We start from the raw sequence: 144,179 nt of genomic DNA on the forward strand, positions 1-144,179 counted from the left end.
CTAAGACTCTTTCAAAGGACACTGTGACGCAGCTGAACCCACTTGTCAGCTTAGCTTTATCTCAACCCCTGAGAGGCTCGGCTCACAGGCACCAGCATAGTGCCCGTTGCCTCAGCGTGTCGTTGCGGCATGACAAATCGTGAAATAGAATAACTCCAGAGAGAGAGAGAGAGGGAGAGGGAGAGAGGAGGGGGAAGACATGGCTGAAGGGAAAGGATGATAAAGGTATATAGAGATGAGGCCAAGTTGTGGTCACACGTCTCCAAATAAACCGGCATCTTGCTTGGCTGATAAGAGTGTGAAAGTAGGAAGTAAATGTAGCGATCAGTTGGCATGTTTGAGGCATGTTTGAGTGAGAAATACGCTGTTTCTCGCTTCATATGTGCTGGCACAAATCCCCACCACACTCCCAGACTTCTGTTTTGTATTTTTTTTGTCACCTTCCCACCCTAATCACACTTGCGATGTAGCCTATATTTAGGAGTGCTGCGAGCTGTATTTGCATACAAGTATCACACTGTGTTCTGTGAACACCAGAGGCTGGGAATAATCTCAGAAAGTACCTGTACAGGCCGTAATTACATTCATTCATGCAACGGGACTATCACTCTGAGGCGCCTGAATTCATTAGAAGGTGCTTCCATATCGAGACATCCTGTTGGCTGTGATTGTGACGAAAAATAGATTGTTTACGCAGGTGAACAAATTGCAAATTCTGTCATTCTTTGGTGATGGCAGTCTCCAATAAAAGGATATTGGAGCCCTCAGTGGACGGGGGGAAAGAGTCCATAGCGTGTGGCTCTGTAAAGCCCTAATGCACAACAATGCTTTTAGCTAAATGCTAACGTCAGCATTTTAACCTGTTCACAACCACGGGAGTGCATATGTGCCCAGGGCTTAGGTTCCTTAGCTCAATATCCTCTTATTATGACACATTAAGGGGAACTTTATGCTCTCAGCAATGTTTGTTTCCCTCGGTGAATATGTTGAAATCACCCTCCTACAGCTTATGGCCCACTGATTCTATGAACCTTGAAACGAACGCCCTCGAACCTGTTGGCAAGACAGTGATATCTCTCAAGCTAACCTTGTGTTTTACCATTCAAACTGCAAATCCATCTTCCTTCACTCTTAGCTGTTACCTAGGAACATGGGTATAACCCACAATGATGAGGATAACATGTTAATATTAAGCAGGTAGAGGTTAATGAGAATTTCTCTCATTTATCATGTATTAGGCAATAAAGAATTATATTGTTCCATTGATTTGTATTTGGAATTGATAAGGATATGAATGTCCAAACACAAAGTTCTGTCGCATGTCCAAATACCAAATTCAACCATGGCCAAGAGGAATAGTCATGGGATAACCAGTGCTAACAGGATGTATCATCTGGGAACCACGGATGACGAATTTTTATGCTTAATGTATGTTTAATATAGTTTTATAGTTTGACCCATTGTTGGCACTACAGGATATTCAAGGGGTTGATTCATCTTCTTGGGATCTATCCAATCCATTTATTGGATATTTGAGACGTTTCACCCAACAAGTCAAACTTTTGACATGTCGTTGTTGCTCAGGAAAAGTCAAGGGAATTACCAAAGTCTGTAGGATTCATCTTCTTGGGACCACAAACGTCTGGAAAAACTCTTGTACCAATCCATTATTGGATATTTGAGACATTTCACCCAATAAGAAAAACTTTTGACATGTTGTTGGCGCTAAAGAAAAGTCAAGGGAATTACAAAAGTCTGTAGGATATTCTGGGGACCATGAATGTCTGTAGATTATTTTGTGCCGTTCCACTTCATGGATATTTGAAATATCTCAATCGATAAGTCAAACCTTTGACGCGTTGTTGGTGCAAGAGGAAATTCAAGGGCATGATTTATCGTATGGGGACCATGAATATCCAAAACAACCATTGTGCCAATCCATTAAATGGATGTTGGAGATATTTCGCAATTCAGTGGGATCACCAAAGTCTGTCAGAGTAATCTTAGGGGGACCATGAACATTGATCAAGACTTCTTGGTTCTAAATCCAATAGCTGTTGAGATATTTTAGTCTGGAAAGTGGTGAACCAACCAACTAAAATTGCAACCTACATGCTCCAAGCATGGATTAATAGACCTCCAAACCATCCGGTATGATTGTTTATCTAAGAAGCAGGGCTCCCAGAATCCTTAGCTACATCCTTCTCTAGGATACATCCATCTCTAACTCTTTTTCCCATCCTACAATCAAAGGAACAGCGCAGAGAGTTCATCTTAGGTCTTGCTAAATTTTGGGGGTTTCCTAGATACGCCAGAGCCAGAGATAAGGGAAATTGGATGAAGCAGCCAATAAGGAGGTTAAGTGAGGGCGCCCTGTTTTATTTCCCGTCCTAATTGTCATCCAGCAGGGGTGAAGAGCTGGCCACACAAGACAGCACACATTGTTCTGCTTTCAGGATGACCCTGCTGATGTCAAGTCTGTACCCATCTGCTAAACCAGACACACATGACTTCACTTTTCTGTGTTCCATCGTGCTTCATAAACATACAAGGCGTGTAATTTGTCAGAATCACATCGCTCCTTTAATCTAATATCTGTCAGTGCCTCAGCTGCTTTCATTAACTTGTTTCATAACATAGGAGGGAAATTCACTTAATTTCTTTTGCTGTGAGCTGTTTGTCGAAGACGTTCAATACATTTTTCCAAATAACTTGAAAGACATTTCCGAACATTGTGTGCTGGAGGCGAACCTTTGAAATTATATTGTTACGTTAAAATGAAATACTGCCACTGCATGCTGTTACAAGGCTGCAAGTTTCTTCAGCACTAGTAAAAATGATTTGTTTTGGCGGATGTTTATATATGTATTACACCGAAAATGTCAAGCTGCTTCCACTTCATAAAGTTGACTGTGTTTTTTACTCTCAATTTCCCGGCTGCTCATTTTGTTCTGGTGAAAAGCAGCAGATGAGACAGCCGGATAAAGGTTTGGCTCGGCCTCTCGCACTGAATACGAGAGGCTGGAGAAACGCATCTCAGCACGTTCCCTGCTGCTTTTATTTGTCTCTGACATATTTGCTGTGACATCCCCACCACTACTGAGGCTCGGTTTTGAGCCGATAGGGAGCTGTCTCTTAGCGTTAACCTCAGTTACCAGTTAACCGTAGCTGGCTCGGGGCAATGCATGCCAGGCTTTGACCCTCCATGGTCAACATATATAAACATACACACGACATAGCATGCTATTCACTGAAGGGACAAAGGCATGAAAAGGGGAAAATTGCAGGATTAGACTGAATGTCGGAACCACTGAGGTAAAGTTTTTGCCATCTAGAAAATATCAGTCATTCTTAGGTGAACTGCAGGTTTTCTGCAGTTTCCAAACATTGCTAGAGTGCATAATACTTATTATCATGTTCTTTTATTTGCATTAATCCTTATTGTACTGTCAGTGATCCGCAGTATATCCAACCAAAACCAACTCAGATTTATTGATATAGCACCTATCATTCGACATGCAGCCTAATGCGCTTTATATGGAAACAAAAAGAGAGAAAATATGGACAGAAACTGACAACGATAGATAAAAAAAGCTAAATTAAGATAAGATTATTCACAAGTAAAAATGAGTAAAAGTAAAGTAAGAGAAAATAAATACCAGGGATTAATCTATTGTAAAACAACGCTAAAACTTTGGCTATAAAATAAAAGCCCGATTAAAAAGATAGGTGTAATGAGTTACTAGCTGTGTCTCAATTCCAAGGCTGCATCCTTCGAAGGATGCGGTCTACGGAGGCTGCGTCATATGTAGACTGCTGAGGCCAAACTAAAATGAGACGGTCTGGTCTACGGAGGATTCCCTGTTTGCGTCACCCGCACTTACCTTTGCGTCACAAAGCACAGCTCCGGTCGCCTAGCAACAGGTAGCTAGCAGGCTACATAACTAACATCACGTAACTTAACATATTATTTTAAAGATTATTCGTGTCAAGGCCCCTTTCGCTTTTTAACATTTGTATCTCTAGCTATTCGATTGAGTTTAAACCAAAAACTTTTACATTTTGAAGCATATTCCTCGACCGCTTAAGAGTCCACCATCTTGTTTGAATTGCCGGGAAAAAGAAGGATGTATTTGTCTGCCGCATCTGAAGGAGCCTTCGAAATGGGCCTTTAAATACGTTCTTCAAAGGACGCAGCCCCTGGATTGTGACAGCTGCTGTTGTTTAGTTTTGTATTTAGTTTATATTGATGTTGAGGTATCATTTCCTGTTATACTTTGTCTCTCATGTTGATCTACTTTCTGCCTTTGTGTGTTTTCCCGCTTGTTTGATTATGTGCCCCACCCTGATTGTTTTCACCTGCTCCTTGATTACTTGCACCTGTGCTCGATTACCCTCACCTCCACAGTGTATTTAGTCTGTGTCTTCCCGTCAGCTCGTCTTTGCCTATCCCTTATTTTCCTCAACTTTGTGTTGATTAAATCTCCCAAAATCTGCAATCGGGTCCTCTCCCTTTTTTGTTAAATCTCAAACGTGACAATAGGTCTTTAATTTCCACAGTTTAGAGACATAAAAACAGAAGTTTATTTCACCATATGCTCACAATGAACTCAGGCCCAGAGAGGAGCCTTAATATGAGCGTACCAATTTGTCCTCTGTCGACGAATAAAACCAGTCACATGATTTATCACCCACTTACACAAACAGCTTGGGCACTTATTTCCTATTGTAGCTCCTTCAATCAGCTTTAGCTCTGCTCTACATGTATGTGTGTCTGTGTGTGTGTGTGTATTAAAACAGATGACAGCCTGAATCTGAAAATACAGCAGGTGCATCTCTCGGCTCGTGTCAAGCCAGAGAAGCGCTGATCCACCTTATAGCCCGGAGAGGTGTGTTTCTGCTGGGTGGCACTGTCAGTATGGTGGGAAGTGGGGGGGAAATGAACTGTGTCAGCTTTTCAGAGTAAAATGGAGGCAGCGTGTCATAGAGCCTAGAGAGAGGGATTACAGGCGGATAAAACATGCAGGAAAATGAGCTGCAGAGGAGATTCGAATATGTGTTTTTGCCGCTTCCTCTTGAGCGAAGATAACTTTTTAAAAAATCTAAAATTAGCTGATTTAATTTATTCATTTCACACTGATAAAATATGCAACATTCCTCTGTATTTGTTGTATTAAACATGGATAATACTCTTCTACAGTAAGCTGTGCACAAACAGGAAGTAGAATACATCAATTTCAGAGTCCTACATGACTAATACTTGAGCTGCCGTAGTCCTATAATGCTTCTGTAAACATCCAAAGCCAAAGCGAGCTAGCTTTATCCGCCGAGCCTCTGAGTGTGGCTCTTGTGTACACATTATTTTGACAAAACCTGAGCCCCCGGACATGCAGACTGTTAGAATATCCAAACAGAGCGGGGAGGGGGTGAAAATTGAAGAGAGAGCGCCAGTGAAAACAATGTCCAAAATGAGAGCAACCCAGTGGAAAATGTGATGCGTCTGTGTGGGTGTTGGGAATATGTACTGCGTGAAAGTGGAAGTGTGCTGTTATCAGGTTAGGCCAGATCCACACACATACACACACACAGAGAGCCTCCCCCTTGAGATTCCCTTTTTAGTAATTACTCTGCAAAGCAGGAGGGGGGTTGCTGAAGATGGCTCTGCTTTTCTCCTGCTGGGCGAAAGCCGTACCTTCCTCTTCCTCCTGCTTTTAAAGTGGTCTGCCTTCTGTCAAGAGCTTTCCTATTTCAGTCTGCAATCCACGTTACTAATGCGAATCCATTTGTTATGCACGTCGTTAAATTGCTATTAAGGTCCTACGTGAAGGGCTATCAGCTGATGGCATTAACAATCTATCATGATTACAGCCGTCGTATGGACGGGCATGCAGGCGTTGAGTTTGCAGATAGGGTAATTCAGATTCCAGGTCTGTTGGGAGAAGCAGAGGCGGGGATGTCTGCGTTTTACAACCGTGTGAAATGAAGACTTTATTTACCTAGCTGAAGGCAAACAGAGAGTGGCAGGTGGGGCCGGCCCTCTGCCTCCACCTGTGGCTTCTATTACTGTGATAGCTGGAGATCAGAACGCAGGTGGCTCAGAGAAGGCCGAGCGGTCACTTATGTGACCATCAGACGCAGGAGGACTTATACGTACATGCATGCATCTGGATGTCTGTTTGTGTGTGTGTGTGTGTGTTTGCATCTGCGTGTGTGTGTGTGTGGGTGGATCCAAAGCTCCAATGGCAAGTTTCCACTGTGGTCATCTGCTGTCCTCTGACGATGTTTTCCAGCCCCGCCTGCAGACACACACGTGTCGCACTAACATACACTGTACATAAAGACACACAGAACGGCTCGCTTCACTGATTTACATGGTAATCACTCCTCGGTACATTGTGTTCCAAGCATGCACTTTGCCTCTGTGGACCTGGCTTCATCAAAAGGAAGAGTTGCAGTGGAAATAAAGGTGGAGAGGTTAATTAACGTCTTTGCTTTAACATAAAAACTCTTATCTAAATGAGTCAGACATAATTGCAGGGAAGTTTTATAAGCACTTTTTGATTATGTGGAAGTTCACAACAAGATTTAAGTACTTTTTTTGAATCCAGCTTTTCAAAATAAAAGCAGCATTTAAGCTAAAAAAAATCTCCTTTTGGTGATAGAGTGCCTTTTATTTTGTTGAGTAATTATTTAACCACGTTTGTCTCCAGTATGTGACCAACATGTGTGCTCTATTTCATTGCATTGTCTCTGCCTCTTGAAGCTGATAATTACCACAGAGGATGTAATTACAGGGTGCCACAAGATGTCTGAAAATTCATCAGATCGCCTCTTTTTTTCGCGCCTCCTCCGCTTATTTCCTATCCATGCTCGTATTGATTTCGCGATTGATTTTTGAGGCAGCTGTACCGAGCTATAGCCGCAAAAGTGCGCTTACACACTGGAGGAAGGGACAGGGTGGAAGCTATAGGTGTTCCCGGTGTGCAGGGAAGATATACGATGAAAGCTTCTTTTTTTTGCCCCAGTAACGCCATAATGCAGCTCATCATGTAGGCGTGACTCCAGCACTGTGCCCTCAAGTTAGCCAGCTGGCGGTTGCTGCCTCTCCTCTTCCTTTCAATTGCTATTTCCCTGTCCTAGATTACCATCGTGACATTTCAGGCGGCATGCGGTTCCAGGGGGAGATGTGAGAAGAAAATCTGATATCATGTTAACAGCCTTTAATGTGTAACCTCCTGTGATATGTTCATACATCTGTCAAACACCTTCTGATTAATTAGATGTAGCAAGAACAGATATGGAATTTCACTGACAAAAGACTAAAACAACAGCCCTGATCCTTTAACCAGTGACTGAACTCTTAGCTTAAGACAAAATATCTTCAAAATCTCCCCTAATACAGAAAATAAGTATAACCTGTAATCTATGCACTGCTTTAACATTTGCCATCGCACTGTGTTTACCTCTGCTTCCTTTCTCTGCTGACCCATTCATAACCTCTAAGAACTGCCTGTGCTCTAGTCAGAAACGATCAATGGATCGAAAAGGCTAAGTAAGATCCATTTGCGCCCAACTAATGGCTTCTGGCAGATTGCAGTGGTCGTACTTCTGCACGTTCCTCTCTGGTGGGATGCTTGAAGCTGCATGAAACCATGTGTGGTTAAAAATGTAGCATGAACAGCTGGATGTACCCAGAGGGCTCGTAACACAAAAAAAGTGTGTGCTAGAAGTGCTCCATGTATGTCAGTTGTTCTTTTTAAGGAAAAGTACACTGTAAAAACAAAGTAGTTGTTTGGAAAAAAGTTAGTGTCTGTGGTAGCTTAAAATTTTAAGTTGACTGAATTTGAGAAGATAACTTGGATACATTTGTCTTGATTCAAAACAAATAAACTGACGATGAATTATAAGTTAACGTGACGTTTTTACAGTGTACAAAACCCAAGTAAAGTGTCTCATTTTTATCCTCCTTAAAAAAGTTAAACATTTTGTAATATACATGCATTTCTTTCTTAGCTAAGATTCAGAAGAGAATATAAATACAGCTCCCATGTTGGTGCACTAAATATGAGACTACAGCTAGCATGCCGTTAGCTTAGCTTCGCGCAAAAAAAGGAAACCGACACATTAGCCTGGCTCCATCTGAGGATAACAAAATTCACCTACCAGCACCTTTAAAGCTTTCTAATTAACATCATATCATGTTTGTTTATGTGTTAATCTAATATTTGGATATTTTTGCTTTTACCACATACACACTCTAAATATAATGTGTTACTTAAAGAGCTAGCATATGTACAAGTGTAGTATCTTTTGATACTTTTACGTTTTGCAATATGTATTTCTTTCTTGGCTAAGAATCGGAATAAAATATAAATACCATTCCCATGTTTGTGCACTGAATATGACACTACAGCTAGCAAGCAGTTAGCTAAGCTTTGCGTAAATGATAGGAAACAACTACATTAACCTGGCTCTGTCTATAGATAACAAAATGCATCTCTAAAGCTTTCTTATTAACATCACATCTGTTTATCTAAAATTTGTATTTTATAAACACATAAGCTCTCTAGATACAATGTGTAACTTTAAGAGCTAGCATTTGTTGAAGTGTCATCTTATTGAGATCCTTCTTTAAGAATTTGTTCAACATTTTGGCAAAAACGCATATTTACTTTGTCCCCAGGAGAAAGACCAGAAAATTGACACCAGTCTGATATCTGTAGCCAGAAGTCAGTTAGCTTAGCTTAGCATAACAATTGGAAACTACTACAGAGAGCCAGACCTCTGTAGAATTAACTAAATCTGCTAAAAAAAAAAAAAAAACCTCTTACCTTTTGCACCTTTTGTTTTACCCTCTGTTGTTGATAGCTGTTTCATGCTGTTCCCAGGCTTTATGCTAAGCTAAGCTTAGCTAACAGACCTTAGTAATCTTTCATGTAACTCTATCTGTTTAAAAAGGTGCTTTCAAACAAGCATGCCAACCAAAAGAGATGCATTATCGCTCTGCTTTTCAAGATGCCCTTAGACTTTTCTGAGGCACGATCAAAACATTTAGCTTTTATTTTCCCCTGATGATACAAACATCATTAAGTGTTTGTTTATATGAGCAGTTTGCTGAACATAAAATTGCCTCTAAAAAATATTAAATTCATTTGTAACTCAACTGAACTATTTAGTCTGCTTTCAATATTTCGTCCTTACACGTGGCAAGCAAATAGAGATATTAAACTGAAATGTCTGGAGGTGCCTCATGCTAATTGGCTGTGATTGGATTTGTGTTCTCTGATAATGTTGCTCTCAGAGTGCTGTCAGGGGCTTTTATCTCCATCTGCTATTCAATGTGGGCTTTTATCTTGACTGCAGATTTAATAATAAAATGGCTGTAATGTTCGCTTGCCACCACATACATGCAAACACAGAAATGACAGTAGATAATTCATCTCTGCGGCTCAAAAAAAGACGACACGTATAAAACAGAAAACCAGACGAAAGATGAAAGTCAGATTTTTTCTCATTTTACTTCAAGAGTTTTATCACCATGTTTACCAGTCCCTGTTTTCAGTTGCTTTTTTTAATCATCTGCAACATATCGACAGCTAAATTATTTTCTCAGATCCATTTCTCTTTGATCTGGATCCTGCAGAGAATTTAAACACGACAGTATTTGCTCCTCAGAAGAACACCTATCATCTATAAGCTGCTTAGTGATTCACTACACCAAATGCAGTCCATGAGTCAGCTGCATTTCAAATCTCAATCCTTTTTCCAGTTTCATGCATTTCCCTTCTTCTCCTTAATCCCTGAAGATCTGTGGCAAGGATGAATTAACATATGTTGAATTAAAAATTTGATCACGACATATAAACATGTTTTAGGTGATACAGTATATATACAGGCCAGATGAGTTCTTCCACATTTAACCAGAAAAATATTTCTTCAAAGGGTGATTTTCTGGTTGAAACAGGCCTTACCCAAGTTGGGCTAAAAAGTTGAAGCAAGCTAAAATATCTCAAATAAGATTTTACAATTTACCATTAAGCCTGCGTTAATTGATCTTTAACCCACTTTAGGACAGCTCAATTAACTGTAAACACAACTTTAATATTTGATCACCTTATAAAGTTGAAATGTTGCATATATGATAAGTTTATGATAAGTTTACTTATGTAGGGAAATTGCTGTGCAGCAGTTGCAATACAATGTCGAAAAGAGTGCAAATATACAAGGAATAAAACATTAACAATTAGGGGCATATGCAAACAGGTTAGGGAACGAATCTTAAAACATATAGCTGTATATTTAAGTATATTTCCAATGCCAAAGTAAACAAATTATATCAATGTTCACAAAGTTTGCAGGTTAAAGGTGACCAAATATTCACAATGCCAAATTAGAGGTTCAAAAACGTTAAATAAATAGTAACCAGTGGAAGGTTGAAGTTCACACTATACACAGTGTAGAAATTCAAACAATTAGAATAATAGATATATATATTAGATATGCCGATATTTTACAACTCATTTAGCCGATTACCGATACCGATATTTTTTTCCCGCACACCTAATTGCAGAGATCATCAACTCTCTTCTGTATTGGAATTAGCGTACAGTATAATGGTGATACTCTTATCACATTTGTTACAGCGGTCGGGGTGACGGGTCTTGAGATGGTTAATCAAGTTTGTAGTGTTGAAAGACTTTGCCTTGGCTCCTCCTCGCATCACCGAAGCTGAGCAGTCATTACAAATAGCAGTTTTGCTATCTATTTTCGGACACTTTGAAAAACTTCCACACCACAGACATTTTGGCTTCTAACTCTCTCATGCTGCAGGTAGACACACGTGACGTCATCACGCTGTGCCGCGCCGCACAGGTCTTCTTTGCGCCGGGGACATTGCGCCGAGGTCGGGCATTTAATCAAGTATGCAGCAGCCCATTATTTTATCGGTTAATTATATCGGCGGATATCGGCGTGTTGGCCGATATCCGATAGTTCATTTTTAAGCCGGTATCGGCCGATATCGATAACGTGCCGATAATATCGTGCATCCCTAATATATATGTACAGTATCAATCTGAACCAAAGGTTATTCAAGCAATATCGCATGAGAGGGAGTGATGTTGTACCCAATATCAGCACTGCTGGGACTCGGTTCGGAGGCACGAGGCCGAAGCAGACTTGTTGTTTTTGTTTATTTGATTTATCTGGCTCTTTAGATGCCAAATGCTCAACTATGTTTATTAGCTAGTTGCTTACTTTGTTTGTCTGTAAGCACACGGTGGATATGAGCTAAAGAATAGGTTAGAAAAGCAGTGAGGAAACCAAAACAGTAAAATTACAGGATTCAAAACCAAATCGATGAGCTAAAAGTAGCTAAAATGCTATTTGGAGCTAATGGAGTGAATTGGCTAAAAATGATCATTCTCTGTTGGATTGTCACCACAAGCAACACCCTTTTAATGTGAAACAATCTGTTGATTTGTTATTAAGATGAAAATATTGATTAGAGCAGCTGTTATTGGAAACAATGGGACAAGCAACGGGTGTTTATTCCACTTCTGGGTCATATAGTGTACTGCATTGTAAAATGTATTTTAATTGTAATTGCTTCTAGTGTCATTTTATGTATGGACCTTTACCCATATCTTCCAGACATCCCTCATCATAAGAAAATAACTCTACATCAAACATCCTGTAAAATGCACAATAAAAATGACATAACACAAGTGTTACGGCAGTTATCGATCCAGGATTCCTGCCTTCTTTTATTGCTGGGATCGTTTCACATGTTCTCATGCTGCCTGCAGCCTGTGGGTCACTGATTACATGATACGGGTGCCTCTTACCTGACCCCATCCACCACCTACGTCATCATTTGACATGACTCATGCCTCGTTTCGTCGTGACTATCTATCAGTTCTCCCTCTCTAATGCTCTTTTTTCACTCTCTCCCTCCCTTTGTCATCGCTGTGTCCGTGGCTCTCACGAAGCCAAACATGTTACAGCACACGTCGACGCTCTCTCTGCTCTCATTGCTTTCATTCTTGATCAACAGAAAGCCACAGAAGGATAGAAAATAGATGTACAAAGATTATGATTTGATAACTGACATTTTCAGAGAGACAAGGTGTCTTGCTGGTGAAAGCACAACAAAACAGCATGACCTGATTACACACCCACTGTGCGTCTACGCTGTTCAGCATGTGGCATGGCTTATTCTCTCCTGAGCTTCATTTTTGTTGTCTGTGGAGTCCCAGAAATAGCATTTCACATTTCAGGCTCCTCTGCAGTCTGCCATGCCGCCCTGTTGACAGCTGCCTCGCCACATAAATAGGATCCCTCCGGCCAGATCAAACGAGTGAGAGAATGAGAGACAGAAACAGGATGATAACAGTTGGTAAGGCGTGGATCCGTCGCGATTTAACATGTGTTCAGGTCGCTTCTTGATATCAGGAGGAGGTGTGCCAGAAATGAGGGCAGGCAGTACTTCAAAAACCGCTTTAGCAAAGCCCAACACTTCTTTGTGTTGTGAGGAGAGATCTCTCTGCCAAGGAAGGATCCTCTCTAATGAGGCCGTTTTGGGATGAAGTGGATCAGCAAATCCTCTCAGAAACAGACGCTAGCTTTGCCTGGTGCTAACAATAACTTCAGTAACAGTGTCTCTCCTACAGTAGGATTTCCTTCTGTCAGCACGAAACAACATCCATCCACCCTCATCCATCCGCTACTTTAAAACTGACAATGGTGTCAGACAGACTGTACTCCAGCCGTGATTCCCTGTGTATTGTGTTTCCGATTAGTGGCAGATTTTAAGCGAGTGAGTGGGAAGAAACTAATCAACACTCTCAGAACAACAGGCCATCCTGTGGCGAGTGGGCCAAAGCCTAAGCAAGTGTTACAAAGGAAAACCAACCTACAGAAGCAAAACTAGCAAACCTGCTAACAGCAACTAATAGGGATTTATATGAACTGGATATTTCACGATAGATGCTCAAAGATGCAAAGAAAGTTTTTAAGCCACATCAGGCGCCTAGAAATTATTAAATTTTTCTAAACAAGACAAAGAGTCTTTGTTATCAGCGCTGTTAGCCCGCACAGAGTGGTGCTTTGAGCTAAGTGCTAACGTCAGCATGCTAACCTAGCTAACTAAGCACTAGAAACTGATAAGAATGGATTGGTTTAACAGGTATTTTGTGTTTGAGAAGAGTATTAAACATATTAAAGTTTGGGTTAGTTAGATGAGAATCATATTCAGACCCCATGTCTGAAGTAATGCTAAATGCTGTAATATCTTCTCAATTTAAATAATATTTATGCAAGACACAGGGGCTCCCATTTCCCTTGCTTGTGTTTGCGATAGCCCCCTAATAGCGACCATATTCACACTGCCGCCATTTTTCTCCGAATTCTCTTTAAAGGTAGGAAGCTGAAATGCTAATGTTATACTGATCTGTTCCAGGGTATACGTTTTATAATAGTGGATATGTGTAGAGACAAATATTAGTGTAAATACGGAGGGACATCGGGTAATATTACAAAGTAAAACAACAGACTTGATAACCCATTAGCTACCGTTAGATAACAGCTAATGCTAGCATTCAACCACTACCAATCTAACACAGCCTGTTAAGGTTATGTCTGTGAAGGTTCTCAGTCATACAGGTCATGGTAATTCGAAGCTTAATCCAAAAGGCGACTGGCCTTGTTTTAAGTTTTTAAAGATGTTTCACCTCTCATTTGAAAGGTTTCTTCAGTTCTAAACGGACTGGGGGACGGAGCTAGCAATATAAGCCTCTGTAGGTCTTTAGTATGCTAATAGATGTGTAGTCTACACGTGTGACTTCAAGAACTTTAATCAAGCTTTTTTAGGATTAAGCTTCATTAGCTAACACAACATAAGCTAGGAATTTGGGCTTTCATATTTTAATGTGTGCAGCTACCAAACAGAACTATTAGATTTCATCATCTTCCTAGCTAGTAGCGATAACCGCATTAATGTCTTTTTATTTGCTGAACAATGTACAAAATGTGAAATGATTTGTTAGCTACCTTACATTTTTACGACTTAACACCTGAAAAACAGCATTTGTGCTTCCCACCTTGAGCATAATATGAGAGGAAATGGCTGCTGAGCGAATATGGTCAATTTCAGTTTGAAAATACTTGACTATTAAAGGTGTCTTAGCTTTTTAACAGGAGCATTAACAAATTGTATGTCATATTTTACCACTATTTTTGACGTTTATTAATGATTTATGTGGATATATAATGAAAGGTTGTTGGGTGATCATATCAGTCTTTTTCTAAACACGTAATTTCTCAATCTCTAATCCCTCCTTTTGTCATTGTACTGCCTAGCTGCACACACTTAGCAAGCCTTCCTGCACCATAGCTCCCTGTGATATCGGCCATCTCCTCGTGCTCCATCTGTTCACACAAAGGAGGTGTATGAGGTTTCTTTGTGTGCCAATGCTGACCGGCTCCATCTGGTAATAAGGCAGTAAAGATAATGGCCACCGGGAGAGGTAGCCAGTCAATAAGGGTCGTAGCTCGTTCTGCTGGTTGGTCGATCGGGTTTTGTGCTGGCTCTGAGGCAGAGGCGTGGGAACAATGACGAACTGCAGTGGGCTTTGGTGGCCCTTCAGTGACTGGTGGTATGCTTTTTTGGAGATAATTAATCACTGGAGGGTCCCAATTCCATTTATTCTGACTTGTGTGTAGATTGAGATAAAGTTTTTCCTCCATTTTTAACAGCAGCTTGAGGACTTTTAAGTTGAAACTTCCCTGTTTGCATTTAAACTCTGCTGTTATCTCGTCCTATATTTGCCCACTAACATTTCCTCAGTATGATTTATGTCCGTCCTGTCATGACATTATTCCCTAATTAATATGCATCAGTGCACAGGGCTATTAAAATCAGTTTCGTCTTGACATAGAGATGACATTTAGTATTTTATCACGGTATGCTACGCTATCAGTTCCCCTCCTGACGTAACAGTTACTGTTCGGTTTACACGTTCCTGCCACTGGCTGATTGAAACTTGCCGTCTCTCTTATCTCACATCCTTTCCCTCCTCTCCTCATTATCTCATTCTTGTCAACCTTTTCGGGACAACTGCAGAATTAGCGTAGCAACAGATTTTATGTCATGGCAACAGTGTTTGCGCAGATAAATGTAATGGGCTTCCCCGACTGCTCAAATCAATATTCTGTGGTATCTGGCGACCTAGGAGTGTTTGAAGGCAATGTTCCCCTTCCCTAATAGTCTAATACACTCACGTTGATGGGCATTTTAAGGAGGCACTCGGAGGGCGTAATGGAAATTATTGGTAGTTTTGTAGAATTTAAAGCTGAGTGAAAAGTACACGTAACCAGGGGTAACAAAGAAATGGCATGCTACAACCCCCAGTGTATTTTTTCGTGAAAGACAAATAGCCTGGGGAATGGGAGCTAATGGAGAGAGAGAGAGGAGTTATTGTGATGACAACACTTACAGGATAAGTGTTGAGCTTTTCTGAGTTTCTATTTTTCTGTCCATGAAAAGACAAAGAATGAAACGCTGTTTCTAAGTAATTTCTCACATCCCTGTTAGGTCCCCACTCAGCACTGAACACATTAATTCCCAATTAAACTTTAAAAGAGTTGTTAATATTTAATGTGAAGGCTCAGTAATTTTCTGAAACACTCTGTTTTTTGCATATATTACTAAAATGGTAAATGGTGCATTTATTTGGAACTATTTTCAGCTGTGGATTAATTTAAATTTTGTGCCCAAGGAGGTTCAAAATAAACTGCAGGACATCCACAAAACTCAACTACACATCTGCATACATCTGGAATCAGAAGTAAGGTGGCCTCAGTTTGAAGTCTCTTTCTCGTCGTGAGTAGTATTGACCAACCATGTTTGAGCTTTTGTTGCATGTAGAAAAACAGAGCAACAGAGGCTAACACTTCTTCTATACTGCAATCCCAGAACCCATTGGCTTTCAACTAACTACAATTTAGCTTTTCATTACCTCTTTTTTAATTATGTTATGTATAAAGATTAGCGGTAGATGTCGTGTCACAACTCCAACTTTATTGTCATGTTTGAAGTTGCTAGTTATCCAAATATCCGCTTTATTAGATCCCTGGTCACCATCCCTACGGTTGTAATAAAATAGCCAATGGGTTCCAACGTGAACAACTTTGGTCCAGACTAAAATACGTCAGCCACTATTGGATGGACCGCCATGACTTTTTCGTCCCCCTTATGCGGGGTACACACTACAAGATAATCAAGCGGCTTTTGGCCTGATTCCCAAAAGTAAGCAAAGTCATGATTTTTTGAAGGCTCTAAAGACTGTCTGGCCAGATCATCCTGTGGTGTGATGGATGTTAAGAGTGATTTTACTTCCCATGATCTTCTCGAAGAACCACTGGGCTGCACCGATTTTAAATCGTCAACATTAAACATGTTCAATATTTACAATTCAATATCCTATTGTTGGGGAACCAGCCAAGCACGCACTCGTTGGATTGTTTTTTCTTTGTGAATTCTCAGTAAATCGAGTCCAAAAAACTTTAATCGCCAATTCTTCCTGCACGTCGTCAGCCATGTTTGTTAACACTAAACTCATGTTTGACCACGAGAGGTTTTGCAAGATTTCCACCGTTGAGAGTCGGGACTCTGGTTGTTGTTGGTGAATGGAATCTGTTTGCGTGCGGTGTGCTGCTTTGGTCATACCGTTGCTCTCCACATACTGTTGGAACAAATCTGTTAAATCTATCATTCTTTGTCGTCGTGTGTGGGGGTCTCTCACATTTTCAACATCTGTTAAGATTGTCAAAATCTTTAGGCGTGGGCCAGTCTTTAGAGCAACATTATAGGTTTACATTTGTGGTTTAAATTGAAATGTGACGACAACTTTGGGTTGGATTGCCATGGTATTTTGCACAGACATTCATGCCCACTTTAGGGTGATGTATAATAAGTTGCCTCGACTTTTCATCTAGTGCCATCATCAAGTCAAAACTGTAGTTCCTCCAAAGCTTTGGTTTATGATAAAACCCTGCAAAACTAATGACATCTTCTTGAGCTTTATGTTTAGTGGTGATTGCCAAATGTTAGCATGCTAACATGCTAAACTAAGATGATGAACAGAATGATATTACCAATGTTATTATCAATTTGTCTCAAAGAACTGCTAGTAAAAGACAGCTCGACGGTAAAAAGCTATCAGGCTTTAGTTGGACAGGCAGTACTTGTAATCGGATGAAGTCATTGTTGGTTTTGGTCTTCTCAAGGGAATCATTGAAATAAAGATAGATAAATAATATCACCATGCCAGTCCTTTAAATCAAGCCATCGCAAGGAATCAAAATGATGTCCTGACAACAAACTCCATCGGCCCTCCAATCCATCTCTGGCCTTTCCCTCGCTGTGAAGCAGCTAATCTTTAAAGTCTGAGCTACATCAACATATATTTCAATTTATGGATTAACGGCACTATCGGTGAGAGCGCACACAATGATAAATAGGTGGGTTTTTATTAAAGCCTTTCTTAACATGGAGGCCCCAGTGGATCCATAATCTCACCAATAAATCACCTCCCGCTCAGACCTCTCCGTCTCCCACTCCTCCATCTTTAGACGACACTGTTACGATGCAGATGGCGATTAATTCTCTATCAAATAATTGGTCAGGTTCCTCTGATAATTGGCCGCACATTTCGGTGTAATTACGTGTGTGTATCACAGAGCCGTCTGGGCAGTTATAGGCCACCTCCTGTACGTCTTCTTGCCTCAATCTGCCGTCCAATTAGAGACCACATTTAGGTACTGAATATGATAAATGCATCCGATAGTGGACAGCTTGTTTGGTTGCAGACTCCACAAAGGACTTTGAAGGACGCGTTTATTCTCAGGTGCAGCAGTCAATCTGATTCTCATTCGCTGTTGTATGAGATTGATTTTATTCAGAGTCGCGGCGGCGGCGGTGTACGCCTCAGTGGACTTTCCATGAGGCGGCTGAGGTGTAAAACAGAATATAGTATTGATCCATTTCCCTATTTCATGGCTTTGTAGAAGGACTAGTGTAAAGTGATACTGTTATACGTCCTATAAACCTAATAAAGCAAGACTTGTATAAGGATTCACAGTGCTGGTGTCAGTTTCCCCTTAACTGAAATATATTCTCTCCAGAAAAGGAGAATGAATACATGCAAAGTCAGAGACAGAGTTATATTTTCGCCGAACCTCGCATTTCCAGCAGGCATAAAATCCCTCAGGCGTATGTGACCTTTACCTCACTCATAATATCTGAATAAAAAGCAGTCACTCTCAAATGATGTACTAAATGCCAGGCCGGGGTCAAAGTGGTCTAACACAATAATCAGATAAAGAATATAATAATGTAATGTCGAAGGAAAAACCTCCTTCAGTCAGTATCAGCTCTCATTTTTCATTTTGAACCACTTCTCATGATGTCTGCGACCGAGGAACCGCCTGCTGTCTGTGTGTGTCGAGTGCTGAAATGTGTTCGCATATCACTCACATCAATTTCACAGCTTTTTTTTTCCACCAAAGGGAAGAAATGTGATGAATGTGAGTGCGACTTTGTGACAGAACAACAGTTAGAGCAGAGGGCAAAATGGACTCAGTTAATCTGATAAGATCTGATATATATATATGATTAATCTACCAGTGAATTTCTGGATTTAGCAGTTAATCATTTGGTCAAATCTAATGTCAGAAAATAGTAAAAAAAAAACAAACAAAAAAAACTTTTTTTTTTTTCTTGACAGTCTGTTAATCAGTCGAAAAAAACCAAAGTATTTTAAGGTTGCGGCTTAGAAAATGACTGACTGATGTATTTATTTTTATGCCTATGTTTTTTTTCCTCTGTACATGGGTCGCCTGCTTTAATACGGTCGCAGTCATCCACATGGACTTCCTGTCCTGACTCCAAAACAGCATTGAGCTCCCATGAGCAAAGCAAAGTGCTATAGCTAGCAGGTTAGCAGTGTTTGCAACAACGAAACAGCAGAGGAAGTTGTCTCTTTACATAGAAAATGATCAGAGGAAGAAAACGCTGGAGGAAACCTCGGCAATGATTACCAGCAGCAGCTGAACCGATAGTTGACAAAGCTAAATTAATTTAATAAATATCTCATTGGGTGCGTTTACATGCGCTCGAGTACCCTGGCATTCTGGTGCTAGCTGGAGTACCCTGATGGAAATCAGAAAACTTTGGCATGTACTTTTTTTTTTTCTTCTTCTTTTTTTAGCTTGACAGTCTGAAAAACATCAAATATTTTGAGGATGCTGCTTATAAAACAAGACTAGGTAAAAACTTGGCTGACCGCATCAGGTCAACGTGCGCTTTTGGGGGCAATGTGTTACAAGGACTGTCCTTATAAAGCCGATGTCAACGTGTTTGAAAGCAGGTGACAGCGGACGAGCAGCGGAGGAGCAGCCCCGCCTACTCCCCCGAACAAAGTATCCAGAGCCGTATAGACAGAGAGTTGCGTCAGTGGAGGTCCAATATGCCCCATGATCCGCCATTGCGATGTCGCAACTCTCTCTCTCTACGGCCGTGAAAGTACCCTCACTCACTCACTCACTCAGTTACTCAGTCAGTCACATACAGACCCGGTGGTCAGCCAAAAATGACTCACACAATTATAAATAATGAAATAGTTTTCCAATAACCTTCTGTCAATTGAAGATTTCTTTTTTTTCTTCTTTTTTTGGCCTTTGTCTTTAAGACAGTGAAGATAGATGTAGATAGGAAAGAGTTGGGATAGTTGGATATGAACAACAAGGTCTACCATGTGCCATGTAAACATCAAGTCGCATATAAGCTCAAACTCAGGATACTAACAAGCCTGTAAGTGCACTCAGTGTGTCAGTCATATTGTTTAAAAGGAGAATCAAGTAGTTAAGATTTATGTGGCGCTACACGCTAATTAAATACCTAAATGCGTGACAATGAGAGTGTAGCCATGCTATCATTAAACAATGTTTGGCGTCACTTGCATGCAACAGAGAGGGAACAAGAAGTAGAAGAAAAACCAATAAGAAGAATCTTGAAGAATTATCTTGGTCGTGAAATTGCTGCTTGATTGACAGACACGACCGTTTATATGTTTCTACTGGCATCAGTTTGTTAGCTGGATGCAGCCGCCCTTTATAGAGCCAACTCCTGGCCTCATAATCAATACTACTATTGATGTAAATGCATCTAGTTCGTACTGAAGGTGTGAGTAGCTGCCTCACACTCTCACACTACAGCCTTTGCAGCACCTACAGTCATGAAACGCTTTAATCAGTGTTGTTATTTTTCTGTCTCTAGCAGCTACAGCCTGCAGTGGCCTCTAACACACAGTGCGAGTGTTATTTATGCAGACACAGTTTGGTTCATTTTGCACCTCATAATTTGACTGACTGACGCATCCTTTGTGCTCTCCGTAACAACATGATGGATGCATCCCGGCTTTGTAGCATGCTTCTGTAGCCGGTGCACTGTGGTGACGACAAAAACAACACAGCTATCTTGTGTTCTCGCATGCTGTGAACCATCTTTGTGTCTCTATTTAGCTTTAGACTATCACAGAGAACAGATAGGAGAATCATTGAAACAGGCAGCATAATGATGTGTTAAGACATTTGCTTAAATGTAAATCTAATAAATTGAGCAGAACATTTATTCGCGATACACAATCAGAGATGTGACATTTGAATGGGCGGACAGACGCAGTGAAAAGAGCGTTCTCATGAGAAAAGGCGTCTAGTCAAAAGTGCCACATGCATTATGGATCAGCAGGCACACACTCGCACACACAAAGGCTGCTGTATCAGGCCTCGCAGGGCCCGTCTGTAGCAGAAGTCTAAAGGGGTTAATGAAAACTAGAACTGGCCTTGCTTTAATCACAGAGTCTGATCTGAGGTTAAAGCACCTGAGGCAGAGCTGGATGTTTCTGTTCCAGATGGTCTGCAGGATAATATTACATGATGTTACCTAGTAGAATATTTCCTGTGGTAGATTTTCTGGCATGTAAATTTTTACCTTAAACAGAATGGATTTCATGTTTTGTCCTATTTAACAAAGCCGAATTACTCACCCTTCAACAGGCCTAGAGATACCGTGCCCACCTTCTCCACTTCTATCTCTCAAATGCTGTAGAGTTGGGGTTTTTATTCGAGCCCACTCACAACAAACACAACAAAGCTCACTGTAATTCCAGGACTCTCTACCTCCCTCAAAATGTCTCTGGGCCCAACGATTCAGCTCAAACCTCACACATGCAGAAAGGCGTTAAAGGAACCTGCTCATATCAGTGTTACCTGTCATATTAATTTCCATATAGCGAAGAGAAAGTGTGACATTTCACATGATAAGTGTGTACACGGCTTTCCTTGGGTGCAATTTTCAGTGCACTGATCAGTGGGTCCGAAAATCACTGTTTAACTGCATATTTAGCTTAGCTCAATTACTGACTTCTTTTAACATCTTAACCCTTTTTCGGCTAACGTATGTATAGGTATTTGGCATTTCTATGCACATTCCTCGTCCCTGGTGTTCAACAGGATGAAAATTATGTCATAAGGGGGACAGGTGGGCAATATATTAACAATAGTTGAAAGCTTTTTGTGGCTGCTAAAGGCTTTTCTTGCCTATTGTGGCATCTAAATGTTTTAGCTTGTAGCCAGGCCTTAGGTAGTGAGCGGCTAATATAGCTTATGTCTAGCTAACTACATTATAGAGCTTTTTTCCCCAGGTTACAATGTTGTAATGTTACAATTTCTTTTTGCAGGCGCTTTTGTCCAAAGCGACGTACATCTAAGAGTTAATACAACACAAGCAACGATTAAGACAGGAGGGAACCAAGTCAGGTACTACTCCATACATGCACATTTAAAAACTGTATCCCATGGAATTTGAAATGAGCAAGGAGTTCCCCTAAACAAGGGGCAAACTGAAAAACAAACAAAAAAAGGATTTTGTGAAAGGTAGCCTACGTGATTTCACTTTTAGGTTAGCTAAAGCCCTCTAGCATACAGCCAGATCAGCCTAGCTAGCTAGCTGGTAAAAGCTAAAGTCCCTACTGAAATCAAGCAGTGTGAGATTCTTGTTATGCAAAGTTACCACTGATGTTTATCTTACGTGGTTTGTAAGCGGCTTAAGTGTGAAATACTTTTCTAAACAAGTGTTAATCAAGTTCACAGCAGTTGTGAAGTCAGTTAGGGTTATGAGGGGTTCCTTTATGGGAGACAATCTTACTCAATGTGATGCTACAGCTAGCAGTCAGTCAGCTCAGCTTCTGCGAAAGAAATAGTGTGTCACATAACCTCCCATCTTTTTTGTTTGTACGTGTTATTCCAGCAAGTGTTAATTAGTGTGCTTTGAGGGTATTGGTTGGCAGATTTTGTCACTTTTGGAGCCAGGTTAACTGTTTATCCTGTTCCCAGATGATAGCAAGACTCGCACTATTCATTTAATGTAAAGTAGGCTCACATTTAAAAAACAACTTTGTTATCGTGTAACAGTTTCATCCTAATATGAATGTGTAGTTTACTGGTTCCTCAAAAGCTGGTATGATATTAAAACACTTCTGTTCTCAGTGGTTTGTCCTTAATGTCAATATTTAAAGATGGCTCATGGGGTCAGGATCATACTGATGTTTGTTTGAACCCTGCAAAAAGACATCCAAACATTGAATGACAGAACTTTCCTCAGGCCAATTACCAGCACAGAAGTACAGAAATAAATGGGACACATAAGCGACCCATCTGCTGCTCGCACTCAATCATGCTAATCAAATTCTCAAGGTGCAGCCTCAAGCTAGCTCTGAGACATGTGGCAGTAACAACAGACCACATCACATCCCTCCTAAATTGGTGCAGTGATTCAGAATTCTCCAAGAAACAAATGATAAGCTTTACTGACTATTGAGTTATGAAGCGCTTTCACAGCAGGCACATCCAAGGCTCACAGAAAGGCAACAACAGAGAGAGAAAAAGAAAATTATCGGCTGCTGGAGCTTGAGGTTCCAATTATGGCCGGCCTCTGCTGCTCTGAGGAGCTGATAATATCACAGTAAGTAAAAAAAATAATGTGTTAAAACTCATCATCTGCTACAGTCAGTGCAAGTTTAATCAGGAGTGTGAGGAGGACGCTAAAAACAGTCTGAACTGCTTTTCTCCTTGATAACGAACACGCTGGAATGAACACCTTTGGGTACATGTTGGATAAATATTTCTGTGACATTTTAGCATAGTACTTTCTTTAAAAGAACATTTAGACTTGTGAAATAACGTGTTTGTTTCTTTTCACAATTAGCCATGCTAGCAGCAGCCATGCTAGCAGCAGTCAATTGGTCAAACTTTGGTCCGGACGTAAACACTTGTAGTTTGTGTTCAGTTATAATTAGCAAATGTTAGCACGCTAATATGTCGAACTTACATAGTGACCGTGGTAAACATTATACCTGCTCATTTTTGCATGCTAGCATTATGAGAATGTTACAGCAGCAAGTTGGCTTTAGCTTTTAGCTTACCGTTTTAGTGAGTATAGCTGCTAGCATGGCTGTAGACTCTTAGTATTGCTAAAGTCAGTGTCTATAGGCCATAACAGCATAAAGTAAAGAAATGTTATGATATTGTAGCATTGTGGGGAAGGTAGACGGATGGAGGAAGAACGAGGAAGAGGCGATGTGCGTTGCTAGCTCAACAGAGACCAGATTTATTTCGAGCTAACCCGAGGTTGTGATGTCCCCTGAAAAACACGAAAAAGGTTGGCTAACTGCTTTCTCTTGTTCAGCTCTCGCTCGCTCAACATATGTCTTCTTCTCCCAAACTTCCACTTAACAGACACAATAACACAATAACTCCCTGTTCGTTGCCGCGGAGCTACTTCTCAGCCAACTACCCACTACGGTGGACAACTCCCTCATTAAACAACTGCAAAAAAACAGCAAACATAACCAGGAACTTATACCCACTGAATAATATTATGTAGTATAATCTTTGTCACACATGTTCAGATACTTTTGATTCAGCGAAACAGTTGCATCGTTTTCTCCCGTTCATCTTTGGTCAGAGTGTAAGAGAATTTTAAAACCCTAACTCTAAAGGAAGCTCCTCTTTAGAAAAGTGAAATCCTCCTCAGCTCATACATAATTAAAAAGGCTAGACCCAGAACAAACTGCTGAGTTCGGTCCATTTATGATTCATGAAAATTTGTGGGACTATTTGGTTGTGGGTTCAGCAAATAGACAGAAAACAAGAGTGTGAATAGCCAATGAGGATGAGCTTTTCCCAGAGCAGTTTTTGCAGGTTGCATCATGTTGGAAACAGTTTGGCTTGGTCCTCTGAGAAAGTGAACAGAATCCAGATTGTCTGACGGACCTTTTTATCAACAGATACACAAGTTAAAATGACTGTTTATGTGCTTAAAAATGGCTTAATATTATCTGTTAACACATGAATGTAGATTTTTAGTATTACAAAGTCTTAGGTCCTGATCGGACAGAACACGTTTTGTCATTGTTTTCAATGAGAGGGACGCTTTTTGTGCGCTGCTTTTGTCTTGTTGAACGCCTCGTGTTTTTCCGCTCTGTGTGCATTTTTGAGGAAACAGACTGAGCGCCTCGAGTTGAAAAAACTTCAACTCAAAGCAGAACTCAAAGCGCCTGACGTCATGGCCGTTTTTTCTCATTGTCCAATTGGATGAAAGGAGAGGCGGGCCTACCGTCAGTTTACAATATAACGGTTAGGTTAATGACAGCTAATGATTCGGTGGTTGCCTTAACAACAGTAGAAAAAAAAGGCGCAGCACGCTGCTCTTTTTTTAACCGGCAGCTTCAACAAAAAAGGCAGTGCAGTGCACCTCCCGTTTTACAGCCTGCAAAACGTGCTCTGTCTGATCTGGCCCTTAAAGGGGACATATTTTAGTGATGCAAGTTTTTTTAGTTTTAAAAATTGTAAACATACTTTAATTTAATTACCTTAATTAAATGAATTAACTTCCTCCTGAAACAAACTAGTTGTTTTGCCATTCAAAGGTCAGACCTTAGCCACTGTTGGCTGACAGTGTAGAATGACCACATAGCCTCTCCCCCACGTGGGATCGTGTGGGAGCGGCCACACTGCACAGTCACTCCAAAGTTGTAGAAAACATGGCTGCTCTAGGAGCGGTTATTCAGCCTTATATGTACGAGCCAGAATCGCCAAGAGGTTTCAGAATAATAAGCAAGAAGGCAGCCTGAGGCGAACGACGGTGAATGACGATTGGTCGATTTCAGCGAAAGCAAGGTTCTACGTAGAAACCTTTTTTAAACATGTAATTCTTTACAAACACGGAATTATACAGTTTTCACTTTTTCACTGTGAACAATAAGCATCCAGAAATGTGAAACCCATGAAAATATGAGAATATCCATTTAAAAGATGAAGAAAATTGTCAGGCATCATAACATGAACCACACAATCACATCTAATGCACAAATTGCCTATTTAAGGCAGCGTTTTCAATTTATTCCACTTGCTCTCACCATCCCAAATCCTCAAATTGCTGTATAGGCCTGTCAGTCAGTGTACCAATACTTGCTTGTCATTTCTCTGCTATCCAGGCAATAAAACGCAGACATAACTGCTTAATCAATGACGGATCACTTGAGCCCCAGACGGAAGATAAATGGGCCACATGTGCATCCTGGTGATCAATACAAAACACACCTGAAGGCTTTCATATTTTCTGCAGTGTGCTCACCATAAAGCCGATATGGGTGATGCATAATTACATTTTTTTGCAGAAAACAACTCATCCAAAGAAAGAGAAGAAGAGTAGGAGATTTTTTCACAGACAGGTAAGGAATTGTAAAGCTTTTGCCTCACCACTGAAAATACGTGAAAGACAGAAAAGAGCTTACAAGAATGGAAAGGAAAGTACTTGGGAAGTCAACAGTATGAGTTTTTGTGCAAAATCCTTGACATCATGCAGTCACTCGGGTCCCCATTATTAATTTTCAAACATGAAGGGCTGCAAAAGAAGAATTAATTAGAGCTACATCTCTGGCTCTTGCCTTCACATTTCCATTGCCTCATGCTAATCAGTGCACGACTTCTCGGGTGCGAATCCTCACAGTACAAATAACTTGAGATTCGTCCTTGGATTAACCACACGTACTGCAAGTAAAGTGTGTGCAAACTTGTCACAAACTCACAGATGATCCGTTTTGCATGTAAGCTTGAATTGTTAATGCCTCGAGTGTTGTTGTGAAGCTAAGAAGTTGCACTGAAGCTACAACAAACCTGACCTTATTTCCAGCAATTAGTCTCCATTACGTGCTGACATTTCTTTTGTCCTTGTCAACACCTCTAATAAAGTATATGTCAAAATGGTTGTAAAAGACTAGCACCGTCCATGCTTGCTGCTATACAATTAAATCAATAATGTTTTAATTTGAAGACAGCATCAGCCGGTGGAGCCTCTGCTAAAGCTGGCCGACATAAAATCAGTGTAGTCAGGATTAGGGAAGCTTAATGTGTTGCTCTCTCCCCAGAGGAAGTTAATAGAGCAGATTCATTCTCCTGCTAAGTGAGATAATAAAACACCTCCAGCATTTCACTTCCCTGAACTTCTCTTCAACTGTCTGAATGTTTCCTTCAAGTGAATCATTAAAACCAAACCTTGAATGAGATGAAAAGGCATGTCGCTATAGCGTCCCAGTTTGTCTGTGGTTAAATGAGCGGTTTGGGGTTTTTTTTAAGTGTTATTTTAATCCCTTGATTTATTCATGCGGCTCTGACACTGGATGAATAAGCTGTTACAGCTTCATACGCATTCCAGGACTCATTTTGGATGACATGTTGTGGAAAATTGAGTTGTTCTTATTAGTTCTTGCAGAAAAAATCTTCAAAGACTACAAAAAACTACAGAAGCTAACAAATGACAGTATGGAACTAAGTCTTGTTGCATTTAAGTTAGTTGTAAGGATTAATGCCACTATCATGTTTGCACATTAGCTAATAAAGTTAGCTTAGCTTAGCATAAGGGAAATAGCTAGCCTGTTACTGTCCGGTGGAACACAAAAAATCTGCCTATGTTGATGGATATAATTTGTTAACGTGTGATCTAAAGAGGTACTGGTAAGCAGCTTTTGTTTGGCGTTTCAACTTCCTGTGTTTATGCTAAGCTAACCTAGCTATAGCGTCATATTTATAGCCCACACTTGAGAGTTGTATTGACCTTCTCGTTTAACTCTCTGCAACAAAACAAATTTCCCAAAATGTTGTAATATTTCTTGGATGTTTTTTTTGGAATGCACAGCTGTCAGTCAAAGCTGGTGTTCTCTGCAATCGATAGAAGCAATAATATTTTTAACTGGCACCATAGCTGTGGAGAAAGTTGTACAAACAGCTTGTGGTTTCGCCCATTCTACATTCCTACAACACCCAGTGTACATTGCGCCCCTCCCTCTGAAAGGAACGGCCCAGCAAGAGACGTTGGAGTGAAACACTACCGTTTTCGCTGCAGGCAATGGCTCAGAGCGGTACAGAATCTGAAATACAACGAGAATATACCGGTGGATCATCTAAAAAAATACACATTACAAGCACACAATACACGCTACATTTCAAACCTTGACGATTTTGAACGAGACATGACATCGGAGGCGGGCGTCCTAGATTGAGGAAGTGTAGTTTAGCGAGCTCCCTGGCCTCCGCCAGATGACGCGTTTTAAGTAGTCTGGCAGAGGTTTTCCAGGGCCTGTTGGAGAAACGGATAGCGTCCTCCAAAGGCACAGAGCCAAATTGCATTTTTTTTTCTATAATAATGGCATTAGCTCACCATTATAGCATGATAGGACTGAGGTTGAAAATCAGCAAACTGGCCCTTTAAATTGAGATGTATAGCTTCAAGGCCATTCAGACTAGTTCATAAATATGACAAGCCCAGGCAGTTGTTGGCCAATAATTGTAAATATCATAACAATAATGGTGCCCATAATAGGTCAATGACACCCCTGATAGTCCATAGTCCCTCCAGTCTGATTTACATTGGCTGTAAATAGCTTGATGTAAATGTTGACACAGAGTTAATTGCCTCGGCATCGCAAATCAACCTCCACTGTATCAATTAAATCTGCAGCCATGTCACCGAGACAGAGGCAGCTAGTGGCAGAATGATCTATATCACACCAGCTGAGCTTCCTGTTGCATTGCCCAGGGGTGAAACTCAACAATCCAATTTTAAGTGCTTCCAACTCCCCCCATGTTGGAGAGACTATAAGTGTATACCTGCTTTCATCACCCTGGAAGCTTCCTTTTTAGATAATTGCATTAGTAGTGTTTGAAAGAGACAGCTGGGAAAGACAGACCGAAAATTTATTGTGCTCTGGCTGATAGGAACAAGTATTGTAATGAGTGTTGCGCGCAAGAGACAACCACAGGTCTCAAGAGTCTTCTTAGAGCTATTGAGAGGATCCCAGAGAGGATTATGGGATACCCAATCACTTCAAGCTGCAAAAACAAATAAAGATTTATTTACAGACAGAGGCCAAACAAAGGTTATACCCCACCCTTTTTAGCATGATAAACACCATTATTAGCCAGATTATATCACATAAAGTGCAGCGACACTGATGCAAAGAGATAACACCCAAATGCCCACTCCCATCATCTCACAGCCTTATTACTTCTGATGGGAGCAGCACATCTTCCTCTTAAAGTTTTAATCAAACGAACATGATGAAGGTGGTGATGCTGATGATGACTGACCGACGCACATCCCTTTCCCCTCCTGAGAGATGACGAATATGAGCGGCTGTACGTGGAGAGCAGACTCGAGGAGGAGGAGGAGAAACCACTGGCTGTGACAGTGACAGTTGCTTCTCTCTCCGGCTTTTTTTTTTTCTTCTTTTTTCTCCTCTCTCTCCTTCCCCCCCTTTCTCGCTTCAGCTTCATCATCATCATCATCAACCTCAGCAACAGCAGCTCCGCCAGCAGCAGCAGCAGCAGAATCAGCGTCCATCGACAGCGTGGAGAGCAAATAAGCAGCTTCAAGAGGCGCTCCAGTCGGGGAGGAAGATGGGGAAATGGCAGTTGAGCGAATGTATGGATGAAGAAATGACGCGAGATCTTTATTTATGATACGAAAACGGCTTTATTAATCAAGAGGAACTATTAAAGAGCAAAAGGTGAGCTTTTATTTTGTTTTTCCTTTTTGCATTTGTTCAGTTCTACAATGGAAACGCGTCTGTGCGCATTGATAACCATTTTACAAAAAGGCAAAGACCATCAAATCCACTTATTTTGCCCTGAATGAAACTAGCGTCTAATTATTCACATACTACAATTCGCAATTTTAATGATAATTTCAAACAGAAATCGCGATATTTCCCGCGTTTTTCTCTCGCGAATTCCTAGAAAATCAACATTTTAACTGCTTTTGTCAGCCATAAGATTTTAAGCCTTCAGAAATTGTCTGTAAGTGCTCACAGAATTGCTTTAAGGCGTGTTTTTAGACTCGAAAAGCTCCAATGTGTTCTTTAAAACGGGTAGCTACCATCACACTACCTTCGTTTGTTATTCCAAATCAAGTTATATTAATGTGCATTTCAAAAAGGAGGAGCAACCCCCATGGAAGAGGAGAGAAGGCAAATAAGAGTATCTATCTGCCCCCTTGTGGTTTAGATTCATGCTGTGTCTCAGGGATTGGCAGAATTAATATAGTAGAGATAATGTTAGAGACAATAGTTATGTTATTAGCAGGCTTTTATTTTGTAAAATGAAAAAAAAACAAAGATTTAATAACAAATTTAACCCCTAGACCAAATCCAATTTCAGTTTAAATGAAGCATTCATAAATCTCTTACGACTTAAGATACCTTTAAAACTACTCAGCAACGTTTAACCCTTTCACACTCCCAATTTCTGCTGTACAACTCCATTCCTCTCACAAGTGGCCCACATTCATGTATCGTCCCCTGTGTGGCTTCCCGTTATGTAATTTCATCCCCATCAGACTGCATCAGCCTCACAGTGTTTGCTGCTCCGCTTATATGAGCCCTGCATGGGATATATATAGAAGTAACACAATACAAGTGTTCTGTGAGGCTACAGGCAGTGTAGAAAAAGGTAAGTGAGATAGGCGCGATGGGGGTGTGCTTTGACTGTGTGCATCCAAGTGTGTGTCAGCACGTGTGTGTGGGTGTTAGGGGTGAGAAAACAAGGGTTGAATTATGCAAACATTTCTCGCAGAAAGGCTCTGTTTGGGAAATAAAATCCCACCACAGGGCAGCAGTATTTGGATATTATTGTGGCACAATAACACTGCAACCATTTTTACTTTATTTCCAGATTCTGACGCATAAAGAAACATGGATGTATCATCATCCTCACTGCAGTACGGATCAAAAAAGCGGGTTAAGATCCACCCTGACACAGTGACAGTGAAATATGCCACCCATTTCCCCCAGCCGGGCGATGAAGGCTACGATGACGCACCCTCTTTCGAGGACTTTGGCGCCTTCGCAGAGGCAAACGTTGGAAAGAGGCTAGTGTCAGACAGCAAAGGGGGCAGGACTTTCTTTGGAACCATGGAGACACAGCCAAAGCAGCCAAGCGCTCCAAAAGACAAGGGGGTCGGGGGTCAGCTGGCCAGTTTCGGCGAGGCGAATGTGTTGGCCTCCAGGGTGACGTGGATGGCCTTGTTTGGGGCAGCGGTGGCTCACGGGTGTGTGGCACTGATTACTCGGTTAGCAGCCGACCGCTCTAAAGTGCCCTCCCTGGAGCTGCTCTTCATCCGCTCTGTGATCCAAGTGCTGTCCATCCTGGTGGTCTTCTACTACCAAGAGGCCCCCTTTGGTCCTAAGGGCTACCGGCTGCGGCTCTTCTTCTACGGCATTTGCAACGTAATCTCAATCACCTGCGCCTACACCTCTTTCGCCATTGTCCCACCCAGTAACGGCACCATCATGTGGCGTGCCTCCACCACGGTCTTTAGTGCAGTCCTGGCCTTCCTGCTGCTGGATGAGAGGCTGGGCTACACAGACGTGGTCACGGTGGTGGGAAGCGTGTTTGGCCTGTGCCTGGTGATGGTGCCCAACGTAGCAGACGAGGAGAAGTCCAGGTTGGGGTTTTGGAAGGAGGCCTTTGGCTACACAATGACAGTGACGGCGGGTTTAACGGCTGCCCTCTCCATGATCGTCTACAGAGCCATCAAGGAGCGCGTCAGCATGTGGACGGCGCTCTTTACCTTCGGCTGGACGGGCACAGTGTGGGGGGCATCCACCATGTTTGTTATGCAGGAGCCAATCATTCCTCTGGACGGGGAGACCTGGGGCTATTTAATTGGGATCTGTATCTGCTCCACCGTGGCGTTCCTCGGAGTCTACTATGCTCTAAACAAGTTTCATCCAGCCTTAGTTAGCACCGTGCAGCACCTAGAGATCGTTGTCGCCATGTTCCTCCAGCTCATCGTCCTGAGGATGATCCCGTCTATCTATGATGTCATCGGAGGCCTCGTCATCATGATCAGTGTGTTCACGCTCACAGGAGTGAAGCTGTACAGGGTGAGCAGAGCCATCAGGCAGGATTATCAAGAGATCCTGGACTCGCCCATCAAATGAGTTTGGATGTGTCGGTCTGTTTGTTTACAATGTTGCTTGGTTGTGCAATTTAAAGAATGTCTGGATCTTCATCTGATGATTTTGTATTGTTGTGTTGTTGAAAGGGTGCCAGTTTGTGTAACTAATGTCTTAATATTTGTGTGTGAAATAAAAGACAAATGTAATATGGTGACTGCTATAATGTCAAATTATGTCAAAGACCAAAATGTCAGCAAAAAAACAAGTCCAGTGTAAAACATTTCAATGGTATGGAGGTTTTATAATGAAAACATCATCAACGTGTGGTGTATTGCTCTGTTGTCACACTGCCACACTTGTCACAATGTGTAAATGTCAGCCCAGGAATCGTCCGTACTACAAACAAGGAATGAAAGAATAAAAATAAATACCACCTACATTCCTGAAATGCTTCTCTAGCCTTAATCTGTCGCTCAGCAGGAAGGCGTTATGTCTTGAAGAGAAGCTAGCGCGTGCACAGGGGTGGACATGGTGACTTAATGCTCTGGAATAGAGGCCCTGTCTTATACAGCATAATGGGATTGTTCATATTAATATTTAACTTTAAATTTACAAGTTGACTTTAACATTTTAGGCCCTTTTTTACTGCCTTTCGATGTTCAGGCCGAGCAGCTTGATATTTAACACTAGTGATTACGTCTGGAAGCTGCTTCTGTTTGCTTTCAGACGCAGATCAGACTAATGCCCAGAGGCAGGTGCCCTGTATTGAATTAAAATCCTCTTTAACAACAACAGACCATCAGCTTTTTTCAGTAGTGGCTCACCAGCACTGCTTTGTTTCTCTCTGTGGAAAAGCACGTCAGACTCTGCGCGCACCCCCTGAAGCGAAGCAAAACAGCGATGGGTTGAAATAAAGATCTAATGATGATGCAGAGCAAATGAAACTACAAGTGTTGCATGTTGCGTTCAAAACTGTCAAGACATGGATGTTTCACAAACAGCCCAGCAGGTGGCATTCACAATCCACTTCATTACTCACTGAGAGTCGGCTCAAGTCATATTTTATTACAGTGTATCATCAAAGTGACAATTCATGTGGTTAATAATATTCAGCTAAGGACAGTTATTGCATCAAAGCAGTTTAAACACATGACATAACACACTTCATGCACACTATTTTTTATTTAGTGAGCAGCGGCAGAGCTATTTGACAAATTCATGGCTGATTGTATTCACAGTATCACCAAACACAGTGTAACATTTTTGACAGTCTATTGAATGTTTCACACATTTCGATTGGAACAGGAAATAACCAGACTGGTGGTTCTAACCACACTGAAAGCAGAGGTGTTGCTATTATCAAATCATTCTGTGTGGAGTCAGTAAAACCGAGTAAATAAAAGCACTTTTACTTTCAAATCACAAGTCTAACACATACCATCATAAACACATAATAAAGTGACATTTTATTTTATTTTGAAAGCACATTCTGTCTGTCATATGACGTTTTCTTTCTGGTTGGTGGCTAAAGTTTATTTTTTAAACAGAAAAAGGTGAATAAACTGAGATGAAGTGGGTTTAGTCTCCATTATATTTGTTGTGTTATAGTCTCTGTTTTCAGATGGGGTTTTGGGTGCAGAAAGCAGAATACATGTAGAGGAGGCCCATCTGTTTGAGCAGGAAACAGACTGCATCCTGCAGTGCGCTGCACAACCTTCCAAATTACTCTGCAACTCTCTTCACCGCAGACATGTTTATTAGAAGTACCATAATTTCCCAGGAGGGGCCTGAATGGAATTATATGTGTGTCTCTATGTATGTGTGCTGCTGTACAGTAAAGATGACTGAGCATTTTTATGGAAGGTTTAAAAGAAAAACAAGGACTTCCAGCTATTAAATGGGGAACAACCTATTCAGCTTAAAAGGCTACACTTGTTTAACTACAGACAACATTTTGCCAGCTGCAGCCAACATTTAGGCGCCTATACATTAGGAAAAGATGAAATGTGCTTTTCATAGATGCAAAAAGTGAAATGTATCACTTTCACTGAATTAAATCAAGCCCCACTCTGCTTTAGAGCAACTTATATTTTAGACAGCTGATTCTAAACCAGATTAGAATATATTATAAGTATAAAATAACACAAAACCCCTTTCATCTATATGTTTATTTTTAAGCACTGATTGGCTTAACTGTCTACCCTACTAAAACGAAAAACATGATGGATGCTCATGGGAACTCGAAACATCAGCAGCTGCAGTCTGATTGATTGACCGCCCCATTGTCCAATCATTACAGTGCCGATTCCTCTGCAGCCAATTGGAAGCGAGTGGGCGGGACCTGGAGTCTGAACAGCTTGTGAAGCTGCTGCTAGCTAGCCTAGCCGTGCTGCTGAGCAATGACATGCTTTGATATAGAAATGCTATTCCAACGGGGCACAGCGTCTCATCAGCTAGGCTAGCTTGTTGGGGTGGAAAATTAACTGGCTGCTAGCTGGGAGTCTGGATATCATTACTGTGCATCCAGTTCTAGTTTGTGTGGCGATTTTACACGTTGAATATTCCCCAAAGGAGACGAGAAGAGGTGGCCATCACATATCGGGTAAGACGTGGTATGACTGAGCAGGGAATGAATCTGAGCTGCCACTGAAGGCGAAGCTATCTGATACAGGCTACCGCACTAACGTTTCTCACGAGAGCTACAGGCTAGCTTTGCTATCCTTGAATTCACCGAGTAACGTTACAAGTCACGTCGGCTAACGGCTAACTGTTAACCCAGACAAAAACCAGTCTGTCGCCTTGCCAACACGACCAACGTTCTGTTGCCCAGCTGGCCAACGGTTGGTTTGGCTGTAACCGAAATGTATGTGACATTTTTAAGCGTTTCACTGATTTTTCTTAGCCAGGTTAGCCAAGTTAGATAGCGTGACAGCGTGTCACACTTAAGTTATTAGATAAAAGCTCAGATAAAACTGCTGCACAACCTATAAATGGGGTTATACTTCATTTCGTGCAATGCACCACTTTAACGCTTTAATTCCTGAGAGTGAAAATGGCCTTAACGGTTTAGAATGCAAACTACATCTTCTAATTGAACGTACCGCTGTATCTTTAATTGCTTGTGTTATTTATGTAACATTGATAAATACTGAAGGTGTTGGGTGTTGATTCAGCTTTGTCATTGTCATATTTTGAGTGCTTTATTATGTACAATACCGCCACTTATTTATATGTGCAAATTACTTACCTTTCACTATCCTGTGCAATATAACTTTTTAAAATTACCATGCACTATTACATATTTATTTAATATAAGGGTTCCATCACTTCTTATTTTCACTGCAAATACAGCTGTTTATGTAACTGCCACATTACTTTTTACTGAGCTTTATTTTGTTAATATCTTATTGTACTATTATTATATTAGGCACTGTCTCTGCATTTAACTTGTATCAACTCGTTTTCAAGGGGGTCCTAAAAGAGGTCCTTCAAGAAATCTAAACTCTGATATCTTGTTTAGGTTGGAAAACCTGCACCAGAGAATATGTGTGTTTACTGTGGCTAAATAAATTTTTCCATCAATGGAATAGTAATTTCAGATGAAACACAAAGAGAGAAACTAACACCTGCCTATTAGTAGGAACATATCTGAAGTTTCATCTATCTAGGGAGGCCAGTAATAGTTAAGCAAATGTTCTGTGCAAATGAAACACCATCTCCGTTTTCTGGAAAGATTTCAGTGTAATTGCTGCCTCTGATTATCTTCTAACATTGTTTCTACCTAACACAACCAAAGCCAGACTAAATGTCATGCTTCAGCTGCACAATGGGCGATAAGGCTTTGTAATTGTTGGCAAGCTCTTGTGGCTTATGTTTGTTACCAAACTTTGCTCGGCAGTGCTGTGGAACAATCAGCAGTTTAATACGGCTGGAGTATTTTATCTCACAGATATGAATTAGAAGATATGCGGTTGGTTAGATGTGTGTGATTTAAGGGGTTAGCATGTGTGCCTTAGGGGGGTCTTTTGCAGCTGCTGAATAGTACAGTTTCTGTAATTATTGTCACACTGACAGACCTCTTCACAGTCTCTCATTAAGGTTTCAGGGAGGTGAGAGGGGGGAGAGACATTTGGTCTGCTGTAGATCTGCTCTCAGAGGGAGAATTGCTACAGTTTGCAGGGAGAAAGATGGTGGAAGGAGACATGCTTACTTGCAGGATTTTGCTCGAAGGCACATATATTTCTCTCAAGCGTTGAGACCAATTTGTAAGTGGTGGAAATGGTTATTAGGAGACCTATGAATAATGGTATGTTAAAGCTTTTACTATGCGGCTATGCCTGTTAATAATATCGCAGTGATTTGGCCCAATTTACAACATCTGTGTCCTATTTTTAGTTCCTGTTGACTCAGATAACCTCGAGCGCCTTGTTTGAATGTTATGACAGTATAAATTCATTGATATGCAGGGATGAGCCCTTTTGGTATAAGACCCTGCCCTCGCCTCTTCCTCATCGCCTGTCTGTGTGCTACCATTGGCCTCAAGCAGCCAAATCTGTTGCCACAGCCTGAGGGAAAATACCAACTGTGCATTTTCATGATAGCCAAGAAACTAATGCGGCTGAAAATTTCCCTGGTCAAATGACAAGCACAAGAATCTCATTTATCAAGAAGATTTAGGTTTTGCTAGAAGTTGAGTAACAAGGGAGATTTTTCTACTTAATTTTTTTCTAAGTTATTACACAGTGCACACACTCACTTCCATTTCCCCATTTTCTTTCATGGTTTCATTTTTTCTGTCTGACAACTTCCCCTTGACTGCTCATGCATGCTCGAATGTTTGAACAGTCAATAACAAACATACTTTCCATATAATAACTAAGGTCCAGGTCTGCTGGAAAAGGAATTCAGAGCAGAAGCAAAAAGGGGAGGACGTTTTTTTTTTACATGACACTTCAGGATCAAGTGGATCTGAAAAAAAAAGAAAAAGCATTTCTTATTAATACATGGAAAGTTATTAAGCACCACATAGGCTGATGTTATCTCTCCCCACTTCTCTAAAAAACTACAGCCTAGTCTGTGTGCGGTTGAGATATTTGCAATCATTTCTCATTTGGAGTAAGTGATTTAACTTCCTCATACTGTAGAAGAGAAGTGTGATTTTTTATGTGGTGTTTTTCTCTATTAGTTCATCATGGTTTGGGGGTTTCTTTCAGTGGGTTTGGCTGTATGAAAATCCGGATGTGTGACTTGTGACCAGCGGTAGATGTCTAACCAGGACTTAAAAAAGCAACATTGAGTACTGTGTTCTTAGAAGTGTAAACTACTTTATTGATCAAAGTAGACTTTGAACTCACAGCCACATTTACACTGAAGCTATGTTTAGACTGTACATCTTTACATGGTTTGTGTGAATTTGTTGAACTACTTTATAATATAGTGTTACATCACAGCCAATGTCCCCACAGCTAGACTTGTGCTTACACTGTAGGCTTCATCAATTTAACAGAAACTAGGCGGTTCCTGAAACTGTGCGTAAACATTTATGCAATCTGCACAATTCTAGGAAAAATGACAAATAAGGAGCTGGAAGGGTCAGAAAATGTGGCCTGTCTGTCCTGCAGCGACGTTTAGTGTTATGTGACAGCTGTCTCTGTCAGGAATAAAGATTGAGCCACAATATGTCATTAGTTGTCAAGAAATATGCCAACTTTAAAACATATCTCTCTCACTACATTTTCTGACATAGGGTATGTATTGACAGGAAGCTGAAAATTTGACTGAGGAGCAGCTAAACCTGCAGACAGACTAGGGGTAGGAATCGCAGGGTAACTCAGGATATGATACGCAATATAATATATTGCAATTCTGCCATAATTAATCTGATTAACTTCTTCAGCCAATGAATTTCCTTTCATGTTACCCTCATTCATGTCATAGGTGCCACTGCTAGGAGTAGTGACGCGGTAAGTCATCTGTTTGGATTGGCAGATATTTCTCAATTAGGCTAAAGCCAGCCTATCGATAACTGTATTGCATGAGTCAGGACGACAATGTATTGCCGTATCGATATTTTTTCCCGCCCCAAATACAGACCAAACTTTTGAAAAAACTAGTAATCCAACTGAAAATCAGAGGGCCAGGTTATTGATTGTTTAGCTAATAAATCAAGTGTCGTGGCCAGCCTTAAAACTGAACATCAAATGACAACCGTCCATCCATTATCTGTACCGTTTATCATGTTAAGAGTCACAGGGGGCTGGAGCTTAACCCAGCTGTCATTCGGCGAGAGGCGGGGTACACCCTGGACCGATCGCCAGTCAATCAGGGTTGACGAATAGAGACCTTTCATGCTCACACTCACGCCTACGAAATTTAGAGTCACCAGTGAACCTAACATACATGTCTTTGGACTGTGGGGGGAGTACCCGGAGAGAACCCATGCATGCACGGGGAGAAAATGCAAACTCCACACAGAAAGGCCTACTTTGTCCGAACCCGGGATTCGACTTAGTAACCTTCTTGCTGTGAGGCGACAGTGCTAACCACTGCTCCACTGTGCAGCACCAAATGACAACCAGTGTGGCATAAATTCCCCCAGACTTCTAAAATGACTCTACGAAGTCTACCCAACATGTTACCCGTTTCTCTAGACAGAACTAGTCGTTGGTGTCTAAATCACTTCCTCTCAGTAGGGCTGGGAATTGCAGGGTAACTCACGATACACGATAAGTTGCCCGTGGTAACGATAATATCACGATACAGCGATTCTGCGACAATCATATGATGACGCATCACGATATCTGATTAACTTCTGTCATTTACTTCTGTTGTCGTTCATGTCATGTCATAAGCACCACCGCGAGGAGTGATGATGAGTGACGCTGTCAGGATATATTGCTGTATTGATATTTTGTCCCACCCCTGCTTCTCAGTGTAGTAACATGCGTCATCTACTAGTGTGATCTGACTCTGAAATGAAATGTTCTGATCGTACAAATGGTGACTAAAAGTAAATAATGACTCAAGACAATGTACTCCCAGTTTGTTCAAGCACATTCCTCCCCGTTTTCCAAACGTGCAAGCTTTTCCTCATATATTCCTCTTTGTCTCCCTATCACACATCTCGTTGATTTTGTACAGATTCTCGTGGCATCACCGTGCGATCTGGAATGCCTCCTGCTCTCGAGATGCTCATACACAAGTTCCAACACGTGTCCCTCCCAGAGGTCCCAAGTGGCTTGTTTAGTCCTATTGTGACAGCACCCTGGGGCTCATATTTGCCAGGATGTACGAAAGCGAAGAGGAAGCCAGTGTATCCATTTCATCTCCCTGACACAGGCTGTCTGGGATTATTATCTCGCGGTTTACAAATGATCTGCTATTTTGACTGCCGCAATAATTTTTTCCAGAAGGCTGCAGTAGCTATAAGGTTTACAGCTCTATTACACTGCATGAGCACATTTAGGTTTTATTCTGATTGTGTCTTTTACTGACTCCTTAATGCTACAATAGCCTGACACCACACACAACTAAAACCACAAACAGATTTATTGTACTGTAGTGCTGCAATGTTAGGAGTCCTCCTGCTTTGTAAACTTGGATTAGTCATTGGGAAATCCCCTGGAGCTCTTAGAGTTTGGTGAGGTAACCTGAAGGTTCATTTTGCTGCTGCTGCCTTAAACCCAAATTGCTTGGATGTGGCAACAGTTGAATCTGGTAGCTGTAAGCAAAAAAGGCCACCCAGAACAACAACTCCCGGGCGTGGATGCGGATGTGTAGGCTTTCGGATGTAGGTGGGGTCTGAAGAAAATTGATCTGTTCTTCCATTGAGGTATTATGTTCTGGTGCGTATTTGCTTACAGAGTGTGTTTTCAGGCTGCTACGTTGCACTCATTAAGTATAATTACTGGAAGGAAATCATAAAATAATGTGCGGCTCTGGCTTATGCTCAATTTAATTCTTCAAATGAGGTAGTCTTTACACAAAATGTAACCCTTTCTGCAACACGGGACGTTTACTGCAAGCATGTTGTTTTATAAGGATGCTTGGATCAGGTGTTTCAAGGCCGATACAGACCACTGATTAACTTTATTTTCTTTTTTAATAGTTTGCTCTGTGAGGCAACCACTTTTGATTTTTTTTTTTTGGCTTTATTGATGGGATAGCTGAAGAGAGACAGGAAATGTGGGGAGTAGAGAGTGGGGGATGACATGCACCTTATCTGTAGGCAGAGACGTGGATTTCCAGGACGGCAAGTGTTCTGGTTCCCGAGTGTAGTACGCTTGTAGTCCGAGTAATATTGACCAATCACGTATCAGCAGGCTGCGGCATATGCAGGAAAAACAGTCCGTGTGGAGAGCAAAAGCAGGCGGAACGTAATGCGCCGTGATGACATCCCAGCTCCCATCAGCTTCATCTGATGATGATTTAGCTTCTTATTAACCTCTATAAACAGTAATCTGCATGCTAACAGCTAACAATCCGTTCTAGAGCTAAAATTCAGCTTGACCTAAAATCCCTGACGCGGCGTCACGAAAGCCTTTCGGCGTTCAGATTTCCTGACTTCCTCAACTGCATCAGAAATTATTGATCCAACCTCCGTTCAACAAACGAGCATTTTTAAAAGTAGTTTTCTTCTCCTCTAGAGGACAGACCTGACCTACAATGCAGAATGTGGAAAAGGAAGTCGTTTATCGCTAACCGCCGCCTACATGGCCCGGCATGTTCACCATTGTGCCCAGAGGCTATATCGTCGTCAGACTATAGCCAATTGGATGCGAGATTGACATGCACCAAATAATTATAGACCGGGAGTCGAACCTGGGATCAGTGTGGCGAGGACTGTAGCCTCTATATGGCGCCTGCTCTACCAACTGAGCTAAACCAGCGCCCCCAGCAGCCACTTTTTTGGGATGTTTAATGCCTTTTGCCTTAATGTCTTTTCTGCTGATCTCACCATTCCAAAAACAGGAACCAAAATGAGGACTGTTGGATTATTGCATATTATAGGTCAACAGACAAAAGCAATTTTCTATATTATGATTTTTTTTTCAGATGCCTCGGCTTCGGCATCGGCATCTCATCCCGGTTTTTAGCCAGAAAAAACCCCAGGGCCTTTTCTGCGTGCGCGCGGCGCAGTAACATCCAGCCTCACATTTGTCAGATGGACAATATGCCATCGTTATAAACTGGGAAGTGAAAATAAGGAAATAAAAAACTCTACAAACCGCAATATGGTTTAAGACATTTTTTATCACTTTTTATGATTGTGAGTTATAGATGGGTGCCAAATCTTCCATCTGATGAAAGATTGATGCCATAGATCTGATTGGTGCGTACATGAAGTTAAAGGGGCCAGGCTAAATGTTGCATGGGACTTCATTCGACATATTTCAAACTGTGGCGTTTGTATACACTTCTCACAGATTTGTTTGGGCTCAGAGTGGGCCTTTTGATGTGAAGTTGGCCTTCAAGACAGCTCCAAACTTTTGGTGTTGGTCGTTGCTATGAGAGTAAATCTCCAGCAGTTCTCAAAGGACATGAGCCCCGGGCTATTTTAGGCCATTCCCAACTGCTGAGGGGGATCCCGAGGGCCGGATAACCAACTGCTTTCACACAGTCAGGAGCCTATATGCTCAGCCCCCAAACACCAGAGCCCCCCTGACCTTAATTAAGTTTTAATATGATAGTGTTTTGCAGTGTGGAGCATCATATTTACGTGGCGTTTAAGTTTAAATTGCTCCTGAACCTGATCTCTCATTTCTAATTGACGTCCATTACTTGCATCAATGCAAAGCAGAGATAAGGTATCTGCACTCAATCAAGAGGTCAAGCCTGCGCTCTGTCAGATTGCATCACTTTCCCATCATCCGGTCACCCTTGTGTCCACACTTCCTGTCTCACAGCTGGCCTGCCAAGTCTCCCATGACCCTTTGCTGCTATGCTGCTGTTTTGTTTTGAGAGAATCTAGGACAGCTGGGATGAGAGATGCAGTCTCACGGGTTTTAGCTGCCGCGGTGCGATGCAGGGAAGGGGAAAAAAAGAGCACACAACACTGTTTCCGTCAGTCCTGCAACTGTCTGTTTCCTGTGAGGCAGACCAGCCCACCGTTTGCCAAAATGTGAGTTTTGGTGTTAAGTAGGAGGAAGTGCAGCAGTGCCAGAGGGGCTGAGTGAGCAGTGAGCATACAGAGCACATTCCAGAAGGCAGCAGAGGCTGTGATTTTAGCAGGCTGTCACAGGGATTAGGTTACTCTGTCTGCCTCTGTGAGCTCATGCTGTTGCTGTCTCAGTGCCTCAGCAATCCTGTCGAGCAGCGGGACACTGTTTGCTCCCACTGGGAACACAGACAAGGATCCATAATTGTTCTTTTAGGCTTGTGTACAGTATCCAGTTGTCGTGACTTACAAAGAATGTCCCATTCACTGGAAACCACTCTGAACCCTCATACTATCCCACTCATTTCCTCCTAATGCATATCTCTCATATTGTTTCCTGATAGCATGCGCTCCCAAAGACACCACTGGGCGCGCTCTCTCACTACAACTACATGTGTTTTTTTTCCTACTGAAACAAGAGAGTTGTGGCAGCAGCTGTAGAGTGCAGGAAGTGGTGAACTCGTGTCACTGTTGTATCATAGTTACTCGCAGAGTTGCGCTCTGCATCTCTTTCACACCACTGATATGCAGTTGTTGTGGTTTGTGGTTTACAGTGCTGCTTTAAGCCTCTTAAATTTAATTGAGTAGCTCACAAGTATTGACTGAAAATCACTCCCTTAAGTTTTAAAAATAACAGTGTAAGATTTGAGTAGGTGGTCTGGCTGATGAGAAACAGTTGTGACCGGTGTTGGCACTCTTGAGAACATGAGTGGATTGCTGATAGGAACACTAGTTGACCTGTTGCTGACCTGCAACCGCAGTGATAAGTGGACCTGCTTTATCAGCTTGGTATTTAGAGTACTGTATATGTGCATGACAGAATGCTGCTCACACTTTCTGTCACTTACTGTTATCACCACAAATAGATAAAGGTTTTTTTGCAGTTACAACATCAAATCAGACTCAAATGGTGATTATATGACGAACAGGAAATGAATTGATAATTCAAAGAAAAATGGCTTTTGTTGTCTTTTCTTTGATTAATATCTTCCTACTTTTAAACATTTTTGGCTGGCCGCCGGGGTCAGCCCGACACATGGGTCTGTAGAGAGAGAGTCGTGACATCACAATGGCAGATCATGGAGCATATTGGACCTCCACTGACACGACTCTCTGTCTATACGGCTCTGGATACTTTGTTCGAGGAGTAGGCGGGGCTGCTCCTCTGCTCCTCGTCCGCTGTCCTCACCTGCTTTCAAACACGTCATCATCGGCCTCATAAGGACAGTCCTTGTAACAAATTGCCCACAAAAGCGCACATTAAGCCGATGCGGTCAGCCACATACTAGGTTTTGACCTCGTCTCGTTTTGATTTTGCTCAGTTGATCGGACAAAACAAGCAGTTTGAGGTCATCATTTTGAAGTCCAACAATTGATCAATCATTTGTTTATTCCATGGATAATGAAAACTATAGCTGTGTCCCAATTCAGGGGCTGCATGCTTCGGAATAGGTCTTCGAAGACTGATTGCATCACAGCGTCATTTCGAAGGCTGTCCCATTTTGAAGGCTCCTTCAGATACTTTTCTGGGGCCATGAAGGATCCATCGGGTGCATCTTTCATGGCCCAACATATCCCGAGATTCATTGTGCACCAATTCAAGATGGACCTCGAAACTTGACAACAACAATCTTTTCTAAATAACTAAAAAAACAATGCCCAAGTTACGTGAAGTTCGTTATGATAGCTAGTTAGCCAGCTAGCTACCTGTTTCTAGGTGACAGGAGCTGTGTCTGGTGACACAAGGTTGAGTGTGGGAACAAAGCTGTTATTGCGAAGCAGCAGGAAGAGGAAGTGCGACCTTAAATTGCTGTATTCTGCAGCATTGCAGTTTTATGAGGAAATGTTCTATAAGAAGTAGCCACAGTTAGCTGGGAAAACCCTGCAGTTACCACCAGCCACCAGATTTGACCACCTGCCCATCATGCCGTGTGGTCTGCTCTTCCCTGTTGACAACCGCTAAGCTCGTGCTTACAGATCCTGTTTTCACTTTATGTCTGGTACCAGGGTTATTTTCAGAGCTGGAGTTGCTTCATCTATACGACCAGTTAGTCATCAAACTGGTCATATGGCAGGGAGCAGTGAATCATCACATCATTCCATCTGTGACAATCCTGGCTAATTGTTCTTCTCCTGAAAGCCTCATTCTGAATAATGACTAAGCAGTTTTTTACATGTCTAAATATAGCTATTGAGTGCTTAAATTGTTACAGAGAAGGAAGCATTATAGGAGTTAATGTCAAACTAACCATATGGCAGAAAAACAGCCTCACACTTGTTGCATCTTTTATCTCAAAAGGCTGCTAAAACTGTGCCCTTAGCATGCTAGCTTAAATTTTTTGCACTGTGGGTGGGGGTTCACAATGGACGGGGTACCTGTAATTCTGCCGGGCAGCAGAGTAAACGGAGCTCCGCTGTGGATACACCATCATCTGAGCAGTTTGACCCGTCTGACCTCGCGTTTAGTGCTTTGGAGCGGCTCGTGGCCTTGGCTCAGTCTGGAGCTGCGGCACGATTAGCCCAGAGCATCTGTCGCCCAACTTTTTTTTTTTTTTTTTTGATCCTCCCTCACATCTGCACCATCGTAAGTCACGGCCGTGTTAATGTGCACTTAGTGCTCAGCCAGCCTAGACGCGGGGGGTGGTGGCACTTTAAAGAAGCAGAACTGGGATGCAGTGTGCTTTCTGAAAATGGGAGATAGCTGCAAGAGTCCTACATTGAGGGGAGAGTATAAAGTGGAAAGTGAGGGAGTGATGTTGTAAATGGAGAAGGAGCACATATACACACTCGTCAGCCTCTTTGGCAGACTGTTATCCAGCCCAGCCCAGGGAGTGGAGAGATTGTTGCCTTTGTCTCGGTGAAAGAGGCAGCACTCGAGGAGAGTAAATCAGCTCTTTGTTTTTGTGTGCCGCTCCCTAACATGTCTCCCAGTGTTCATTAATTTAATTAGACATGGAAAAGAAGCAGGCAATAACATGCCATAAGATACAACCACAGTATACACCCTAATGCTTTTGGTAAACAGAGTCAACAACACCCCCCAAGGGGGAAAATACCCCAGCTTTAGGCTCTTGTCATGTTCTCATCCACGCTTCTTAAGATAAAGAGACGAGAAATATACCATCTCAGCACTGTCTTAACTTCCTCTCTTCGGGTCTTTGCTGCTGCTTATTTGCTGTGTATTTAACTCCTCTTGGCTAGTCACGCAGAAAGTTACCTCTGCTCCGAATGTTTGCCTAAGATCAGGTTCGGGGCCTATCTCAAGGCCAGCTGCAGCTGAAACTTAGACACCACTGCTTCAAATAAAAACCAAGAGCCCTCGATCAATGAGGTCACTGTCTGGTCCCTGAAGACCGTCAGGGAGGAGGGGGGGGGAAAGGTGAAACTCCATCCACTCCCATGACGTCAGAGCAGCTCAGCTTGTGCTGCGGTATTAACCTAAGCGTAGCCTAGCTGTGCCGAATGCTACACCACGAGTCATAAGACCAGTTGTTGTGAATGTGCTCATTGTTTGCTTGTGGATCACTGAACTCCCAAATCATACTTTTAAAACAACCCGGGGAGGTTGAAAGTTCTGCAGACAGCGGGGGCCATGCTTACAATGCAGATCACACAATCACTGCATTTGCATAGGCAGCACACAGGAATATTTATAGGCCTGTGCTAAATTTAAAGCAATATCCGCCATCATTAGTGCAGAGCGTGAGCTGCACTCGCTGACGTCGCTGCACTCGCTGACGCACAGTGCCCCTCTTCTTTACTTCCCCCTTACAGTCATCTTTGCCATCTTCCTGGCTTCCAGGTCTGATACTTACACAATAGACAATCGTTGGACTGCTTCTGAGAGGAAGTCATCCCCTCTGTAAATTTCAGAAGAATGTGGATACTTAGAGATTGGCCCTGTACTTTCTGGCAGCTGTGAGTGTTTGAAACCGAAAAGAATAGTCATTTCTGTCTGTTATTTTAAGAGCACAATTGGTTTCAGGGGAAATTATGTCTAAAGAGAATAAACTGTGGAAATGGCGGCTGGCATTTCTTCAGGATTTTGGCCATAGCTGACCATATCAAGGTATTATTATACCATTAGTGCTATATCACATGTTCAGTCGCCTTCAAATCACTTCAACTAAAAATGCAAGTTTTAGAGTAAGGAATCTGAAGGAGTCGGTTTCTAATTCTCTCGCATTGTCTCTGTTTTTCTCGCAGGTCTACAGAGACGTAGCAGAGCCCTTGAAGTTCTCAGCTTTGATGCAGCACAGGTACAGCTTTCTATTTCAAAACCAGCTTCTAAATTTAACTTTTGTTTGTCTCTCGCAGTACCTCATCATTTTGTGCGGAGCAGACAGCAGTGCAGGAGAATAAAATGCAGATGCAGGATGAGAACAGATTCTCAGAGGGGAGCTTCTGTGAAACCCCAGTTCCTAATAAGTTTCGTTTTTCTTTAATTAACTGCATATAGACTTGTCCTTTATTGCAAAAGTACAGAAAAAAAACACCAGCATTGCTCACTACTTCTGCTTATCAAATTCCTGTACTGTTTTTTACCTCAGCAGAAATCTGTCATGTTTTCCTCATCATTCACAGTGGTATGAACTGGTATAAACGTTGCTCCTGCTACTTCCGCTGAACATAAGCCAACACAGACCCAGATTACTTTGTGCATTTGAAAGCTCTTCTGCTTAGCTTTATTGAAAGTTTCTGTAATTTAGCAAATTGTACTCCCTCTAACATCTGTTCTCAATCGTCTCCTCTCTCCCCACCAGTGAACCTGGTTCAAGATGACGGAAGAGGTGATTGTCATCGCCAAGTTCGACTACATGGCCCAGCAGGACCAGGAGCTGGACATCAAGAAAAACGAGCGCCTCTGGCTCCTCGATGACTCCAAGTCCTGGTGGAGGGTCCGAAACGCCACCAACAAAACCGGCTTCGTGCCGTCAAACTACGTGGAGAGGAAAAACAGCGCCAGGAAAGCTTCTATTGTGAAGAATCTCAAAGACACACTAGGTAAAGATATCAGCTTTGCAACAGTGTGTGTCCTCCTGCCCTGATCTCTCAGGAGCAGAGTCGCACAGGTGTTGTCTGCTCTGTCAACACAATAGTTATATTTCTGGGCACTGCCGTTTGCCAGGGGCCTTGTACTGCCCGTACGTAACTGTGTTTGTAAGCCAAGGCTACCATTTGTCTTTGCTTAATTCTTCTTGATGACAGACGCTCATGATAATTTGGGATATACACTCCGACCACTGGCATCCAGTCAGGAACAAAGATTTGTTTTTCACGTGTTGATCATTTCTCTGATGTGTTTTTGATGCTTTTCACCCTCTAATCTCTAAGTAGTTCTGCTCTGCAGGGCATCATTGTCGCAGCTAAGAGCATTATGGGATAACCACGTTTGTTGGTGTACTTCGGTCATGTTTGTTTGGCACCGATCTCATTACATTAGGTTAAAGGTTCAGGCTGTGCTACAGCATTTGTTACAAAGACCCAAAGGACTCAAACAGACCTGTGTGCTAATTACACTGTTTTATGCAGGCTTTGTGTGGCTGTGATGATCATCTCTGTTTACAGATTCTGCAGAGAAGCGTAGAATCTGTAGGCAGGGACGTGGATTTTAGGGACGGCAAGTGTTCTGGTTTCCGTTTGCAGTATGTTTGTAGTCTGAGTAACATTAACCAATCACGTATCAGCAGGCTGCAGCGTATGCAGATAAAACTGTAATAACATCCTGGCTCCAATCAGCTGTCATCTGATGATGATTCAGCTTCTTATTAATCTTTTTAAAGCTCCTGTGAGGAACTTTCAGTTTATGTTGATTTTGGCGCCCCCTGTGGACAAAGCCGTACCTCTTATCTCTTTGATGATTTTGTCCTGTACATGCTCAAGTGGTGTTTTTTAAAATCTGCTTCGTTTAACAGTCATATGCATCACTCACTTTAAATATTTTCCATAGAAAATGTAAACAAAGGCAGCGTGCAGTTAATCGCTTCATCTGACATCTACCCCCCGCCAGTGGTTTCAGTCATTAAAAATAACTATATAGAAATAATCAGTCTTGTTGCTGATGGTCTGGTTTGCATTTGGAGGTCGTATAGAGTCATCAGAATTAATTTCAGTCTGTTTCATTACCATACAAAAAATCCTCACAGAGGCTTTAAACAGGTCTGCATTAAGTTCAGCTAACAATCCGTTCTAGATCAAAATTCACCTTGAGACAAATTTGCTTGACGCTGTGTCACGAAAGCCATTCAGCTTTTAGATTTCCCGACTTCCTCGAATGCATCAGACATGATGGATCCGACCTCCGTTCAACAAAGGAGCATTTTGAAAGTAGTTTTCTTCTCCTCTTGATGACAGACCTGACAAAGCTTAATTTTTACTTTTTACTAATCTGCATCATGATGCTGAAAAAACGTAAGACCCGTTAATTTCAATTAATCACTAGAAAAACAGGTTCTTTTCTCTAAACAATTTAGCACACGGAAAAGGAAGTCTTGACTGGAAGTGGTTTATCAAAGCTAACTGCCGGCAATCTCCTGGCACGTTCACCGATGTCCCCAGAGGCTACATCGTCGTCAGACTATAGCCGATGGGATCTGTGATTGCTGTGATGATAATGCAGTCTGTTAAGTCACTGTCAGTGTTTTGTAGTTTTTTTCCTTGCTTTTGTGAAGCTGAACTACAAAGCCAAAGCATCTGCTGTTTATGGGCCCACTTGACAAAAACACATCCACGCTTGCGAGGCTGCCTAAACAGGTAGCCTTGTCTCCCCTCCCATCTTTGATGTGGCGATGACGACGTACTGCCGCGCGGGGCGACCTCTGTTAGGAAGCCCCGCGCCCCCACAGTGACTTCTCTTTGCACAGAGGACTGAAAGAAGAAGGGGGTTGTTCTTTCTGAGAGTCGCTAACCAGAAGTGTGTCATCAATTTGTTGCTGTATCACACGCTGCAGTGTTTGCAAAAGACTTATCTGTCGGACATGTGAACTGCGGCTTCCTGTAAGCTGCACACTGTTTTCTTTTTCATGTGTGTACGTTGGTATGTTGTGACACTAGGGCAGCCGTGTGTGCTGAAAGGCTCTGTGGAAATATGATATCGGAACAGGAAACGGCCTCTTGTTTATGTTCCTGATAACTCTGACTTTAATTCTAAGACTCCTTTTTGTTTCTGCTCTATTTTCTCGCTGCTTTGCCCTTAAGTGTGTCGGGTTATTTGTCCTTGTGTTGTGTGTGCGCATGTGAGGTTAGCTGGGAGTTTATGTTGTCATGCATCATATCCACAAACCTCCCAACGATTTCCCACCTGTCACTACCTCCATTGATCAAATAACCTGAGGTGAACAGCTGCAGGAGTGACACACACAAACTCAGGTCTTATAAACCCAATAAAACACAGCCTCTAATGTAAAACATGAGTTAGGGCAAAGCAGAGCCTCGTTAAACGCTAATACAATCAGAGTAAGCTTGTAAATACGTCACCTTCATTTCTCCCTTTTAGGACGCTTTAACTGTCACATTAAGAGCTGGTATGTTTTAGACTAACATATGAGCACTCTTTCTTATGTTATGTGGGAGGGAAAAATCTCTTTCTCTTTTTGAAAGGAGCCTGCTGCTGGGTGTGGAGTGGTGTCATCGATGGGAGGAATGTGTGAGTGTGAATGATCCCTCTGCACATGACTGTGTCGGGAGGATTCATGTTTCCTGGGTTTGTTGTAAAGTTCTGAGTGTGTCTCTGCAAACAACTGCAGTCATGTGACGCTCCAGCACTCTCTGACTCACTCAGCCGTTGCAGCGTCCCCACAGATCCCTGCTGAGTGTTTTAAATTAGCTCCCTACTCTCTTAGAAACACTGCAGCTAAATGTTGCCTTCACTTTCCCTCTATCTCTTTTCTTTCATCTCTTTTTCTTTCTGAGTCTGAACTTCACCCCCTCCTCCCTCCCTCCCTCCCTCCCTCCCTCCCTCCGTCTTCCCCTTTCCATGAGGCCTCAGCCTTCCCGAGCTGCACTTCGAGGGCCTCTCTATCCCAGCACTCTCATTGGCTTAGCTCAAACCACATGGTACCGGAGTGGGCCGCCCCTGCTCCGCTATCCGCCCCAGCTCTTCTGGGTGTTCACATGGAATAACTCCACAGCTGCAGTGGGAAGAAAGCGAGGGGCCGGGAAAGAGAGGAGGGAGAGAGACGGCGAGCCCAAAATGGACATGGCTAACCTATTCAAACATTTCTTTCGTGAGTTTTTAAACTTTCCTCGTCTTGTGTTGAAGTTGTTCCGACTTTGTTTTGTGTTTGACACGAGTTTGAAAGAGATTCCGTGTCGTTTGTTTTTCCCTCTCCGTCCGTGCAGGAGAGGTTGTCAGGCTTTTTTTTTTTCATCTTCCCTCTCTGATTTTTCTCTTTGGTTGTAAGTCGGTAGCGGCGTCAGGTTAGCCAAACGAATGTGTCACAATCAGAGCAAGAGGAAACTGATTTATTTGTGCTAACATGTTGAGCTGGCAGAGGCAGAGAGGCTGTCTCTACAGTCTTTTGAGGCTGTGTCTGTGTGACTGGGTGGATATGCTTTTGAAAAGCCTTCTGCTGTGCTGAAGCCTGTAATTGCCTCAGCAATCCCTCTCTGTCTCTTCCTTTCAAACACACACACACACACACACACACACACACACACACACACACACAGTAATCCCACTTCATTTTTTAGAGTTTGTCCTCATGAGTGGGCTGCAACTCATGCTTCAGGACCCCTCAGGAGTATCTCAAGATGTAGCCGAAGTCTGTTTTCTTTTATTCTCCCCTCAGGGCGAACTTTCTGGGAGGGTCCTCCACCCCCCCTCCACCCTCCCCACCCCACCGCCACTCATGGGCTACAGTCGAAGGGACGCGGGGTGCTCATGTAGAACACTGTAGTCATTGTGCGGGGAGAAGGACGGGGTCCCTGCTGATTGATGGGACCCCTGCTCCCATCTCCCACACCTCGCGCGGTTATCAGAGGAATGTCAGTACCTCGGCGGCTCGGTGGGCGGCGGATACTTCACAGCCACGCTGACACACTTTTTCAAAAGGCCCCTGCTGTAATCTCACCTTGTAACTGTTGAGTGCTATCTCCTGTCCCTGCCTGTCTATCTCCCCCACTTGTGTGTGTCCTAAAGGGCTGAGAAGCACATAGCGACAAGCTAACAAGCTTGTGTAAACTGAGAGCTGTTAGCCTCCTCTCCCTCTCTCTCTTTCCCCACCCTCTGTTTTCCTGTTTCTCAGCCTCCCCAGCGAGCGGAAACTCTAATTTGAGCCACATTTCTCCCCGAGCCCTTCGGAGGAGTGCTGGCCAGAGAGGAATTGAGAAGTAAGGAGGAAGTTGAATCATTGTGCGGGGTCTCTGGCAGTCTCTGTCCCCCCTGCTCCGTGTCTCGATCCAAATCCCGCTTCTTTTCTCCGAACCGCTGCCGACGGTTCTTCATCCCGAAAAGAAAAGACATTATCGTAATTACGAGCTTGGCGGGAGAGTCGTCAGCGTCACTTAAAGCCTCAGATGTTTTTCTCCTGTATGACTGTCTGCTCCTCTTTGTTTTCCTGTGTCCTCTGCCATTAAGAATGTCTTAACAGGAAGTGGTGTGGGCTGCTTAAAGCCAGCGTTGTAAACATGTTGGTAGAAGAGAGGAAACCTCAACAGAAGGACTAATGGTCTGCCGTCCTGCTGATTATTTCAATATTGATTGATGGACAGGTTATTGTCTTTATTATGTGATGGTTGTTGTTTGGTCTGTAGTAGAGCTGCAGAGTGAAGTTGCTTCATTGATTGACAGAAAGTTATTCAGCACCTATTTTGATAATTGAATCATCATTTTTTTGTCATTTTTAAATCATAAATGTTGATTATTTGTTGGTTCAAGCTTTTTAAATGTGACAAGATGCCTTTCTTTGTCATGAATAATCCTAATATCCTCGGGGTTTTGAATGCTGGTTTGCTAAACAAGACATTTGAAGACGTCACATTGGGCTGGGGAAAAATTTCACAAGCCTTTTTTTTTTGTCTTTTTATTGTGAAAGCAAAAGGACAGTGGGTAGTGTCAGAAACGGAGGAAGAGAGAGTGGGGATGACGCAGCAAAGGGCCAAGGGTGGGAGTCGAGCCTGGGGCCGCCGATCCATTTTTTTATAACCCTTTTCTATCCCTTTTTTCAAATCTTTTATGGACAAAACAATAGATAATGAAGAAAATAATGGATGGATGAATCGGTAAAGACGATAGCTGTGCCTCAATTCAGGGGCTGCAGCCTCTAAAGGCCAATTGCGTCACAGCTGTGCGTCAAAAGCTGTCCCATTTCGAAGGCTCAAACGCATCCCTTTTCCCGACCACGAAGGATCCATGGGGTGCATCTTTCGCAGCCCAACGTATCCCAAGATTTATTGCACGCCAATTCAAATGAGATAGGGGATTCTTATGTGGCAGAAAAATACACTTTTAAAAGTAAAAGTTTTTGGTTTCAACTCAATCGAAGAGCTAATGTAACAAATCTTACAAAAACGAAAGGAGCCTTGAAACAAATTATCTTTAAATAATAGATTACTCGATGTTAGTTATGCTAGCTAGTTAGCCCACTAGCTACCTGTTACTACGCGACAGGAGCAGCGTTCGGTGAACAGCTTGTGATGCAAACAGGAAATCCTCCGTAGACCAGACCGTCTCATTTCAACGGTCTACGCAGGCTGAGAAAGACGCATCCTCCGTAGACCCCCTCCTATGAAGGCTGCAGCTAATATTTGTTAGGTTAAGCAGTGGTGTTCAGATGCTCAGCAAATAGAGAAAGATTCTTTGTCACAAGGTCTCAGAGCCAGTTGTTGCTTCTTGAAATATTTTGATTTGTCGGAGCAACTGTCCAGAAGCCTTAAGATAATCAGTTTAGTGTCATGAATGAGTTTTAAAAAAGTTCTTAATCGACAGGATAAGATAATTCTTTACTGATCCTCAGAGGGAATTTCGGGTGTTGCAGCAGCACAAAGACAAAGTAGCAAGTCAGTAAATACAAATAAAAAGAAGAGAGAAGAAACAGTAAATGTATGACAGTTTTGTCTAAGAAGATACTGACGCAAGTAATCAGTCATCAAAAAGTTGCTCATCTGAATCAGTTTGTTTTGGTCTCGCAATATGTTTCGCAAGTCACCGTGTTTTTAAGTCAGTCATGAGCAGAGCTTTTGAACCTCAAACGTTTTCTGTTACTGATTCAGATGGAGCACTGAGTGTCATAACAGTCCGCTCCTGAATGCTGTCATCACTGACTGATTTAAAATCGCCACTTCCAGCTTGTGTTTAGAGACTTAGACTTAGACTCAACTTTATTGATCCCTTTGGGATGACTCCCTCTGGGAAATTCAGTCTCCAGCAGCTTATACAGTACAATACAATAGGAAAGAATCAGCACACAGAGGGTAAAAAATAAAGATCAAAATATATATATCTATCTATATAGATATATATATAAAAAGTACAAAATTAGATAACAAAATATATAAAATATACACTCTTAGAAAATATACAAGTAAACAGTGGGTAATTGACCTGGTATTTAGTTCGATTAAACTAAATTAGGTTATTGCACTGTGGTAGAACAATCTTTAACATTTTGGGAGTCTGTCGTCTCTCAATCAAAGGTTGGGGGTTCGATCCCGGACTGCTACAGTCACATGTCGAAGTGTTCTTGGGCAAGAACCCCAAATTGCTCCCGCAGGCATCGCCATCAGGTATGCATGTGCTTAGATACTGATTGGAGATTGGCACTTATGCCTCTGCCATCAGTGTGCGAGTGTGAATGGGTGAATGTGACATGTAGTGTATAAGTGCCATGAGTGCTCAGAAGCCATTTAAAAACATGGCCTTCTCTACTTTAATGGGAAAAAATTGCTCACAAACAATGTTGTTTTTAAGTAACTTGTTATTATTCAGTTCAGAACAATCTGTCATCGTATCTGTTGCTTTAAAGGCAAACCGCTTTCAGTTTCAAACTGTGTTATTGGTGCTGAAGTGAGGGGAACCCGACAGAGAACTTGCTTTAAATTTGGGTCACCAGAAGAGAGGTGGAGAAAAAATAGGTCAAGTGAAAAAAAAGTTTGAACAGACATCGTAACCGATTCAAATGCTGCCGTTTGAGCAGAGAGATAATAGTTCCAGTGTTTCCGCAGCGACGCTTAGGTTCAGAAATATAGACAGCTTGATTCACCATTTAGGTCATGATTGCTTTCATTAATACGCCTACCTGTGTGTCTTACTGTCAGGAAGGTTTTTACTCTGTTTACCCTCTCACTGCAATGCTGCACTGTCCCAGCTGTAAAGACCAAATGGAGCCCCGTCGCACCTCCGTTTCCACCCCCTCTGCCCATCACACGCTGATGGCCGCCTGCGTTTGAAGTCTCACGCGGCTGAAGTTGAAAGAACTTCTTCAGGGTTTCCTGCGCAGCCATCAGTCAGCCGTGTTAGCAGCCTGATTGAAGCTGTCGTTTAGAAGAGAAGGGCAGCCAAAAAGCATCCCCAGTGAAGCATATGCCAACTCACTGTTGTGTGCATTCCCGTTACTTTGTTTGAGTCACTCTCTGACTGCAGGTGGTGTCATTACATTTAATGTGCGAGTCTCCTGCTAGACCATATGGCTGAGGGTGGCTGTGTTGCGTCACGTGTCTGGCGAAAGCAGGTGACGCATTGCTGTCAGACTTTGAATTGCCATGATTTCATGACTGTTGCGACGTAGTTATTAAGCAACCAGGTGGAAATTGCAATACAAGGTATGAGCGTGAATCGTCTGTGGGAACATTTCACCCTCTATTATCAACACTTTTTACATCCCTGCTGAACTTGCCCCATGTTGCGTTCAAGTCCAGGGATGTTCCGACACTGTCAGACAGCCTGACGCGGGGTGTTGTCGTCCACAGAGGAAGAGCGCTGGAATGGAGGGAAGCCGAGAGGTCGAAAGGGCCCTGGCAGACAATAGCACAGCCATCCAGCACGGGGAGGCCGAAGCTGAAAAACAAAACTACTTCCTGTCTGTCACTGGCAGCCAAACAAACTCCCGGCAACTTTCTTCTCCTCCCGCTGGCTCGCCTCATCTGTAAACAAAAAGTGAAGTTTTCAGAGGGCTTTCACAACATGCGTGTAAAAGCTCTTTTGTCATTGTTTGCTGTGATTTAGTGCCATCTGAGTTCCTTCCTCTGCATCCTTCTCTCAGGAAATGCACAGGAAAAGCGTCTGACGTCAGAAAGTTTCCAGCTCGCAGTACTACTTAATTACTCTTCTCTCTTGAAGACGTTTCCCAGGTAGCTGCCGAGTAGGTTTGAGGTTTCAGGGGAAGCGCTCAGATACCACACATCTGCGTATAACACATGCAAATGTCATGCAGTTGGCAGAATGTGGGGTTAACTTCAGGTGGAGGGAGGTGAAGTGAGGGCACTCGGAGGAGGTCTCCCGATAATTAGTTGGTTACTCGATTGCGCACGTCTTTAATGATGTGCGCAGACGTAACATCATTATCCAGTGCTGAATTGCCACCTCGCGTCCTTACTATCTCTGCTGAGAGTTGCGCGTGCAAAACAGTGCCTGGGGAGTGCCTCCTAAAACTTGTAAACTCTGAGAGCGTTTGACCCTCCACGCTGCAGAGGAAAGGATCACTTACAAGATTTGTAAAGCGGACATTGCTCATCACGGGAGCACGTCGGTAATGCACGAGCACTTGAAGAGAAGGCACGTAGGACTTGTGTTCTTGATTTGATTTATTTTTTATATCGGAACCTGGTTTTAAATAGAAAAAAAAAATTGTTTTATTTATTCAATTTATTTATCTTTTTTTATCAGTAGGAGTCAGCAGCAAAGTTGTATTGTCTCTATTGTTAGTCAGCACATGCTTGAAAGAACCTCCAACTGCATCTATAAGCTGATGAGCTAAATAAGAGCGATTAGTCGATTAATCTTTCAATAATCGATGACTCGTCGACTATCAAAATAGTCGTTTGTTGCAGCTTTAGTGCTCATGCTGGGACCAGCAGCAAGGGTGGGGATCAAAACATTGTGTATTTTTTTATTTTTTTATTTATTCTTCTTCTACTGAACTTTTGTGTGCGCAGGATCTAAAACCTTTACTGTTTTCACAATACAGAAATTGGGCTCAAAATGAGCTCTTTCTATAACCGTTTTCTACATTCCACCTGGCCTCACATTATTGTGTTGTGGTAAAGGTGAAGGGTTAAGACAGTACTTTCTTCTACACTGTGCGTAATGTTTTATCATCTTGGTCAGATCATAATTCTGCACACCATGTGTGCTTTGGAAGTTTCTGTGCAACATAATAACCCCGGGGAATCTATCTACAAGGGAAAAGGTGTGCCGATTGTGTCTACATTTTATTATTATTACTTTTATTATTTATATCGTCGTGTTTTTTTATACTTTTTTTATCCATATTTTTTATCCTGATTCTCCCATTATGCAACATTTCTTGCTCTCCCTTCCCTTAAGTCATAAAACAACTGATCTTTCCTTCACAAGAACTCCCACTTGTCTGAAGAGTCTTTGTAACTGTAACCTTTAAAAAATATGCAGGGTTTGTTTTTACAAGAAATGGGTAGCTAAAGTGTGTGCATCAAAATTAAGAAGGAAAAAACAGAAAGGAAAAAGATGTCAAATTTTCTGTTCAAGTAAGGCAGGTTTTGTTGATGAGACAGTTTTTCTCCATACTTTTGTCGATATATCGTTTGGCATATTACATTTTTTACTCATTCTGTACACTATAAAGCCACCTCATGCCGTGTAAAGGTCCGTGTACTTTAAAGATTGTTCCCTAAGTCCGGCTTCATTGGATCACACACCTGGCTGAAAACCTTGGCAGAATATCAAACAAGTTGCTGCCAGAATCTGTCCCCGTCAGTCGAGCTGAATGCAGCTGTGTCCAGCACTGGGGACGGTGGCCTTTGCTCTCAGCAGCGCCGCGCTCTGTGTTTGGTGTGACAGTCTGCTAAGATAAGAGCGGAAGCACAAACTTGTAGTTTCTCCTTGGCTGCAGGCGTGAATTCTCAGCTATAAACCTACAGCGGCACGACAGATGGGCCCTTAGAGAAGCAGATGCAACCCCCTTATCTTCTCCCTGAATCAAACCTGTAGCTGTGCAGGCAAATCCCAACTTCCCTTTGTTTCCTAAGATGAGACTGAACATGTAGTCAAATGCAGCGGCGTCCAGCTTTGTGCTTCTTTAATGCAAAGTGAAGCAGGAAGCTGCAAATAACACCCCTGACAGGGATGCAGATAAGAGCCGCGTTACCTGGCAAGAGAGATAAATTATTAAGCTCTCAGTTGTCTCCGAGCTCAACTGGAGCTGAGAGACGCTTTATTTATGCAGGGTTGACCCCTGACCTTTGTTTGGAGCTAACTAGGTCACTTCCAACTGTGCACAAAATACATCCTGGGGCCTGCACCTGCACGGGCATGTTTGCTTCCTCAACAGGCACATGAACGTGTTGCAGTGTCATTTTTGTATCATTTTAAACACTTGGTAAGAGCGAGGAGTTTGTGTTTGTTTGAGGACAAACAAACCAAGTTTTTAGGCCGTCTCATACAGATGTTTTATCTCCCTGTGAGTTATTACGGCTGCACAGAGGCATAACTAGACCTTACCTCCGCGCACAGACATCAGCTCTTAACACCCCGTCTGCAGTCTGTAGTTATGTACAGTGCTGCGACTAATAACAGGGTCTACCTGGAAGCAATTTGACGTCGGACTCTCGGCGCTACCATGAAATTTGTCTGCACTCCTTGAGTCACGGACATTTTATATCGGCGGTGAAGCAGATTCAGTCCGGCCTTGTGACAAATTAGTCACGTTCCTCGCTAAGAAAACAAACGCAAACACCGTCATCAGCACCGGCGCGGTGCTGGAGGCTACACCCTGCCCCGCTGTGTAATTTAAAGTAGCTGACTTTTGATAATGTAAGCAGTAGCTTTGCAGACGTAATCAGAAATAGTGTGATGATGCAGGCCGACCAGACTGACACTTTGATACCAGCAAGGCCGTAACAGTGTTCGAGCTGCTTTCTGGTCTCTTGGAAAGTTGGAAGAAGGTGTGATCTCTCCCCGCTGGTAGCTTCACATGTGTTTCACACAACTGTTAGCGTGCCGGGCTGCCAAGTGGAAACTCTCGTCCAGTAAGACGCTGACCGCTTCCTGCCAAAACTCCATAACCCAGGCGCAGGCTAAAGAGCCCTGCTAATCCCCCTTCTGTTAGCCTCTGGGCTGTTTAAGAGAAGCCGGGAGGATGACTGCATGTTCGATTACACTCACCCTGTGGCCGGTCTCCGTTTGACTGGCTGACATTTAGCCTAAAAAACCGAAAGGGAAAGGCATTTCTCTGCAAGACCACACTTGATAAGGTCCTGATAAATCAGCGCTTTTAATCATCCGGCTCTGAGATGAAGTCAAACGGTCAGCTCAGCGGGAGGGGGAGGAAGGAGAGCTAGAAAGAGTGTTGGCAAGGAACAGGATGGAGATTTGTATCCAGCTGCTGTGCAGGGAAGGCCGCAGGTGTCTGGGCGGCCGAGGTGATTAGCGCAATGTGATTAGCAACAATGAGACGTGACTCAGACTTTGCGCCTGCATAGCTCTCTTCAGCGCGAGTGTAAATCCTTGAGAAACGGTTAAACGTTCACGTGCCAAAACAAGTTTTCATCCCACTCAAATGTGATTTAACCACACCAGTGTGCCGTTCTGTTTCCTCAGCACCTACACCTAATCCCCAAGAATGTTTTTGGATGGGAAGTGTGGGGGGTTTGGGCAGCGCAACGTGGAAAAGGAGCCCTACTTACCCACCCTCCCTGTATTTCAACACAGCCCCTAATGCGTATTATCGCTGCCTGGTATTTGTCTGGGAGTTTTCCTCCTCCCTTAAATTTTCAGAGGTGTTTTTTAACTGTGTGTGAAGGTGTGTGTGTGTTTGTGTGTGTGGTTTGGGTTTTCTGTTGAAACTTGTTCCACTTGAAACTTGATTTTCAAGACGTGTGTTTTAGTAAACTTGTTACTTTTAAGTTTTGTTTGGCACAAAAGCACCTAAAGACACGTGTGTGCTAATTCATGATGCTGCTTTCTAATTGCATTTCTGACCTTACTCACTGAACTTGATTTTATTGTACATGATGCTGATGTGCTTCCTGTGAACTCTTACACCTTCTCTTCGTTATCGTCTCCAGGGATCGGCAAGGTGAAGAGCAGAAAAGGAGGGATGAGGGACACGGCCTCCAACGCAGACTCCGACATGTACGCAGATAACGGCGAGCGGCTGTACGACCTCAACCTGCCCGCGCTGGTCAAGTTCAGCTACGCGGCCGAGCGTGAGGACGAGCTGTCTCTGGTGAAAGGCACGCGGGTGGTGGTGATGGAGAAGTGCAGCGACGGCTGGTGGCGCGGCAGCTACAGCGGCCGCTCCGGCTGGTTTCCCTCCAACTACGTGACGGAGGACGTGGACGGGACGGCGGGGGGAGGGGGCATGGGCGGGCTCGGAGACCCCGCCGGATCGCTAACGGAGAAGCTGGCGATGGTGGTGAACAGCACCACGAACGGGAACAGAGTGCTGCACACGGTCCAGGCGCTCTACCCGTTCAGCTCCGGCAACGACGAGGAGCTGAACTTCGAGAAGGGCGAGGTGATGGAGGTGGTGGAGAAGCCGGAGAACGACCCCGAGTGGTGGAAGTGTCGCAAAGCAGACGGACAGCTGGGCTTGGTGCCTAAAAACTACGTCACTGTGCTGGACTCCACTTCCCATAAACCCGCAGCGGGGCCCGCCGGGCCGCCCACACCTGACTGTGACTACATCTCGCCGTCGGGCAGCGGGCGCTTCGCGGGGAAGGAGTGGTACTATGGGAAGGTGACGCGCCACCAGGCGGAGGTGGCCCTCAACCAGAGAGGCATCGAGGGAGACTTCCTCATCCGAGACAGCGAGTCATCGGTCAGTAGTCACTGAATGTTCACTGTTAGCATCAGGGCCCTTTGATCTGTGCAGATTGGGCTGTTTTAGCTAAACAGGACGAGTGTCAGCTCAATCTGACTATGTTGGAAATGTTACATTTAAGGTAATCGCAAAATCTGACACACAATATGCTTCAGTGCTTGTGGAGTTGCTCCCAGACCAACACCATGATGTGTTGATATAATAAGCAACTGGTTTAGAGGATAACTGGTATTATTAAACCTGGGCCCTATTTTTTTTTTTACAAATTTGGGTGTCAAAATGACTCATGGAAACAAACACTTTTGGAATCGGTCCTTCATCGTAGCCGCGATACGGCTGCCATGGCTGCAACATAATCCCCTGGGGCAAAAGCGCCTGATCCAAGCACGTCCACTAAAAGCTTGTTTTTGCCACTCACCGGCTCACATTGGGCCTCATTCACTAATATCTGCGAAGAAATGTTCTCACTCTCCGCAAAAAATAAGTACTTGCTCAAAATCACCGTCGGATTTATGACACGTGCGTACCGGCCAATTTTGCGTATGTTAGTAAATCAGAACCATTCTAAATTGACAGGCGCGTGTCCGCGATCTGCAATCAGCATACTGCCACGCCTCTATTTCTCTATATAAGGACATCTGTTTGGTGCCGCATGAAGAGAGCGGTGTTACGGAGAAGCTGAAAGAACGTGAAAGATGGCCTCAAAAGGTAAAAAGAAAAATTTCACATCAGCAGAAATAGAAACAATTGTAACAAAAGTGTTACATTTCAATATGAACATTTTCATATGGTCTTTTGTAAACTTAATAAACTAACTCAGCTGCTATAATTGAAGATTTTATTTATATGACAATAAATTGAGGATGACACGGCATTTACGTTTGGTCCATACATTAGTAAATTCAATTATTGTTGTCTATAAAAGCCTTTTTTTTCAATAAATGAAGTTTTAATATAGTATGCAATTAGTTAAAAGGTGTGTGTTAACATTTCCGAGGACATTTCTTTCATCATTTGTGCGTACGCATGGTCTGAGGGAGTTCTACATTTGTTTGCAGAGTACGAAGAAATTTAGGTTAGAACAAATTGATGAATCCAAGATTTGTGCGTCAAACGCACTGTTCGTAAATGAGGCCCGTTGTTACTCCAGGTGTCCGACAACATTACGGAAATGATCCCTACAAAGATCGTCCTTTTTTTTAAAAGAGTAAGATCCTTTTCGTGTAACCAGAAACAGAAGTCTCGCTCTGAAATCTCGCAGCTGGCGAGATGTTACCGGAACATGAGTCAGAGTTGGAGAGGATTCCGACGACGAAGATGAGGCACTTGAATTCGATGGCCGTCCCTCTTTATTTGAGCAAGAGCATACGGAGCTCATAGAAATTGAAGAGAGAATGAGGAGAGAGAGGGGTGACGGGTAGAGGAGGGTGAAGCGGCTGCCGGCGGAGTCCATTTACTAGACCGATTCCAAAAGTTTTTGTTGCTAAGAGTCATTTCGACCCCCAAATTTGTTAAAAAAATAGGGCGAAGGTTTAGAAATACTGAAGCTAACCTTTAAGCAGGTATATGTTCTTCCTACTGCTCCAAAACAGTCGCCTGTAAAGTTATCAGGAAGGAAACATTTCACCGGAATCTGTCAACGCCGTTTAAAACCTTCACTCAGGAAATAGAAACATTAACAACAAACTGTCTGAACACTGTTTATAAAACCTTTTCCTTTTCTTTTCACAGCCAAACGATTTCTCCATCTCCCTGAAGGCGCAGAGCAAGAACAAGCATTTCAAAGTGCAGCTGAAGGAAAACCTTTACTGCATCGGACAGCGCAAGTTCAACTCCATGGAGGAGCTTGTCGAACACTACAAAAAGGCCCCCATCTTCACCAGCGAGCAGGGAGACAAACTGTACCTGATCAAGGCCCTGGCTGCCTCCTGATCCCTCTCTGTTCCACACACACACACTCGCACTTACACACACACACCTATAGATCGCATCCATATATATATATATATATATACATACAGATACTTAACGCCAGAACACACACTAACATTCAAACTCCCAGCCTGAGGACTTAACACATCATCAGGACTTTAATGCCGATTTGTGAGCATTCCAAGAGGAGGGATGGGAACCGCACGGGGAGAGGAGGACACGGAGGAGTGGAAGGAGGGAGACAAAAAGACTATGGACTCCTGAGAGTTGACTACAGACCTCTTGGTCGCCTATTTTAAATTATCAGATGTGTTAGGTCATAGGCAATGCCATGTATTTCCACCTTGATATCTATTAGAGTCGCATTTAGTTCCCTCTTTTTGTTTTTGTTGATAATATATAATCTTTTTAACAGTTTCTTTTTAAAATGTGATGATTTTTAACTGTATCCGACACACCACACACAGGCATTTTTCAGATGTTAGTCCAGCCCACAGAGGTCGACACTGCTACTCTTGGTTTTTTTTTTGTTGTCGTGACGCCTGTCTTAATTCGTCCTCTCCGCTCGTGGACACGCTAATCCACGACTTCTGCTAACCGCTAATCATGAATAAAAATTAAGTGACCAAAATATATTTATTGATTCTGTTAGGATCACGCTCGCAGAAACACTCATCGTACCTGAAGTCAAACTAGTTTTTGTTCGACAGAACTGCTTGTCTCACATATTGCTGTATCCATATCATGTGAATGTTACAAAGCTGAGGCATCATAGACAGGCGGGGGAGGAGAGGAGTCCCATGACTTTGCATGCGTGCATGCTAACGGGATAGAGTCCTCCTCACGCCTTCACTGTATCTCCCTCGGGAGTTATTGACAGTCCACATCAGTGATGCAGGGTGTGTCTGGAAGTCATGCAACGAGTCAAAAAGAATTTACCCTGATAGTTTGGAGACCCCAAAGTTTGATTGACAGCTGATGCGTCCATGTAGACCGTGTTGCCAAAGGGGATGTTTCTCTAGAGGTAGGGCGGGGTTATTGGGTCCAAATAACCCGCCGGTTCTGCCGGAGCTGGGAGGGGGAAAAGAGGATGATGTCACCGCTCCTGAATTAGTGATCACTGGAGGGAACAGAGGGTCATCCAGGGGTCGCGTTTGTGTGGCTGCAGCGCACATGCATCAAGCGAGGAGACGCCCTCTTCCTCGAGGATTTTCAGAACATAATTCCTGACTGGGAAAAGACAAACTGCTTTAAAAGAGTCGTATCTGGGCTCCATGGGAAATGTAGTCGGTGTCAGCAGGAACACATGGTTTATATTTACAGTGCAGGTCTCTAGCGAGTGGGTGTTTTGTTGAGTGAAAACGGACCAAGTAGAGTTGAATGTCGAGGGTGCAGTGCCTGCAATCAGAGCTGCAGCAGCGTTGGCAGGGAGCCGCTCCAGCAGAGAGGCTCAGGGAAGAAGAGGAGGAGGAGGAGGAGGAGAAGGATGCTCGTGATGACTTCTCCAGCTGTTAGTGCAGAGAAAGAGAGAGGTAGAGGGATTTCATAGAGGAGGAATGGAAAAATGGAGCAAAAGCGGGATCTATAGGGAGGAGACTAACGGTCACGACGGGCGGGGAAATGTGAACGCAGGCCAACGTTGATGCATCACAGCAGAAAATAAAGGACTAATGCATGGGAGTAGTTTGAGAGGGCTTTTAAGGTCTGATCAGGCCAAGCATGAAACAGTCAGCAGAGCAGCAGAGCTCAAAACATGGGTGTGAACCGTTTCTCAGTTCCCTTTGTGATTGACAGATCTATTCATTCATCCTATTCAAGAGCTGCGTGACGACGGGCGGATTATAAACAGTGATACAATTAGCTTTCAGTTTGAGTTATGAGAAAAAGGCAAGGTCTAATTATACACCTTCTGAGCCTTGATTTAAGTGAGATTAGATTCGTTTAACGGTAAAAAAACACATTCCAGTTTTAGATTTATGACGACATAGTTTGAAATGTAAACACAGGATTGTTTTCAGTGCGGCTTTTTTTTATTTTGGGTCCGAAAACAGATTTCTTTACCTGTCTGACATTTGTGCCTGTTACCCCCCTTTTGTTATCACATGACAGGAACCCTTTTAATGTGTCGTTTAAAACCCAACCCTTCTCTGTATGTGTGCCATTTTTGTCTGACAACTAACCTGAGATACTGTTTGCCTCCAGACAACTATCAGCAACCTATTTTTCTTCAGTTAAATTCCCTCCCTGACTTCCAGCTCTCGCCGCATCCGCGACGCCACGCAGCATTAAAGTGACAAACGCCAACGCAACGTGCCCCAGTTTGAAGGATTTAGGAGATTTTTTTCATGTGCCTTCACAGCTTTCTGTCAACCAAAGGTTTTAAGTGTCCCCTTTTTTCTTTTTTAACTCCTTATCTTCCAACATCTCTCGTCACCGCCGCGTGCTACCCGGTTAAAGCTTTGCATGTGCGTCAGTTGTGAGTGTTGAAGGGCAACGAAAAAAGGGCGTTCCCTCACTTTAATGAAGGCTGTTGTTCGTCTTGCATTAAATGCCCATTTTAGGTGACATTTGTGTGTAGTTTTCAAGTGACCTTACCTTTTGCGGATTTCATCAACAGCGAATGCCTACATGTACAGTATAAAATATGTGACAGAACTCCCAGGTGTGATGTAATCATGACCTGAATCTCATGCTCGAGCACCTCAAGTTAACGGTATCGCACATTGTTGGTTGTGAAGAAAATGTGTTTCATATAAGACTCGTGTAAGACATTCACTTTTGCAGTTTAGCCACTTAAATATGTAAAAAGATGCTTAAATGTTTGACTGAACTACAGCATAAACTGGGATTCATTTTGACACCAATGGAGGCGGCATGAGCAGAGCCTTGTAGCTGTACAGAAACGATATCAAACCTGCTTGAAAAGACTTTAAAGTTTTTGTCGGATATTATCAAGAGACCGTTTATCAAACTATTTCAAGAACTACAACGCAGCCTCCCGACTGCTCCACAAAGCCTGAGATGATCTTTTGATTTCTTGATAATACTCCGAACAAATGACCCCCGTGTTCAACTTTTGGTGCTTTTGTGCTGCTTACATTTCTATGGTGTTCTTTGTCTCAGAAAAAGCTTCTTTTTTTTTTTTTTTTTTTTTTTCTGTGTGAGAGAGTGAAGAGAACAGATCCATGCTGTGGAATGAGAAAGGCAGTGCTGTGAAACTTAATGTCATGCTCTTAATACTGTTTTTATGGAGGGGAGATCGTCTTCAGGTGTAATAATTTAGAAGAGTTTATTAGAGTGTTCAAAAGACGTAATAAACGATAAAAAAAAGAAGATAATGTCTCTTGTTTTTGTCTTTTTAAAATGTTTAAACTCTCTGAATGAGATGTCAAACAGTAATTTACTTAATTATGCAACAGACCAAATGTTTTATAAACTCAGATTTTACTCCTCACTTTATTAAAAAGTGCATATTTTTCATCCCTGTACTTTTGCTTTGCTTTAATGGGATGTAAAAGCAGCTTAAATTGGGACATTAACATTATCTGATAGGCAGCAGATGCTCCTCTCAGGAGGCCTGCAGTGGAGGCTTTCTATGATGCATGTCTGCCCCCTGGTGGCCATTTGTAGCATTACACTTACTGCCACTACCCATGCTGCTCTCAAATGAAACAAAACGGTCACATTCTGGTCACTTTATTTCAAGTCATTCTTTAGAAACAATATTGTTTAGTAATCTTTTCAAAATAAAAGTATTCATTCACACCATTTTATATACAAATACTTTTCTAGGAGAGAGAGGGGGAGGGAAGGTGTTCAATCATGCCCATTAATCACTTCAATCAACCTCACTGTCCAAGCAGCACGCAGCATCTCACGGCGCATGTGAGACAAAGTGGGCCTGTGTTGCCGTTGCGTAACTTTTTGGACGAGGCGACCGAGTCTCACCACGCTCTTACAGTCGCCGACCTCGGTCTGTTCCGGAGTCGACCACAACAGAACAGCAGGCGCTTTCTGTTGAGCTCGACCAGCTTCGGTCCTCACGCCAGAGGGGCTCTGAAAGATTCCCATTAAGCAACATATTACAAACATCAGGCAGAAAAACTATCTATATTAGAGGAGTAAAAATTAGACCACAGCAAGCAAAGAGTATTTTTAGTGTAACCCTGCTGATATCCGGCACAAAGTAGTTCCTACTAATCACGGAATGAATCTGTATAAAAAAGTTATGGTCCTTGCAAATACAAGTGCAAAACCGTACAGTTTACGTTTTTAAGGCTTGATCAGTGAATGATTTCAAGTGCTGAGGAATACATAGAAGAGTCTGTAGATCTGCCTAGTGCTACATAGTCAAAATAAACACTGCTATCTGTGATCCAAGGGCAGAAACAGAGGAAGCTCGTACAGGAACAGCTTTCAGAGGTAGAGGAAGTCGGAAACAGCGCCTGGCAGATGCGTCATCATCTGCACTCTGATCCACAAGTGTGGCTCCATGGGGCCGTATCGCGTGTAAGGATGCTTCGACACGACGGCATCAGTGATCTCGTCCAAAACGGGGGCCATGCTCTTCTGTCCGCTGCCGCAGAAAGAGCGCATCTGAGCCATGAGCTGCTCAAAGTGGGCCTTCCCGTAATCCTCCTTCACCTGCGACGGGGCCTCGCTCCAGAGCTTATTGGCCGTGCTGGCAATGATGTCACGGGTGAAGATGCCGGTGGCTACGATGAAGTTCCCCGGCTCGACCACGGAGACTTTGACTCCCCAGGACTTCATCTCGTGGCGGAGGCAATCGGAGAAAGCTTCCATGCCGTATTTAGACACACAGTAAGGCGAGCGCATGACATTTCCCATCCTGCCATACACGCTGGAAATGTTCACAACGCGGCCTGCAGGGACAGAGGACACAGAAATGTGAGCCATACTTGATGACTAGCATTAATTAATAACTGGATTATTTTGGCATATGTTATTATTAACCATTTTATCCTGGTTGTTTCATATTGTGTGGTTCTTGTTTTGCACCTAATTATTATTGCTTTTAAAAGCTACACTTCACACTATGGAGAAAGACATGGTTTGCATTGTTGGCATTCCTCCCAGAAATCATGGGACACAACTTATTGTTTATCTTGAATGCATAATCCCTCATAACTGGCAAAACATGTGAAACCAAGGCGATTGTCCCTTTAAGTTATTTTGCAGTGTTGCACATTGTGGACACTGTTTAACTTAGTCATGCTGATATGTAATGTATAAAATACAGTGTTTTTCCAGCGGCTGACCTTTAGCCCTGCGAATTAACGGCAGAACAGCTTTGGTGACCCTGATAGTACCCCACAGGTTGATCTCCGACACCTGCTTGTAGGTGTCCATGGGGGTGAATTCCACTTCTCCAAACGTCGACACGCCAGCGTTGTTCACCACAGCCCACAGACCTGAGGGATGACCAGTGACACATTGTCATAGATGGAAAAAAAAGAGAGACATAAAGAGACGTATTTACAGTACCTCTTTCTGAGTCCTCCAGGTTTTCTTTGATGTATTCTGCAGCCTGGTTCACCTGCTCTTCACTGGTCACATCTAACTGGACTACCTTCATGCGATCTGAATGAAATTCCTCCAGTTCCTTTGCACCATCTCCACCTTTATCCTGCAAGGAGGACATGCCGCGTTACATGCATGACATCACAGTCAATTTATACTTTGTTTTAGACGCAGAGAATTCTCTTTTTACTTGCCAATATGCAGTTAATCAAGGATAAACTGAATGAGTAGTCAGTTTTTTAATCTGTACCTTAAGCAGACATCCAGCGAAGACTGTGAAGCCAAGCTTGTGCAGATGTTTGGCAAGTGCGTGACCGAATCCACAGTCACAACCTGTAATAAACACAGCTTTTCCCTTCACCTGCAGAGAGAAGCAGAATATATGAAAGTCTTTTGTAATGTTTCCAAAGGGGATTTATAAGACTATGAAATATCCCAAAAGGGAAAATACGGTATTTAAGAGTATAGTGTAATTAAACATAATTAGTCCACAAGTAAAGAAATGAAAAGGTGTATCTCTAGCTCGAGCTTTTCTACAAACCCGAATATTTCACTAATTAAAGCCATTTTTTTTAATTATATCGAGTAGGAGACCTTCTACTCTGTTAGTACTGTATATCTTTCCTCTACATTAAAAGCCATTCATTTAATTTCGCCCTGAAGGAGCTACGTGACCAACCAAATCAAACTGACTGTGATAATTGCGTCCATCTAAATATGATATATCTTAATTTCCGTGTTATAAATACCAGTCCATACTGTACATTACCTCCACAGATCCTCTAGGAATTCGAGGCGTCGCAACGTACAACACAAAGAGTAAATACAACACTACTATGCATTCGGTTACACTCGTCTCCGGTAATCCCAACATCCTCGTCGCTGCATTGAGCAGAGCAGGAAGTCCAAAGCCCAACAAAACAGTGAGAAACACTGAAAAAGACACGAGCAGTGCCACTCGGAAAGTGGGGACCGGGGCCATCTTGATGGAATGGTGTGTTTACTTCCCTGACTGTGGAGGTCTATATCACCCCGCGCGGGTTGTCGGCACGCCCCCTGGGTCACATCACCTCCAGTAATTCTCGTAATACCGGGGATAAATTAAGATTGCCAAATTTGGTTGCGGATAACACGTCATTATTAAGCAACCGTTAGAAATATGTATGCCCGTTGTTTCTGTGACTTTTGTCAGCTAACCCACAATGGTTAAAGTAAAGCTTGTAGCGAATAAACTCCGTAGCTGTTAACAGTTGTTCGGTCGGCCGTGTAAAACAATCAAATTAGTTTAGCTCGCGTTAGCAGTATTCAGTCCTGACTTTTGGCTTCTACTGCTATAAATACGCGTCATTACGATATATATACTAATTTCTGAATTTAATAGACTTAATTTAAGCTGGGACGGGCTGTCATAAAGATTGAAGTAAAACCGGAAGTTGATAGAAGTGCATCTTATTGCCTCATAATCCCGTGATTCATAGAGCGAACTGACAGTAGTTGATTTAGAAATGTTACAAATAAGAGACGTGAATGAATCACTTACATTAAATAATAGGATGCAATATAATATTTGATGACTTAACGTGTCACTGATGTTATAGCTCTTGACTCTTTGACTTAAAGTCTAATCTTAGACTATAATAATAAATAATTGGGTTATCCTATTTAACAGTAAACAAGGTAAAAAGTAACAAAAATACCTGGGAATGAGAGAAACTAGAGTCAGCTAGATTTAGTGTATCATTGTAGGAAATGCCAAAGCCACATCCACCAAGCCTGTAAATATTTTCTAGGCTATTAGTTAGCCATTGTAGCTTTTGGGAGATAATGCTGCAATAAGTGCATAGGCAGAGTGCTAATCTTAGCATTAAGTATATTTGATTAAACCTACCTAGTTATTTGACAAATATACAAGTATCATTAACTGATATTTCCTGCCTTACAAAATAAGCAAACAAACTCAAAATGATGCCCTATATTCTCCCTTACATCATGTTGAGAGAGCAGCCCAGGTGCCATAAATGGTTTGAATCCTGTAGCCAAAAGGAGTTGAGCATGCTCTTAAAAACCAAGTCCCTATAGATGTTGAAGAAAATAATCCAAATCCAAAACTTTCAATGTTTTTAATAATTCCAGATGAAAGACTTCATGGTACATCCGACATTTTTGTAAAGTACAAGGCAAGAAAGTTAAAAACCTATGAGCTGCAGAAAGGCTGCCAGTCAGGAACAGATGATGGCACTAAAGAGAGCAAGACACTAAGGCACTGAGGATAAAGAGTACAAGTATGGCTCAAAGACCACGCTATGGCCTGTAGACATGCTGTAAATATGTTATAATATCCATGTTAAACAGAGGCCTCTTCAACTCAAAAAATTAGCTTCAGAAAAAAGTAATGTTTAGAAGTCAGTATAGTAAAAAAACAAAAAGAAAGGAAAAATGAAGAATGAACATGTAACTGCAAATCTTGGACACACAAAAAGGCCGGTTCAACTTGTGCTGAACAAAAAGAATACTGCAAAAATTATAATGCAGGTAAAAAAAAGTTGTAACAAATCTTTCCTGTTTGTCTTCACAGTGTAGCAGAACAGATACCTGCTGCAGGGTAAACTGAATAATGTCTTGCATAGACAATTAGAGCCGCTTGTGTTAGGTTACTTTATTTCCCATTTAAACGCGCCATCTTCGGAGAAAGGATGGGATAATGCTGGTGGAGGGAGAGACTCGACTCATTTCTAGTTCTTTAATAGGAAGAAAGGAAAAAATGTTTGTTTTTTCTTACAGTACAGTAGTTGCTTTAGAAATGTTACAAATAAAAGTCATGACATTATTTTTCATTAATATGAGCATCAGTATATGGTTTAAGTAAAACAAAAAGTAGAGCTTATCATGCAGGATGACCCGCTTACATTTCATAATAGGATGCATTGTAATATTCGTTGAATTAACGTGTCACTGATGTTGCAGCTCTTGACTCTTAAAGTCTAATCTTAGACTATAACAATAAATCATTGGGTGATCCTATTTAACATTAAGAAAGTAAAAAGTAACAAAAATACCTGGAAATGAGAGAAACTAGAGTCAGCTAGATTTAGTGTATCATTGTAAAAAATGCCAAAGCCACATCCACCAAGCCTGTAAATGTTTTCTAGGCTATTAGTTAGCCATTGTAGACTGCTGCAATAAGTGCATAGGCAGAGTGCTAATCTTAGCATTAAGTATATTTGATTAAACCTACCTAGTTATTTGACAAATATACAAGTATCATTAACTGTTATTTCCTGCCTTACAAAATAAGCAAACTAACTCAAAATGATGCCCTATATTCTCCCTTATATCATGTTGAGAGAGCAGCCCAGGTGTCATAAATGGTTTGAATCCTGTAGCCAAAAGGAGTTGAGCATGCTCTTAAAAACCAAGTCCCTATAGATGTTGAAGAAAATAATCCAAATCCAAAACTTTCAATGTTTTTAATAATTCCAGATGAAAGACTTCATGGTACATCCATCATTTTTGTAAAGTACAAGGCAAGAAAGTTAAAAACCTATGAGCTGCAGAAAGGCTGCCAGTCAGGAACAGATGATGGCACTAAAGAGAGCAAGACACTAAGGCACTGAGGATAAAGAGTACAAGTATGGCTCAAAGACCACGCTATGGCCTGTAGACGTGCTGTAAATATGTTATAATATCCATGTTAAACAGAGGCCTCTTCAACTCAAAAAATTAGCTTCAGAAAAAAGTAATGTTTAGAAGTCAGTATAGTAAAAAAACAAAAAGAAAGGAAAAATGAAGAATGAACATGTAACTGCAAATCTTGGACACACAAAAAGGCCGGTTCAACTTGTGCTGAACAAAAAGAATACTGCAAAAATTATAATGCAGGTAAAAAAAGTTGTAACAAATCTTTCCTGTTTTTCTTCACAGTGTAGCAGAACAGATACCTGCTGCAGGGTAAACTGAAAAACGTCTTGCATAGACAATTAGAGCCGCTCGTATTAGGTTACTTTATTTCCCATTTAAACGGCGCCATCTTTGGAGAAAGGATGGGATAATGCTGGTGGAGGGAGAGACTCGACTCATTTCTAGTTCTTTAACAGGAAGAAAGGAAAAATGTAACCTGTTTTTTTTTTCTTCAGACCTGTGATGATAGATGTTAAACTGAAAGTGCTCTTTTCATTTCCCGCTTCATTGTTGTTTTATTTGAGAAAAGTATCAAGCTTTCTCTTGATATTATCAAAGGAGTCCATTCCCATGTAGTCCGCCTGACCTTGCTCCCATTTCTGTTTGCGTTCTTCCGAGGACAGCTGGGGTCCGTGTGCGAACGAAGAGCTGCTCTCACCCTGGGAATAAATACGAAATAATACAAGAGTGAAACAGAGAGCAGGAAAGGAAGACGTGAAGACGCAGGATGCTAGTAGAAAGCGCTCAAGTGGTAGCCTTTCCAGATTAATGGCCAAAGGCGGACACACACTAAAGCAAGTAATAAGTAATAATAGCATCAAACCAGGAGCCAACACACTTAAATTCAAATATACATGTTTAACCATACCTGTCCACTCTCAATACTGACTTTATCACTGTACTGGAACTTTATGAGATGAACAAGAAGACAGAACAGAAGTATATCATCCAGAATCAACAAGGTAAAGAGTATGATAAATGGTAAAAACACTTGTGCGTACAGTACAACTCATGTCCAAATACTGTACAATCCCGCTTAACGATGTAGACACCAAAATCCACAGATCCCCTTCTTTTCTACAGAACTAGACAACCAGGAAACCTCAATCAGTATGAGGAAGAACAACAAAGTTGTACGCTGTAAACATTATGTTTTGGAAAAGTTGTCTTTGGAAAATGTGTTCATTCACCTCCACACATCCGGAGTTGAAAGGCTGGTCTCCATACTGCTCCTTCAGCAGGGGCACCACAGCGCTAGAGTACAGGGTCCACCAGTCCAGGAGGAAGGTGGGATGTGCGCTTGCTTCGTGCATGCTGCCTGAAATCTGTTTGGCTTTGGGGTCAAATGTGTAACTCCATGGCTTGGTCTTTCCCAGGAAATGGACCACCTTAGCGTTGCCACCGTATCTGCAACGAGTAAAACAGTCAATGAGAAAGACTCCCAGCTAATCAATTGTAGATGCTATGTTAGATGTGGCTCTTAGGAGTTTTTTGTGTCTATAAAATGGAGACAGACCAGTTGTTTTAGTTCAGAAAACATCATTTTGTAAGACATTTTTATGACCCTTTAATGGGCCCACATTTAAAGCTCCTGTGAGGAACTTTTCCTTTGTGTTGATTTTGGCGCCCCCTGTGGACAAAGCCGCACCGCTCATCTCTTTGCTCTTTTTGTCCTGTAAATGCAGTGGTGATTTTTAACAAAAAATCAATTATTGCTTTCTTTAACAGTCATATGTATCCCTCACTTAAAATTTTTGCCCTGGAAAATGTAAACAAAGGCAGGGTGCAGTTAATCGCTCGTCTGACACCTATCTGTTTCAGGCATTAAAAATAACTATATAGAAATAATCAATCTTGTCGCTGATGGTCTGGTTTGCTTTTATAGATCATACAGAGACATCAGAACTAATTTTAGTCTGTTTCATAACCAGTGAAAAACTCCTCACAGGAGCTTTAAAGCAACGCAGGGTAAATTTTGCTAAGCAGTGTCAACTTTGGCTTTAACTTTAAGCTAATGCTAAATGTTAAACTTTTAAGCTAATATTTTATTAGTTCACAAGTATCATATGTAGTCAAAGTCAGAAAACTAGCACAGGAATGCTCACTATACAACACAAACAACAAAGTTAAGTTAGCGACCGTTAGCCACAATAAGCTAGTGGTCACACTTTCCTAAGCTAGTCTGTAGCAGCAAAACGGGTGAGAGCTTTTAATTGACCCTTCCCTAAGTCCCACCTCACTTGGTTACTGTTGCTACGCCTGTCAAGCTTTCGCACCGGCATGTAAATATGATGCCGTTTTCAACTATAACAGTGAGGGATGTTCCAAGGGAAATGACAGCAAATTTCTTGGCTTCTCTCCTTGTTCTGAAAGCTTGACAGGCCTCCCGCACCTAGTTACGGTTGCTAACGTAGGATTGGAAAAGTGACCGTTCACGGGAGGGGCTTAGCGAAGTGTCAGTTAAGACATGTTTTGTTTAATTGGCAATGACTAACGTAAAAATGAAGGATTAAAAATACTACCTGCATCAAGGTTGCCATCGGCATTAAGTTATCAAACACCAGTTCACACTTTAGCATTAACTTAAAACAGAGAAATACATTGACAAGGCTGTATCGTGTGGTATGTTATACTTTTTTTAGAATAATAATAATAATAATAATATGGAGTTTTTGAAAAGCCGTGCTGTCCCTTTTTGTATCACAACATAAAACTGTTGTAAAAAAACAACATTTAAGGTGGCACTTTTTGTTGTTCTCGTGGCATTGGCCTGCTGGCTCTGGACTCCATTATATCAAATTGGGGCTCTATTAAAAACCAAGCCAACCCAAACAGAGAGGGTTTCTTCTCAGTACTGGCAAACTCCAAATATACACATAAGCCCAATTCTGTCTCTGGGGGGATCGTTTTGTGTTGTTTGCCAGACCTCTTCAGCGCTACTGTTACTGACAGCTACCAACAAGCAAATACATGTTCATCACCCCTGTCGTCCTGATTTGTATGCCAGGAAATGCTGAACCTATGAGCCTGTTGATGAGCTTTGTTTCTATGGAGAAGAGCGGTTTGGATGCAGAGAGGCCTTGAGGCTGGGGGGGGGGGGGGCTTAAGATGGTGTGCACAATGACCAGTCCTAGAGGCGAACATAAAAGGTCTTTAAATAAACCGCATCTATTTTAGGATTTGGTTTCAGCTGTTGAGAGCTCAGGGTGGATATCCAACCCAACGCTGAGGCCTGTCGGGGGGAGACTCCGGCAGAGCCGCTGGAATCTTACGGCTCATCTCTCTCGTAACCTGATGTCACGTCACTGTGTGACTGCAGGTTCATGTGATCGAGGATCTGCTTACAGCTTGGCCTTGTGTCACATTGAACACTCCCTGCTGTAGTATAATAGGATGGAAGTGTAGACAGTAGAAACTCACTTATATATAAAGTTATTGTGTGAAGGTTTTCCAGACCTCCTTGTAATGCAGACACTTACTGCTTGAATGCTGGAAGGTAAGTGTAGATGGCTATGCTGCTGAGGTTGTAGATGAAGGGGAGGTGTTTTGATATGTCAGCTGTTGCCCAGGTGTTGAAGAAGCCATTCAGCACACCTTGATCTCCTCCTGGAACAGAGAAAGGGGACATAAAAACCAGCATATGATGGTGTATTAAGATGATAATGTAGTGGAATAAAAGCGCACAAATCGGCAGTTTCAGATGTGCCTGAACTCTGAAACCTGTTAGATCTGTTAGCTTTTGTAGAGGTCTACATAAGGTCAAAAGAAACGATAAGAGCTTCATTGCAAATCTATTTGCATTAGTATCATGGACATGCTGTGAGAAACTCTGATACGGTGGCGCAACAGCCAACTAGGCTTATGAAACGCAGCCTGCAAAACGCTTTGACAGGTTCAGCTCATGACTGGGTGGCTTTTTTCAAAAGGGGGAAAAGCTGGGCGAGCGTGCAGTCAAATGATCGGCCCACCTGTGACAGCCAGATTAATTAGTCTTTCCGCTCAGTCTACATTAGTCAGCCATCCGATGACATCATTGCAGACAAGCTGTTAGAGTGATTTTCCCACACTGTCAGAGCCCAGAGCTACATTTCCTCTCTTTACAAACTACTATTTGCCATAAGATTCATTACAGAGAGCAGCAGAGTTAAAGAAGTCCTAACATTGTTTCTTATGGTTTGATTCTAAAAACCTGGCACCAAAACCAAAGTATGTGCACAGCATGGGTCACAGAAGGTTAAAGAGACATGATGTACAGAACATGCCCGTCACATGTGCTCGTCTGTTGACACTCTACTCTCCGCCGATGGCAACATATCAAGGATCAGTGTGTTGTACAAAAGTCCAGGCCTAAATTTAGATGCAGTGTATAGTAAGGCTGAGTTCTTGTGGATAATCATCACAGCAGTCAGGATTTATCCATCTCAAATTCGACAAAGATAGATCACCTGTGGTTTGTTTAATGTCAAAATCTGCCCAGCAACAGCCCAAGTAATTCTATAGGCTGAACTGTCATAGCCTGTTAACAAACGGCAATGCTAGTCAGAATCTAATTAGAAACTTGTAGGAGCATGAGGACGGTCTAAAAAAAAAAAAGTGAAGGGATGTTAAAATTTGGAAGAGCTTGCAGTAAAAATAATCAGTTCCTATGATGCTAATTGAGATAACAGCAAACTAGCACTTGGCAGCACATTCCCTGCTCAGGAGGTATAAAACATTTGGGTGTGGTGTTTCATTGACATACCTCCGAGCAGAACATCTTGAGTTTCCTGGCCATCTGACAAAAGAAAGTCCATCATACACAATCCTTTCAGTTTTGTTTGGTCACTCTACAGCAGCTAACGCTCCACTGTCTTCACCTGCTAGTCGCTAACTTCGTCTGTCATGTGGTGCTGGGCAGGTTGCACACGTCAGGTTTAACACAGCTATTTTGTTTAAAACATGCTATGCTAGCTGTGTCAGGAAACAATAATGCTGTAGAAAGCTCAAATAAATAAGTAGCGACCCAAACAGAAAAATAAAAGCATTGAACAGAAAGATGCTAAAATGCTCTGTAGATGCTAAAAGTGATTCAGTGTTTAACTAGAATTTGATATGAGCAGTTTCCGCACTTTTGTCATTCCAGGGTTATTATTTCTTTTCCACTGAAACGTCACATGAAGCATTGTTTGGTATTAACTCATATGCTCCTGCTCTAAGGTTTACCACAAGTAAATGAGTCATGGTGATGTGATTGGCACAGCCTGTACACAACTTTTCTTGAGAAGAGGAATAGTCATCTTTGGTTCTTGTACAGTATATTGATGTAAATAGTTCTGACATGACAACGACATGACAGCTCCCTAAAAGTGAAGCCAAAACATGTCGAGCGCCCCCTGCTGACTGGCTACAGTAGTTCATTTTTCTGACAAGTTAAGTTTTAATTAGTTATTTGATGCTGTAAAAATGATGATTGAGCCGATTTGTTCCGGATTAGCAGAGTAGAGGAGGAACGGCGAGAGGAGACGTAACAAAAACAATCACTACAGTCATTGACACGTCGTCCATCTACTGTATATATACACAGTCATTGGTTCTGTGATTTGAAACAAATTGTAACCAGATTTAGAGAAAAAAAACCCATTAGGGGTTTAATCCATCCGTCCATTATCTATACTGCTTATCCTGTTCAGGGTCGCGGCTGTGCTGGAGCCTATCTCTGCTGTCATTGGACAGAATCGCCAGTCAATCACCAGGCTGACACAGAGAGACAGACAACCCTTCACACTCACACCTACGGGCAATTAAGAGTCGCCAATGAACCTTATTCAACACAAGTGAAGACAGAATACCCAAGATGCTTTACTCTATTCATGACTACTTTACTTGAAATAATACAACTAGACACAAGTATTTAAAATGTTTGCTCTGTCTCTGTGCTGAATAAACATTGCCCTCCGGGTTAACACTCATTTTAAAAGTTTTAAGAAGCCTCAGGTCCTAGCGGGCCGACTAGTAGAGGGCTGAACGACTCACCCTGGCTCATTCTGGCTAGACTGGAACTGGGGGCATTGTCATGGCGGTGGCTTACATAAAAACAACTCATGAGGGTCGGGGTTTGGGGTGCATTTGTCGTTAAGTAGGTCAGTTGCACTTCTGAATGGAGCCTTATCAAAACATCTTTCCCTGCTGAACATCTCCTCTGTTACATCATCAAGTCTGCCTCTGAGCAGCCGGACCACTGAATTTAAAGCCGAGCACAAACATGACACAAGCTCATTGACTATTCATGCTGAATTGCTTCACCTCAGAGCCATAAAGTCAGTCAGTGTACTGACACTGGCACAAGATGTGATGTTGGACTTTAATAGAACTTTCACATGTAGCACCTAAAGAGCACAGGACTGTACAGTCTGACAGACCGCAGGCTGCTTCAGTTTAAAATAACACACATAGCCGCTGTTTGTCCGAAACCACAACCTCCTCTGGGGATTTCAATACTTAATACGGGACCGGGGATCTTCATTTTGAGGGGATGAGAGGAGCTCAGCAAGAATGTGCATCGAACTCTGCCAGTTTGTCTTGGCAGCAGAAAACACTGGAGCTACAGACAAAGAGAAAGAGCCTAGAGGTTCAAACATGGAAATTCATTTCTTGTTGTCTTTCCTTAGATTTTCTTCGATTATCGACCATGAAATACTGAGACATGAAAAGCTGCACGTGTGCATCATGGATTCCTTGAAGTAGAAGTGAAATGCTAAAGGTCAAAGCAATTTAAAGTCATGCCCCGGTGCACATGAAAAGACCATCCATGGCTATAAATAAGACCGATCTATTCATTAGCATGCCATCAGCCATCCAAATGACAGCGTCACACTGAGACATTAGATAAATATATAAATAAAATGACACTTATACACAGACAATTATCTGCCTGTGGTTGTGATTGAAACATTCCAGCCAACAAACACTGTGGCAGCCAGAGAGAGTCGGCACTTGAAAGCATTGGCCGCGAATTAGCGAACTAATTGGTTTTTCCAATGAACTCTCCATGATGGAATCTCTCACAGTATCACAGAAGGGAACAGCCTGTCATTTAAATATGTTTTACTGCTACTAACAAGCACAGAGCGGCTCTTCCAAACCCTACTACGAGTTGTATTTCGCTTTGTTTATCTCACAAGTGTTTCCTTTGTTTAGCAGCATTTTATAGGTCACAGCGACTAGAGGAAACAATGGGTTTGTTTAGAGCCAAAGCAGAACACAGGCAGGTGTGATCTTTGGTTAGGTAATGACCAGATATCACCAGCATGACATATCAGTACTCTGACAAGTAAAATTATTTTTAAGCTTTTCTGCTTTTATTACTTCCACAATCCATTGCCTTTATTAAAGCTTATTAAACGGCTGCGTTAAATACTTGATTCTGATTGGTTAATTAGGCCTTCCGAGGTCTGCTATTTCTTGATAACAGACCGTTGCTATGAAGAACAGACTGTTGCTAGGGATGTGGCTCTAACTACACAAGCTGTAGGACAAGCTGTAATCATATCAATCCATCCATCCAAATGTGGGATGCGGCAGTGTTTAAAGACGGTGAATGGAAAAGAAAATGTCAATAGCCTCTGACAGAAACGAGACAGAAAACCTCCATCAGGTGCTGTGCTTTTTCCTGCGGTCCTGTTCACCGTGTCATACTTCACCATCAGTGGAAATGTTTCCATTTAATGTGAGTGAAAACAGCTAGCTTAGCTCATTTTAATGTGAGTGATGACGGCTAGCTTAGCTCATTTTAATGCGAGTGATAACAGCTAGGTTAGCTCATTTTAATGCGAGTGATAACAGCTAGGTTAGCTCATTTTAATGCGAGTGATAACAGCTAGCTTAGCTCATTTTAATGCGAGTGATAACAGCTAGGTTAGCTCATTTTAATGCGAGTGATAACAGCTAGGTTAGCTCATTTTAATGCGAGTGATAACAGCTAGCTTAGCTCATTTTAATGTGAGTGATAACAGGTAGGTTAGCTCATTTTAATTTGAGTAAAAACAGCTAGATTAGCTCATTATTATATTTTTGTGCCAAAGACATGTCTATGTTTATTTTTAAAAAGTTGTTGCAATTACATAGTTTGTCCAGCAGGGTACATTGATATATGCATTTTCCAAGAGTAAAATATATCTATGATGGTACCATTTCTTGGATGAGAAATTTAGGCCAATTATTTAAAATTCATTTAAATTATTGGTGTTAGTAAAATGTTTTATTTTAATTTTAACATGCCAGCTTAATCATCAAGATAATAAACCTGAATTTTACAATAAAAAAAAGTCTATCTTTCAGTTTGAGTAAGATTTTGGCAGAAGCAGGATACTGTTAAGGTGTGCACAGTGTATAAAAATAAGTTATATTACTTTGTGAGTTATGAAGTCCCTGGTTGTGGTATTACATTTGTCAATTGGGGCAAGCCTCTCAACACAAACTAAAACTTTGTTCTTAGCTAACCTAGCTAAAAAGGTTTGTAAAGCTTAACTGTATACTTTCACAGGCTGTTTAAAGAGGATATTAATAAAGCTTGCCAAAAGTGTCATCATGGTCAAGACATTTTGGGAACATGTTTTTAAATGGCAACGAATGATTCCAGTATCAGGACTCTGGCTGTTTTATGTAATGTCCAAAAATGGCTGAACATTTGGTGGTAAACCTGCAGCACATGAGAACCACAGCACCCTGCAAACATGGACCAACGCTCTTTTCAGCAGCTGATCTGAGTGGAGCTGTTCAGTAAACCTGATCTGCAGCCAAGATGACGACCACAATTCTGTTACAGTACGCCTCACCGAGAAGACTTTCTGAATGTCAACCAGTGCTCTGTGCAGAACACGGCCTCTCAAATTTAACCCCCACCCAGCGCCGGTGAGCCCCTGAGAATAGCTCAGCTGAGAGAGCGAGACAGTGTGTGACAGGAGGGCCTTGTGTCCAAGGCACCTGGCTCCATAAAGGCCTTACTTAGAGGAAAAGGTAAACAAGTTGGGTTTTACATCATGTTGGCAAGAACGCAATGTTACTTAAAGCAGGTCAAAGCCTGAATGTTTGAGTAGGACTGGAAAAGATTGCATCAAAAGTAAGTGTTGGTAAACCGCAAACACGTGCGGATCTACTCACTTAATCCTTTCATGTAATAGATTTGGCAATACAATAGGAAATGTGTCAGTGAAGTACACTTGTAAATGACAAAAAAAGATATTATATAAACACCAACATATGGGAATAAGCTGAAAAGGTTGGAAATTACTTGGGAAGAATATTTATCAATCAACTGGGAGTTGGATGTTAGCTCCAGCTAGAAGGTGGTTAGCTTAGCTTAGCATAATGAATGGAAATACCTAGCATGGCATACGAAAGGTGCAAAAAACCCACTGAGCACACCTTAAGTTTAAGTTTACATATTTTTTAATAATTCACACAACCCAGTAGGGGTGGGAATCGCAACGTAACTCACGATACGATACACGATACGTGGCCCACGATAATGATAATCACGATACAGCGATTCTGTGATCATTTATATATTTCAAGGTAATCGTATAATGACACATCACGATATCTGGTTAACTTTAGAATATAAAATGACCCTGATAAAGGGGCCGCGTTTTCAGTCAGCAGAACTATAGAACAAATTAGGACTTTGGCACCAAATATCAATATTTTATTTTACAGTCTATCGATAATTGTATTGCAGGAGTCAGGACGACGATATATTGCCGTATTGATATTTTGTGCCATCCCTACAACCCAGTGTGTTAAAGCTTTTGGTTTTATCGGAGGCTATCGTTCATGCTAGCTTTGATCTTTCCATCACCTTGTCAAATAAGTGTATTTCCTGTATCGTTAAACTATTCCTTTAATTAAATTATGACTGAAACCTATCATTACTATTGATAAAACCATTGTGTTGGCAATGTCCCAGAGTAAAGGTAACGTCTTTAAATTACTTGTTTTGACAGAAAACATCTTGTGTTTTCAGCCCGCAGCAAGTGTCAAAATGACTTACCGTCAAAGCTGCCGTGTTCTGTACAGTACTGAAGCAGTTTGCCGTAAGTCTCATTTGAAGGACGAAACACGAACACACCAGAGTTGAAGCAGTCGGGCCAGCCAGGGTCGGGAGCAGCTGACAACTCTTCTCTGTCAAACAGCTCATCTATATTTGAGAGAACCTAGGTTGCAGAAACCGACAACAAACATGTTCAAACTCGTACGGCCATAAAACGTCATCTTGAATTGTTATTGCTTGTTTAGTCGCACCAGTGTGTCTGCATCCATGAAGACACACTTGGAGTAATGTGTGAGAGTCCAGCAGTGGAGTTTGGTGAAGGTGACGCCCAAGTCAGGCCTTTTCATCATGGCCAGATGTGCCGTGTCGCCGCTGTCAAGCACGTCCACCACCCTCACCTCGTCAAAGATCCTCTTCAGCACGCACCTAATAATTTAATCATCAAATGAGTCACAAAAATCAATCCAGGTGGAAAATAAGACTCGACAAGAATGCTAAAGAGGTGTGGTTGGAGGTTTCTCACTGGCAAGGCTCTGACACGTGAGGTCCAATTAGTGCCACCAGCTTCTTGGAAGTATTGTGGTTGCGGAGGGACTTGCCCAAAACCATGGCTCCTCTGGCATAACTGTCATTGGTAGCCAACGTCACAAAAGCCTGCTCTGTTAAGGAAAGAAAAGCATGAAAAAGGCTTAAAAACTGCTTTAAAAAGTAGCTTTCCAGGTAATAGAAGAATTCACGTGTCTATCCTTTAGCAGCCAGTACCAGATTAAATGTCTCATTAGGTGTTGCAGTGTTGTACCTGGCTATTCTGTACAAACACCTTTAACATGAAGGAGGAAAATCTGTCAGCTACCTGCCAAGTCATGTTTAGGAACAATGACTAGCCTGTGAGAGAACATATAAAATGAGATGATGAAGTCAGCAGGGCCACTAGGGAAGGTTGTGCAACTGCACAAGTGAGCCAAATAATTCACACTTGGATTGTAAACTTTTACCGAATATGGGCGATAAAGTAAGATAGGTGCAGTTTGTATACAACGTGAAAGTTTCCTTTAACTTTGGGTGTTAGTAAAGATGCCAGGGAAAGTTGTTTCACTGGCTGTACACGGTGCCACACCCCCTCTCTCCTCCTCCCTCTCACGCCTTCTTTTCAATTGGTACATCCAGTGCTGTAGTCTTTAAGGACAACATGATACATGATGAAAAAAAGGCAAATAGTTTAAGCACAGTTTGTGAATGTACAGAACATGCTGTACACACCCCCTTCTAAGACTGTACCACAAATGGCATCATGACATACAGTACTGAAGTGCTTCTAAAGCTAAGGTTCAAGGACCTGAAAGGGTCACTAATAAATTATTTAATTTTGTAGTTTAATTCATTATAAGTTGTCAAAAGAAAAACACGTATGCAATCTTATGGAAGAGGTTTGGAAACCTAATATTCTCAGACATGTTTCATCTAACAAGGTCTCTGAAAGGCTAACTGATGGTCATTTATGGCTGTCTAATGTAGTAATCATGTTTCAAATATGGCTGCCAGCTCCATGCCTTCAAGTTAGCTGGTGGTCGTTTTGATAGACAGCTTAACACAGATGGAGACAGAATGTACTTTTGCTCTGCCCACTTCAAGAGGCTGCTGCTGCTGCTGCTGCTGCTGCTGCACAAACAATGTAACCAAACAGAGGGTGAGTGCTAACAACTTTACCGACAGCATAATTTCACTTAAGCTACAAACGGTAATTTAAGATCGTGAAAGTTCGCGAGACTTTACAAAACTTTACAGAAAACACGTTTTAGCATGAAAGTAGCCCCTCACTTTAACGACTGCGCAGTTTCACACTGTGAAATGTTAAAATGTAACCTACCATCCATGACTGAAGAAGAAGTCGAAGCTACTTTGTAGCCCGGACTTGAAGACACGGCAGCTTTGCGTGGAGAAAAAGGACTGACTAAATATACAGAGGTGGATTTATACCAGTATGACAGTAGCCAGTCGCAGCGTCACGTGACGCGCCTCCATACACACCCACCTGCTCCTAACACGAGACTCGACAGCCCCCCAGCAGGTCAGGGGGTTCAACTATTCACAGATTCATAAGAATTTTGTGCATAAATAAAGTAGATGTTTCTGAACATATTTTGTTTGTTTAGTTGTTTTTTTTGTTTTTTTTAAGGGGGGAAAAAACAAGACATATTTTTACATTCTTAAGTCATCATCCTGCAGCCCTGACCTTTCAAACAACTGCCATGTAGCCCCCTTATTGGTGTCACCTTTCCTCTTGATGACAATGTGGAGCTGGTGAGGATGCTGTGATGAAGTGCTGAGATTAGGAACATGATGTTCCTAAATATACATTTGGGATTTTGTCGCCATCTGGTGGAATAAAGGCGGTATAGCAAGACTGTGCCAAGACCAACAGAGGCATTTGTGGAGGCCCCTTGTCCTGTATTACACAACAGGGAATTATTTTTAGTGGTCTCGGTAGAGCACTTGAGTTCATTCTCAGATCAAGTGGTGTAGAGTTACTTATAGAGAAGGGTCTTATGGTGGGGGGAGGGGGGATACATTGTATTTCATAACTGCAATTGTTTATTTTTTATATAAACACAGCCTAGTCTATAGGAGAAACATCTTTAATATGAAACCTTTAATTTACAAATGTTTATAACTTGGCTGCTGTTACAAAAGCAGACACTGATTTTATGTTTTGCTTCACAAATGTGTGCCATTGCTGTTAAACTCCCCGCTGATCTTTGGCTCCTTTATTTTCTCCACTCGGGCAGATGCTTGGCAGAGTGCAGACGCTGCCAAGGAGTACACTGTGGTTGCACGTACTGTGCTGCTGCTTCTGGGCTAGAAATTCTTAAAAGACTGATAGCCCCACCCGCTCGACCTCCACTGCTGGAACGGTGCCAGCTCGACAAGAGGGATCACATGGGTTCAAACCGGCTGATACAGTAAATTAAAGAATGCTTTTGCTTATTGTGTGCATTTTAATGAGATGTTTAGCCTTTTTTAAGTTCATAGACACGTTTTTTCAGGGCAAAATACTGGATGGTTTGCATTATTTTCATGGTCCATGAAGGCAACAGACATTTTTTGGCCTATTAGTGCAGCCCTATAAAGTGTAAGTATTATTTTATTCAGTATTTTGTTGCATATTCACACAAATGACAAAGGCTCAGTCCATCAGACTTTATATTATCATATACACATAAAAAAAATGATTCGCCATGTGGTGATGGATCATTGATTTTATTGTTTGCACTCATCTTGACATTCTGTCAAGCACAGCGAGGAAACATGGCGGGAGGTGCCCGGTATCCATGGTTACGGGCTGGAGATGGCTGAGAGATTGGAGGGGCTGGGGGCTGGTACAGAGGAGCCGAGTTGGCGGGGGTCCTGGCAGTTTCGGCTCTTTAATAGAGGTTTTTCTGCACGTAGGCGGCGATGTACTTGACGGCCAGCATGGTCTCCTCGCATGTGGGCTTGATCTGAGACTCGGGCAGCAGGAAGCCGTAACGACCCTCGTCACGCAGCTCGAAGGTGTAGGAATACTTCACTCCCAGGTCGTAGGCCCAGTCGTCGGAGCCTCCAGCAGCGGGGTCTGAGAGGAAGGGGGAGTAAAATATGAGTATGACCTGGCTTTCATACAAATACTGCTTTCAGAGGCCAAAACATCCTTTGTCTAGTAGGAAACAAGTGGTAAATAACTGCCTCTTGCTTCCTCTAGAGGTCATACCGCTTAAAATATGTTTGTGCATTCTGGACGCATAATAATACACATTATCATAAGCGGAAAATCGGCTATTAAGCTTCCTTTCAATACACTTTTTCCCCATGGAGAGAAAGACAGCTGCAATATTCAGTGTACTTACAGATGGTTGTAGCTCCAGGTCCGCTGGTGTAGCGAGTACCGTACAGGCTACGCAGAGCAGAGGAAGCTCCCTGAGCAACCTTCATCTACAATACAGAGAAGAAACAACAGAAACATGTGTTACAGGGCCAATCATAAGGTTTTAAACTGTATAAAGTGCAGATGTACAATACTTTCATCAATCGGGGCCTGTTTAGCGACTGAATTCCCAAGCGTCAGAGGTGTCAGTTGCATAGTAAAATGTTTACAGTTAGCTAACATAAGCTAACATTAGCCCCCAAAAGCTACGACTCATAGCAGCCCAAGTAAGGGCGTGTTAACAAAACACCTGAGTCTAGTAAAATAAGCAACAGATTTTGAGTAGAAAGTAAAATTAAAGACTGAGTTATGAATTATTATGAGACTTAAATAAACTGACTTTAAAGGAACAACAGCACAAAACAGCTATCAAAATACAGTTTGTTTTTAAGTATGGTAAACATATGTTTTAGCCCTGCAACATGCACCATCCATTACAGTTCAAACAAAACATTTTCCCTGCTATAACAAAAAGCTCCACTGAGCTCCAAGAGGAAATGAAAAACCCCTAGAAAAATGCACAAACAGGAAATTATATTTCTGCTAGAACAGATGACTTATGACAGATCCCCGGAGTTCTTTTGATGTGCAAAGTGTCAGAAGAGAGCTTAAATTGCAAGTGAGTAATAGAGAGGCAGAGACGTGTGATGTGCCGCAGTCGGCGCGAGAGCTGTAGCAGGGGTGTGAGTGTTAACTGTGCAGCCCTCGGACACCCCGGTGAGAGGTAAAAGAGCCATGAGAATGAGACATGTGAGCAGGGAGGAAATGATTTGCTGTAGCTAAGTGTGGCCTTTAGATAAGAGGCATAATGGGACTGGGATGATTTCTTGTTTAAGCTTTTGGATGCACCTTTGGTGATACATTACTATATTATCTGTCATATTATATAAAACCATTTGTTATGAGTGATTTGCTGCTAGTCTTTGAAAATAGATGTACATGTTTGATCAATTCACAGTGTGTATCTAATGATGTCATTCCTGTAAAGATTAAGGGTGGGACAAAATATCGATACGGCAATACTGCATCCTGACTCGTGCAAATAATATTATTATAATTTATATAACAGATTTCCCTGCGATTTTGATCCACTGCGTCACTACTTCATGGCTCTTTACTGTGCTTATGACATAAATGAGGGTAACATGAACGGAAATTAATTGGCCGCAGAAGAAGAAGACAGCAGGATAAAAGTAGAAGAAGACAGCGGGGTAATGTTGGTGAAAAGAAGTAAAGAGATGTGCCAGCCACTGTCAAATCGAGTTTCTCTGTAGTTCTGTAAATTTAAGTTTCAAATTCTGTGAATAAATACATTAATCCTGCTCTTAACCTTTTAAGGGGCATTTTGTATTCTTCAGTTAATCAGATATCGTGATGTTATCGTTATCATGGGCCACGTATCGCGTATCATAACGTATCGTGAGTTAGCCTGCGATTCCCACCCCTATTAAAGATGTAAAATTGTTCAAATGTTTCCGCAAATGTATGACTTTAAAGCTTTTTTTATAATTTAAATCTTAACTAGAGAAATTTTTTTCCAATTGTATATATATATTACTTTGATGTATATTTATCATCTGGGACCTCATGCACATGTTTCCAGCAGTACTGTACAAACAAGGCTGCAGCACTATAGCGATGCATGTGACACCGCCATGATGAATAATTATACAGTAATTGTGACTGACTGAATAGTATATAGCTATAAGAAGGCTGCACCCTGTGTATAATAATGCTGACTCACCAGCTCGCTGTGGTCAGCAGCCAGGGCGTAGGTGTAGGAGTAAGGGAAGAGCAGCAGCTGGGAGTAGGAGTGGATGGTGAGGTAAGCCTTGATCACGGACTTGTTCCTGCGGATGAAGTCGGCGACGTTCTTGACCTCGATCTCGGACTCGGGAGTGTAACCGCAGAAGGTGTCGCTGCAGGGGTTGGAGGAGGCTCCCATGGCTGCAAAGAAAAAATGCTGTTGTGTAAAAACGTATGAACACAAAATAGTGATGTCATCAGGCTGATCTCGGATTTAGCATGAAACCACTACGAATTTAAGAGAAACCCTGACATGTGGGCGTTTATTCGTCTAATCAAAGTTTCAACCAAGTTGCATTATGGGAAATGTAGGATTCAAGGTTTTTGGGCTGTGACTCATACTTGGCTCGAACAACCATGTTTTCTCGGCCTCTGCAGCAAAAAATCGTGCCATTCTTTTTTAAATTCTGTTTCACATAAGCGTTCTATCTTTATAGAGAGCAACTTAAAGTTGCTAGAGTTCCCCTTTAAGATTGTAGTATTGTTGGACTTACAGCACCAGCCAGCGTCGAAGTTCCTGTTGGGATCGGCTCCAATGCAGCTGGATGCAGACCTCCTGGAGCGGGTCTTCCTCCACATCCTGTTCTAAATCCCCAAAGCACACAAAACAAACATGTCAGGCAAATTATTTAAGATAAACAACGGCCTTCTTAGTTTAGAATACAAACTTAATCTCGGGGTTGTAACATACGCTCTTGTGGGTGTAGTCGTAGCCATCGATGTTGAAGACGGGCAGGACGAAGACGTCCATCTGGTCGAGGAGGCTGGTCATCTGAGAGTCACTGCCGTAGGTGGACAGAGCCTGAGGATGGTTTGGAAAAATATCAGTGCTGTGATCGCTGAAAAACGTATTCTCATGTACATTCAGGTGTCTCTGTTACCTCCTTGACGAACCACTGACAGAAAGCAGGAGAGATCCACTCTCTGGCGTGGATACCACAATCCATGAAGATGGCGGGCTTGGTGGAGCTGGACTTCTTACCGAGCTGTCGTTAAAAGTCACCAATGTTATTCTGTAGATCTTATAAGTTACATATATTTCTGATCTTACTGAAATAACAGATAGCCTTTTAATACCTTGAGGACAGTCATGGGGCGTCCCTCGTAGGTGCTTCCAATAACCTGCTTGCTGATCAGATTAGGGTTGAAGGAGGCCATGGAGGCGATCCAAGACTGGACCTGAAATTAAAGATAGAACAAATAAAAACAGGAAGTAGCAGTCGAGTCGTGGTAGAGATTGTTACAGGTGATCTTTTTGCCTCTTACTTTGTCCCAGCTGTTGTAGTTGGTGTAGCTGTGGGCTCTGGGAGTGGGTCCACTGTCGGCCTGGGCATCAACAGCCTCCTGCAGATCCTCAATGAGGACCCTGAAGAGGGATTGATGTAAGATTAAAACCAGGTGTTCATGATGTTTTATGATTAAGTGCTTTTATTTTGCATCTCTAGTCTAGTGACCTACTCGTGCTCAAGGCTGCTCTGCTGCAGGATGGTGTTCACCAAGTCCAGGTAGAGGGCAGGCACGTGGATGTCCACATCGATGTCGATGGTCACCAGCTCGGGGTTCTCGGGTTTCCAGAAGTCGACCTGCAGATGGCGCCAAAGCCAAACAAGTGAGCATGTTAAGATCCAGCATTTCTGCCTCTTGTTTGACTGCCTTTTGACTTATTTTTAAGTGAATATGTGGTTCAAAAGTGTCAAATATAGACTGTGTTAGATTGAAACGTTCAAGAAAAACAGGTGCAATTAGACAGGCATGAAAAAAGGACGTCCAATCTCGACTCTTTCTCCATTAGAACACCAATTAAACCCCTGTAGTGAATGAGGGTAGCGTTATAAGGAGTGTGTGTGCACCTCGATGCTCTTGGCCAGGTCCTTAATGAGGGTCACATGCTCATCAAGGGTGGGCTTCAGACGGAAGACTTTCTCTCTGCCGGGAAGAATGAGAGACGGGGTCACAAAAACAGTACAATAACCCAACTTCCTGTTTTGTGATTGTCCAGTTTGTTAATCGGTGATTTCCATGGCTCCATGTCGCTAATCTATTCATGTAACAGTCCACCTCTTAAATCATTCAGCTTGTAGAAATTGGCTAAAAAAGTCTCCCTATAATGCACATAAAACAATCTATAAGTAATAGTACAATATATCATTACTGTGGCCTCTAACAAAGACTTTACCCCTCGAAGCGAGTGACATCAGCCACGGCAACAGCCACCAATCCGAAAAGCAGAAGGATCCTCATGTTGGCAGTGAAGCTGCTCTCGCCCTCCGGCAGCCCTTATAACCCCCGACCTGCCGCCCGTCCACCAATCCCCATCTGTGCTGCGGCATCATGTAATACATCCTCCCAAAAAGATCTCGCTCCACGCACCTGTTAGGCGCTACGTGGAGGAACAGGGGCCGCCCTGATGAATAGTCAATGATTCATCGAGTTAATTTGAGTCAAGGTCAGTTGATGTTGACGCCTTATGTGTGAGATCAGCTGTTTTTCTGGATGTTTCTGTAACTACTGACACATTTTATTGAGTAATCAGGAGGATTTGTAAAAAAAAAACACAAGACTTTTCTATTGTTGTTGTTTTTTTATTCATATATTCACAAACTGTACACATACAGAGTAGGAAAAAAAATCTATCAACATGTTTAAATACCACAAAAACAACCACCAGATACATCGACAATGATCACACTACCTGGACTGTTTCCTTTATACAGCACGTTTACTCCCAGAGTTCAGCATATACGCAAACATGTACGATACATTTCCACAAGGAGCACATTACCCGACACATACAGCATGCTGGTTATCATAGTCAGATATGTTAGCTGAACTTACATCACATTTTTGCTACACTTTATCCAATTGTTCCAGCTGCTGACGGAGCATGCATGGGAGGTGTTTTTTTTTTTTGTATTTTTGGCATCTTAGCTGAGCACTTGATCACTGTTCCAACTGGTGAACGACCTGCTGAGCACACAGAGCGGCTTCCACTGGACAATATATTACTGCGCTGTATCCTGAAGGCACGTTCCTGCAGAACACGCATTTCTTATATAAATAATGAGATAAGCTATGTGTAATTATGCATTTTTCTAGCAGGCTCCATTGATACTGTTTTTTTAACCTGTGTGACCCTGACTTTCATTTCACAGGCTCGGAGAGATACGTCTGCTCGCATGAATGTGACAAACACAAGTGTTGTGTGACATGTGAATGCTTGTGAATAACAGTCCTGCAGATACCAAAGGTAGTGAATGTGTCTGCTCACAGAGGGACATGAATATGTTTCAACCATTCTGCATGGTTCAGTGCTTGGTAATACAGTTGGGGTTTTAAAGCATGGAGTGTCTCCGTCCCCGGCCCTTTAACCACAGACGTGAAGAGCGAGGAGAATGAGCCTTTACCCTCTTTTTTTGTGTTATCACTTAGCGTCACAGGAGGCCTTGCTTTTGGCTGTGAGGCTCAGCGCCTCAGAGGCCCGGAAAGAGAAGGCGCTCATCTTGGAGCTGATGCTCGGGTGCGGCCCTGTCGCCCCCCGCGGCGAGCAGCGTAACAGACGCAGTAAGTTCTTGCGAAAGTTGTTCCCGACGAAGCCGTACACAATAGGGTTAACGCAGCTGTTGAAGTAGGCGATGCAGATGGTGAAGGGCATGGCGGTGTCGATGATTTCCAGGATGGCACAGTTCTCTTCCAGGATCAGCTGGGTGAGCACCTGCATTAAGTGGAACACCTGATGGGGCATCCAGCACAGGAAGAAGGCCAGGACTGCCGCTGCCAGCATGCGCAGCACCTCGTCATCACGGGAACGGGAGCTTTTCTGGATGTGTCTCGCCCCCAGCAGCGCCCGGCCGATGAGGCAGTAGCAGGTAATGATGATGACGAAGGGTACGAGGAAGCCCAGCAGACTCTTCATCAGGTTGTTGGCCAGCAGGAGCTCCTTTAACCTCATGGCGTTTTCATTGTCGGGGTGCAGAATGCCGCACACAGTGGTGTTGGAGTTTGTGATGATGTGGACGTCCCTGGTGAGCGCTGTGGGCACGCTGAGCACGAAGGCGAAAAGCCAGATCACTACACAGGTGACACGCGCGTACACGACAGTGCGGAACCTGCGCGACCGCACCGGGTGCACGATGGCGAGGTAGCGGTCGATGCTGAGCGCCGTGAGGAAGAAGATGCTGGTGTAGAGGTTAAAAATCACCAGGCCTGCGCTTGCCTTGCACAGGAATCCGCCAAAGGGCCATTGGTAGCCTGTGGCCGCGAAGGTGGCCCACATGGGCAGAGTGATGAGGAAGGTGAGGTCAGAGATGGCCAGATTGAGCACAAAAACGTTGGCCACCATCTTGAGCTTCATGTAGCAGTAGATGACAGCCACCACCATACTGTTTCCCACGATGCCGATGACGAAGATGAAGCTGTAGACGATGGGAATCAGGGTGAAGATGAATTCATGGCTTCCAGACAGGCCGCATTTCAGATCGATCCCTTCTGTCGCTCCTGTCGTTATGTTCTGCATTTTCCCTTTTTTTTTTTAAGTGCCAGATCCTGGGACTTTAAAACGGGGGGCCCTGTCGGCAGGGTGCGTCTGCGGTGACTGATACAGGCCTTAGGCGAGGGCCTCAGCGAGTCCTATAAAAGAAACACAAGAAAATAATGTCACAGGCAGTCGAGGGGAAGAGGCATCATTACCGCTGGCATGGCCCATAAACGCTAATCCACACGAGCACCCATGAAAGTGCTCACCCTACACCAGCTCATTAAAGACCTGCACATTAAAGCCATCCTGACGCTTTATGTTATTTCTGTAAAATAAGAAGCCATGAAAAACAGATGTTGTATGTTATTCAATATTCCAAAAATGCCCTTTGAAACATCATTATTCAGACAGTGTGCGTTCTTTCTTCTCCTTTAAATCGTCTCCAGGCTAATGAATGGCACCAGTAAAACTGTACAGTGTTTATCAAATGGTGCGTCCATCTGGGTGGACCGCCGGCACCCGGAAGGAGAACATTTATGCCTCGCGTTACGACCTGTGTTAATGAAGACTGCATGGCAAAGTGCGAGCTCGGGTAACAACTCCATTAAACACGGAGGCGGCGAGGGAGCGTGGGGGGGGGGGAGAGAGAGAGAGGGCTGAGGCTCCAGTCACTGTAAAAGACATGTCACGTTTCAAACCCTCGGTGTGCGGAGATACATTGTACCCAGCGTGAGAACTTCTAATCAGCACACACCTAAACAAACAGGACAGCAGGGATTCGGCTCTGTGGAAACTTTGCTCTGTGAGAAAATCAAACCTGCGCGCGGCGGAAAATCTGCCTGGGGGCGAGTTTTTGTGCTTCATTTGTGAGCAGGATGTGAAATGGGAATAAGGAACAAATTCTCCTCTTTGTTGGGAGTCTTTATGTTTAATAGGATAGCTTAGTGAGCGTAATCAGTGGGGCTGGTATAATAATATTAGCATAAGCCTGATGTATAGTACCACTGTAGCTGCAACGCTAGTTACGGTTACTAATTGCAGTCAATAATGATATGTTTGTGGTTAAAAATCGGATGATTTTAGGGCTTCACAGATAATAAAACAACAGTATAAAAGTCATTCAGACTGCTGTACATGCTGCCACAGCACAATAATGGAAGTCCTCCACCAGTTTGACTAAATCAAGCTGCTTTCTTGCCACCAGATGGCGTTCTAGCTTCAAGTTTTTACTCTCTTTCCCTCTCGCAACCATCACACAACTAATATATCATGATGTAAACTTGTGCTAAACTCGGTTTGTCCACATATATCTGAATTTAAAAATATATAGTCTTGTGAATACGCAGAAATCCAGCCGCTAACTCTTAAAGAACCTTCACGCTCTGCATTCCTGCGGCCCTCTTGTCGGCATTAAGACAGTCTGAGCCCTTCCTGGTGGAACTACTTTATCTCCCAATTTTCCACCAGGTTTGGGTGGATAAATTCCTTGAAAGCCCCTCTGTGCACTGAAGCAACAAGCGTGTCGGTTGCAGATGCGCAGCTCGTTGAGTGTGGAAGATGTGTGGCTGCCAAGGGCAACAGAATAATGAAATATCTGTGTGAGCTTCCTGCACGGGCGCTGCTGCTGCTGCTGCAGCAGGTAGGGAGAGGCACCGACACAGATGTCACCACTTGGATTTACTGTACGTGTGTTTTCTCTCTTTAATGGTTTTAACAGAGGGTGGCTGTAAATTTTAAGTACGCAGAAGAGAGCCGCAAAACACGTATCAGTTTCCCGGTTTGGGGATTTAAGAAGATTCCGGATGACCACAAGTGGAAAAATGGGAGAGGACTCGAAACCACAGGCTGGCTGGCATTTTAAGAGCCTGTACTTCTCCATGAGGGAGATGCTCAAGGCGAGAGGACATTGGTGTTGAGTGAATCTAAACAAAGCTGAAAGTTATTGCTGCCTATATATGTAAGCCCTACAATAAAGCTGAGGTGACGCAGACAGAAGGCGACTCGGAAGCAGGTGAATTAGCGCGGCCGTGTCCAGTGAGCTACACCTCCGAGTGATATGTGCACATTACTGAATGACGGCCATAAACCCCGGGTGACCACAGACAGGAAGGCAAACACCTACTTCACAAGGTCACAAGAGCAGGCGGCATCCTCTCGGACACAGCAGTGGACCGAGAAAGCCCTGTGCCCTTTGCAAACACTCACAGTGAATGACAAATTGAGGATGAGGAGGAACTTTGGGAACATTTCTGCTCCTCAGGGCAGAGTCCCCGACTCTGACATTCCATGTCTAACCCAATTTTAAGGTTTTTAAAAGCAGCCTCTTCCCGGGATCATGGGAATTTCTTCAAAAGTTGAACCTAAATAAGCTCACACAGACGGAGCAGTGGTTCCCATCAACGCAGCAATCCTAGTCCGCCCTCGGCCTGAGCGCCCGGCCGCTCCGACATGAGCACCACCATCTGGCCGCCCGTAGAGAGAGGCCAGTAAAATGCCTGCTTGATGGAGTTAATGATTTATTACCGGGCCATTATGAAGAGAGGTTCATCTTGCCGAGAACACACCACCGCCTTAATCTCCCACCGTATGATCATCCGCGCGTTTAGGCCTCGTTTCAGGCCGACTGAACGTTCTGCAGCAGCGGGTGCATCCTGTATCTTCAGATTTAATGCCAGACTTGACACAGAATCACAGCTTAATTTGTCCCTATAACTCCTTAGAGAGGAATAACATGGGTGTTTACAAGTGTGGCTAGCCTCAACCAGAGCCTCACTTCCTCCTTCGTCTCAGCTTACAGCAACAGACAGCTTTTGGAGTCATTTCCCTGACTTCGATGAAAGGGTGCCAGCCAGGGTGACTAAATTAGCGCTTAGCTTCTGCTAGCTAATGGAAATATTGGCAAGAGGAACCATGTCTCTATTTTTATTGTTTATAAAGCGGCGCTTTCATATGACCCGCGCGATTAAATACAACCCACGGCCCGAACAGTGCTCCTTCACTTCCTGTGCTGTATTATAAGACATCAGCATTTTCAGGTACAATAACAGAACTAAGTATTTCTCATTTTCTCTGCTACAGTTTGTTGAAAGATTATGTCACGATCGATGTTGAGAATACATGAAATAACACATTTAATGGCTCTCAATAGGAAAGTATTAAAGTGAAACCTTTACGGAGTTCTGGGTTTAATCTCATGATGCTGAGCAGCTCTTCCCCTCTATCTAAACACGATCCCTCTCATCACTCTACATCTCTTCTTTTAGATATACAGACATCCCTGTCTCTCTCCCTGCTTTTCCACCCTGTTTCCTCCCCCCCTTTCCCCCCTTGCTTGTCTAAGGGATTCAATTCTTCATAACGGAGGGATTATTAGGGAGCTACTGTTTATCAGGAAATGGATCAAATTCTTCAGGGGGGATACAAGACAATGTAAACTTCACTATAGGCTCCACACTTCCCCGCGTATAGCTTGCATAATCCAGCTCTGGATTCTTCCGTTGCCTGCCCTACCGCACGGTGAAAGTAGGCGCTCTGCACACACATCAGCAACAGGTAGCAGCAACCGAGGCAGTAAACACATCTTACCGAGGTGTATTTTTTTACGCTGGCGTTAGCGAAGAAGAAACTTTACAAAAAACGCCTAAAAGCAGCTGTAAAGAGTTCTGATTATTACACAAAGTTAAAGACTTTATAGACTTAAATGATTTTGTTTTAAAAGTTGGTAAAACATCTTACCTGCGCTGCTGAACCAGGAGGGCTGCTGATGCTTCCAGAGCAGGACAGAGACAGAGAGGAGGAGGAGGAGAGACCACCGCCGTGTGCCAGTGACTGCCTCGGATTTAACTTAACTGGTGGAGCGAGACGAGCAGGAATACCGTCTGACACACAAACACACCCCCCCTGTTACTCACACACACACACACACACACTACAATGATGAATGAATTACACTGGAGCCAGGCAGCTACGTATTGTCCTAGCCCATCTCCCCAACAGTGTGCGCACACACAAACAAACACAAGATCTTACACAATGACCCCTCTCCTCCTCCTCCTCCTCCTCCTCCTCCTCCTCCTCCTTCCCCTCTACTCCCCGAGCACCATCTCTCTCCTCTCTCTCTCTTCATGCCTGCTTTTAATCACTCACTTTCATTTGAAATTGATTGCCGCTTTCGACAGGTAGAGCTGATTAAAGCTGCAAATTCAGGCCTGTTGCACGATCTTTCGAGGGTGTTAAATTTAGGGTTTAATTAAGCAGGCACACGTGCATTATGGGTCATTCCCCTTTAATATCTCTTCCCTCTTTCATGTCTCGTCCCCTGACAGTCCCCTGTCTCTTGTCCTCCGCACAGCATGAAAGGAAACGGCCAGACTGATTGTGACTGGACCTGTCGACACGCTGTATTAATAGCCGCCACGAGCTCGTCCTTGGCTGGGATCAGGGTGCATCAGTGGGTGCTCCGCTTGGAGGGAGAGATGGGGAAATTGGCTTTGGGGTGGAGTCTGGTTACCGCTTTCCTTTCCTGCCTCGCTGGGCTTCCTAGGAACAATTCCCCCTTTTCCAGTGTGACTCACCAGTCACTCATTCGACAAACTTTATGGATGTATTGTTGTGAGTGTGTGAACGTATGTGTTAGGGCGTCTGGGCCGACAACTCCCTGTGGACCGGCTGGCTTTGTCCGGCTGATTGAGGCACTTTCTGAAGAATGCGACTAGTAAAACTGTACTATAATTTCCTGTGTATTTGATTGGGAGGAATTTGACGCCTGGTTTTGCAATAAGAATTTCTATTTTTAGCATTAACATCCATCAGACACACCTTAGTGCTAAAGATGTTTGTCTCCCCACTATTCTTCTCCTTCTCGAGGTCTTGACAGGTGTTGAGAAGTAGGTCACATCCTCACCTCTCCGCCTCGGTCCGAAGCGGCTATCGCAACTGTGACGGAGACAGATAGTGATGGATGAGGCGGCGTGGCTGTCGTGCCCTAAATCCTCCTCAGTTTCAGTGTTGTCGGCGAAGAAAGCCATCACCTGAGTTCAAGACAAACAAGGAAAGAAAGGAAAAACAAACACTTTGGGCTGAGTGGAGGTCCTGTTTGGTGGCTTTCGCTCACTTGTGCGTGGCCCAGTCATCGGAGAATGATCACGTTTACAAAGCTTTTCTATGACTCGGAGGTCACGCGGGGCGAAAAGGCAACAGGTACAAAGATCTGGAAAGCTTTTTGTAAATATTACACGAACCAGAGCGCTTTCAGTCTTCATACCTGTCATGTTTCAGGCTGCAGAGACGGGGGACAGTATCTCACTTTGTCTGGAACACAGCAACAGAGACATTTACACCTCCGGGGGATTATGACGAGGCTCCATCAGTCTTCAATTTCTGTGAATGATAACAATCATCCATTAGGCGAATGTTATCTCTTATTGCGTATCCTGTCACAGTCGACGAGCACGCGTACGGTATCAAGTCTAACGCACGCTCCCTGGTCTCGCTGCCACAAGAGTTATCAACTATCTAAATCTGACCCATGAGACCCTGCAGGATGTGAGGAGAGTTATGTATAGACCTCCGAGTCCACGCTGCATTTTCCACACGACAAATAACTCTCACTGGGGACAGGAAGTTGTTGCAACAGCCTGCATTACAACATTGATTTACATCCCTCGAGTTCAAGCAGAAACAGATGTCGATGATTGGGGGGGGGAGATTACGAGGGCGAAATTAAATTTCCTATAGGACTGTACTTCCTTAAAATGGATGGGTGGTGTTTATTTCAGGCTGCAGTGTGAAAGTTTAAAACTCCATGTCCTGAAAATGAACTCTTAACATCACTCTAATAAACACAGAAATAGCCATCCCCAGATTATTTCTAAATTCATGTTGTGCAACAATTAGGAATCTGATGCAAAACACACCATGTCCATTTAGTTTCTCTTGGGTAATTCATCATTTCTGGGTAAATACGGCCAGAAAGAGAACATGGCTTCATACCCTGGAGGTGTGATAGCGGTGCGATGTTCTCGCTAATCAAATCACTCTAACAAGATTAGCTGCGTTAGCACTTAAGCTGTTGTAGAATGAATTGATGACTGGGGTAATTACTGGTAGCACAGAGCACTGCGGGGAACGAAGGCCCTTTTACACAAGAACACAGGCAGTTAAAATGCCAAACTAGCACACAGGCACCTGCTGAAGAAAGACGATACCGTGTGAGGTCTGAAGACTGAGCTCTTACTGTTTACTGCTGACCCAGTACAGAGTGATGAGTATCTGGGTTATGTTTATACCTTTCTATAAATAAACAGTGTTAGGGAGCAGTTAACTACATGTAATTCAACTAGCAGTTAATTCATGTAGGAAATATGAATTACTTAACTAAATGTAAACTACAAACATCTTTGGGTCATAAAAGAAAAGAGAGGTGCAAGTTTGATATATTTTCTTTCAGACAAAAGACAGATTTCTTTTTAATAAAAACTATAACACTACTTGTGCAATGCCCAGATTTGGTTGTTTGATTAAAACAGGTTAAGTTATCAGATGTAATCCAGGTAGCTGAAAAACATTTGCCATTTTTTTTTTACGGTTTTGAGTCTCGATTTGTAAAGTTACATTATAACAGGTTTCAATGAGACATATTGATTATTGCTATTAGTTAACACATTTTCAGAGAAATTGCTGAATGCTATTTTAGATGTTATCTGGCTAACTTTGTAATCCTGGGGCGTGATACCCCTACATGAGCTCTAGTTTTCGAAGTCCAAGGTCTGACACAGTACACAAAACCAAAGCTGACCATCCTTGCACTTTCCCAAAAAAACATAACAACCTTTGTACAAGTGGCCAGCTTTTTCAGCTAGCATGTGTATGTTTTGTTATAATTTAGCTAGCATGTGTATGATTTATAATAATTTAGCTAGCATGTGTATGTTTTGTTATAATTTAGCTAGCATGTGTATGTTTTATAATAATTTAGCTAGCATGTGGATGTTTTGTTATAACTTAGCTAGCATGTGTGTTTGTTTTTTTTTATAATTTAGCTAGCATGTGTATGTTTTGTTATAACTCTGCTAGCATGTGTATGTTTTGTTATAACTTAGCTAGCATGTGTATATTTTGTAATAACTTTGCTAGCATGTGTATGTTTTGTCATAATTTAGCTAGCATCTGTATGTTTTGTTATACCTTAGCTGACATGTCTATGTGTTGTTATAACTTAGCTAGCATATGTATGTTTTTTATAATTTAGCTAGCATGTGCATTGTTTGTTATAATTTTGCCAATATGTGTATGTTTTGTTATAATTTAGCTAGCATGTGTATTTTTGTTATAATTTTGCTAGCATGTGCATTGTTTGTTATAATTTAGCTAGCATGTGTATTTTTGTTATATTTTAGCTAGCATGTGTATGTTTTGTTATTACTTAGCTAGCATGTGCATTGTTTGTTATAATTTAGCCAGCATGTTTATGTTTTGTTATAACTTTGCTAGCATGTGTATTTTTGTTATAATTAAGCTAGCATGTGCATTGTTTGTTATAATTTAGCTAGCATGTGTATTTTTGTTATAATTTAGCTAGTGTGTGTATGTTTTATAATTATTTAGCTAGCATATGTCTTTTTATATGATACAAAATTATACGTTCACAGTAGCACTACTGTATAATGGTGTATGTTAGTATTGCATGGTTTCCATCAAAACCCCAGGTGTAAATTGTTTGTATTTTAATAAGCAACAAGGGGCCAAGTTGAATTTTATTTAAATAGAATTATCAAGAACAAGAGCTGCGTGTCTCTGTTTCTTCCTTTCTTCCTAGCCTATTTTAGACAGACATGTTGTTTTCATTAGCATCAGTTTTTCTTCAAAAGTCTGTCCATCTTGTACTTGCACATGTTTTAAATCTTACCATGCATCACATTTCCCCATCTATCTCAAATGAAGTATATTCATAGACTTGTTGCGCAAAAACAGATTTATCATAGCAGTACAAACACAGGTGGAACCAATAACATTAAGGGTATCTATGTTCCAGCAATCATAAAAGTGAAATGCAGCCATTAATAATGTTATTAGACACACATGTGTTTGACAAGTCTAAATTAATGCAGTTCAAAACTTTACCTTTTAAGGTTTTGCTAAAGCTTTTGACTGTGCCATGAAGGTGAAGATAACAGGCTACATAATTGACCAAGCGTTGCGCAATAATATTAAGTTGAGACAGTGTCGGAAAATAACACAAACAGACATCGTTCTGCAACATAGTGTATGTTGAACGCACCCTTATCAAGGCGGTCTATTTAAACTCGTTCCGCCCCTCGGTGCTGTTTTGGCGCTAAGGTGAATTAATGATGCCAACTCTGCCCACCGAGGAAGGCCACAAACACTTGCTGCTAGCTTACCTGTTATTGTTGTTAGTGTAGCATTTTAGCTTTCTCACCATCATCATTCCTCTCACTGTTGCTTCCTTGCGGAAAATTACCGTGTTTGGTGCTACCCCCTGCTGTTTCTGGCCCATTAATCGAATCCAGTCGTCGTCGGCGTCGAACATGAACTTATGACCGGAAGTGACGATTTCACTCTGTGCTGTGGAGGTCTGATTCTGCTGTTTCTCTTGCAAACTTGATGCTGCGCTTCTTTTAAGGTAAGAAAATGCGTCTTTTTCTAATTGGCTGCACGGTTTGTTGTCCTGGCTCTGATATGTGCTTGGCTAATTTGCTGCTTGTTGTTTAATTGCCTTATAAACTCTCTGTGGCCTATGTCTCTACCTTTTTTGGCTGCTGCTGCTGCATTGGTAATATTTGTGATTTCATTTGTTGTTATTGCTGAGCGTGGCTTTTATTTCTGCTTGATAATGCTCTCCTGATGTTGATTTGTTGTGAAATATGAACTCTTGTGCTTGCTATTGTGAGTTTTATTGGCTGTGTTGCATCTTCCTTCCTTCCGAGTGTTTTGCTGTTGTTTTGGGATTGTTTCCTTGTGTATGTCATACTGCTAACTTGAGTCTCTAGTACAATGTGTATTGTATTGAGGCTTGGTACAGCCTCTTTACAAAGGTACTCCCTTGTTATGCTTGCTTTAAATGGTTTTGTTTCCTGCTGCTGCTTTTTGAACTTCCTGCTACATTTTCTTGCACCCATGACTTAATGTTCAAATCTGCGTAACATTTCTTTGGATGAGACTTTGCTCCATTTCTCTGTCACCGTTTTTCTTCTGCTGCTCCCTGTTTGCAAACCCTGCTTTCAAACTGCTGCTGTTGCTTCCATTGCTCCCATATGTTGCATTTCACAAGCTGCACTTTACATCCTCACGTAGAGTTCCTCTGTGCAGAGGGAAGTTTATTATCGTTGCTGTCCGGTTCCTGCTGTGCTGAACTTGGTGAATGCTTGCGGGGAGTGATGAGGTCAGAGTGTAGACGCAAAATATCAACTCTGTGTTCACATAATAAACCACTGTCATGTCAAGTCAGCTTAGTGAACCAAACTTGTCAACCATTTTCATGCTCATATCACCATGATACGTACAGTAGTTTGCACTTTAGAGCCCTGTAACTTAATACTGTACTAAGACTGTTCCTTTAAAAGCACAGTCTGTACTAAAAGCCTTGTTGTTTACAATATAGCAGTGATTAAAACTGTATTGTAACAATAAATAGACTGTATGAGCCTCTTGTTTACAACGAGGGTTCATCAGGGGGGCATAAGTAGCTGAGATTAAATGATTTAATAATTTAACATCTGCACTGGGGTATCTAAGGCTATAAAAATATTCTTTTAAAGGATTATTTGCTGTGTTTTTTTTGCTGTACTTAGCAGCAAAGTTAGCAAGCATCACCTTTTCTCAAGCATGTATTTTATCTAATGGACCCCGCAAACTCTCATGCTTTATAAAGACATAAACATAAATCTGTACACGACTAATTTCTAACCTCCTGACACTCCAGAACTACATATATATATCACCATGTGATGGCCCACAAGGGACCCGTCCGATGTGACATTAACAAGGCTTTTATTTTCTCAGTGCGCTGCGTAGGTGTCAAGGACAGCTCTCGCCCCATCCCTCTGGTGCAGTCAAGGCTCTGAAAATATTTACTGCACGTCTCACACTGAGTGGGCCTGCCTCGTTAGTGTCGCTGCCCGCATCAGCCTGACTCTGTGTGTGCGTGGGAGGACGAGAGGGACAAAGAGTTACGGAGCAGAAAGTGTCACAAAAAAGACTCTTGAGTCCAACCTGTAAGCGTGCTGCTTTCAGGTTGACCTTTGACACATACAGAGCTTTAATTCCTGCTCAGCGTCACGGAAATCGCCGACCCTTGAGGTTGACCCTGGAGATGTAAAATTGTGTGTCCAGCGCACTCCTCTTGATCAAGAGTAAAAAAGAACAGATATGTTTAAGACAACAAATCTTTTACACAAACAGGAAGCGTCCAAGAGATTGGGAGGAAAAGTGGTGGGAAGGCCTGTAATGGGCCTCTAAGAGTCACATTGTTTAGGTCTGGGCTCCCCAAGGTTGCCTTTTTACATCCACACACAGGGAGGGATGGGAAAATACTGAGAGGGGGATTCAGAGGGAGGCTACTTCTCCCCTAGTCTAACCTCTCCCATGAATATTTTGAGCGCTTTATTAGATCTATGGCGGATAAAAAGAGGCATTACTTCCTGCCAGTCCTGCGAGGTTTATCAGTAGGATGACATTTGAGCTGTCATGCAGACTTATTTTGCTTCCTTAAGGTGCTATCTGTGCAGCCAGAGGAGCATTATAGACTGATAATGGAGGAAGAGGTAGATTTGCCCGCGAGCAGGGAAGTGCTCTGAAGCTTTGGTTGTGTTTATTACAGAGGTTTGTCATCATATTCAGACTCACATTATAAGAGCGTAAACAAATATATTTGTCTTTCTAAAAGTTTATTTTGTAATCTTTTTACTTATATGCTGTCAGTTATAGTTTAGTAGTGTTTTTATAAAGGGATTTGGTTATATGGTTGTTACTGTACGTTCTCCTGCAGTAAAGTCAGTGTTTGTGTGTGTAAGTGTGAGTCAGACAAAGTTTCACGCACGCAATGGCGCACCAAGAGTCTGGAACCTGTTCTTATCCCCAGCCAGGCTTTCCTTGTGTAAACAGCATGTGAACGCCTTTGAGTTTTCTTTCTCACCCATGACCCTCTGTCGCATAAAGGAGCCACAACCAGGCAGGGCAACATCACCAAGGAGTGCAGAAGGAAAGTCGACCTCGATAAGATGCAAAAATAAAACGCATATTAAAAAGAAACATCCCTTAAATCACATCTGGACTCTAAGTCGAGCTGCATCTGTGTCCAGGAGGGTATGTACAGTATCTCAGCTTGCCACCCACTTCCCTTTTAAACCCCCTCCGGTCCACGCTGTGACTCTCTGGGGCTGCTGCAGAGTTCGGGCTCAGCTGAGTCAACAGCCCCGAGGCCCTCCACACCGAATAAACAGCTCCCCCCCGTCCTCCGGGAAGAGGGTGACTCGCGCCACGCTGGCGATGTTTTGTCATGTCCTCATCTCTGTAGTAACAAACAGATTAGACTGTGACAGATGTGTTTGGAGGGAAAGTGTTCGCTCTTTGAGCAATCTGTCGTATCACAAATAAACAGGCTTTCTCTGGTTATGAAGGGTTTTTATTTGGAGCATTCAAAATAAATGATGGCAACAACTTTAATTGAAAAGATTAGTGCACAGAAACAGTATCAATATTAATTCACACAAATCGTCTTTTCAGTGGCTGCCTGTGTCTTTAATTCGGTAGTTTTCTTCCAGGTCTTTGGTTGGTGTTTGCTTGGATTTCTGGTGGCCACAAAGAAAATTGGGGACCGTTTTCATGTTGTAAAAAAACACAGCCAAATCCAATACCCTGTTCTCATTCATGCTAAATATGATTCAGCCTTATTTAAAACGTAGTTTCTGTCTTTAGTTTGAAATGCAACCATTAAGCATGTATTGTAAAACGCACTGATGCAGAATGGTGGTAACAGAGGCGAAACAGCGTCGGTGGAAACGGTGGGGCCAGTAGGCCGTGTGTACATGTGAAACTTGCACTGTTTGTTTACACCTCGGGCCTCTTTTGCTTCCATAATGCTGGAACACAATGTAAAAACACACACCGCGGTGGCTTTACGCTGGCGTTTCTTGCTTCAATGTAAAATGGCAAAGGCGGCTTAAGGGCGGAGCTTCGTTAAGGTGCTGTTGCAGACTCACAAATTAAAAAGGGCTCGAGTCTTCCAATGGTCTGAGAACTGATTGTTTTCATGGCAATCCATTTAAAATAAGCCACTCTGTACTCTGTATCCTCTACTTTTATGCTAAATTAATGCAATTACACCATTTTGTAAGGAAAAGAATATATTAAACAAGATAAGGAAGGAAATACCAAAATATGAATATATGATCATGATCTGAGGTGTGACGTTAATTTGAAATTTTTCAGTAGTAGTTGTCTTAAGGATGCACAATAAATCGGATGTTTCATTGTTATCACAGTATGAGGATTCACAATAAACACATTGCAAAAGCATGAATTTATCGCAATGAGTAAGAAAAGATTTTATGTAAACAGATCAAGCTTTCCTCATGAGAGGATGAGACGGAGCCCTTTCACTACACTTTATTGCGATCAGATGAAGCCCTATCAGCTACCTTCAGATTAAATGGTGTCAATTTAAAGGTAAAAAAAAAAATGATTTGAATATATTTTTGATTCAGCAGGTAGATGTATGTTGCACAGAGGTATTGTGTAAATCATGACTTACAGGCAGAGATGTTGACTTGAGTCACTGTTTCGATGACTTGAGACTTGAATTTGAATGTTAGCTGTTAAATATAAAATGATATAATTCAGTGTTGTCAAGTGTCGAACTATCAAGTACGTACGCAGCGCAAACTGAGAATCATGATTGGACGACTCATAAAGCTCCCCGGTGTGTGATTGTCATAATTGGATGACTGGCTGTCAGTCAAACTCCTCGTTATGGAAACACGCAACATCAAAGCCCCCAAAGAGAATCCTCATCAGTCGTACTCGTTACCAATCAATACAGTCCCAGACCAGAATAATCCCAAACTTATGTCACTCAATCAGTTTTAGCAGCATCGTAACGTGTCATTTTCTAGAACAGTGGTTTTCAAAGTGGGGGCTGCCAGGGGGCGCTAGTGGGGCCTCAGAAAATTGGAGGGAAGATAAGAAAAAAAATGCAACAAAAATAAATACATTTTCTTTTAATTTAAAAAAAATTTTTTTTTAATAACCATTTGTCCTGAACCGTACAACACGTAAACTGCCGTAATCTCGGATTCTCAAATTCAGCTGCAAATTCAGCATGACGACGTCATAATCTGTGTAGACCTGGCGGTTGTTATCAAGCTGCTCTGCTCCTCAAGCTTGCGTGTAGCTAGCTAGCGCAAAATGGACAGGTTTTTGACAACAAATGGACCGAAGGAGCAGACCAACAGCCCTGCCATGGAGGACTCTGCTGCAAAAAAACCTAAGAACTCATGGACAACTAAAATCTGAAAATATGAGGCAGCATACATTATGTATGGCTTTACAGCGAAACAGAAAAATGGCCATGATTGCCCGATATGCGTCCTCTGTCTGGAGACCCTCTCAAGCGAGTGTTTAAAACCTTCGAAACTTCAGCGTCACTTGATGCAAAAACATCCGGCAGAGGCCGATAAAACAGTAGACTTCTTCAGACGTGAAGAAGAGCATTTGGTCAGGCAATCTGCTGCATTCACACTGCAAGCTACTGTGCCGGAGCGGGCCCTGAAGGCATCATTTTTAGCCTCATACCACATTCATCGTGCTAAAAAAATAGTGAATAAAAGTAAGAAAATACATTCTAAAAGTTGATGTTTCTTTACATATTTTGTAGCATTGTCTGTGGGTTTGGGTGTCCCTGGCCAGAAGCTAATGCTGTTTGGGGGGCCTTGTTCTAGAAGACATGTCTCTAAACAAGCTCAGTACCATAACATCAAGTGCTGTAATAACCAGCTGCATGTGCTTTAATACTCTGTGTACTGCAGTAAACTCTGCATATCGGCTACTGTTCTATTTCCCTGTAACTCTCTGTAGATCTTCCTCCCCTGTGTGCTGTAGCGGGTCATGGCTCAGTAAGTGCAGGCGTTAACCTTTTATAAGAACATGCTGTATTGCTGTTACATTTTTAGCTGATCTCTTCTGCTGTCATTAAGCAAACATGTGTATCGTCTAAAAACCAGACTCTAAATGGCCTTAACTTGCAATTTTCAGTCACGTCTCTCCTCGTCATGAGGTTCCTGCATGTTTCTGGGACTCTCAGTTCACTTGACCCAAAGTAAGCAACAGGTCAACAACTTTGTTCCCGCCAGCTCGAGCAGACTTCAGCCCAGCCCTCTGGTGCTGTTTTGTGCACGGAGATGCAGATAAGAGTGAAGTTAGAAAATACACAACTGTATTTAGTCAATGATTGGAAATTCATCTCCATTCCTTTGATTGACGCGCTGCATGGTTCCCTGATGTCTGTGGATACTCTTTCCACTGCAGCCTGTAAAAGTTATCCTCTCCATTCCCAGTATTTACTCCTCAGGTGGCCTCGCTCATGGAGTTTGTCTTGGCCCAGTTTTAGAGGAGCGCCGGTTTGTCGGCGGCACCAATCGGCAGTAGTCTTCCTCATACTAATTTAGTTTTCTGCCCTGTTTGTGTTTGGATTATTAGAGAGGCAGCAGAATGACAGTAAGAGCATCTTTAGCTTCTGTAATGTGACGTTTGTCCAGGTAAAGTTGAGTATTTGCACTCGGGATAGTTTATTTTGACACGGCCACATCTTTCAGCCATTATCTACCAAGCTGGATTTGCGGTTATCGAGGTAACTTAAGGGTTAACTCCGGGTTTTCAGTACTATGAAGGTGGGTCACTTCTTACCGGGGTGGATCACCATGGTAACTTATGCTGAACACCTAATGTGTTTTAAATAGCTTACCAGCTCCACAGAATCAATGGAAAGTTGATTATGAGTCTTTGTTGTGGCGGATGCACCAATCCTTTAGAAAGTCAGGTGACGTAGACGACAGTGGAAGACTCTCACACAGGAGCTAACCTAGCGAACATAAGCCCCGAGCTGCATCCGTCCAAAAGCAGACGTCTTGTAAACGATCCTCCTCCTTCTACCTGCGATGTCTTAAATCATCCCGTTATGTGTCGCTCTTCTGGTTTCGTACTGGTCGCAGGATATAAATGTCAGCACTCCGCCCACTCGCTGGAGGTCAATGTTTCTGAGTATTATCACACACCGGCTCACCCCGACTTCTTGTGGACATTTTATTGGGGGCTGGCAGGAAAAAGTCTGTATGAAGTTGGCTGCCATTTGCAGCCCACCCGGACAATGTCGGGACATTTTCAGGAGTGCATTGCATGTGTGAAAGGGGCAATAGTGTTACCTTAAGTACTGTAACTTGTGTATGTTATTTTACAGATAAGTTTAACTTAAGTTATGATTTTTTAAACCTCATGAGCTTTGGGGAGTAAACCAAACCAAACTGTGACGCAGACATTCAAAACATTTACATCGTTGGCTTTATTTTTATTGGTGCTGGCAGCTAACTGTAACACATTATGTAACACCACCGTGTACTGGAATGTCTGGAGGTCTTGGTCATTTTAACTACTTGTGTGAGTTTGTAATCGAAGCCAAGAAATTCCCCAACTGGAGCCAAAATGGCCCAGCGGGTTATTAGTTTCATCAGCCCCTTTTTACTCTAATGGCTTATGGTAGCAGTCTGTATTAGTAATGACTAATGGTTACAGACTTCACTGAACTATTCTGAATGTAGAGAAACACGGAAAATATTTGCAATTTTTTACATAAATGTCCTTAAAAGTTCTTCATGGAGATCAATGAACCTTTGAATTCCAGCGTTTCACTTCTCATTTGTCATCAGCGTGGAGCAGTTTCTTGGCTGGCTTCATCGAACATGAAACTGTTGCGCTATTAGCTTAATAATATCTCCCACGGGTGACTTATAAACATAGATGCTACAACACAACATTTCAAATGAAAAATATTTGCTTTGGTGCTTTTGTACCATTATTATGGATTGGAGTCCAGGGCTCCTAAATTGGTCCTAAGCTGCGTGTACTTTGTGATTATCAGGGGAAGAATAACTGAGGCGTTCAGGAGCCCCGTGGGTGCTCGTACTGTGTGTTTCTGAGGTCAGCTGACCCCTGCTGAGAGCGCCGGAGTGGATAGGAGGAGGAGGAGTACAGCTGGAGGAAATAACACAGCAGCGGGGAATCTAATGCCAATCAACATACAGCAAAGTGAGAAACATGAGCACAAAAGACTGATGCTCACCGATTCCCCAGGACTGTGTGTGGTGATGTTTTTACCCTTCAGAGGAGAGCCTACTAGCTTGAATCGTGTTGTCTCAGAGGGATTATATTACGTTTTTTGGGGTGTTTAATGTCTTAATGTAGTCGTTTAATTCCCTTTACTGTATGTTCTTTCTTTGACTCGTCTTGTATTTGTCAGGATTAAACCTATATGTAAAGGACGTCTGTAATTGTCGCCGTCCCAGTTAGCACACGACTTGACATTCAGGGTCAAGTTTCAGCGCGCTCCCACTCTGCGTCGGCGTGAAGCGAGAGGAGGCGGCTCACCACGACTCGACTCCTAATGAAGTCCCTTCCTGGGAGCTCTGTAAATATTTTGGTCCTCTCCCTCGGCCTGCTGATAGACTAATTCCTCTCACTTCTCTAATTAATCACAGAGGAGTGCAGACAGGCTGAGACAGGAGGGACGCGATGAGCGCTCACACGGCTGTTGTTGGAAACTGTCCACATCAACACCCAGTATGCAACCCCATCCTGTCCTAATCACACACATATAAACACGTGTGTGCACGGGAAGGCAAAAATAGCACTTCTCATATATATTCAACAGTACTCATGGCAATGCTTTTTTTTTTAATGTAAAGCAGAAATATCATCTTTAAATTAGTTATTATCACAAGAGAGGGAGCGCTGTTGTGCTAAATATTAGCACAGCCTACGACCGAATCACAACCATGTTGATATTCAGTATAACAGCACAGCCTCAAGTGTGATACAGCTTTTATACAACAGTTCTACAAGGGGCATACGTGAGTAAACATAAACGCAAATAAAATGTAATTATTAATTTGGCTCCACCGACACAAGTAATTCAGCATTTTGACCATTTATGACGCAGCCAGTGTTTTGATGTGAGATTTAGAACACCTGAAGCAGAGTGTTCCACACGGCTTAAAATCCCAGTGCTGCTTTACTCTATATTCACACTCATGACTAAGCTGAAACTAGCTGTTCTATAAATGATGAATTGGTTGATCAAACAAAAATGATTAGAAAACTTTTCGAGAATCAATTAATAGTTTCTCATTATTTTTGACAGTAAATTAAAAGTCTGAGTTTTGTTCTGTTACTTGTTTTTTACGTTGGACAGTTTAATGCAATTACTCCCTAACATAATAGACAAATTAATCAATAATCAGAACAATCTTAAGTTTCTTAAATCTTTTAAAATAATAAAATCATATTTTGGGCCAAAGAGCCCAAAATGATCTGGTTCCAGCTTTCCAGCTGTGAGTCGTCTTTTATGTGACAGCAAACTGAATACATTTAGACTTTCGTTTGTTGAGCAAGATTTTTTAAGATTATTTTTTTGCCTTTATTTGACAGGAAATGTGGGGGGAAGAGAGTGGGGGGTGACATGCACCAAATGATCAGCAGACCGGGAGTCGAGCGGGGCGCCTGCTCTGCTAACTGAGCTACACCAGCGCCTCGTGTTGGTCATTTTTGATATTTTCAGACGTTTTGTTGTCGTTTACAGAAAATAATGCTTTTTGCCTTTATTCATGGGGGAGCTGAAGAGAGACAGGAAGTGTGGGGAGGAGAGAGTGGGGCGGTCACCGGCAGAACTTGGAACGAACTTGAGATCAGTGCACCGAGGACTGTCGCCTCTGTATTTGGGGCGCCTGCTCTAACAACTAATCTAAACCAGCTCCCTCAGGATTACACCTTTAATAAGTTAAGTGAGGGCCTACTTAAAAACACCTCTGATCTATATTACTCAACTTTGGTAGTGAATTAAAATGCCAGTAATTGTTACCTTTTGGGATTGATAAATTTCTGCATTCTCAGCAGCAAACTCACTTATATTATTTACATTGTGTTTGTGCTCAGGTGTCTGGTCGGGTCTGCGAGATTTGAATCTCAAACCGGCGTTTACGATATTGAATCGTCTCAATAGCCTCAATTATCACAGCACTTAGCTGCTGAGCGCCTCACACAGAGGAACCGCTGCTCTCTTTAGTGCTGTTTTCTTTAATAAAGATTCATCTGTGGCAGAGGATTGTGCAAAAGTTGGAAAAATATTACAGAATTACACACTTTTTTTAATGCAATAGATGAATCATTGCATTCCTAACTGAACTAATAAACCGATGTTGTTCCGTACTTTCTGTACAAATACACAAGCCCGCACACGTAATCCACGCTGAGGAAACTGTTGAATCTGTGTTTCTTCCAAACTTGTGCGCGGCCTAAAGCCCTTCAGTCATCCTGGTTATTTAAAAGGCATTACTGTCAGGCGGCCGTAACACTGACTGATGAAGTTCAGTTTCCACATGAGCCTGCTGACAGCCGAACCACAGATGGAAGCCAAACGTCAAGGAAACGGCTCATCTTCTTCTCATCGTTTCCAGCCTCTTATATCTTTTATATAGTGTGAAACGAGTCTGTTTCTCTTCATGTGATGTGATTCAGCTCATGAAAACTGTGTTTCATATTTTAAGACTAACCCCGTGGAAAGGTGCGAGCGAGAGTCGCGCCTTCGGAGTGCAAAACGCCAAACTTGACGGCTCATTCGTACACAAGAGCGCATGCTAAACAGATGTCACGTTTAATAGCTTCTTCGAAAACTGTCCATCATGTTTATTTAATCACTCCTGATGGGCTCGGGGTGATGCAGGCAGATATTGGTCTCAGAGCGAGCGCAGTCCAAATCAGGTTAGCTCTTACACTGGAGGTGGAGGAGGCCTGCAAATCTGCCCTCTGTTCCATTTCCCCTGGCTGCATTACCCACTTCTAACAAAGTTACGGCACGCTTCTCATTTTTCATTGGATTAAAAGGGCCATATAGATTTGGACATGAGACACGGCGGTACATCAATCCCCAAGTGCATCTTCCCGACTGTTCAGATTGACACACACACACACACACACCTTTTTTTCCCCTCATATGAGGGTTCAGTTCGCCGCTGACCTCGCTCACGACAGATGCTGCTCATTAGCCTTTTGTCCCTGTCGCCTGCTTGATTACATCAGAAAGAGGACAGCAGCGCTAACCGTGATCATTTACAATCACTCAGACACATTAGATGCTGGACGAAGGAGGGTAATGAAAGTTAGGCGACTGTTGACTACGTGCACATTTTATTGCATTGCTTCTGTCATTTGGCGCAACATCCTAATCTTCATTTCCAGATTCTGAATAAAAATGTAGAAAATGTGTTCACGCAGGAACGGTGCGAGAAGTGTTCTGGTTTCCTTTTGTAGTACGTTTGTAGTCCGAGTAGTATTGACCAATCAGCAGGCTTCGGTGTATGCAGGAAAAAGAAGTCGAAAGGAGTCCCGTCCCCGGCTCCCATCAGCGTTGATCCGATGATGTTTTATTAATCTCTATAAACAGACATGTGCATGCACGTGCAGCTAACAATCTGTTCTAGATCAAAAATGTTCAATTTGAGCGACAAATCTGCTTGACACTGTGCGTAAGCCAATCAGCGCTTCGATTTCTGGACTTCCTCGAATGCATCAGAAATGTTCGATCCGACCTCCGTTCAACAAACGAGCATTTTAAAAGTAGTTTTCTTCTCCTCTCGAGGACAGACCTGACGAAGCGTCAGTTTTACTTTGTACTAATCTGCATCATGATGTTATTTCGGTAAACTTAAGACTTGTTAATTGCGAGTAAATTTCAGGTTCATACTGCTGTAGTAAGCCAGACTGCAGCCTCTGTGTAACTTACTATTTACAGTATCTTGCGTATCTGGAGGGGCGAATTTCACTTCACTTTTGATCTGAACACGCGGTCGCTTCTCAAGTCGCTAACTGAACGGTAAACAATGCAGCGCATGAACAGGAAGTGTTACGCAAATACAGAGAATGTGCCCAAATATTGCCGTCACATGACAGCCGAAGGGTTCCGAGATTGGACGCAACATAATAAATGTTCCTGTATGATTAGTCATTAATTTCTGTAGTCTCTTATATAGGCACTTCCCTTTCAAACTGATAGCAGAAAACAGCACAGTTTCTGTTTGTCCACCAGTTCCAAAAAGCTTCCCAAATGGCTGTTTTCCTAACATCTCAATCAAGCTTTTTTGCCACTTTTATACCATCAAAGATTGTTTGTTTGAAGGACTACTTCATGACTTATTAAACTAGGATGAGATTTAATCAGCTTATTTTTGATTCTCAAACAAAGTGAAAACAAACTGTGTTGTTCTTCCTCCTCGGGGTCGCTTCCTTTACATTACATCTGTTTAATATAATGTACAGCAGAAGTTGAACTCCCCAGGGCAAAGTACTTTGAAGGAACCCTTTTAATAGTTGGGTTTTCTATGGACATCTTCCCATATTGCTCTTACCAACTGAAAATGACATGTTGTCATGACCTTTTATGTTTTTATTCAGGGAGATATGTAAAGCATTGAGGAGAGACTGCTCCCCTCCATGGTAAAGGTTTCCTCTGGTTTGTGAGGTCCAGCCTGTTAGAGGCCGTTTCCCAGGCTGCTTTCCCATGCAGGTTGTGCAACACGGCTCGTACGCAGCTCAAAGGAAACGTGGGGGCTTGTGAATGGACTTCTCATGCTTCCAGTAGACACCCTCGCAAAATTTCCCGTCATTATCTGGGTGGGGTTCATGCTGAATATGTTCACCCGACCTTATGCGGGCTCTTTCCTGCCAGAGCCCAGGTATTAGTCTGGCACAATCACAGCGAGAGAGTAGTCCGGGGGATGACGTCACTCATGTGAGCAGAGTTTCTCTGCTTTATACTCGTTACTGCTCGCCTCAGCTGCCAGTATTATGTTTTCTTTTATTGCGCTTGTATTGCAGATACGTCCTTTTACATGTTGTAGTGACATTAACCCAGAAACAAGATGTTAACCAGGTGCCCTCACTACATGAAGCAGAGTCTGCTTTTTCAAGGTGTGAGAGTTCGTCCGGCTGAGTAGGACATGTTTGAAAGGGGAAATCTGGAAGATTTGATTGTCTGGAAATTGTCTTGAAAATGTTGCCTGACCAAGTGTAAACTGCAGAAAAGTCCGAAATTATAGACAATTTGTTGAGATGAGATTCGATGCCGTTGTTACATTTGTCATATTTTGACACTGGCAGTCTGCACTGGTCTGTAAAATGTGAGGACGGTCATCTGATCTGTTGTCACGACTCGCGCAGGACTGGAATTAAGACGGTCTGATTGTATCATCTTTACTCAGATGAGTTTAAGTTGAAGAAGTCAACATGTGTGATCGTGAATAGTTTGAGACAGTGAGGGTTTAACGTCGTGGACCCACCGCACGCGACCAATTTGCCGACCCTCGTGTCCGCCCAGCCTCGCTGGTCACTTATTGGTGTGAATTGAGGAGCATTTTCAATCAAACCAACACCCCACAAGGTTTGTTTACTAAACAGTATATCACCGCTTTCTTTAAATGCATGATTCTGATATAACGAGGGAAGAAGCTGTATCGCACGCATCGTTAGGTATCCCAACATGCTTTGAGCAGCGAATCGTCCGCTTGTACGTGTCCAGTGGGCCTGCACTGTAAGTCCTAATGCGTTAGAGAATGACAGTAGATCTGGAGGGGACGTGTCTTTGCCTTTTGATTCTAGATGACGGTGTCCTCACTTTCATTTCAAGGTTTTCTGCCAGAAACACACGGCACTCTTCACCTAGGAGAATATACCCCACTCGACCCAAGTTACAGTCGAGCAGCAGGCATTGTCGGCGCGGATTGGGAGTGAAAGATGTGACATTCTCGCAGTGTGCCATCAATTTTGAATTTGAATCTGTTACTTTAAAGTAAAGTAGTTGCATAATTTAACTGTAAAGCAGGAACCAAAGAAGGAAAGAAGAAGAAGGAATTAAGGAAGGTCATGAGGAAAGATCGAGTAAGAGAGGAATTAAAAAGGGGTTTAAAATATTACATTTCTAATCCAATCTCCTGTCTTTATCCTCTCTTATTACCCGCCTTTATTCTTCCATTTAAAGGCTGTTACAATGATATAAAAAATGTGTCAAACACTGTGATTAACAGACTTTTTCAGTAACTGAATTTGTCGTTATTTTCTGTGTATTTTGAAGCCATTCGTCATAGTAAGTCATAATATTTAAAAGGCAACATCAAAAGCAGTCCCTGCACGTAAACAGTACCATACCTGAGCCATGATACACACCATTATATAGCACCAGAAGGCCATCTGCTCCAACCATACACACAATAAAGATGACTCTGCTGACGTCACCTAAAGGCCTTTAAAGTCAGGAACATGAAAGGCTCTCACGGCACCATTTTTCACGAGCTTTACATCCATTAAGGACACTAAACAGGAGCTGAAACACAGAAACAAACACGTCAGCGCACAGGTTGTTAACCGTTAGTAACCAGGCCGCGCTGATGTCACTGCGGAGGGTTTATACTACAGCTCATCGGCACACAAACACTGTTTAGAGAAAGGAGGTTCTGTACTGTTTGATAGGTGACCAGTCGGGCACTAAGTCGCTTCCTGTCACAGCTGACGCTTTGTTCTACATGTTTCCACTGATAAGAGCTGTAATTTTCCATCAACTTTACAATGAGCCCAGTTTAACGTTTTCTACACTCACAAACGATGACTTTTACTGGCTTTATCTCTTATTTTCTTATGCTGAGAGCTTTAAAATGTAAACCCACACAGTTTAAAATATGTGTTTTAATTTTATACACATGAATTTGTTGTTTTAATTACTTTTTGACTATTCAACACATTTAAACAGCAATATAAAACCAAGCAGTTCCACTCCGTTCATCTTGATCACCTCCTGTATCACCCTTTCCACGTCTCAACTCTGCCCCCTTGTGGACGCGTGAAGTAACAGCTCAATAATGCCTCTCTGCTCTTTGATCTTTTTTGAGGTCTTTTGACTCAAGTTTAAAAAACAACCTCACTCTCTGACAGTCTTTTGTAGTTCTTAAGTTGCCTAGAAAATGTATAAAAATGTGTCTCAGTCATGTTTAAAACAGCTGTTTCTCAGAGGTTAATACAGTTTAATCATTGAGGCATTATTTTTAAATATACAACAGTAAGTTCCAAACAAGTAATCTGATTGGACAAGAGGCATTCCGTGAGTGCTGATATAAAGAAAAACATCACTTTTGGGGACTTTTCACTCTGTGTATCACTCCGCCTCAGCCTGGTGTTCACAGCAGACCGTGTGTGTCTACATTAATCGAGCTGGTACCTCTGAATCACACAGCAGATTTGTATGTCACTGTTTGATGATAAATTAAAACATACACATTAATGTACATGACAACAAACTGCTGATCTGTGGTAACCTGTAGACACAGAATGCAGGAAAATGTTTGGTTGCTAGGCAACAAAAGTCCAGTTTCATGTGGAGCATGTTGTTGATTATTACAATTTACCGTTTTACTGCTATTTGCTGTTTGTATAAGTGTTGTATAAAAGCAATATCACACTGGAGAAGGAGTGCTGATATTCAGTATAACATCACAACCTCGAGTGTGATATTGCCTAATTGAAACTTATTTTATATATTATATAACTGCAGAAAAAACACGTTTCAACAATAGGATTAATATCTTTAGTCTGAATTTAGACATACAGTCAGAGCAGATTATTTGAGGTGCGGCACAGCAGACATGAGATGTAAGTCACATGGCTGCCATCTTGTGGTTACTCGACGCTATTACACTTAAAAAGATACATTTATCCATTCTGTCATTTTATGGAAAAAGAATCTATTTCACTTAAGTTGCAGTGACCTTAGAGAGAAAGCAGGTTTAGTTACTGCTTAATGTTGACTTAAATGTTAAATGTTGTGCAGTTGGGACTCTAATATATAAAGTATGAATAGCATCTAAACCTCCAGGACCATCAAACCACTCTAATAAAGACTATGCCATACAGAGGTTATTGGCATTAGTAGTCCAGACTATGTCTGACCTTTAACCTTTTTAAGTTGTAGTTATTATTTATGGCCTTATTTCAGATATCATTAGGATTTTTCATACATTTTCACAGCAGGAAAACACTGGCTTGTTTTTCTCCCCTCATAGACCGAGAGTTTTATTCTCTCTCCATGTTTCTCACATTGTGCCGACTTTCCCCAAAACATTAAACTCCATTCTACTTTTCTGCTTCATGAAATTTCCCCCGCAACTCGGATTCTCGAAATTACAGTGACACTTAAATGACCTCCTCTTTTAAGCGTTCAGTTTAAGGTGCTCGGCAATAAAACGGACGCTAAATCACTGGAAGCGTTCGCAGTTCTGACTATTAAGTTTGACCACACCACTGGAGTTCAATTGTAGCGTGCAGTTAGCGGCTGAATGTTTGCAAGTCCCGTGGTGAGAAGTTGGAGATGCTAACTCCGTGCCTGCACACCAAGCACATCAGTTGGCTCGCCTTGGGCGAAAGAGAGCAAACATGCTGGAGTGTTTGAGTCAGTTTGCATCCCTAATGTCAGAACAAAACGGTAGCCCCGGCGGTAACACTCAACGCTTTACTTGTTTATTTATTTCAGTATTTTTGCCCCCCTTCTAATCTCCTGTTCCCGAATTAATTACTCAATTAGCATAGTAAATTAGCGAGACAATTATGATGCATGGAAAACTTCCAGCGCGCACCATCACAGCCGGTCTGGATACATTTAGTGAAGTGAGGAGAGGAGAGGGGGGAAAAATAACAGCGAGTGAAAGCATGCAGGGTGGAAAGTGAAGGCGGAGAACGGAGAGAGTTTGTAAAACATTTCAACAAACAGCGCTGCCACGTGAAATGTGACCCCCTCTCCTCAGTGTGAGGTGTAATAAAAATAGCTGTGCCAATTTATTAGCTATGTATAAAAGTAGCAATGAATTAATTCTTCAGGCTTCTGAGACGGTCGCGTGGTGTGCACGAAGAATTAAATCCTTCTCTTAAGCTCACACACGCACAGAGAGAGAGAGAAGGGGAGTGTTCTTAAGACGGAGCAAACAAACAGTTTTGAGTTACTGCTGAAGCAAACCGCGTCTGGCATAAGATGTACAGCGCATATATTGGGTGTGCGTGTGAAAGCGGCTGTCTGTTTGTGTAAACTTCCCCGCTTTCGCCGTCTTGGAATTCACCACAGCAGTGAGAAAATAGTCCCTGTGGCATCCATGTACCTGCAACTAGATGCCAGTATCTTGTGCCACCCACTTAGTCTCTCCTCTGCAGCAGAGCTACATGGAAACATGTAATTAGAAAACATACTATTCCTTCTTGTACTGCAACCGCCAGAAGAATCATATCCCTGTTTGATACGTGCGTGCAATCGAGGATATAAACCAGGAAGAATCAGCTGGCGTGTGTTAAAGTTGATCACGTACAGCACAGAAGGGGCCTGACCTTCAGTGTGTGTCGTCCCTTTGCTAGCCACTAGCTAGCAAGAAACGTTTTTGTAATAAGAGTTTACTTTTAGGCCCTTCAGAGTCTCATCATGAGTGACATCATTGCTGCATGCTCTTGTTATTTGAGTCCGGTCAAGAGAAAAGCGATTTCATTACTGTCACATTTAGGGAGAGGGTTTCAATTTTTGGTGTATCCTGCAGCATGAGCTCATCAAATACAATTCATACAGATCCACAAGGTAGCATCTGTTAGGTGTCATACAGATGCTCCTGGTAGTGTCTGTTTTCTTCAATGACTGGATATAAAGATGGACAGCACATCTCTACCTCCTCATTGTACCCAAGTGAAGCCAAAATAACCCTCGTAATCACAGTCATCAGCAAAACAAACCTTGCTGTCAGAGCACTGCTGTTTTAACCTCATGTGCAGGGGCGCCGTATGAAGGGGAAAAGTTTGGATGATTCTAAGGGCCCAAAAAATATTATAACATTAAATTATTAACCGTTATAAGAGAGTACTTTCTTCATTGGCTTGCGATAGTGAAGTGGTGAGGCTCAAGATCCCTGCATCTAATCAGCGCAGACGAACCCATGTGCAGTCTCACAACATGCTAGTTTAGCTGCTACAACAACAACTAGCCCGTCACAACGGATTTCATTTCAACCATTAAGGATACGAACTTAGTAGTGATAATAAACTTGCGTTTTCATATTGCACTCTTGTGCAATAGAAGCTCTAACTACGTAATAACTGTCAGTTTAACTGCCACCATTACTTCCTGCCTACTTTTCTAGATAACTTTTGTAATATTGTTTTTCCTTTTAGACACCGTCTCTTTACCGTCTCTTTCCCATACACTTTATATTTTATATTCTCACTTTTTTTTGTTGTTCACTTTGTTGTTTGTATTTTGTATTATTTGTATTGTACTGTATTTTTTGGAGCTATCTGGCACTGTAATTTTCATCGGGATTAATAAAGTTTTATCTTATTTTATCTTCCCTTTCCACCGCTCATGCCGTGTTCACTCATGTCCATAATGTTTTACCGTCCTGGGTACACGCTGATTTTAAACAACACGTACTCGGGGACCGGGGCATTGGTGTTTCACCGCGGTTAGAAAAATTCAGTACCGTCACAGCCCCAGGTTAGGGTTAGGCTCAACTTGTTCTGGTGTCTCTGGCGTCTCTCTCTCCTGGCGTCTAATATTGCCAAAGTTTACATTTCTACATGCAGACCTTGAAGGGCTCCTTGTGCTTCAGTATGAGACACTGACGGCCATGACAGAGAGTCGGTATTTGACAATTTGGGATTAAGAACAGGCTGGCTTGCTTTGACCTCTGACCTGGACAAAAATGGTGCTTAACTTTGGCCTTCTTGTACTGTTCACTTGTGTTTTCTAGCCTAAGCTAGCTGTTGCCGATCTTTATGTTCGGCTAAGATAATCATCTGACGTATCAATCTTCTCATCTAACTCTGAGGAATCTAAAATGTCTTAAAGGTTGAACTTTTCATTTAGAACTGATAAGAAATGATCTCTTGAACAGAAAATCTCTCCACATTTTGGATTCGGCGCCTCAGCCGAACCCTCCAGCATCTCAGACAGCAGCAAACAAACTACTCTCTGAGTTCAGAAAGAGCCCGTAAAGTTCTGGCTGTTTGTGTGGTTTCAGGCAGGTGTGGAATGGTGGCATCACAAATTTCCATTGGCACGCTCCCAGTGGCATAAGTTCCTTGTGAATATCACATAGCTCATTACGCTCCACTCAGTTTAGGTTCAATGTGTAATTAGTTTAATGAGTGTTGTCCACCGAGAGTTGTGCGGAGGGACCCATCTCCTGAGCTAATGTATTTGCATGACAGTATGAGAGGCGAGCAGATTGCACATCACAGTCTAACAGTGGGCTACTCTCCTATGTGCAATAAAGGATCAAAAAGTCACCGACGGTTGGAGTGAGTGGACTGACATTACGTACTCGACAGCTTCCGTCTTTTTAATTGCATTAAATTGTTTGGCAAATATCTGCTTTAATTTGTCCCAATTTTTTTTCCCCCTTTCCTTTTTCATTTATCTTTTCCAAGGCCGGCGCAATCTGTTCAGTCTTGTCATGTAAATAAAAGCAGCATCGTGAAAAGAGGAAATTAAAGTCAAAGCGTCCCACTGGCTGTCTGGCAGCTACATCAAATGGCTGAAACAAGAAGCTCTGTTAGACTCTCGTTGTTTGTTGTGTTTTGGTTAAGAGCTTAAAGCCGCTCCGGGGATAAAAGACAGTTCAGTGAAAGTCAGTAGGGGAAGGGAAGGAAGATGAAGCCACTGATGTGTTTGATTAGGGCACCAAATGTGCACATTTTGGCACAATATCCAGTATAAACAAGAAAAGAATAAGGCAGGCCTGCATGCTTACTCCATTCCACATCCATCCATCCGTTATCTATATCGCTTATCCTGTTCAGGGTCGCAGCGGTGGTACACCCTGGACTGATCACCAGTCAATCACAGGGCTGACACATAGAGACAGACAACTCACATTCACACCTACAGGCAATTTAAGAGTCACCAATGATCTTAACGAGCATGTCTTTGGACTGTGGGAGGAAGCTGGTGCCCCCGGAGAGAATGGCAGGTGTGGTTAACAATCTACACCCTCCAAGGTAATAAACATCCACAAGCAACCATTCAGTTACATCTTTCAATCATGAAAACTGATCATATCTATCAATCACTCTTTGAAAAGTTTAAAGTGATAAAAACAGCGAAGTGAAATCAAATGTTTGTACTTTCTCTTACATTTTTAGAATCGGCTTTATGGGCCAAAACACGTACGAGGAATTTGACTCCGTTTTACATTGCTCTTATTGTTGCATATAACCTTAAAAACAAAAAAGTACTACAAGTTCAATACAAGTAACAATATACTATATCTGAAAGCTGTGTGTCCAGGTTGTCAAAATTACATACCGTAAATTCAGTCTATAAGACGCACTTTTAATACTTTTTATTTTTATTTGAAAAGTGTCCTATATACCAATGTGACCAATATACCAGTATAAATGCAGAGAGAGGTATTTGATTGTGTTACGTTACCCAGGCGATGGTGCTATAATGGAGCTAGCTAGCTTCGTCATGCGCCGTCATGATCGCCGGTGCAGCCGCGACCCTCACAACAATCAACGTTACCGTAGGCTGCGCTCAACTACCGCACCGGAGGCTAGCAGGATTGCAAACCAGACATGGTGAAAACAGATGGTAGGCTGTTATTTGTGTGTCTTTTGAATGTGTTTTAAATGAAAATAAATTAAACTAGTGTCGGACTTGTAATCCCGTTTTTGATACTAAATAGCTATAGAAAACATTTTCCCCTATGGGGTACCCACCAAAACAGACTGCGTCTTATATTCCAGTGTGATTTATATTCCAGATTTTACTTACTAATACTACCTAAAAATTTTTTTTAATTATTTAAGACCACTAGATGTTTGAGTCTGGAGATTAAAGACGTGAAACTACCCTCCAATAATTTTCAGCAAAATCAGGTTTTACAAAGGCTTTAACGCACTGATACGTGATGTGACTTCTCCGGTGTCGTCTCGTTGCGTTCCATTTCAGTGGCAAACCTTTACATTCCCACCCAGACAAAGCAGACAAACATTAAGGGATGGGACATAATATCGATACGGCAATATATCGTCGTCCTCACTCAAATATCGATATTTTAATTTTCAAATATTCGGTGCTCTAAAAGGTCGCACTTTTGACTCACTCACGTGGGCCACGTATCGCATCGCATATCGTTTCGTGAGCTGCCCTGCGATTCCCACCCCTGTTAGGTATATTTAAAAACTAAAAAACTCCTAGCTGGAAAGACTTTCACGCTTTAATTTATAACCCGTCTATCTCAAGATTGCATATTCAGTGTTCTCTCTCTGCGTCTAATGTTTTCTTTTTGGGAGGAAAGTCAGCAGTCGTGAAGTCGCCACTCTTCGCCTGTCAAGCCTGTCACAGCTGGACTCCAGCTTGTGAGTTGATTAAAATAGGAGAGTCCATAGCTAATTAAAAAGCTCTTCCCTTCTTTAATGCCAGAGTGTTAAATAAAGGAGCGGGAGAGGGGATATAAACAGCCTCCTGACAGATCGTTCATTTGCAGAAACTCCAGGCTCCCTGTTGGCCTGAGCCGAGCGTGTGAGGAGAGTGTTGATTTGGAAACGTGGTGTCAAAAGGTCGCCTTAATGGAGACGCAGCGCCATCGTTTAATCCAGTGTCTGCCCTGGGTATCTCCAGCGCTTAAAGTTTTATTTTGTGATTTTATATCAGGCTTTAGCTTTATAATATTCCTTTTAATGTTATTGGATCCCCCTCCCACAGCGAAGAGGTAAAAAGCAGAACTTCCTGTCTGCATTTCCTCTCCCGGCTCAAAGGGCAGGTAAAGTCTTCAGCCGGATTTTTGTGTTTATTTTACGAGCGACCCCCGCTGCTGCTGCCGGTCGGAGCTACCCCTCCCATGGCGGTGGAGATGATGGGGTGGGCAGGGAGGGTTTTCCAGTTTAGAGTTACAGTATTCTTGGACTCTGGTGTCTTCGTTTTCGGCTGTTATCCCTCCGTTCTGCACCAGCAGAGTTGGCGTAAAGTGACACCAAACCCCATTGAAAAATGATCGGATTTAAGGAAGGTGCATTTCTCCCACCTTTTGGAAGCTCGGTAACATTTCAACGACAGGAATGCATTCTAACACACAAATAGGAATATGCTGTATACTGTTGCCTGTTTAAATTTCCAAGCGCCTCTTTACCCTTAAACAAAAAGTGAATATGATATATGGTTTAGTTGGTCATGAACTTTGTCATTTTCATCGCCCAAGTTCTACAAGCCATCGAAGAAGCTGAGAGGTGAGTGGTGCAATCTGAGCGCAGAGATCATGATTCAGTGCAGGGGTCTTTTTTTTTTTCTGTCGCCCACAAACAGAAGAGCTTGACCTTTGCTCGCACATTGAACAAGAATAAATGTTTGTCCTTCTACGGAATAAAGGATCTTTAAAAGGTCGTATCTGTAGGTATGTTTTTCCTCTTATTGTGCCCTCATGCGTGATGGCTTGCAGGAGACATGCCACGTTGCAAACATTCGGCACGATTCCCACCAACGTTCCACAAAATAAACAAAAGGAAAATGGGTGAAACAAAACACAAGCGTAACTCAGTCATGATCGTAAAGAAATATTTTGAAGTCGTAAATCTTCTCCGGTCATTTCAGCTACAAAAGAAATATTGTTTTGAACGCAAGAACAAGCGGACACCCGGTCCTCACCCTGCAGTTGCATAAATAAAGCCGGCTTCACCAAACAGCGCTCCTTTAAGAGCTTTTGTGTGGCCGCAGAGTTTTATGGTCCTAATTCTTTCGCATATATTGCCAACATAAATATGGCACTTCACCGTGGGATGCTCCGCCGAGGGCCGTTAAGACCACAGGCTTGGCAGCAACAGGTTCGGATACACAACTTTTACTGCGGGGCCGATGGATTTTTCCTATCAGTGCCGGCTCGGCGTGTTTGGGTGTGAGCTGAGGACACATGCTGTGAAGGCTTTAAAAAAAATCTGGATTTCTGGGGCTGATGGGAGATAATTCAGAGCTTTAACACTGTGGAGAATACCCACTCTAACTGTGTACCTTGATATTTAAAATGCATTCAGTTCTGCATCAATTCGATTATTCCTTTAAAAAAAAGGTTCAAACTATTCGAGTATCTATTTTTGCGCAGTTTGTCCACAACAGGGCATAACAGTGAGAGACACACTTATTTGCAAAGATATATATTTCTGTAAACATAAACATGACTCTTAAAAGATCAGCTCGCAAAATAAACAAAAGAAATAATAAGGTTACGGTAGAATGGACATTCAGCGCTCCGAGCGAGCTGTGCTGTGACGGCTGTGAGGTATATATTCATGTAAACATAAACATGCCTTTTAAAAAAATCAACATACCAATACCTGTCTGTTACGTTGAGGGTGAGAATCTCTCTCTGTGCTGCTGGGCTGGGATTTAAATTCACCGCCATCATCACCACGCGTATCGTATTTCATATCGTATCATTATATGATTGTCGTGCAATACATCAATTATCGCAGAATCGCTGTATCGTGATATTATCGTTATCGTGGGCCACGTATCGTATCGTATCGTGAGTTACCCTGCGATTCCCACCCCTACGCCACACAGTTGTTGTATTAGCTCGTTTCAGCTAGACTCGAGTTAATTATTAACGTATAAAGTGACGTTGTGATGCATTCAAGAGAGAGCGCGCAAGGACATATAAGAACACGTGAGAGAATGTGAGACAGCTACGGTATTGCTGATTTTTTTTTTTTTACCATGAATATTCATTTTAATAATATCCGTTTTTTATTACAATTTGGTTATATATTCGAATTTGGAATATTGGTTGACAGTCCGAGTGCATTTTAATTATATCAAGCTTTTTGGAAAAAAGTCTAAATTCCGTATATAAAAACGGTCGCTAGTACGGGTTGGAGTGGCAGGGAAACATACGATACGATACGTGGCCTACAATAACGGTAAGATCACGATACAGCGATTCTGCAATACTTTATCGTCCAATTAATTTCCGTTCACGTTGCCCTCATTCATGTCATAAGCGCCACACGGGCACAGTGAGTCAAAATCACAGGGAAATCTGTTTAGAGCATCATATATTTGTAAATTAAAATATCGATATTTAGCCTGATAATTTAATTTAACCGATAATTGTATTGCAAGAATCATGACGACGATATATTGTATCAATGTTTCGTCCCACCTCGAGACGCTAGCACACGCTTTACAAAGGAAATATTCTGAATGTAGGAAAAAGCATCACTTTTACAAACTAAAGCTACTCCATCCAAATGATCTCAGATCTTGTAGAAAGCAGAATATAAGAGCCCCGAATACGATGATGCACAACAGGAAAAACACAGTTGACTATATCATCATAACCCTTTGGCAACAGCGCTGTGGTGGGTGCTTCAGAAACATGTGCTGCCATTTTATCATGCCGAGGGCCAAGTTTTGGAGCCTTAAACACCCCGCCAAGGCTTGATAAATCTGGCCTGAAAAATCTCATTTGCAGAGAGTTAGGCATCTGCAACAATATTTATCTTCTTCCCTGTCCAAGGGTAATGGGTTAGGCAGGATGGATGAGGGCGCAGTCCTCTTGCCTTCAGGTGCAGCGATCTCGCAGAGGACCCGTAGACAGGCTGCTTATGACGAAGCAAAAGGAAACACATCAAGTCCCTCAGTAAACATATCACCACGCTTGAACAATTGGCTATTAGCATAATTAGCCAGCCTGATCTTAGACTTTTTATGTATGAGAGTGTGTTCATGTGTGTGTCTGAAGGGGGGGGTCGGGTGTTTTGCTGTTGTTCCACAGCAATTAAAGCCATCTAATTTCAGGAAGAACAAACACTCTTTGGTGGCTGGGGGAAAGCTTCAGGGCGCAGAAACTTCAGGAAAAATAAAGTCCTTGGTGGCACCAAGTCTTGTCTGATGATGTTTGCTAATTATGCAGCCAGGCACTTCCTGGGAAAACACAAGAAAGTAATAGGCAAGCGTGTGCGCCTGAAGCTTATCAAGAAACACGCAGGCAACTCTATCTGGATGTGGCCTTTTGTATCTCGCACAGAAGAGAGAAAAGGAGAAAGAGCGAGGGAACAGGAAATCTAAAGGTCAACTTCCAGTGAAGGACTCTGTCTCAGATGTAATTAACCTTTGATTTAGGACACTCCGTCTCGTAAATAAGCCGGCAATTAGTTTATTTGGCTATCATGTGATAGTAATGACTCTCATTAGCATGATGTGACCTCCTCTAATCTGTTGCCTCCCAGACTCTTTACTGGATTTGCTCTCATGCCTGGTGAACCGGCGTGTGATGGCCGCTGATGCGTTCCCTCTGATACAAACACCCGAGTGTAATGTAAAAGGAGGAGTCGCTGTGAAGTCGCACTTCTGACATCCTAATTTTCTCTCCATCAGCCTCTCGACTGTTTCTTGGTTTCTGTCTTATCTGCAGAACGATGGAGGTCAGAAATTACAATTTGGCTTCTTCTTAAATAGTAAATACTTGATATCCAGCACATGCACGAGCGATCAAATGCGTTCCAATTCAGCTCCGAGATACCAACATTTCTGTTGTTCACATATCGACTTTTCTTCTCCTTCTGAAAAAACGAAATTTAGAAACAAAGTTGGACAGAAAACAATCAAGAAAAGGCGACTGAAGTGTCTTTTCACACTCGCAGGTCTGAGTAAGAGTTAACGAGGCGGAGCGTGCAGGAAAATGTGCAGAACACGGACTGGGAGACTGTAAGCCAGGACACCACGGGGTGGTAAGATGTGTGAAATGGTCTTCCCTGTGCAGCCTCGCTCAGCGAGGGCCGCAGATGTAAAAATACGGCCTGTTTTTACAGCACGCTGACTTTAACGGTGAATTTTTGATGTAAACGGCAGCCGAACACTTTTTCTTTGATTTTCTGCAACCCCGAGCAATGCGAGCCTACCTATTAAACCTCCAGTGATAAATACGCTTCTACATATTTAAATTACTGTGTATACATTTGAAAACACTGCACAAAGCTTAAGTGTGATGTAAAAGTCACACACTGAAAACTCTTCTGCGTGTGTGTGTAATATATCACTGAATGCTTTAGGGTGACAAGCTGCAATTAAGCGTGCAGAGAGGAGACGTTTACACGCATCTCATATCTCATTAAATACATTTATTGATTTTAACAGAAAGGGTTTTTTTCTTTAAAGTTTTATGTTTTTGAAGGAGACTGATTGATAATTAAAAAGTGGCGCTTGTGGAAAATACAAGATAAATATATAGGAGCAATGTGTCTGTTCATGCTTAAGAGCAGATTAAAATGAGGGATTCACCTTTTTTATTTTTTGGTTGAAACTAAAATTAACCGACTACGGGTGTGAATCTTTCAAGATCTCACAATTTGATTCTTAAGGTCACGATTTGATCCAAAAATCAATTCTCGATTCAATCTGATTCACAATCAATTCCCTATTTGTTCCAAAGGGGTGCCTATTCTAGGATTGACTCCAGTCTGCTGCGTGCTAAGAAAACCGCAGTGGCAAATAATTATATGACATCAAAGCACAGTAAAATGTGCTCAAGATTATGCAGCTTTTATATTTAAAACAATAATGTGAATACACAGAGGCAAACCTGAGACAAAAGACGATGTGTTTGTGATTAAGTTCCAACAATAAAACATTGTTACTTCTTGACTTCAACTGTAACATTGTAAGAAAAATAAGAAATACTTAAATAATCTACCTCTTTATTTATCAGAAACTTGCCTTTTAAAAGTTTTACACAAACAACCCTATTAAACAGTCGCACAATAACGCTCGACGTCTCTTCAAGACATCGATTTTCAGCTTGCGTCGGCAACTGCAGATTCACGTTCACAGCCGCGTGGCTTTCCTACATCGCTCGCGTTTGTCGACTCGAGCTGCCAGGCGTCCGAGATATAGTGAGCGGTGAATGTTATGAATGACAGGGTGGCTCGAGAGGTCCACGCATGGCTGGTATAAGAGCTCTTCTGCGGGCGTTGGTCAAAGCTTTTCCCCGTACATTACCGATGCTGTTAGCAAGCGCGACTGACTAGCCGGGACCGACACACTCCTTGCTGGAAGAACAGAAGCCGGAAAAAGGTGCACGGGAGACAATGCGTGCAGCAGGTTTGCCGTGTGTGAACTGGCTGATGTTGAACATTTCAGATTCGATTTTTGGAAGTCTCAAATCGAATCAGAGTTGTAGAAATTTGCGATTCTGACAGGAATCCATTTTTTTCCGCACCCCTGTATCTAACCCTCACTTTAACCCAATGGAAGCAAAATCCCTACAGACACTACTTCTATTAGGACTCTTTATCACAGAGATAACGTTGGAGCTCACAGTGATATGAAATGTGCAGAAAGCTTCAATAGAAGTTTATATGGAAAGAAAAGCAGCTGTAACTGGACCAGGAGCAGAAGGCTGTGATGCTCCAGTAAATGTCAGACGCACTAAACGAGCAGGCCCTAAAGTCCCCCCTACTCTGCAACATTAAAATAATGATCATAAAACATGGAGACGTAACGTAGATCTCCGCTGACAGATTTGGATGATCAAAATAACCTCACAGACGAGTCCTAAATGAAATTTGGCAGACAAATAGTGCCTTCTGATCTGAGACACCATGAAACACACACAGACCACAGCGCTCCACCTCCCACCACTCAACAAAAACATTGTTCATTCGCTCGCGTAAAACATCCAATAAAGATCGGATTGGAAACATTTGATCCAAGTAAAAAAAAAAGGTGTCTCCACTTTAAAATATCCACAATGGCATGTTTACACTGGCTCCGTCTCCGTGTCCACACCATCATCATCCTCAGACATCAAAGCTGTCGAGCTCCAGCTAAGATGTTTGTCTCTGCGCCACCCGGCCAAGAAGAACAACCGTCTCCGCGTCCCATGCTCGCTCACTGCACCGCTTAATATCCCAGAGTTCATAGCTAGTGCAGCCATTAAAACAGCCACAAAGTATGATGTGTTGAAGAGAAGGAGCTTCTCTGAGCGAGGAGAAAAGAAAACTTCCTCATGTTTGAGTCCAACTATGTTTCCAGATGTGCCTGGGGGTCAGGGGTCAAAGATAAAAGTACCAGGATGTGGCGTAGCTCGAGTAGAAACCGGTTTGCAGTGTGTGTGCATTCCTCGCTGGAGGGGGGCGATGAGCAGAGTGTGCTCCCAGTGAGCGGCCTCATTTTGCGGCGGTGAGTTATGACACCGCGACTTTTCCTGCTTTGCTACTTCGGCAACGTTCACCAACGGCAGCGAGGCAAGATGTCGGCCATGTTGGGAAAAAGAAGCAGGGAAGGTGTGTGAGAGGTCTCAGACTTTTCCTCTGACCCTCTCCTCCACAGGAAGTCCTGAGGAGTGTTAAAATATTCCGTATTTTTCCTCCCAGAGCAAAATGAAATCATTTAGCACCACATGCTTGATTAGAAAATTCAAAAAAGGAACTTAAGTGTCGAATTTTACAGGCCAAGACGAGAGCCGGAATTGACGGATAGCTCTGCCTGAGGACCGGCCTTCCCACCCCCTGCCTGCTGCTGAGCAGCAATAGAGACATCACCATCTCTGCAGAAGGGTCTATTACGTCAATTCAAGAACGTCTACCCAGAAATTGGGCTAATTTCCACCAAAAAACCGCTAATACGATTATTTCAAGTGTGTCAGAGGGCTTAATAAGTGTGGAAATTGGCCTGTCATATAAGAGCTGAGAGTGGTGGTAAATTGCGTGATTACAGTGGCAAAGCCTCGGCCTCTCTTATTGTTTCTTTACATGTTGTAATCTGCTAAATGAAAACGGACTGGACAACTTCATTAGAATTCTAAAAAAAAAAAAGTGGGTAATATTAATATGACAGAGACAACTTTATTGTGGTATTATGGGAATAATGAGCTTTGGAGGATGTGCAAAGATTACACGTCCCTTGAGATGGCTTCTTTTATTGGTGGGCTTCGAGTGTTCGCTCCGAAAAAATTGTTTTATTACCCCCAGCCTCTGGCAGGCGGGCCCTGCAAGCAGAACAACCACAGACGGAACAAAGAAAGTACCAAACATTTCTTTAAGATCATATTAAGATACGGAGACAGGAAACGAATACGTGGAGTTTAAACGCGTCCAGCACGCTCGTATTTTATTTTGAAAGAGCGTTTAGGATAAGTACACACAGCTGTAGGTCGAGTGTGCTGTGTTGCATGCTGAAGCGAGCCTGCAGGGCCACTAGATGGAGTTAGATCCTACAGAAGAGCTCTGGGACCTTTCTGCAGGAACAAGACAATAAGAGCACAAGTGAAGCACCGGACACGCAGCCCCCTTCATGTGCTCGGACGCACAGTTTCCTGCACGGAGACCACAGCACAGTTTAGAAGTGGAGTGCTTTTTACTGTATTTAGTTAAGAGCAGACACACGGTGCATAAATAAAGTTTACACACACATACCATGGGAGCAGCTACCTTTTATTAAAATGATAATCAGCTTGAGTGCTTAACCCTGCTTCAGCCTCGCATACAGGGAGCTAATTACATATGCCAGTGTTTGGATTATACATAGTGGAATCTGTGCGACTCGTGCAGAATTTTTTCGCCTTTCTTACTTTCAATTTGAGCAAATTAAGAGGAACAAGTTGTGTTTTTACACCAGCTTGTCAAAGTGTCAAACTGCTGTAAAAAGATGCAACAAAGCAACACAAGTTAGCTAATTTAAGAAAAAGCTTTCTTTCAGCTTTTATTTTGTAAATCTTCTGTATTATCGATCTCACAATTTGGGTGTTTTATGTTCAGGCCGGGACGGAGCACAGGAAGGGATCCAAAGCGGGCTGACGGCATGCCTTACTGTGTGATATGATAATACTGATGCACAAGCAGCCTCTAATGGAGAGAAAATTACACAGTTACATCGATACAGGGGAAGTGACATGCTTCTCTTCTCTTTGAATCCATGAGGTTATTAAATGGCGGATAATAGCAGACAAATTGTTGTAATTTGAGCGCATTACCCGCCCGGATATAAAAAGTACATTAGAAATAAAGTTTTAATCATAAAGGAGGCTTCTTGTAGCGCCATTCGTCGTCTCTGTTGTGCTCCAGCTGAAGGTTTCAGCGTCTCGACGTAATGTAAGAAAACAAATTGAAGTCCCACGGGAGCGAACGTGAACTCTGTCGACAGATGTTTAGCGCTGTGAAAAGAGAGACATTTCTCAGGTGAATTGCAGCATTTAGCATGTAGCAGTTGTGACCGGTAACTTGAGAATCCAACGAGGAGCGTTGGTGTCATTGTAAATAATGCAATGTTACGAAGGCTAAATGAATATTCATAGTGTGTGTTGATTGGGAGACGTCCAACACATGCTTTTATATACATTTAAGGTTGTTTTCTGCACATTATATATATAAAAAAAGTGTAAAAGTCGAGACATCACTCGAGCAGCTGATGCATTCAAATCCAGCAATGAATTACCCATTGTTGTTGCATGATCTCATTTACGCTCAAACTTCCAACTCTCTTTACACACTGAAATATTAAAAGCCTAATATGTCATCTGTCACCACTGTCATTTATCATCGTAGCCGCGCCGTGTCCAAACATCCCCTCCAAATGACTTCTTATTAAACCGCCCGCGTTTGTCCCCCCGTTTATACGCCTGTCCTCGCGTTTAATTCCCAACTTGGCTCCATTAGCAGCTGCCTATCTGCCCTCCTCACGCCTTTATTTACCCAATGACCCAACATCCCCGTCTCTGAGCTGATTAAGAAGTTGCCTTTCTGAACGCTAATTCATTCCCCCTCCGCTATTTTGTTGCTTCATTCAAAGTTTACCCTGCGTCTCCTCCGATGGAAGTCACGCTCATTCTGATTTCCCTTTTGGAGGAGCTATTTAGTTTTTACAACGTATGATGGATCTGATTAGTCATTCAGGCCGGCCTCTGCTTTTATGCTTACATTAACTAACACAAAGAGCCCCCCTACAGGTTAAAGTTTAAATGTGGATTAGCAGATAAAGCAACTCCTGATTAGGTTACTGCGGGGCTCAGAGGAGGAGGGAAAAATGGATTCTCCCCCTTTTTTTGCACATAAACATCTTCACTCCCTCTCTTTTCTTCGCCCGGCGTCACCCTCTCACACTCACGCCCAGCATGGATATCTATTTTGGCGCAAAATTCTTTCAACAATTATGCAAATGCGTGTAAGGCAATGCACAATACAGTATGGAAATGGCTCGGAGAGAAAATGGACTCATTAAGGACAGATGGCATGAGCGCTGAAAAGCCATTTGTTCTGGATGCAAAGGAAAAGACGTCTCAGACGGTGTCAGAACCTGAGAGACAGCAGATATGTTTTTCACACCAAGCACTATTTGTTGTGGCGGCGTAGTTCTTGATTATTTCAGCATGGTGATGATTATAAATGAGATGAGGCGCAGACTTCTGCAGCGTATAGATACGCTTTTATTTTTGGAGTATACATTTTCTTTCTGTTTAAGCGATGACAGGCTTGTAGTGTTTCATCATCTCGCCACATTTCCCTTTAACTGTCGGGTTAAACGATTTCACTCATCGCTACCAGACCCTTTAGCGAAATTATGCATGTTTGATCAAAGCATAAACATGCTTCCATATGTTAAACATGGAGGCTTTTATTGTGATAAGATCAGAGGGAATAGAAGCAGCATATTCGCGCACCATATGCACGACTTCTGCTCTGATATTACACACATTTCATATGAGCTGCATGTAAAGGGAACCATATAGAGATTACAGTTTCATATACTAAAAGGCAGCACATGTGAGACGCACATAGTGAACAGTGGGGTTTTTCACAATTAAGAAAATTAAGTCTTTTTATTGTCTGCTCGGGATAAGATGGCGCATTATCGTCGAGGCCAGCGACACCCGCGGGTGGGAGAAAAATTATTTGCAGCAAAGATTAAGCTTTACAATCTATTGCAGATGGCAGCAGACGCACAACAGCATGCATGCAGTATGGAGACCTGCAGCATGAAGACGGGGGGAGTTCTAGGTGGAGATATGTGGGCTTTGACGTAGCCTCTGTTTATTTAGTCTCAGGCCCTCTGTGGGCTTCCCCACTACCACTGTCTGGGCCTTTGATGTCACGGAGGTTATTGTTGACTATTCTCCGCTGTCTGCCTCAATATTCATCCCGGCTTCACGCGGGACGCAGAGGCAACAAGAAGAAGAAAAAAAGGCCGCCATTTATTCCTACACTAATTTTCCTTTGTGATGGATGGCTTTCTTATTGTGTCATTTGCGCCTTTTGAAAAATGCTCCTCGGAGCAGAAGAAATTAGCAGCTTGCAAATCATACAATCAAGCACAGCTCTATGGCAAGAAAGGCTCGGGTACGACACATAGCAGTATCCAAAGTGGGTACGATTACAGAGGAAATGTCAGAATCAAGTTTACTGCCCAGCAGCTTTACACATGCAAGGAATTTGACTTGCTATTTAACTCTTACTGTCAGTGACTTTAATAGAATAAGATATAAAAAAGCAATATGATACAATATGTACACCAGGTGTAATTAAAGAGCTGTACAGATGTGCTGGTTTGTGCAAACAGTTTAAAATGAAAAACAGTGCAATGTAAACATACAGTATGTAGTCCTGTGTGTGTTAATGTCATGCATAAAGCTTTAATATGATGTTAAGTGAAAGCACCAGTACACCGAGGCAGCTATCCGCGGCGCCATCTTGGATCGAAGAATCTGAGATGTTGGATTTAAAAATTATTTTATTTAAGTCGCACCAAATAATTAATATTAAACATTGAGAGCAGCTGTAGATTTATGTATTCTAAAAAAAAAAAAGTATACATTAATGTTGGATCTATTTTCTATTGAGCACATTTCTGTAATAACATTTTTTGTAGCTCTGATGCAGCTGACCTGCTCTGTCATAACATAATACATAGAAATGACCCTTTAAAGCTCTCTGTGTATTTACTTTAATACTGTAGGTAGAGAATAATATTATATCATATCGTCGCTGTCGGGCAGAAACCTCTTATCTCCATATTTCATTATTTTTATTCTTTTTCATAAATCAGTTCTTTGCTCTCCTTTATGTCTGTAGATATAATGACACATACAGGTAACTGGCTGTAGTGGTTCTGTAGCAGGGCTGGGCGATATGGCCAAAGTCCTGTATCACGATATAGGATTTTTCATATCTGGATAATATATATTTATCACAATACATCATGTTTTCTGGTAATTTAACAAATAATTTGTCTATATGAAATAACCACACGGTAAAGCCTGTTTCTGGATAATCCTGTGTGAGTTAAATATTTAGTAAATAAAAAGTACTGGCGTTAATGTCCATGTTAATAAGCAGTGCCTCCCTCTGTGGTTCGCTCCAGGTTCACTCCCATGTGCAAGGATTAGAACGTAAAGCGTTGTCAAAATGACGTAAAGCAGTTCAGCTGCTGGTTGTGTGACATCACCATGGAGACAATATAGAAAAACACATCCGATACACATTTTCATATTGCCCAGCCCTGTTCCGGAGATATGAGGTTTCCACCTGACAGCGATGATATGATATAACATTAAAGGAGAGAGAGAGAGGAAGAGCGCTCCGGAGGAAACCTCTTATCTCCGTATTGCGTAATTTTTGTTCTTTATTATGAATCAGTTCTATTGGGGACCCTTTAGGTCGGTAGACATAACGGCACATACAGGTAACTGACTGTAGTGGAGATACGAGGTTTCCACCCGACAGTGAGGATATGATATAACATTACATGTATATGACATAAACAGTGCTGTGTGTGTGTGCACAAAAAACAGCCTAAATTCATTAAAAACATTTCTGATTTCAACTTTATTTAAAATCATAACTTTATTTAAAATCATAACTTTATTTAAAATCATAACTTTCATTGTATCTTATAAATGTAAATGTTAAGCGGCACATCCACACATTTTAACATCAAAGTCGTGCATGAAAACAAATCCTCCAAAAAGTCACAGAACAAATAAAAGCAGGCTATCAAAGGCTTCCATATTCAGCCCACTCTCTTTGTCGCACCGGGCTCGCCTTTTGTCCGTCCTCCCACTATTGTGACACGACACAGAGGCTCCCAAAGGCCAAAGTTTCTTATTAAATTATTTCTGGGTGAGATGAACAGCGCCTGAATAGAATCATTAAACTTCACCAGTTATAGGAATGCATGCTGCCGCGCTGCCGTCTGCTGCGCCGTGAAAAGCTGCACGTTTTCATGCTCCTTCAGAACCTTTAACTCGCCGTGAAAAGATATGACATCAATCCTGGCAAAAACACAAGGGAGAAATGAATGATACCATTGTGGAGTCTAAACATCAATCATGCTCAATACTTTGGAAAAACAATGCATTTTTGTTTGCATTTCAGAGGTGACAAACAACACTTGTGACTGGCTTAACATTGTCAATTCCCATTACTCAAAAACCTGAAGCAAATCAGAATTAAACTGTGGCCCTGTTGCCAGGCAGCTGAGTTCTCTTGACATGGTGGTTAGTTTTTCTTTCATTGCTTGACAAGAGGCGAGTGAAAGGAGTTTAGAAAAACTTGCTTAAGGCGCTCAGAGGAAAGGGGATAATTGGAGTCTGTGGATTGTGTAGTGGCCCTTGTGTGGAAACTTCCAGAGCCGGAGACACAGAGAGAGTCGGACGCAACAAAATTTAAACTCTTGTATACAAACTTGACCCCGGGGACTGCGGCGGGGTTTTCCACACTTTGCTGCCAGAGTGTTTGCCCCAGTGTGGCCCCGGGGCCCTGTGTCAACACAGAGAGAGAGGTGCTAGAGAGTGAGTCATGAAAACATTGACATTGCTTCAGGTTTTTCTACAGTTTCAGGGGTTAAAATCAAGACTTTCGGGGGCTAAGAACTTTGAGAAAGCACCCGTATCAAAACACAGGGTCGCCCTGATACTGTAGCCGTGTACTGTCTCTTTAAATATAGAAGAAGCTAGTTAAGTAAACAATAAGAAGGGGTCTGTGCCTTTAATGACCCAGCCTGTGAAAGTGCACACCCAGTTTAAGAGGGAACCAATTAATGCTGGATTAACATTCATGCTTATTTACAGTTGCTTTTGTGCTTGTTTCTGCACTCCGACTTCCACCCAGGAGAGAGAGAGAGAGAGAGAGAGAGAGGGGAAGGGGGGAGACGGAGAGAGCGCTGAGGGGGCTCCGAGGTTGTTTGGACGCAAGAGGTGCAGCGAGGTGGCTGGGTCCATTGTGAGGACACCACCTCTCTCATTATGCCCTCTCAATCAACACTCCTGCTCACAGGAAGCCCCTGTAAAGCCCATCTGCCATAGCTAATCTACAGGCAGGCCCCGCGCTTGCGTCTGGGCCCGCTACCCTCAGCCGCATTATTCTCAGATCCAAGGCTTCGCCAGGGATCAGCCAAAGCCCATTAAAGTAAATAATAGCCAGAAATGACAGGCTTAGCGCGGATTGGGGAGGAAGTTGAAGACCAGTTTTGAGCTGCGAGCTCTGATTAATAGAGAAAAGCATTTTGGGGGAGAGAAGGGGGTTAGATGGAGGGAGAAAGTGAGGGAGAGAAGGGGGGAGAGCGAGGGAGAGAGGAGGGGGGGAAAATGACCTTAGTCTGCTGCAAAGAATTCCTCAACCTCAGGGTTGTTAGGACTAGTGCTACCATCTGAAGCATTAGCAATCCTTGAGCTACTTTCGCTTTGATGAAGCTCAAACAGGATGGGGTGAGGGGGGGAGGAGGGGAAGGGGAAGGGGGAGGACGGACGATGAGGCAGGGGGTGGGATGCATGCCATGGTCTTGAGAGGGGCCCCGAGACCGAGACGCGTCAAGAGTCAGTCTCAGCAGTGGAAAACAAACAACACAAAACTAGCATTAGCATTGTAGCATCAGTAGCACAAAGTTGGGGTTAGCTTTAAATATAGACGGGTTAACTGTGTGTGTACTTCATCATCTTATTCTTACATATGTCGGCTTACAGCGTTAAATATTATACCTGAAACAATTAAACAAATGGGGAGGTTTTCTTATTGTACAATATTCAAATACAAGGTTTGACAGCTGACTATCACTCAAGTCTGCTGCCTCATTTTACTTGGTGTTACAGGAAGAAAAAAGCACAAAGATGATAAAATAAATGTAAAAAAAAAATGGAGGAACGACAACTATCTGTACGGAAACGTCAAACCTCATTAAATGTAACTTTTTTGGCACCAGGTGTGAAATCATAAAATCCCACCCCTTTTATTTTTAATGGTAGTATATATTTCATATCATTATTAAATTGTATATCTTTGCAATTATATTACATTTTTACCATTGACTTAATATTCCATATCATACTACATTATTTACATACTGTATTTATTTGCCACTTTTATAACTGCACCTTACATTGCACTGCCTTAAACCTCATATTATACTGCACTATTTCATACTGCTAAATGCTTCTGCTATTAACCATACATGTCACTTTAGATTGTCACTTTTGTATACCAGTTGAATACCTCTTATTTTATTTGATATATTCTATTTGTATTTACCTTCCTGCTACTTCGTCTTTGTGCTGTTATGTTGTCTTATCTGTTTGAGCTTGGGACTGTCAGACGGACAAAATAAGAGATCTAAAGCATCCCCAGGGATTATGGGTAGTAGTGATGTGTAGTTTTTGCTATTTTCCTACAATAAATTGACTGAAAATCAATCAGTATAGGTCTTCTGATTTTTCTACTTAAAAATAAATTGATGGATATATTTGATTAAACTTAATTTCCATTGTTAGGAAGTTCTTTTGCAGCAAAAAGCAGTACTGCATCTAAAAAAACCCAAAATAATGCATTTAAAAGAATATAAAGAGAAATTAATCATACAATGAAATGTACAATATTAACAGTAAACAAAACAATATGAACTTAAAGTATTTATTTTAAAAATAGTTCATCCTCAAAGTCCTAATAAACACTATATTTGTTTAATGTGTAATGTAAGTTTAAATTGTTTAAATGCTATTCTCGCCTCAACATTGTTATTTGTAGTGGAATTAAGCCTGTTGGCCGGTTTGAAAGAGCTGCTTCGTCATGGTCAGCTTAGGGTTAAACCGTTGAGGCAGCTGCCTGGAGTCAAGTTAGTGTCAAGTTAGGCATGGACACCAGTGGTTAGAAGTTAGTAGAAGCCGGGGGAGGGAGGGAGGGGTGAATAACTCGTCTCGTTAATAGTTAACTGACCTGCTGAAACCCTCTGGCATCGCACCAAGCGTGACCCCGGACAGCTCAGACATCACTCATCAAATCCGGCACAACTTAGTGTAACTGCTGTCACAAACATGCTGCTTTAGCTCTGAATTATAGTTTAGTTACATCTGAAAAAAGTCCAGAGAAAACAGGCTCAAATTAAACATCCATTACCACAAGCTGTGACTTGCCGGGTGGAGGATGTTTTGCTGTGCTGAGAGGATGGATAACACTGATCGCAGGAGTGTTTTCGCCGTCCGTACTCGCATGTTTATTGCCACAAAAAAAAAAAAGCTTATTCCACTTTGTGCTTGAGCTCAGCCCGGGATTTAACATGATTTGTCACCGGGCCGACAGTGGAGACGGTCTGAGCGAGATTATGTGCAGCAGTTCCACCTCTGCTTAACTACTGTAAAAATTGCTTATACGCCTGTGAAGGAATTGGAATGCATTCAGGAAGCGAATGATCAGGCTTCTCATGGGATCCTCTGATTGGACGGATGCCCTCCCCCAGACACCTGGGGCGCAGGAAGAAACAAGTTAGCGCTGCATGAAAGGTACGCTCACTCCTCTCAGAATATTGTCTATTGATCTATCAGTTACCTGGATCTTCAAAAACGCCGGCGCGGGGGAGAAGAAAGACGAGGGGAGACCTCGGCCTTTAGAGATGTAATGAAGAATTTAAGATCCTCCGAATGTTTTATTGACAAGAGACTGTAAAAAGATATGATAGAGAGAAACCGACGAGGCCTCTGGGGAAACACTTAAGGTTTCTTAAAGAAGTGTTTAATGGTATCGATTTTTATTGTTCGCCGAACAGTGTGAAGACTTTGACTGGTTTATTGAGCGGATTTAGACACATGCTCTTAAACACGGAGAGGAAGAAGACTTTCTGTTCTTAGATTTGATCCATCAAACAATGTGTGCGTTGAATTTTAATAAGCTTTTGCCACTGTAAGCCACACTGTACACAGCTGGGTTTGGATTTCAGACTTCCTACATATTTAACAGTAGCTCCTTCCTTTAAACGCCTCTTATGTCATAGTCCCCTGTGTAGGATGTGGTTTGTTTCACTCATACGACAGATGTTAGGACCTCAGCAGCCAGTAGAGGCCTCTCAAGTCTTATACAACCCCTGATAGAAGTTGGAGAAAGATAAATAGACATATTTGAATGATGTTATTCAATGAAAATATCAGAAATAAATGTTGCAAAAAGGAAGTGAAAGATAGGATTCCTGTGTTTATAAAGACCCTCTGCTAAGCTCGTGTTTTTGACAGACTTGTTGGCTATTTTAAGAATAAATGAATCAGTCACCTTTCCCTTTTCCGGCTGGTGAATTCATTGGTCAAACCCCCCCGCCCCTCTCCTCCCTCCTCCCTCTCTCTCTCTCTCTCTCTCTCTCTCTCTCTCTGTCCAACCTGATCTTTCCTCTTCACAGCCCTGAATACTCATCCTTGACCGGCTCCTCTAAATGAACCCTTGCTCTCCTCGTGTACCACAAAAGTGCCACTGTGTAGTGTCACCCAGGGCTTTTTTTTTTTTTCTTCCTTTCCTTCCCAGGAGACGGTGTGATTTCTATATCCGTTGTCATGGCGATATGGCGAGCAGGGAGGGAAAATGGCAGGCTCTAACCTCTGGCTTTTAGTCGGCTCCCAGGCCAGACGGTTCATTCGGGGAGAGCAGGAGACAGGAACTCTGCCTGTTTTTGTGTGTGTGGTGACAATGGCGACAACTGAAAAGGTGAAACTGGGACTTTGTAGCGCTATCTGTCAAACACTGTGTGCTGTTTATGAGGCCATACAGGGGGAATATGTGGGCATGTAAATGAAACCCCCAAGTAGCCCTCCTCACAATATTGGTAGAAATACACTGATTGCAGACATTTTGCTAACCCAATTTTTTGGGGGGCCAATAAATTATGTCATCAGATCAGTACATTGACGTTTACACATTTTTGGTAGTGTCAAAGGCCGATATTGATTCTGGTATCTGTATCATAACAACTGTAATAACTACACCTTTAGTTTGAAGCATCTTTAAGCTCATATAATAAATTACTTGAAACCTGTAGATTTTTTGGTGCTAAATAATTTTTGCTTTTGGTTCGTTGCATTGACTGCCATACTGGCGATACCCAGTACTGCTTTAAGGCAGTATCAGAGGCCGATTTCGATACTGGTATCGGTATCAGAACAAGTCTAATAACTATACCTTTTGTTTGATGCAACTTTCAGGTCACATGACAATTTACCTGAAACCAGTAGATTTTTGGGGGCTAATAAATTAAGCTTTCAGTTTATACTGGCATACTGGTGATACCTGATATTGCATTTTTGACAGTATCGGAGACCGATATTAATACTATTATTAGAACTACTAGACCTTTTGCTTGTTGCAACTTGATAACATGATAATTTATTTAAAACCAGTAGATTTTTGGGGGCTAATAAATTACGGTATTGGCTCATTGCATTGACTGGCATACTGGTGATACCAAATACTGCATTTTAGGCAGTATCAGAGGCCAATATTGACACTGGTATCTGTATCAGAACAACTGTAATAACTACACCTTTTGTTTGATAGCACTTAAATGTCACATAATAATTGACCTAAAACCATTATATTTTGGGGGGCTTACAAATGATGCTTTCAGTTCGTGTCATTGACTGGCATACTGGCGATACCCGATACTGCATTTTAGGCAGTATCGGAGGCCGATATTGATAGTGGTATCAATGTCAGAACAACTCTAATCACTATACCTTTAGTTGGATGCAACTTTAACTTTAACTTCACAATGAACTGAAAGTGTAATTTATTATTATTTTTAAATCTACTGGATTCAGGTAAATTGACTGGCATGCTGGGCGATACTGATACTGCATATTAGGCAGTATAGGAGGCTGATACGAATGCCGATACCTGTATCGGTATCTGTATCACAGGCCGATACAGATACCTGTATCAGTATTTGAACAACTCTTGGAATATTTAAGAAGATCTCATTAAAAAACACTCATTAAATCTAAACATTGAAGAACCTTTATCATCACAAAGACATCATCAGGCCGGAGGGAGGTTCACTCCATTTCAACACCCCTCTGTGAAAGCAAACTCTATTTCATGGAAGCTAATACAATTCCTCAATTTCACAGGATTGCCCGCAAACACTCCCGCCACACACACACACACCTGATACTCCTCCAGCTTGGAATCAAAAGAACTGAGAGGTGTTTTTATCTAAATGGAAGAGGGGGGTAAAAGGGGCTAAAAACCAAAACCCACATTTTAAGACAGCTAGGAGGCAAAATGAAGACATTGCCTTTATTAAAATCGAATCTGGAACAGCTCACATGCACTCCCCCTCCTAATGAAGAGGGAGTGCCATGACCAGTCGAGAGGAAGAGAACACCATTTTCTATTCATTTGGCAGCGTGCCCGGATCTCATTCAACCAAAAAAGTCTTCTCAATCCAAACTTAATCCCAGCCAATTAAAAGATGGTGTCGCTTTTCCTCCTCCGTCGTTACGCCGATGATCCTGCACTTTATCAACGGGGAGGTAGAGGTTAGTTTTTCGGGGGCAGAGCATATGGGATGATTTCTATAGAGCTTATATGTTAAATACCCGTGCCAAAATGGTCATCACTCAGGCCTGATAATGCGTAATGTGCTGCAATGTAATGACAAACTTGAAAAGGGATTGATCTAAGAGGAAAAATGAATATTTATTGATGTAGGAAAGTATGCTTTGTGTTTTGGCCCGGCTCCTGGGGGGAAGGTGTGAAATCTAATAAAGCCATCCTCAGGAGGGGCGGCTTTGATCAGAGATTCTCTAAACAAGCAGCAAGTCCCATGTGCACACAAGATATATGCTCCAACATGTGCTATCTTTACATCTCCACTTCTGTTTTTGCTAAAGGAGAGCTGTTGTATTGGAAACAGCTGAACCATTGCAATTTCAGCCCGAGGCAACATTCTCCTCTCAAAGAGGTGTCCCGATGCGCCGTGCGATGTGTCAGAAATATTTTCCACAGAGTCTCTGCACTGCTACTTTTTCATATAGCTTATTGGTTCAAATGTGCTACTTTTCAGAAAGCGAGTTTTTATGTTAATGAGCACGTATGTTTTTGAATTGTGTTCTATTTTAAACCAACAAACCTGACAATATAAATATTGTTTACTTCTGTAAATGGTGTCAAACAAGGTGTCTCATTGTAGGTTTTGAAATATAAATATGTATCTACAGTAGATTATTCACACACAACAACACATGGTCTACATGCTAATTACTCTATCTATATTTATAAAACATGTACAAAGCAGCACTTGCATATAAACCTAGTGATAAAGTGGTGTTACTTATATTTCCACATCAGATGCTGCAACTATTAGAGAGGTAAACGGAGCAGTAGTAGTAGCCATGAGGTAATGTCAGGGTTAAAATAGCATGCAGAAATGAAGTGTGTGTGTTTGTGTGAGGGATGATGTGTAATGCAGCACAACTGTGTTGAACCGATGATGCAGAGTGGGCAGTGTTGGCTGCTGCTCCATGCAGAGCCTCACTGTGGCTCCTCTCACACTCCAGAAGGTCACACAGGAAGTGGCTTGCTCACACCGACATGGACAAACACGCACACACATTTTGATCCAGCCATTTTTAAATAACCATATGAAGGTTTTAGGCTCAGGACACTTTAATACAAATGATCCTCTGATACACGGTAAACTAGGTTTGTGATGAGGGCTTTTATCAATTAAGCCCTTTATATCCTGTTTGCCTTTTCAACTCTTGAACTGTCTGACAGGATCATATGTGCTTTGTATAGCTTATTCTACCTCTTATTGAAAATGAAAATATATCAATAAAATAGACTTTTCTACATCTCCTTATACCTAAAGATTTGAATGAATTCCATAATAACTTCAATGAACATGGAGAATAGGAAGTATGCTATAGACAAGGCTATTGGAAATATGCATTGAACACGTTGGAAACCGTTTGTTGGGTTGGTTAATTGGTTTGGTACCTATATTGTGTGGCCTGACTTATTGGGCCAAGCGTTATGTTACTTGCATCATGGATGTAACATAACTTAAAACACCAGTGTGTAGGATTTTGTGACATCTAGCATTGAGGTTGCAAATTGCAACCAACTAATAACTGCTTCCCTCACCATCCTCTTCCAAGCACGTAGGACGCCCTACGGTGGCTGGGATATTGCAATGAATGGAAAAGGACCCCTCTCTGAGTTTGTCCATTCTGGGCTACTGTAGACAAATTCTGGTTCAACATGGTGGATATTCCAATCTGCCAACAGAGCCCCCTGAATCCTATACAGTGGTTGGTTTTCCTAATTTATACTGTATAACATGAACTTTAGGTTAAGCTATACACAAAACATGAACACTAGCGTTGGTTGTCCCAAGCAGACATTATTTTTAGCTTCTTCTTCTACTTTACCTGACTTCCTTCTTTGCTCCATTCATAAATACTACAACCACTAGAGGCTACTACCTTACTATACCCATTAATATTGGTCGTAGTGAGCTGCTTGCGTGGACAACATACGTGTTTTTGTGAGGACAGTCAAATGTAATAAGGCGACAAAGGTCATTTGCTTTCCAGACGCCAACTTGCTAATGATTTTGGATTTTATTAGCAAGATCTCTTTGGCTAACAATAATTGATTGCCCAAATAGTTGTCCATTAACGGACTAACAGACTTACTGATCATATTGTGCTGTCACAATCAATGACTGTTATGATCTCTTGGAAAATGCCCACTGTAAAAGACGACCTGAAATACTGCTAGCATTAGAAGAAGAAAAAACCAAAGCAGGCACAGAACCTGTTCCAGTGGGATGGCCGTGCAGCCGTGTGAGCACACTTAACTAACAACTTCCTTCACATTGGATGCACTTTGACAAACAGCCCTGCTCCTCGGCGCTTACGCCATGTGCCTCAGCATTAACGCTAACGCCCTGCGGTACGGTCGGCTGGACAGGCACTTGACTGATGGCTCTATTAGAGCCCCCCACCACGGCACCTAGTCCTATCCCGGGCCTTTCTCTGGCCTGGACGTGCTGCTGACAAGGCACTGATGGGCTAAGGGGAAGACTAAATGGAGGGTCTAAACATATCAACAGCCACATTCAATAGACCAACACACATAAAAGCAGACCCAGGACAGACCTACACACATAAAAACAGACCCTGGAACATGAGCGTTAAGAAAGATACGTGGACGCGGCTGTGCGCACAAACACACAAGACCCACACAAGGAAGCAGAAAGGATTTAGCCATGCTTCACCTTTTGTATTTGGTTGGAACAATGGCTTACACAAATACAACACACAGCTGATCCGCACCCCTCCGATTCCGCCTCTTTGGTGGCTTGTTCCCGAGACCACCATGAAACATGGAGGCCACTGAAAGGCGGTCTCTCGATAATCAGCTCTGAAGGGGGCTGGAAAACACAATTCATATCTCCACTCTTCTTGGGGAAAGCAACCACTGGAGCAGGAAATGACAGTGGATGTTTTAATCTTCAAACGGTGAGCGCCACGCTCCCTCAGGCTAGATGGAAGAATCTGCTCGAATGTGACGGAGCTGCCTATCCCGTTTGAGCAGCCTGCTCACTACAACAGATTTATTTTAAACGTCCAGAAAATGACATCCAAAATAAATATATATTCAACTGCCAGCGTAAGAATCTTGGTTTCAAGAGACATTCACAAGCTTTAGCTGGGAATTTGACGCTTGAATGTAGACTTTCTTTGCGTAAGACAGGCAGACGGCGGCATCTCTCGAGGCCCAGTCCGGCTCTATCCTCCTGGGCGACACTATAAACACCTCGCCCCCCCCCCGGCACCTGTCATCCACGGCTGCCTGCTCCCTTCCAACAGGACTCGCAGGGAATTTGCAAGGTGGGGAAATGACATGACAAACAATTATGTCCCCGCGCACCTCGACGAGAACACTGCTCCTTTGAAGACTTCCCTAATCCTGAAATGAATCTTACGCGGATGATTTCCATTGTAGCCTGAAGATTACGGCAAAACGGAGACAAAAGCGAGCGCGGAAGAAGTATAACAGGTGACATGCAGCCAAATGGGGTGTCTGCGGTCCAAATTCGGGTGGAAATGAGCTCAATTTATCAACGTCAATAACGGCGGCAATCCCAGGATAGAGAGACATGCATATTAATTGAAAATAATCAGATTAAAGCACTACAATGTGACATTTTTGAGACGGGCACTTTATCTTCAGGCCTGGAGAAGTGCAAGATTGCCTACGTACAAATCAGAGAACACTGCTTAATTGCATGTTATCACCCTATGATTGCCTTGGCATTATATAAAACAGTATGGTAATTACTCCACAGATAGCGATGTAAATAGCCTCAGGCTTCTGCTCCCATAAGAGGAAGAGGAGGAGAGGGCAGAGGGCTGAACATCTGGGCGAAGAGGTAACACAATTAGAAGTGTATAGTCAGGTGATTAGCTACATCACACGGCCCGAGCG

At 42.4% G+C, this 144,179-nt stretch overlaps 6 protein-coding genes across 10 annotated transcripts; 2 read left to right on the forward strand and 4 right to left on the reverse strand.

Annotated features, from left to right (window-relative positions):
- Positions 1-29,023: 29,023 nt before the first annotated feature.
- slc35g2b (solute carrier family 35 member G2b) lies at positions 29,024-32,385 on the forward strand. Its single transcript, XM_069667590.1, has 2 exons — positions 29,024-29,183; positions 30,346-32,385. The coding sequence occupies exon 2, from the start codon at positions 30,366-30,368 to the stop codon at positions 31,614-31,616; it is 1,251 nt and encodes a 416-aa protein (XP_069523691.1). The 5' UTR covers positions 29,024-29,183; positions 30,346-30,365; the 3' UTR covers positions 31,617-32,385.
- Positions 32,386-34,056: 1,671 nt separating this feature from the next.
- On the forward strand, positions 34,057-64,967 carry nck1b (NCK adaptor protein 1b). 3 transcript variants are annotated; one of them, XM_069667436.1, is made up of 5 exons: positions 34,057-34,176; positions 45,937-45,989; positions 46,494-46,734; positions 58,930-59,684; positions 61,419-64,967. In XM_069667436.1, the coding sequence occupies exons 3-5, from the start codon at positions 46,509-46,511 to the stop codon at positions 61,617-61,619; spliced, it is 1,182 nt and encodes a 393-aa protein (XP_069523537.1). In that variant the 5' UTR covers positions 34,057-34,176; positions 45,937-45,989; positions 46,494-46,508; the 3' UTR covers positions 61,620-64,967. The 3 variants fall into 3 exon arrangements, with proteins under 3 accessions (XP_069523537.1, XP_069523538.1, XP_069523539.1); XM_069667437.1 differs by lacking the exon at positions 45,937-45,989 and having other exon boundaries at positions 34,148-34,176; XM_069667438.1 differs by lacking the exons at positions 34,057-34,176; positions 45,937-45,989; positions 46,494-46,734 and adding an exon at positions 49,871-49,955.
- A 108-nt stretch (positions 64,968-65,075) lies between these two features.
- Positions 65,076-68,142, reverse strand: bdh1 (3-hydroxybutyrate dehydrogenase, type 1). Its single transcript, XM_069667401.1, has 5 exons — positions 67,930-68,142; positions 67,411-67,521; positions 67,125-67,266; positions 66,899-67,051; positions 65,076-66,502 (listed from the first exon to the last, which is right to left on the reverse strand). The coding sequence occupies exons 1-5, from the start codon at positions 68,140-68,142 to the stop codon at positions 66,036-66,038; spliced, it is 1,086 nt and encodes a 361-aa protein (XP_069523502.1). The 3' UTR covers positions 65,076-66,035.
- A 1,343-nt stretch (positions 68,143-69,485) lies between these two features.
- gyg1b (glycogenin 1b) lies at positions 69,486-82,793 on the reverse strand. Of its 3 annotated transcripts, XM_069667207.1 has the most exons (9): positions 82,733-82,793; positions 81,389-81,524; positions 81,117-81,291; positions 80,866-81,028; positions 74,318-74,444; positions 72,029-72,245; positions 71,840-71,923; positions 71,707-71,745; positions 69,486-71,497 (listed from the first exon to the last, which is right to left on the reverse strand). In XM_069667207.1, exons 1-9 carry the CDS (start codon positions 82,737-82,739, stop codon positions 71,354-71,356), a joined length of 1,092 nt encoding a protein of 363 aa, XP_069523308.1. In that variant the 5' UTR covers positions 82,740-82,793; the 3' UTR covers positions 69,486-71,353. The 3 variants fall into 3 exon arrangements, with proteins under 3 accessions (XP_069523308.1, XP_069523309.1, XP_069523310.1); XM_069667208.1 differs by lacking the exon at positions 71,840-71,923; XM_069667209.1 differs by lacking the exons at positions 71,707-71,745; positions 71,840-71,923.
- A 1,311-nt stretch (positions 82,794-84,104) lies between these two features.
- On the reverse strand, positions 84,105-88,870 carry cpb1 (carboxypeptidase B1 (tissue)). The gene is made up of 11 exons (XM_069667183.1): positions 88,806-88,870; positions 88,480-88,555; positions 88,088-88,212; positions 87,896-87,995; positions 87,707-87,808; positions 87,511-87,615; positions 87,321-87,431; positions 87,124-87,214; positions 86,568-86,770; positions 84,747-84,831; positions 84,105-84,475 (listed from the first exon to the last, which is right to left on the reverse strand). The coding sequence occupies exons 1-11, from the start codon at positions 88,868-88,870 to the stop codon at positions 84,288-84,290; spliced, it is 1,251 nt and encodes a 416-aa protein (XP_069523284.1). The 3' UTR covers positions 84,105-84,287.
- A 402-nt stretch (positions 88,871-89,272) lies between these two features.
- Positions 89,273-91,153, reverse strand: agtr1b (angiotensin II receptor, type 1b). The gene has a single exon (XM_069667596.1). It carries the CDS (start codon positions 91,140-91,142, stop codon positions 90,051-90,053), a length of 1,092 nt encoding a protein of 363 aa, XP_069523697.1. The 5' UTR covers positions 91,143-91,153; the 3' UTR covers positions 89,273-90,050.
- Positions 91,154-144,179: the final 53,026 nt, after the last annotated feature.

The sequence above is a fragment of the Semicossyphus pulcher genome, unplaced genomic scaffold, assembly GCF_022749685.1.
Source record: "Semicossyphus pulcher isolate SPU_LCO1_2020_fin unplaced genomic scaffold, fSemPul1.0.p SCAF_18, whole genome shotgun sequence".
NCBI lineage: Eukaryota > Metazoa > Chordata > Actinopteri > Labriformes > Labridae > Semicossyphus > Semicossyphus pulcher.

Bases quoted from the DNA above. Each gene is read 5' to 3' on its own strand.
- slc35g2b (XM_069667590.1), top strand. From the start codon at position 30,366: ATGGATGTATCATCATCCTCACTGCAGTACGGATCAAAAAAGCGGGTT.
- nck1b (XM_069667436.1), top strand. From the start codon at position 46,509: ATGACGGAAGAGGTGATTGTCATCGCCAAGTTCGACTACATGGCCCAG. The intron at 46,735-58,929 runs GTAAAGATATCA...TATCGTCTCCAG, and splicing joins GAATCTCAAAGACACACTAG to GGATCGGCAAGGTGAAGAGC. The intron at 59,685-61,418 runs GTCAGTAGTCAC...TTCTTTTCACAG, and splicing joins TCCGAGACAGCGAGTCATCG to CCAAACGATTTCTCCATCTC.
- bdh1 (XM_069667401.1), bottom strand. From the start codon at position 68,142: ATGGCCCCGGTCCCCACTTTCCGAGTGGCACTGCTCGTGTCTTTTTCA. The intron at 67,267-67,410 runs GTACAGATTAAA...TCCTCCTTGCAG, and splicing joins TCGCTGGATGTCTGCTTAAG to GATAAAGGTGGAGATGGTGC. The intron at 67,052-67,124 runs GTACTGTAAATA...GTCATCCCTCAG, and splicing joins CCTGGAGGACTCAGAAAGAG to GTCTGTGGGCTGTGGTGAAC.
- gyg1b (XM_069667207.1), bottom strand. The intron at 81,292-81,388 runs GTGAGAAACCTC...TTAAATTATTAG, and splicing joins CACGTGTCAGAGCCTTGCCA to GTGCGTGCTGAAGAGGATCT. The intron at 74,445-80,865 runs GTAAGTCATTTT...TCTCTGTTCCAG, and splicing joins AGAACACGGCAGCTTTGACG to GAGGAGATCAAGGTGTGCTG.
- cpb1 (XM_069667183.1), bottom strand. From the start codon at position 88,870: ATGAGGATCCTTCTGCTTTTCGGATTGGTGGCTGTTGCCGTGGCTGAT. The intron at 88,556-88,805 runs GTAAAGTCTTTG...TCTTCCCGGCAG, and splicing joins GATGTCACTCGCTTCGAGGG to AGAGAAAGTCTTCCGTCTGA. The intron at 87,215-87,320 runs GTATGTTACAAC...TTGGGGATTTAG, and splicing joins ACGACTACACCCACAAGAGC to AACAGGATGTGGAGGAAGAC.
- agtr1b (XM_069667596.1), bottom strand. From the start codon at position 91,142: ATGCAGAACATAACGACAGGAGCGACAGAAGGGATCGATCTGAAATGC.